Source organism: Periplaneta americana, chromosome 11 (assembly GCF_040183065.1).
Source record: "Periplaneta americana isolate PAMFEO1 chromosome 11, P.americana_PAMFEO1_priV1, whole genome shotgun sequence".
Lineage (NCBI taxonomy): Eukaryota > Metazoa > Arthropoda > Insecta > Blattodea > Blattidae > Periplaneta > Periplaneta americana.
Window position 1 is genome coordinate 25973442 of NC_091127.1, and position 144179 is coordinate 26117620.

The window sequence follows — 144179 nt, forward strand, 5'->3', positions numbered from 1 at the left end:
AAATGTGCTGGTGTGCCATTATGCATGAACCACATCTGTAGTATTTGCTGACATGGCACATACTCCAGCAAGGCAGCCAATACGTTAATAAGAAAGTCCTGATAACGAGCCCCAGTTAATCTGTGTGGTAGCACGTATGGCCCTTAATCTATCGCCAAGAACGCCTGCCCATACGTTGATTGAGAATCGGTTCTGATGCTTATTTCTCCAACTGCATGGGGATTTTCTTCAGCCCACAATGCTGATTACGAAAATTCACAACACCATCTCTGCTGAACCCCGCTCATATCCGCAACCAAACTTTTGTTTTCAGTATTCCTTGCGACTTATTATTATTCCATGCCAGGGGTGTCAACTACGCTATGATTATCTGGTAGCCTGCTGTATTGTAGGGCATAAAAATGCATTGCTATAAATGGACGTCACATTGAGCAGGTGTTCAGATCTCAGAAAGTATGTGTTGTAGGACCCATGTTTATTAGACATTTTTTCTTGTTTTGATGCATATTATCACCTCCTAAAATATTGCATACTTTTTTAACATCCTGTATATGGAAGAAAAACTAAAGTTTATTGACCAGCCACGCTAATACTTGGAGGACTATTGTACCGTTGAAGTAAGTTCAGTCTCTGGATAAAATATACGGACGAAAGATTAAAGTTTATTAACCAGTGGCCTTAATACTTGGAGCACTATTGTACCGTTGAAGTGAGTCGTCTGTGAATCAAATACAGGGTGTTTCAGAAGTGATCGTCAAAAATTTAAGGTTGAGAATCAAAAACGAAGAGAAGCAAAAAAGTTCCAGTAAACATTGGTTCACAAATTAACCATTTACGAGATATCTCCTTTTGTTGGTAGGAGCCGCCAGTAAATCCAGCGCCTGAATACGGTAAAACGGCAACATTCATGATTCGTACATATGCTGCACTCTCCCCATTCCATTTCCTTCTAAGTGTGAGGCGATATATATCTAAACAAATGATATGGTGATCGGTGGATAGGTAGAGGAGGATCTGTACTTAGATCACCGGATTTAAATCTCTGGATTTTTGTGTAAGGGACTATACAAAAAGTCTAGTGTACGCAACAGACATCACCACACCTAAATAATTGCAGCATCCGACTGTAGATGCCTTCCAACAAATGAAGTATTACCCAGGATTGCTCGAGCGCATTCTTGGGTCTTTGCGGAGAAGACTAGACAGATGCATTCAAGTGCAAGGTCAGCATTTTGAACACCTGCTGTAAAATTCTTCAGTTAACTTGTTCATACTGTACTGTATCTTGTTTATCCACAAACTTTACTGTTCAAAGAAAAAAGTTTATTTTGTGTATGTTCAATCAATTTCTGTGGTGTTGACGCCAAACTTAAGAATTTTATTGTCTCGCGAATGATAAATTAAATAAAATTGTCACTACTTTTGTTGGAATTAGTAGGCCTACTTATTATTCAGCGGACACCAACTATCACAATTACCTCGTAAACGGTTAATTTCCGGACCCATATTTATTGAAACTTTTTTTGTTTATCTACGTTTTTACTTCTCTTTCCTAAATTTTTACCATTACTTTTGAAACACCCTGTATATGGACGAAAAACTTAAGTTTTATTCGCAGTTCAGTTTGAAATGTAATTGTTGAAAATGAAATGACTGGGACCTTTTTCATAAAAATACGGACATTTAACAAATATTCCAATTAAATACGGACGGCAGGACACACCTTCAAAATACGGACATGTCCTACTAAATACGGACGTTTGGAAACCTATGCAAGTTGTCGTCCGAGGCACGGCACAGTCCGGTGGACAGATAAGGGAACTGATGACGTCATTTGCGAGATAACGGCGCCACACTAATGAGAGTGACGCAACAGAGCTCGGGTGATAGCAAATCGATAGCAGATGTGGCGGCGTCATCAGATTCTTTTGCTAATTGGACTGTGCATTAATTTGGAATGGTCCGCATCGCTGATCCACCGCGTGACTTGACTTGACTTTGCGTAGCCGCCACCTTCCGACAAAATTTTTCGTTTCTTGAAAAAGTATACAGGCAGTCCTTTTCATATTAAAGACGTTGCTCACAAACAATTCAGATTATCATATTGCAACAATGTACTAAATGAGGAATGGCGCAACAGTTTTCCAATCAGAATGTTCTATGCAACAGTTGTCAAATGAGAAATTATAAGTAACAGAGAATAAAAACAAAAATCCGTTTCACGACATCCCAAGGATTTACCAGTCGACTGCTAGGCGCGTCCATATGCGTCACCAGTAGGGTTGTAATGTGTGGTTAGCACGATGAACCCCCAGTCTTTATAGCTGGCTGCCAAACCGGATTTCGCTACTCGCTGTAGCTCCCAAAATTCATCACGATGCTGGGTGGGCACCGCTCCCATACAATGTCCGGAAAATCATGAGAGTTCTTTTTTCCTCCATGAAGACTCGAACCAGCACTCATTTCGTAACTTAGGGCTTAGACCAGCGGTGACCAAAACTCGAGCTGCAGTGATTACATGCGACAGACAGCCTAAAAAGTAAGGAGACGGAGGAAAGATACAACCAGTGGTTATTCCTGTACTAACATCTTGATCAATCCCGCAGATAAAAATCTCAAGCTTTGCTGTATCAGTAATGTCACTGCTGTCATCAAGAGCCAGTGAATAATATACGACTTTTATTGCTTCTTTTTTTAATCTTCTTCTTGAATATAATCAGGAATTTTCTAAATTCTTCTCTCGATTCTTGGTCGAGAAATTCGTAGTTTTTCAAAATAAACACTTCTTATGGACAAGTTATTTAAGCTATTTTAATCATTACTCTTTTGAGAAATTCTGTTCTATGAAAAGGCTTTAGAGCACGAGATATTTCAAATCCCATTAGGTACCCGACTTCCTTACATTTATTTATCTCATCTTTCTCTTCCTGGCTATGATTTAAGACATGTCAGTTCCTGGCGTTTAACAGTTCATTGGCACATAATATTGAATCAGTTTTTCTACATTATTATCAAATGAATAACTAATAAATAGTTACCCTCATCTAAAGATTAAGAAGATTAAAACTGAGATAAAGTCTAATAATTTTATCCTTCTAGGGAGAAAATCTAAAAATATCAATATTCATGCACGTACAGAAGAATTATAGCAACACATACTTAGTGGTCAGTAATAATAATAATAATAATAATAATAATAATAATAATAATAATAATAATAATACGTTATTCAGCGTGGCAATTAATGTTTCTATATAGGCCTACTCCTAATTGAACCGTTGAGCAAAGTAAACCTACTCGTATTACATTTTGTCCGATAGAATAACAAAGACGTTCTCCTTCTCATTCTTTACGAAACCACCTCTTACTGCTTGTAGAGCGACATGATACCGCTTGCCTTCAGTACGTGAATGAAACACACAGCAATGTACAGGAAACTCCTCGTACCGGTTTGAATGTATGTGCTTACACGATGTAATCACGACACTCGCTTTAGTCATCGCTGGTTTAGTTCATTCACCTACGGCGCGGGACGTCAGATAATACAGAGTGCATAGAAATGATTTTGATATCGTATAGCTTAAAATTTATAATGTCCACCCATTTGTACTCATATCCCATAGAAAGAGCATATTCTTAAATTTGTTATCTCTCATTTCAGATTTCATTCTGACTCCTAAGTGACTCACTAGTGACGGTTGGTAAAATGGTGACTGATCAACAGACTTATTTTGTGTTTTCGAATATCAGAGTACTCAATCCATCATCACTAGACTTCGTGGAATTGCCACGAGAATCATAAGGTTTACTACGCTCGCGGTATAGACTGTATGAGAAGGGGGCGTGCAACGGATGGAGAATGCCTCTGATGTAAACACTGAGCAGTATACTGCGGTTACAATAAAACCTGTATCCTGCATTCAAGAAATATATTGAATGATCATTGAAGTAGGAAATGTCTAAACATGTAAATACACAATTATTTTGTAGTGAGATATATTAACTCTTAAAATTTAATGTAATATACTCACATCATCCTTGAATATGTGCATTGCGGTGAAGAGTTACGTACATTTTGAGCGACTGCAAAGTAACCTCCTCCGATGGTCACTTAAACAGTTTTTATTTTGGGAAAATGTACGTTCAACATCACACGATGTAATACGTGCATATTTGAAGAACGGGAAGTTACTACTTTTTAGCACACCAACTTCACACGTCTTGTCGTGACGTGATAGTACATAATTTATAGTACGATGTTGTGAATAGGCAGAATTTTTAGCAGTAATGTTTCTCAACTTACATTTCACTTTTTCTGAAATTAGTGATATTTTGGATAACGATTTGTGATACTTTATCCACTATATTAAGGGCTTTTGAGAGTTGTAGTTTAGACGATTCTAACAGGGTGATGCTTTTGGACACGATTTTAAAATTAGAATCAATGAACAGAATATCTTCCAATAGCCGTTCAGAAGGCAATGATTTTATAGCTGCAACAGCGGAACTGTCTGTGCTATCCAATGCATCAATTACCTCCATTATTTTGCCGTAATATTCTGAATAATAATTAACAGCATCCAATCACGTTTTTCAACGGGTCAAGACTGGCTGAGGGGGTAAGGGTAATCCAGAGGCAATTGTTTGGAACAGCAACAATCTCATTGTTGTATGTTTGAGTGAATTCTTGTCTGCACTGAACAAATGTTAAGCTTTGACTATTCCGACCACAGTAATGCAAAAACAAGTGCTTACATAGGTATATATTAGCTGTAGCTCCTCTATCTATTTGGACCGGTCACAACTCTTAACATGAACTGCTTATACGACGAGACCGGGCGGTCGCTCACCTCCTCTATACTACCGTACATCAACAACCTGATTGCACGCTGCGTGTGGCAATTCAACGAAGTCTAATCATCACTGTGCAGCGTGCGTTCTGGAGACAGTACAGAGGAGACCCACCAACCCTCCAAAGCATTCTGCGGTGGTATCGACAGTTGAAAGACAAAGGGTGCTTGTGTAACGGAAAAAGCTCAGGACGACCAGGTGTTTCAGCTGAAAAGGTGGAGAGAAGCCGAGAGGCATTCGCTCGTAGCCCACAAAAATCAACACGTAGAGCAAGTCGCGAACTGTACATTCCTCACGCAACTGTGTGGAAGATTCTGCTCAGGATGATTTGGCACTCCTCAGGTAGCCCCCACGGTCTCCTGACCTCACAATGTGATTTTTTTTTCTTGTGGGAGTACGTAAAAGAGAATGTTTAGATGCCACCTATGCCGACAACATTGGCTGAACTCCGAGATCGCATCACTGCTTCGCTGAGGAACATCGACAATGACATGCTCCAACGTGTATGGGTCGAACTGGACTACCGCATAGATGTGTCGGGTAACACGAGGAGGGCACATAGAACATTTGTAATGATATGTACAGAACTTGAAATGTGTTCTTTCGATTGGCTATTAGTACAAATGGATGGACATTATACATTTGAAGATACACGATGTCAAACCCGATAAATGATTTGTATACACTCTGTATATTATGTAGCAGCATTTACTGACATAGATCCATACAATTTCGGATTATTAGCAAAATGTTTTTGTATGATTGTTTCTTTGCTTGTTCCTTTCTCTATCTATTAATTTATTTATTTATTTATTTGTTCATTTATTCATTTGTTAACTTATTCATTTATCTATTTATTCATTCATTCATTCACTTATTCATTTATTTATTTATTCATTCATTCATTCACTTATTCATTTATGTATTTATTTATTTATTTATTTATTCACTTATTCATTCATTCTCTTATTCATTTATGTATTTATTTATTCACTTATTCATTTATTTATTTGCTCACTTATTCATTTATTTATTCATTCATTCACTTATTCATTTATTTATTTATTCACCTATTCATTCAATCTCTTATTTACTTATTTATTTATTTATTCACTTATTCATTCATTCACTTATTTATTTACTTATTCACTTATTTATTTATTTATTTATTCATTCATTCACTTATTCATTTATTTATTTATTCATTCATTCACTTATTCATTTATTTATTTATTCACCTATTCATTCATTCTCTTATTCATGTATTTATTTATTCACTTATTCATTCATTTACTTATTTATTTATTTATTTATTTATTTATTCACTTATTCATTTATTTATTTATTTATTCACCTATTCATTCATTCTCTTATTTATTTATTTATTTATTTATTTATTTATTTATTTATTCACTTATTCATTTATTTATTTATTTATTCACCTATTCATTCATTCTCTTATTTATTTATTTATTTATTTATTTATTTATTTATTTATTTATTTATTTATTCACTTATTCATTCATTCACTTATTCATTTATTTATTTATTTATTCACTTATTCATTTATTTATTTATTTATTCATTCATTCACTTATTCATTTATTTATTTATTCACCTATTCATTCATTCTTATTCATTTATTTATTTATTTTTTCACTTATTCATTCATTCTTATTCATTTATTTATTTATTTTTTCACTTATTCATTCATTCACTTATTTATTTATTTTTTTATTTATTTATTTATTTATTCACTTATTCATTTATTTATTTATTCATTCACTTATTCATTTATTTATTTATTCACCTATTTATTCATTCTCTTATTTACTTATTTATTTATTTATTTATTTATTTATTTATTTATTTATTCACTTATTCATTCATTCACTTATTTATTTATTTATTTATTTATTTATTCACTTATTCACTTATTTATTTATTTATTCACTTATTCATTTATTTATTTATTCATTCATTCACTTATTCATTTATTTATTTATTCACCTATTCATTCATTCTCTTATTCATGTATTTATTTATTCACTTATTCATTCATTTACTTATTTATTTATTTATTTATTTATTTATTTATTCACTTATTCATTTATTTATTTATTTATTCACCTATTCATTCATTCTCTTATTTATTTATTTATTTATTTATTCATTTATTCATTTATTTATTTATTTATTCACCTATTCATTCATTCTCTTATTTATTTATTTATTTATTTATTCACTTATTCATTCATTCATTCATTCATTCACTTATTCATTTATTTATTTATTTATTTATTCACTTATTCATTTATTTATTTATTCATTCATTCACTTATTCATTTATTTATTTATTCACCTATTCATTCATTCTTATTCATTTATTTTTTTTTCACTTATTCATTCATTCACTTATTTATTTATTTATTTATTTATTTATTTATTTATTTATTTATTTATTTATTTATTTATTTATTTATTTATTTGTTTATTTATTCACTTATTCATTTATTTATTTATTTATTCATTCACTTATTGATTTATTTATTTATTCACCTATTCATTCATCCTCTTATTTATTTATTTATTTATTTATTTATTTATTTATTTATTTATTTATTTATTTATTTATTCATTCATTTATTTCTCTTTATATTTGTTTTAGTTCTTAAAGCCCAGACACTTGGTTGATATAGATATGCGCGTACTAGCTCCATTTCTATCACGATAATGATATTGTAAGTAGACTAGTAGGCTACAGTGTTTGCAGACTGTTTGCAGAAACAAAAAAGTCTTTAATCATACGGTGTTGCTTTAAATTTTCCGGATGAATGAACAAGAGTAAAACTCTCTTTCACAATGCAAACTTTTGTAGTATGGACAGAGGGCATACATACGCTACACAGAGAGAATAAGCATAGAGTACATGATATGGCATATGCTGCAATATACAGCCTTGGGAAAAATTAAAGCGACTGAAGCTATATATACATCAAGGAGACTCAGTGAGACTACATTCACACTGGAAATAATTATACTGTACTTAAATATAACACAATCGTAAAATTGTAAGGTATGTCAACATTGACATATACGTAAATGCTAATCAATCACAGAACAAAGCAAAATACAAATAAATTCAAGTCCATTGCTTTCTTTTCCACTTGAAAATGGATACTCGCATGAATTCCATAACATAAATAGACAATGTTGCGAAATTTATTTTTCTATAAATTATTTTTAATTGGTTACTTTACAACACTTTATCAACTGTTATGGTTATATAGCGTCTGAAGGTGATAATGCCAGCGAAATGAGTTCAGGTCCAGCGCCGAAAGTTACCCAGCATTTGCGCTTAGTAGGTTGAGGAAAAACCCTGGAGGAAACCTCAGCCAGGATTTGAACCCGGACCCGTTCGTTTCACGGTTAGATATGAAGAGTCCACTGCAAGAATGATGGATGTCACTTTCTTGTCGAAAATGAACCAAGACTGTCAATGCATAGCTTAAGACATATAGAATGTACATAGAGAGTTATAGGCCTATGGCATTAACACTGATAGTCGTTGTCCAGTTATGATCGGAAAATCACAGTTAAGCTTTGAGCGCTAAGCATTTCAAACTTTCAATTGCTTCTCCTGCAAAATGTATTCCAAATGACATCCATCATTCTTGCAGTGGACTCTTCATATGTTAATCGTTATTCCACAGCGATGGATTATAAAAAATTTCAGCTTGTATGCAAAGTGTCCTATTAATCTTCCATCAGAGGAAGTCATGTAGTGCATTTCATTTGGTTATGTACAGTAGTTTTGATTAGTTGTGCCTATGTACACACGCTGACACGGAAATTGGTCGCTGTTCAGAGACTAAGTTCCACTTCGGAATGGATCGGGAATCATCGTGTGTGCTGTGTTCACACGCGCGCGTTTTACAGAGATTCGAAGCCCGGTCTTTGTAACGAGAAGAAAGAGCCGATATTAAAAATGAAAAAATGCCGAAAAAAAAAATAAAAAGTGTTACTTAAAATGTAAAAAAATTCTGTTACAGACTAACAATGATCTGACATGTTCGTCCCATATTGGTCTTAGAAAGAACGGGTAGAAGATTTCACCTAATTTCCTGGAACCGAAGTTAATTTGAAAAGTCCATTCTAGCATAAAAGTAATTAGGCTAGAGCTTAGAAATTAGTTTTCGCATCAATGCCCGCCCGTTAGCGACCTGAAACTGGCCAATCAACAATCAGTCTCTTTCACTGATAGAATTTGAGTCTTCAGTTTATACTTGTTTTTTTTTAAAGATGGGACATGACAGGAGCGTTGCGATCGGAAAAACAACTGAATGTCACATAGCGTGGTAGGCCTGTTGCTATGGTAACAACGGTTGAGTTGCCAAACTTAACAGTTCCCACGTGGTGAGAGCTTAATAGCTCTCTTGGCGACATTTATTGTGCACACAATGTTAGCATTGGTATGCTTCGTCTTTGATTCTCTGTCGATTTTTGTACTGTTTTCTTACCTTCGCGTCAATTGTCAATGAATGTTTTAACGTCAGCCATCTTAACGACAATTGCTAGCTTCCATCAGCTGGCAGCGTGGTAGTCCATATTGGCAACATGACACTGTAATTCCAAGCTCGGCCGCTTAACTGTCATGTCCCATCTTTAAAAAAAACAAGTATAGTTTCATTCATTGTCAGCACCAGTTCTTTGTACAGACGCAGAAACAAAATTTGGGCCACCAGAATTTTCTAAGTTCCAGGTACAACAAACTGCGCATGTTCAGTAAGCATTATGTTATAACTGGAACTTGAAAAATTCATTTCTTATTCTGTTTGTTCACTTCACACATTTCATTCTCCTCCATATCCACATTTCAAATGCTTCTAGTCATTTCTCTTCACCTCGTCGTAATGTCTATATTTCTGACCCAATACAATGCCACACTCCACACAAAGCACTTCACTAGTCTCTTCCTTAGTTCTTCTTCCAGAGGCCCGCACAAGATGCTCCTTTTTCTACAGTATTAAAAGCTTCTTTGGCCATTGCTATTCTCCTTTTGACTTCTTGGCAGCAGCTCATGTTACTGCTTATAGTACACCCCAAGTATTTGAAGCTGTCCAGTTGCTCTACTGCCTCATTTAGAATTCGCAAGTTTACCTCCTTTATTTTTCTTTCTATGACCATGGTCTTCATCTTTACTGCTCACAGCTGTCATTTAGCTCCAGTAGCATATCCTTTAGGATCATCTCCTCTACTGCTAACGCCATATCATCAGCAAATCTTACGCACTTTATTATTCTTCCTCCTACTTTTACCCCTCCCATGTTCTGAAAACAGTTCTTCACTGAATCCTCCAAGTAGATGTTGAACAGGGTAGGTGATAATGGGCATCCTTGACGTACTCCTCTCTCTATTTCACTTCGGGAAATTGTAGCAAAATTGGGAGTGTCTTGATTTTGCAAAAGAAAGCCATTAGAATTCTATGTCAATCAAACTATCTTGAACATTGTCGACAACTTTTTAAACAATCACAGATAACTGTCATAAACTTATTTATATACGACCTAGTCCTTTACACTCGACAAAATATAGACAATTACTCATTAGTAGCCAATAGGCCTATACATGATCATGAAATTAGAAATAGTGAACAAATTAATATTCCATATTGTAGACTACATAAATATACTTGGACTTCTCCAGATGGATTGACACACAACCAAATAGATCACATCTTGATAGATAAACGGAGACATACTAGTATAGTAGATATTCGAACTTTCAGGGGTGCAGACTGTAATTCTGACCATTATTTGGTGATTGGAGAATTAAGATAAAGATTATCAGTAGCCAAGCGAGTAGAGCAACAAGTTAATATTACTAAATTCAATATTTTGAAATTAAAGGACGAGGAAGCTAAGCAAGATTATCCGGTCGAAATTTCGAATAGGTTTGCCACTTTAGAAAGTTCCGACGAAGTTCAGAAAGAATTAGATGTTAATAGCGTGTGGGAAAATATCAGAGATAGTATCAAAATTGCAGCTGAGCAGAGCATAGGTTATTATGAAACTAAGAAAAAGAAACCGTGGTTTGATGAAGATTGTTGCATGGTAGTAGAAAGAAGGAAACAGGCAAAATTGAAATTCTTACAGGATCCAGTTGAGGAAAAGAGAGATAATTATTTCAATGAACGACGGGAAGCAAGTCGTACACTTAGGAATAAAAAGAGAGGTTACTTGAAGGAAAAACTGAATGAGATAGAAACAAACAGTAAGAATAAAAACATTCGAGATTTATATAAGGGTATAAAGGAATTTAAGAACGGATATCAGCCAAGGGTAAACGTGATCAAGGATGAGAATGGTGACTTGCTTGCAGACTCTCCATCAATCCTAAACAGATGGAAAAACTATTTTGCGCAACTACTAAATGTACATAGGCCAAATAGAAATGATCGGGACGAAATTGAAATACAAACTGCTGAGCCATTTATACCCGAACCCACGCTTTCAGAAATCGAAATTGCGGTAGAAAATCTGAAAAAGTACAAGTCTCCAGGTATCGATCAAATTCCAGCAGAATTAATACAAGAGGGTGGAAGTGCATTATATAGCGAAATTTATAAACTTGTAGTTGCTATTTGGGAAAAAGAAATTGTACCAGAACAATGGAAGGAGTCCATAATTGTACCTATTTTTAAAAAGGGGACAAAACCAACTGTGGTAACTTTCGAGGAATATCACTTTTGTTGACGTCGTACAAAATTTTGTCCAATATTCTTTTGAGAAGATTAGAAAAAGATGAAATTATTGGGGATCATCAGTGCGGTTTTCGGCGTAATAGATCGACAATTGATCAGATTTTTTGTATTCGACAGATAATGGAGAAAAAATGGGAGTATAAGGGTACAATACATCAGTTATTCATAGATTTCAAAAAGGCATATGACTCGGTTAAGAGGGAAGTATTATATGATATTCTTATTGAATTTGGTATTCCCAAGAAACTAGTTCGATTAATTAAAATGTGTCTCAGTGAAACATACAGCAGAGTCCGTATAGGTCAGTTTCTATCTGATGCTTTTCCAATTCACTGCGGGCTAAAGCAGGGAGATGCACTATCACCTTTACTTTTTAACTTCGCTCTAGAATATGCCATTAGGAAAGTTCAGGATAACAGGCAGGGTTTGGAATTGAACGGGTTACATCAGCTTCTTGTCTATGCAGATGACGTGAATATGTTAGGAGAAAATACACAAACGATTAGGGAAAACACGGAAATTTTACTTGAAGCAAGTAAAGCGATCGGTTTGGAAGTAAATCCCGAAAAGACGAAGTATATGATTATATCTCGTGACCAGAATATTGTACGAAATGGAAATATAAAAATTGGAGATTTATCCTTCGAAGAGGTGGAAAAATTCAAATACCTTGGAGCAACAGTAACAAATATAAATGACACTCGGGAGGAAATTAAACGCAGAATAAATATGGGAAATGCGTGTTATTATTCGGTTGAGAAGCTCTTATCATCCAGTATGCTGTCGAAAAATCTGAAAGTTAGAATTTATAAAACAGTTATATTACCGGTTCTTCTGTATGGTTCCGAAACTTGGACTCTCACTCTGAGAGAGGAACATAGGTTAAGGGTGTTTGAGAATAAGGTGCTTAGGAAAATATTTGGGGCTAAGCGGGATGAAGCTACAGGAGAATGGAGAAAGTTACACAACACAGAACTGCACGCATTGTATTCTTCACCTAACATAATTAGGAACTTAAAATCCAGACGTTTGAGATGGGCAGGGCATGTAGCACGTATGAGCGAATCCAGAAATGCATATAGAGTGTTAGTTGGGAGACCGGAGGAAAAAGACCTTTAGGAAGGCCGAGACGTAGATGGGAGGATAATATTAAAATGGATTTGAGGGGGTGGGGTGTGATGATAGAGACTGGATTAATCTTGCACAGGATAGGGACCGATGGCGGGCTTATGTGAGGGCGGCAATGAACCTTCGGGTTCCTTAAAAGCCATTTGTAAGTAAGTAAGTAAGTAAGACTACATAAAACTAGTACAAATTTTTCTGTCATGGGGATGAAATTATATAATAAGCTTCCCAGTCAATATTATAAGTTACCAACCAATAGTTTCAAAACTAGATTTTATAATTGGCTTTTAATTAATCCTTTCTACTCTGCAGATGAGTTTAACATAAATTCATACGAAATTGTTCTTTAATAAATAAAGTTATTTACATTCAGTTACAAATAATACATTAAGATTGCAGTGTTTTCATTAATTTTTCGAGTTTCAAAATGTTTTGTGTTTTCATTCTAATTAAACTTTACTGTTTTCAATTATATGTGTATTTTCAAATGTATGTTTTTTTTTTCCTTCTGTATTTGTGACGAAGCCTATCACTGTATGTTTAATGGGTTAATAAATTGAATTGAATTGACTTCTGACATTTAAATTAAAATTATTGTTATTTCTTCATAAACTCCTGAAAGTCCTCAACTTTTTTTATCACCTAGAAATCCGTTACCTAATTATGAAATATAGATACAGTATGAAAAAATGTAGTGTTTACAGTAGGTCTAGTAATGAAACTGGACTTATGCTGAAATAAAACAATATATGTCGTGTTTAAATTCACATGTACTCGTACATTAGTCGTTTGGTTTCGGATAATCCGACCAAGTTCGAACCACAATTAGTTTGGACTAACGACGTTCTACTGTAGATTTTTGCGTAAGCTTGTGGAACTGGTTAGCGTTTCGGAACTTCTTAATTAATTCCATTCCTAATATGTTAAAGAGGTAACCATAACGGACCATGTTAAAGCCGAAGTGATGTCCAGATTCATTCTAAGTCTGCTCTTGCAGGATTCATAGTTTCATTAATGAATACTCATTAAGAGCGGAACAGTAATTCCTTTATTTCGAAGCTCGTCACACTATTTTCACGAATATTTTCTAATGTCCACTTCATTACTCTTTGAGACGCAGTGTGTGCAATTAGACACGACAAATCGATCCGAGATCCCACGAATATTGGAAACAGCTACCCCCGTAGTAGCTGCATAACTTTTCATTCGATATACTGGCTGACGTGAAAAGTAGTTAACTCATTTTCCTGTCCGAATATCTGTTTTCATTGCCCGCGCAGTTGGTACAGAAGTCTAGAGGGATCAAATATTGAATACTAGATTGCCTGGGCAAAACTTTCGGAAGCTGCTGATATAGTGTCGCACCTTCTACAGGGACATCATTTTATTTTAACTTCAATTTTTATTGTACCTGAGTTTTTTAATGTACTTCACTCCCATCCCTTCTACTAATGAACTTCCATCCAAGGCCGCACAGGTACTGTGTCCGTTTGATTACGTCGCTTTCCGGTTTCCCCCCACCCGTTTCTGCTGGTCCCTCTGTAAAGGCTAGTGGCTGGGCTGTCAGCTCTTTTCTGAAAACATTTGCTGTCAGAAATTGGACGTCTACATATTATACAACTGTTTAAAATAATTTAAGTACAATTCTAATAGTTCTCGTATTACATTTAAAAAGTTATGTATGGATTTTATAAAAATTGAAAAATTGTAAATTTATATATTCTTATTGCGTAGTAGACATAAGACAAATTGTATTATATACTTCTTAATTTCAATTCAGGAATCCACCCTTGAGCACGAGTTCTGATGTTTCAGGGGCGAGCTGAAGTTTTTCTGTTTATATTATATTTTAAGTTACAATTATTAGCTAAATAAATAAATAAACAAATAAAATAAATATGCAGATACAAAGTGTCAACAGATCTACTTACACAAATGCTTATCTCCATCCCAAACCTAATCTAACGCTAATATCTTTGCAAATATAGGGAATATGGTGAAAATCACAATGCAACTTCCATCAGAGTATAATGCAATATATTTAATGTATACACAGACTTTTAAACTAGGATAATTATCATACAATTAATTACAGCAATAAATGATGTTTCCTCTTGAAAACCATTGATAGCATTATGTTTCAAGACTACAAAAATAGTAGTAGAGCTTAAGGCTACAGTGAGATAGTGTGGAAAAATTAATAATAATTGACATATTTGTTCATGGTTTCAAAATACAATCGTTCAACACAAACGTAGTTTAATAATAATACAGGTGAATACATTACCAAGGTCTTCATAACATGTGCTAAAGTTCGTATCTGACCTAGTCTGTGATGCATGGAGTAACAGGACTTTAATTATTCCACGTTAAAAGTTCAGTGTTAGGGCAACAATAGTTAATAAGGCTCAAGAAATGAAGTACAGCTGGCGCCAGCGTTTTTGGCGTGTGTCCTAGATATATAGTGCCCAGTTTGTGAGCATGTTGCTAGTGTAGCTGAGAATGGTACCATTTCCTATACACGTCACATAAGCCATTTGCCAAACACAGTTGTCAGACTGACTGCGGCAAATGTAAAACATTCGCACTTAAAGTTCCCAGTACTTATTTCACACGCCAAAAACGGTGACGCGGACTGTACCTACTGTTTGAGTAGAATGTTCCAGACGAACTCAACTGTAGTCTTAGAAAAAAGTTTTGTCGCACAGATACTTTATAGGTCCCAGAAATGAGACATTGTGCATGATCATACAACGAAACAAAACTACTTTTATTACCTCAATTAGTCCTCCTCTTGTGAACCAGGTAGCTCGTCCTCTGATCATGCGCACTCCCTCCTTTCTGGGACTTATAAAGTATCTGTGCGATAAAAGTTTTGTTCTAAGACTGTACATTCCCAAAAGAACAAAAATTAATTTGATAACAAAGAAAGAAATTGATCCAACAAAATAACAGATCAATGATCTTCACCATGTCCGGAAAAAAATATAAACAGCAGATCAGGAAATTCGTATCAAATGTAACTTCCTACTGGTTTCCTTTGCTTGTGAAGTTCATGATATAAAACAACATTTTTAATATGGAGAGATTACTGGCCTCTTGCATAACTCCCAGAAGGCAGCGGTCGGCAAATGTAGTACATTTAGTACAAGTAGAACGCGACTTCTCAACCCTGCCAGCAGGGTTGGTTGACATTTAGCATACAATGTGAATGACCTAGGTAGGTTTGTTGCGATCTCTGTAGAACGGCTGAAAGTATAAAATGCCGACCACTGGGATGTAAGAGCTTCTTCAGTGGAGCAGCGTAACCCGGAGTGAGACAAGTGGTCAACAGGCATGGAGCTCACATATTCAGTTTCTCTCAGCCCCGAACTCCTCTTTGCAAGGACGCCTTTCCGCGTACCTTTTAAATTTCTCCTCCCATTTCCCCTCTCTTTCAATTCAATTCGAGTTTATTTGTCCACTGCAAATTCCAGTCCAACCTGGGTTTTTAACTCAAATCTTTGACGTAAAAAAGGACCAATTTTTCTGATAATTGGTATAGTATGACTACTCTAACCTTGAAGAGGAAATGTAACAGACATCATAAGATTTGAAAAGGGTTTGACAAAAGAGCTGATGAACATTTACATTACATCATCACCAATGTAACTGGTTGGAAGCAACATTAATTCCTCTAAAGCAGAAACCAGCTGACACAACTGAATGTTGATTAAACACAAACATTCTGGCGTCCATCCACTGAGACATCATCTTCAAAGCTGAATAGCTTCAATTTACTGCTACAGATGAAGTAAATTGCAGTTTAGACCCAGACAATCAACACTTTTTAAGTCCATCTTACATCTTCATGGGCAAAGGCATTGAACAATATTCTTTCCTTCAACAAACATAGCATAAAAATTGTACTGTTTCATTAATAGAGTCGGTGAGTTAACACACAAAGTAAATACGAATTTCCATAATTATCATGTAAAGTACAGTCAGGGTGTGAGTTGATGGGGGAGATGCCGGGAATCATCCACTTCTGGAGAATTTGATGTTTCCTGCTGAAAAGGCATTTATCTGTCCCTGCCAGGGACAACATTTATCCTCTTCCGGTGTCTAATTTATAGTTCCATATGTTATATCCTAGTAATACAATGGTACATAACAACGATTCTTGTTTCTTTTTTAATATAAGTTGAAGACAACAACTACAAGAATCTGCTAACACTGCCAATTATTATAGACAGTATTTTTATCGATAATTAAAATTTTAATGTTGCCCATTAAAGAAAATATTCAATTCACAGCTTGAGTACAGTTGTCTCCGATGCTCTAGTGCAGCCGTGGCGAAAATGTGACTCGCGAGCACATTGTGGCTCACAATGATAGCTGTGCTTCTCTTGCTTCCTACCTCCCCCAAACCCCCACTCTCTCACTCACTGGAGTCAAACTCCGTTCCATTTGTATTTGTCTCTGACCTGCGAGAGGCGTATCATCGCAATGTCTCTCTCGAAACCATGTACCTCTACAAAATCGAAAGTTTCAAGTAGGATGGGAGGACGCATTTTTTTGCTGCCAATATAATGAGAATATTAAATGTATGATTTGTTCACAAGTATTACGAGGAAAACGGTTGTATAACATAAAATGGCATTATACTACATGTTACTCATGAAACATTAAAAGGTTAAGTGTTGTTATTATTATTATTATCATCATCATCATCATCATCATCACCTCTGTACGTCGATACTTTTTCAGCAGATGTACGAATAATGCAGTTAGATCTTCAATTTAAACTCTCAGATTTACAATGTGATGTTAAATGAAAGCTAGATGTAAAGACTTCACAAATGTTGAACTTTTCAAAACTTTGCCAAAAAATAAATATCCGAAGCTTTGTTCTTTCGCTTGCTCTGTTGAAGCCATGTTTGCTACAACTTACGTTTGTGAAAAATTATTTTCAACAATGAAAATAGTAAAAACCAAACTTAGATCACGACTGACAGACAAATACCTTCGTTATCAACTACGACTGGCAGTAAGTGATATAATTCCTGATTTTGAAACTCTGTCTTAGAGACATTCTGAAGACAGTTAATAGGTTGTGATAATGTGTCCTATGTTTTCTTATTAATTTCTTTCTTTGTTACACATACTAAACATTAGTTTGTAACCAAGGCTAAGAATTTTATGATTTTGCAACTTTCTTCTTCTAGCAAGATGAAAATGATGTACCTTCAATAACAGTCTTTCCAACATTCGGGTCAAATAGTGTGTTTTATATAATTTTGTTGTCATTCTAGGTCTATTTTAGTTCATAAAAATATTTTATGCTCTCTTTGAGCATTGTCGGCCATTTGCATAGGTTTCTGGACACTAATGTGTATTATTCTGTATTTTTTAACACAATTCTCTATATCGTTTATTATTTTATTGTTCTTTTATATATGTATTTAGTATGACTATATTTTAAAATTACTTTTAAATAACAAATGAAAAAATGAAAATATGAAGTAGGGAGATTCAATCACAGAATATTTTACAAATGTCTGTAGTGTTAACACATGGCCAGCCAGCAGCAATACAGGGTGCAACTGATACATAGTCCATAACCTAATGGTAGTGTCTTTTTAAATTAATTTTTTGGACTGATTGCCTAAGCTTATAGTCCAGGTATGTTGGAATCTAACTTTCAGATCCTGAAATTTAATATAGGTTTCAAGTAAAGTTGGTAGCAGTATTCTCTTGTCTCTAATTCGAATTATCAGACGACATCTGTAAAGAATTATTGGTGTAATTTACTGGACTTGGTCAGTTCAGGAAACGTCTACTCTGATGGACCTCTACAAAGATTACTCCATTTGCCGAATTTGTAAATAGAACAAAACTGCAAGACATTCTCATGCAAAAGTGTTGGCACCAAATTTCTGTAACTTTTTTCACGAAGAAAACTTTAATAGCAATGTTAAGAATAATTTAGCGAAAAGCCAAACATTTTATGCACATAAGGTCATGTACAACCATAAACTTAATCTGTATTTTATATCTCATAAGGGAATCTTTTTAAGTCATCAGGTCGAAAACCCTTCTTGAAGAAGTCACACAAGATAGATAGTGTAAGCAAAGGTTAAATAAAAAAAAAAAAAGCTGCCAATATGAACTGCAAGATATAAAAATAGCTTAAAAATAGCGTAAAATCTGCTTTGAGCAACCTCACTGCCAGATTCACACACATACATAACATGATTTTGTATGATCTTTCATTTCCCCTTAGCTAAATCGGCATATAAAACATAAATATTGTCTTTTAACTTCATTATCAAGATAGATTACTAGCCTTATGGGCTTTGAATGCAACAACTTTTATCAATTTCACTATGCTGCCATCTAGCGACTGAAAAAGAGGTAATGTTATAGCTTTCATTTGAATTGTATGGAGAAGCTGTATTTCCATCTAGCGGTCGTTACCAATCAACAGTGGCGATGCTGATGGTTCTCTTTTATATGTTGCCATTTCATAACATGGGAAATGACCAATCTGATATATAATATCTGTAGTGCTCGGGAAAAGTGGCACAAGTCAAAAATGTTAATTTTACAAAAGAAGGAAAAAAACTGTCTTCACACTGGTTTATGTCGATTTGATTTTCTTCTGTATGAATTATTGTAATGGGAAAAATACTTGTATCTCCTTTCCCAAGCGAGCAGATGTTCTGTAAGTTGTCAATAAATTAATAAAAATTTTTGTGGAAACTGACTTATGCCACTTTTCCCAAGCATTACAGATATGTGATCAGGGGCTATATCCATGTATAGACCCAGACACAAAATTCAGGTGCCAAATTTTGTTTTTGGGTCTGCACAAACCTTCGAAGAAGGTTTCGCCCTGATATTGCAGAAGGTTTCTTTGTAAGATGCACAAAGGTACAGGTATACGTTGCACATCCTCTCATTTCAGAGAACACAAGACAACCTGACTGAAATCAAACACGTTTAGTTCAAGCCACATCTTTTGTCTGGAAATGACCTCTGTAGCTGCTAACAATGCCCTTGTGATCAGCCACACATTAACAGAAGGGTCACCTTATTCTATTTCGTCAGTTTAAGGTCTTTTTTTCGGCAAACAATTCAGGTACCCAAGCCACATAATAATAGAGTTTTCAAAGCTGCATGCCTGTCTGTGTAGATTCAAATTTTTTAATCTCACGTGCTCTCCTAAAAGATAACACACAAAACACAAGTTTTTTATATTATTATGACGAACCGAAGTACATATGATATTTCCGTGCAGATATTCTGCGTCGTCATATGATGAAAGATGGGTGGAACGGAGAAAAATTCTCTCCAGCACCGGGATTTGAACCCTGGTTTTCAGCTCTACATGCTGACGCTCCATCCACTAAAGGCTCATTCACAATGAAAATTAAACATAACGTAAGCGTTAACTTAAGAATATAAACGTTACGGTAAAATCAAGAAGTCATACCATCATTCACGATGGGAACATAAACATAACAGCAAACATACTTGGTAACCATAGAAACATAACAACGACGCCATTTCCTCATATTCTGTCGTATACTTCTGCGCTCCAAGATTGTGTTCTGTTTGCAAATCACGTAAGCATAAGCATGAAAGTTTGGAGTTTGCAAACTTTCATGTTAACGTCTTACGGTAATGTTTATGTCAATGCTTATGTGAATCATTGTGAATGATCCCATTTGGTAGCCTGGGCGCAAACTTCTGTGTTTATGTTACGGTTGTTTAATTTTCATTGTGAATGGGCCTTAAGTCACACCGGATTCCCATCCCGATGTCGGACTGAATCCTCTCAGTTTAAGTTCCACCTCTTGGGTTCCCTCTAGTGGTCTACACTCCCCGTTCCACTCAACTTTCATCATATGATTAAGCAGAATATCTGCACGGAAATATCATAATATGATTACATTATGTACTTCAGTACATCATAATAATATATGATATGCGAAAAATAATCACTTTGTGATTTAAGACAGCGCTTATTCCATCGGATCCCAGCCACTTATTCACTCATAACGAGTGCACCTCTACACATGTATGGACACTGTGCCACTGTCATACATCTAGACGCAGTGCATGAGGGTAGGCCACTAGAGGGAACCCAAGAGGTGGAACTTAAACTGAGAGGATTCAGTCCAACATCGGGATGGGAATCCGGTGTGGCTTAGTGGATAGAGAGTCAGCACATAGAGCTGAAAACCTGGGTTCAAATCCTGGTGCCAGAGAGAATTTTTCTCCATTCCACTCACCTTTCATCACAAGTTTCTTATTATAAACACTAATTAATATTCGATATCCATAGTAAGTGGTTTCGTTACTCTGTAAAAACGTATTGTATGTGCAATTTCAAACTCATCTTTAGGAAAAGACAAGTGATCTTCTGAAATCAAAATATTTTACAGATGTCTACAGGTTTCACCAAGATATTAATTAGGAAATACATAATTCCAATATCACTGTCATCACAACATCACAGACCAGGTCGTGTCTAGGACTCTACCTCAAGTCTAAGACTGCTTTACATATAAAAAGTGGAAGAACTCGTGAATACACCATGAAATTACAAAGCATTTATTCTTCTCAACTCTAGTAACAAACAGGGGAGTTCACTCTAACTTATCCATTATTTCATTACACCATTAGATCTATAAGATCTGCATTTCCCTACCTGAAGGATTGGAATGGGATGGCAGTATTTTGAACACCTCAACACCACTGACACTAGAATTGAAAATGTGTATAATGCTCTCAATTTATTTTCGATACTAAGTTCGCTATTTTTTTAAACTCTTTGCTATACTTCAGAATACCGCGTAAGTACTTATATAAAGAGACTATGCCACTTAAAAATAAGTTTAAAAGTTTGTTTTTATTTGATAGCACAAGGGTAAATAAATAAATACATACACAAAAAAAGATGTTTCTTGCGCCAAAAGTAAATAATTTAATAATTAAACAACGACATAAGTACTTACGCCATTTTCTGAAGTCATTCCAAATTTTTTGTCCCTTGAAATCTCAATGAATTGATTATGGAATATGCTTTCATCTATGTAACAGTCTTTCCGAAGTGCCAGGTTTCTCATTTGCGACTAAAAACAAAACTGACTGTACTTACGAGACTTGAGAGAGCTAGTATTAGATTTAGATTAACGTAAAAGTTCCCACGTGCACCCAACTATTGACTTTTTACATACCGCTATTAACCTAGTGTTGACCCTTCCATAAATTCTAACAATTTTGAAAAAGTCTTTAAAATCTTCCCAATAATTCTACAATCTTGTTTATTTTTCCTTGTTTTGGTGAAAGTTCTGTTGCAGTGCCATAGGCCTGCATAAACTACATGGAAAGCAGAGGAACTTGGGCAAAATGAACAACATAGTTATTTTTGTCAGGCTATAAAACCAAGATATAAAATCCCTGAATTCACTTCCATTCCGAAGGAAATCAAGTTAAGATTTTTTATCGCTTGCATCTGTTGCCCGCCACGGACAGTACTCACCAATATATTTTGATTTAGCACTAATGGGAATATAGTCCAGGGATGCTCCAAACAGAAAGTCGCAAAATACATAACGGAAAAACAGATTTGGCAATTTTCAATATGCAAGCCATGACCACTAACCACACTTTTCTTAAAACAATATTCAATTTAGTTACCGTACAATTTGTTGTGAGTAATACTGTAATACTGATACATTGCATTTTTCTGTTATTATTATCTCATGTAAGATATATCTTATAAAATTTCTATCAAAAATAGAAGGCGATTTAACTGGCAGATGATAGGGTGACTACTTTTCTTCAGTCCATGGATATTTTTTTTTACCAAACGACAGTTCTACCGATACAAAATAAAGTTTGTATTTCTTCTAATTTAGGATGATTTGCCATGGTTTGAAGCGATTAGGTCTATTAATATGGCAAAGGAAGCTTTTAACAGAAAAAGAAGCATCTTCTGCGAACCTCTGGAAAAAGAACAAAGGAAGAGACTAGTGAAGTGCTTTGTGTGAAGTGTGGCATTGTATGGGGCAGAAACATAGACATTATGATATAGTTAATGAGAAATGAAGTTATACTAGAAAGAATGAAAAAAGAATAATATTAAAAACTGATCAAGAAGAGAAAACGAAATTGGCTGGATCACTGGCTTAGAAAAAAACTGTCTACTGAAGCATGCACTGGAAGGAATGGTAAACGGGAGAAAAGTTCGGGGCAGAAGAAGATATTAGATGATAAGGACATTAAGATATATGGGCCGTATGTGGAGACTAAGAGGAAGGCAGAAAATAGGGACGATTGGAGAATGCTGGGTTTGCAGTGAAAGACCTGTCCTTGGGCAGAAAATTATGAATGAATATGGCCCTATGTTGCTATCTGTCTTAAGGAAATTAAATATGATAAGTTAGAACTATAAACTTGAGTAAGTTTCCTGGTGAAATTTTATATAATGTAGATGAATTTGTGATGTAACTAAACAGGAACACAAAATTGTGAACTCGCAATATTTTATCACGAGTTGCCACTGTATAAATAAAACAGCTTAAAAAGTTTTTATCGCAATACAAAGAAAAAATTATCGTGTTTTTTCCTACTTTACCATTACCGACATTAAAAATAAGTTTATCTGTTCATTTGTTTTTATATCAATACACTATAGCAATAAACATAATACCGGTAATCAATCATTTTTAAATTATCCTAGCTATACAGAAAAAAATTGCAATTTAGAATACGTGATTACTTCAGAAAAAAGATTGCATGCACTTTATTGAGAGAGCAGCCAAAACTTAAAATCGCCTCTGGAAAGAGGTGTCAAGAGACTAATATTGAGTGTCAGATCAACTTGGCATCGAGGTATTCAGTTGTCCCATCTATATTAGATATGTAAATCGTTCAAAATTGTTTAACTTGAATTGCAATTAATGTAGGAGATCTGGTAAATGAGTTGTTTTTTTCTTTCTGACTGTATGTGATTGAATGAAGCCAATAGGCCATCAATCCTATCTACTTAAATCAAAAGTATAAATACTACCGAGCACTGTGGAGTAAACTACAGACCTAATTGCTACTCTTCTCCCCTGTTTTCATCTACAATATTTTCAACATTGCACATATTTCATTCATATAAGACAATTTGTTTCAATGACACCTTGGCATAGGACAGTTACAAAAAAGGTGCTTTGAATTCTGTTACAATAATAGTTCTCAATTCATAAACAAGTAAGAATGTAACTGAGCAAAATATTAAATCTGTAACAACTGTCAACAACCATAGGTGTCATCATACAAGGATTTCACATCATATCAACAAAAGTGTAAATAGTAGAGTAATTTAATTATTCCAGTTAAAATTATATAATACTTACAGACTAGAATCTAGTTAGAGAGGCCTGTAACAATGTTTCTCAAACTGGAGATACGGAGCTTTAATCACCACACTGGATTAACAGTGTGTATATACAGGGTGTCTCATTTATCTTGTACACCTATTGTAACTTTTTTTGTTTGGATAGGTATTGGAATTTTTGTTTTTGAGAGTTATGTTAGAACGAGAGGCTAACGTGAGTGTAGAGATTTGGTGCATGTAACTACATTATGGTACAAGATACACATGACGTCATCAATTTTTTAAATAGCACTACGTACTTTAATCATGTTACATTGATTACACACATTAAGACGAGTTCAAAAATGTATCACAATGTCACCTTCCTAATCAATAACAACAACAAAATGCAAAATGAATGCCATCAGAATGTGTCGTTTGTTGTGGTGCCCCATTCATCTTGTGCATTAACTTACACAAAACGAAAGACGACTGACGTCCGTACACGTAATGTGTTGTGTGTTTGCTCTCTTAACATGTAAGCAAGCCACAACTGTCGACGCCACAATCCACGTACAGTGGCCTGCACGTTCTCCGGACCTGTCGCAACTCGACTTCTTCCTGTGGGGAACTGTAAAGGACAGCGTGTACCAGAACATTCTGACAACACCAGACGACATGCAGCAGCGCATTCAACAGGCTTGTGTGTCCATTCAGCCAGCAACATGCCGGGCAGTCACACAGTCTTTTGGGGGAACGCCTTCGAATGTGCATTAATGAAAATGGTCACCATTTGGAACATCTTTTGTGACTCTCAAATCCCAACATTATCATATTGGAAGTACGTTTTTGTTTCGTTTTATTGCTGTTATTGATTAGGAAGATGACATTGTGATACATTTTTGAACTCGTCTTAATGTGTGTAATCAATGTAACATGATTAAAATATGTAGTGCTATTTCAAAAACTGATGACGTCACGTGTATCTTGCACCATAATGTAGTTACATGCACCACATCTCCACACTCATATTAGCCCCTCATTCTAACATAACGCTCAAAAACAAAAATTCCAATACCTATCCAAACAAAAAAGTTATAATAGGTGCACAAGATAAATGGGACACCCTGTATGTATATGTATATGTGTGTATGTATATATATATATATATATATATATATATATATATATATATACATAATTCCAGTAAATTTAATTAAAAGAGTTTGAGAAACACTGAGAAAAATTGAACAGTCTCCACCAAATTGCAATTCCTGAAAGCAAAGAAGCAATTATATCCAAAGGCACACATGTACTACTCACAAATAAGTAAAAACTCGAATTCTATTTCATATCCAGAGGCAGAATTTCGGAAAGTAGAACGAGATTAACAACCGCAGGAATATGGGTATGAATATTTGTCTTAACAACCGTCTGAGTGTCCTATTTGGATCACTTTCATACTTGTTAGAGTCTGTAGGAAACCAATTATCAACATCTACTTTATTGAGTTTCTGGACACATTACTGTCAAGGTAACGAAGCCTGATGATTATTAAAAAAAAAAAAAAAAGTAACTCTAGTCACCTTTTCATCAGCCTTTAAGTGCTGAACTTCGGGGAACTGAAAGCTCTTAAAGAATGTCTGAGAACTTCTTGTGAAGCATGGCTATATGACAATCTAAACTGGAGGGCTATCCCATTCTTCCATCAAAATTAGTTCTTTTGCAAAATATGATGGTAGGCACCATCTAGTCATGCGTTCACGAGTTTATTGTTGTCGGATATGCCTAACCGTGTTATTTTTTTATTATCGAAGAGGAGGAGTTAAACTTGCAGTTTCACTTCTTGGTGGAAGGATAATCGTTTATCTAAGAAATTTAAAACGTGGAATAGGCCTTTCTACAACCAAATCCTTCAATTCCTCTTTCGGGTCCATGGCCTGACTTCAAGTAATCTCAACTTTTATACAGGCTGAATCGTAAGTAATGTCATTAATTTCAGGGGGTTATTTTTTTTAGATATTTCAAGCAAAAAATGTTAATATACTTTTGCTCATTTTTACTTCCTTTTCGAGATAAAAATTGTTTTATATGAAAAATTTCATAGCGTGTTTTGGGAAAGCCATTAACTTAATTCCCAATATGCTAAGTCAATTTAAAAGAGTAGTGTATTATGATTCTCCTCTAACTTCATCCTTCATATGGGCAGAGCATGTAGCACGTATGGGCGAATCCAGAAATGGATATAGTGTGTTAGCTGGGAGACCGGAGGGAAAATGACCTTTGGGGAGGCTGAGACGTAGATGGGAGGATAATATTAAGATGGATTTGAGGGAGGTGGGATATGATAATAGAGAGTGGATTAATCTTGCACAGGATAGAGACCAATGGTGGGCTTATATGAGGGCAGCAATAAACCTGCGGGTTCCTTAAGGGGAGTGGGAAGTGATGCCTGTGCGATTAAAAAATTTCAGTACAAAAGTTTAGTTCAATATTTCTAGAATTTTAGTGCTCAGAGTTGAATAAAAATTTCCACGCTTATACAAACAATCATTCTGAATTCAATGGTATATAAGACAACTAATTAGTTTCAAATCCGTGTAAAAGAAAGGCCCTAACTGATAACCTGTTTTCCCACTTTGCTAGGTGTACCTCATTTTTCAGGTGCACATTACTTGCTACAATCTCCATTCATATACCTTGTATTTTTTTAAGTTATCAAGTAATGTATATTGTAAATTCTAAAGCAAAATGTAGTTAAATATTTCACTTATAGTGAAACAGAAAAAAATATTGAACTTTAACTTTTTTTGCAATTTTTAGTTCATATATTTCTTTTCGTGTTATGTGTGTGATATTCTTAAACCCATAGGTCTACTATATATAACACAGGCTGCATAAAATACTGTAAAAATTTCATATAAAGTGATTAAATAGTTTCAGAGAAAAATGCACTTAAGTTTGAAAAATGTCAACTTACGGAAAACTAGATTTAAAGAAAGAAAGATGTATGAATTACATACACCGCCAAATTTAAGGAGGCCATTTAAATGACATTTACAGAAATACCTCCCACAATATTTATATTGTTTTAAACAGCAAGTTTTTTACTTTTTTTTAAAACACAAAATAAAAAATCGGATTCTTGACCCCCAATCACTACCTGGTTCCCTTAAAAGCCATTTGTAAGTAAGTATATTATAATAAATTATTGAAAGAAATTTGATCCGAACAAATGTAACTTTTCATTCTGAAAAGAAATTTTACAATGTTATATTTGTTCAGATCAAATTTCTGCACATTTAAAGGACAAAAGTATGCTATGCTGAGTCAGTTTGTACTAACATGGATTTAATTTGTATTTCTTCTAAAAAATGAAAATAAATAAGGGTTAATTATGTTTTTAACATGATTTCTTTCTAAACTCCATTTAGACCTTCAATTCCCAGTTCACTGGACAGTAATCATCTCCCCACTTGCTCCAATAAATTTTACATACAGTTCCACCACATTTTTCTCTAGAAAAAAAAAACACTGAATAGATACAATTCTTTTGTGAAGGAAATTGTGTTTTTATTCTTACCAATAAAGTTTCGGTGATTTTAAAAAAATATCCTGACTTTTCAGTGATCTCATATATACTGATAAAATATTTTTTATGTGACAAACTTTTTTACGAAAAAGTTTCAGTGATTTCAAGTGTTCCCTTTTACGAACAATCTCATATAATGATAAATTGATAATACTTCCATTGTAACACTACCTGCAACACCTACAAAACTTCGTATCTGTCAAAACATGTTGTAACAAGGAATTAGAAACAACTTTTATCATACAGAAGTACGGTATGCAAGTTGGTAGAGACGCTTAAGAATGGCCTCGACTCAACCTCATAATGACATCTACACTGTATCATTCAGAAGTATATTAACTATTAACACTCAAGAAATATTAACTACTTTACTTCAGTAACACATCAACCAAAATTAAAGAACCAGTAATTCATGTAATTTGTAATAATTATTATTTTTAGGTTAGATACTAATATTATAAGCCATATAGAAGGAAAAAAAAGGAGAAATAACCATTTATGAATGATAAATTTACACAAAAAGACGTCCATAATATTGTGCTGAGTCGTATTTTTTTATGTATGTGCATCTGAGACTAAGGAACTTAAACATGGAATATCTTCTTGTAACAACATGTAATACAAAAACTGCAATTTCTAGGAATTGAGTTTCAGACATTTTAAATATGAATTAGATTAAACATGAGAATGAAGAAATTCGAAACAAAATTCAGTTGAAATAACAGCAGAAATATCTTTATAATATATTTTCAAATGTAAAGCAAAACTAAACTGCTCAAAATTTCTGGACAATACCCAACTGCTGAAGATTGTTTCAAAACCTTCATAAAAATTGTTTTCAACTAACTCTGTAGATATTTTCAAAATATTCTAGACAGTAAAGATATTTTAAACATTTCACTTATAATTATGTTAACATGATCAATACAGTAGTAATAAATTTGTCCACTGAAAAACTTAAAGAATAATAAGAAGTTTCAAGTACTAGGAGACGTCATTATGAGGTTAAGACATAATTGACAAAAGCATGCATAGGAAAAAAGTTGCAGTGTTTACAAATTAAAGATTTCAAATAGTTAATACAATATATAATAGACATAATTCACACACATAAATACAAATAAAAAATATAATATATAAATTCAAAGAAGAATTCAATATAAAATAACATATGTATATCTAAAATGCTAGCACCAATAATATTACATTTAAAAAAATTATGAATGTACACATTAAAACACAAGACAATGAACTAGAAAGATTTGATAGTACAACATAAACATGTTTAAAAAAATCAGAATACAAATTATTCACTCAATCTGGCCAGCCAGATTTTATATTAACCTCAGTGCATTCAAGTCTTGCTTCCTAGTAAATATCACAATCATTCAACTGTTGTCTTTACTAAGTCAGGTCAATTTTACACCTTAGTGAGAAACTAACCAATAAATATATATATTGGCCATTCACTGGTTTTAATCACATAAAGACAAAATTAAGATATAAGGAAAAAATTTCTTAATCACATTAAATGTTAAGACATGTTAAAACTGGAAGGATAATTTCATTTGTAGTACTCTTTCAAACTCATTCAAGTCTTTGATTTGTAAACACAGCTTCATGAAGTGGCACAAAAAGTCACTCGAATAATTACAGACAAAATTAGTATAAAATACAATAATTAGTAGCTAGCCTTCACAATTCATCTGGAGTCCATAATGCCTCTTGTTTAAACGGAAGTATGACAATTTTTGGAATTGCGTACAATGTATATCATATGATGAAAGTAAGCTAAAATTATGAATGCAATACCGGTATATTATGTATTCATTGCAATGAAAGAAAAAGACATTCAACTTTACAAATTACATTGCTTAAATGCGCACATGACAATTTTCGTATAAAAAGAATGAACAAATTTTTAATTATGGACTGGTACAATTAACGCGTTTCTTGTTATAAATAGTATGCTACTTTTCCTAGGTTAAGTTTAGTGAGTTTAGGGCAGAGCTTACCAATTTACTAATACCAAAGTTGTTCCCATTATTTGAATATTAATATACAATTGTTACTAAAAGAATCACGTTTCGTGTTTGTCCTTTGTCATATCAACCCTAATATTCTCATTTCTGCATTTAAGCAATGTTCGTAAATATCAATTTCTATTTCATTCTTTGCATTGAAGATTATCACATTATTTACACTGAACAGTTTTATTTTAACGCTTATGTACAGACAAATACGAAAATTCCTATTTAATCTTGCATATGACCACGAAAATTTTCATACCTCGATAAATCATTAGCATTAGTACGACTTCACGACAAATTGTGATGTTCATAATTACTTCTACTGGTAGGTATATGCTGGTAGTTAAGTAATAGACTTCGTAATTCGTTGTAGAGAAATGCAATCTAAAATACTGATGTAATCTTTAAACACGTGGGTTGCTCAACTACTAGGAATAAAAATAATTAATTACTTGATTATGTACTTGATATAAATATTTTTAAGTGTAACAACTGCAAAAGTTTAAAGCAATGTGATAATACAAAGTATCAACCAGGCTACTGTACAAATATTAATATTAATATGTATATAAATAAACAAATATTACATTTATATTATTGCTGCCCCTAACAAGCATACAGAAAATATTATTTTTTCTTTTTTTCAAGTTTGTGTGTGCTTTGTTGGTCCTTCACATTACTGAGACACAAAACAACCATAAATAATATTTACAATACGACGTTACAACGTTCTCAAAAGTTTCTTATTGTAACTCTGTGCAGATAGAGGGAAGGGAAGTGTTTTTTTTTTTAACATTTTCTAACAGTTATTATATTCATTAGTCATGTACTAAATTTGTTTAGAACATTTGCTTTGATAATATCTGCGAGTTCCCACAGACAATAGAATCTAATTGAGCTGAGTATGCACACGTAATTACTAAACTATTAAATTGTTTTCTCAATGCTGCACGTTACCATAGTGCCTTAATACGCTACATTCAACTGTTACAAGCATGAGTGTCGCCAATTTTTCAATCTAAAAAAATTAAACTCAAATTTATCTCAAAAAATAGTTCGTAATTTGTCCGTTTTTTCATTTTATGTCTTACCAGATCCTTTCATGGACTTTCCTTGAATATTCTATAACAGAAGGCAAGAAAATCATTTTAAAAATCTAACTGAAATACCGATCGTCCAGTTCAAAAGTGCGACAACTCAAAAATTGCCATTTTTTTAGTTATTTATACTACTGAAAGCCCCTTTCGGAGTTCTTTCCAATTCAGTATTGAGATAAGTCATATTTACAACCAAAAAGAAAAAAAAACTAAATAAACTGCTTTAGAAATAATTATAACTATGGGCTTTATTGGCGGTCAGGTAGCTCAGTTGGTAGAGCAGCTGGCTACAGACTGGAAGGTCCGGGTGGTAACAGGATTTTTTCTCGTTGCCAAACTTTCAGAACGGCTCCGAGGTTCACTCAGCCTCCTATAAAATTGAGTATCGGGTCTTTCCCGGGGGTAAAAGGCAGTCAGAGCGTGGTGCCGACCACACCACCTCCTTCTAGTGCCGAGGTCATGGAAAGCATGGGGCTCTACCTCCATGCCCCCCAAATGCCTTCATGGCATGTTACGGGGATACCTTTTTATGGGCTTTATTAATTCATTATTAGTACATTTCGAAATGTATTAATAATGAGCTGGAAGATTGTGATAAACTCGTCCTGAATACTGACTCATTTCTGATTGTCGCGGTTATGAACCAGAACTCTATTCCTTTCTAAGTGATTTATTTGAAACTTTCAACTGAAGATATCTCAAAACTTGTTTTTTTGAATTGTCGCACTTTTGAACTAGACGATCGATACACTGTAAAGTCAAACATCGATATTATACACAGAACATAAAAGCTATAACGTAAAAAATTTGGTTACAAAAAATATATTTCATCTATTTACATTTTCTGCACTATACTGGAGAATTACCACGGTAGCTTTGAACCGTGCCATTATGTTTACCACCAAATTTAACTACATACACAATGTTGCCAACATAAGAACATGATTTTGGTCTGTGGTGTCGTTAGAAGGAGAAATTTGTTTCTTTTTCTCTCTACCGCCTTCGTTCTGAACATTACTGAGAGATAGGAATACATGTGAAATTTCCAAATGGAGAACACTCATGCACGTAACAGACTACAACCCTCTGGTGTCATCTGTGTAAATTTATACTAACTTGTTTAAGTATCTTGTGAATTGACTATGAGGTACTGTCAAATTGGGACTTACATTTTCAGGTAAATACATACATACCCAAGCCTATATTGAGTATCATACAATTCAAACATCTGATGCCACTCAATTGCAGTAAACTTCCTGCCACATAAGGAGCAAACATATAGAGTAGTAACATGTAACAAACACATTCATAGAATGTAAATAATACATAAACGTAACCTTTCTTCATATAGCAGATTACAATCTGGTAACTTAAGTAGTTAAATTGGTGTTTAAAAGGTCAGTTAATGATCTTATGGCGAAGTGCATCAACATCGGTTAAAAACGCAGTAATCATAGATTACAAAACGACGGTTAAACAGTAACGGTGGTTAAAATGTAATTTCTGTGCACCATTCATAATCACCGATTACTTAAACATGGTTAACTGACACCTCATTTAACCAGAGTAAAGTCTATGATGGTACACTGTTTCTACAAAATGACAAAAGGAAAGCATCCATACCGCTGCAAAGATAATAGTCAACGTCTAAAAACGACTGCGCTCACTCCGTTCTACATCGAAATGAACGTAGCCTACATTTTTGCATTGCATTTGTTTGCCTTTGGGCACTGTTATATTTGCGAGTTGCATTTCTTTGTTTTTCAGTGCTGTTAGGTTAAAAACGTACAAAATAGAAAATTGAATGCAAAAATGATTATATTCCAATAAGAGGTTAAAGTATCATAGACTTACTTACTATATTTAAATATATTATATAAAAAAGAAGGAATATCCACAAAGGAAAAGGATGTAGAAGATTAGTAGGAATGTGTGTACGATCCAGGACCTCATTTACACCAGGTTACTGTTCATTATCCTAAGATCCATCCATAACCTCTCTTTGTTCAGCCAGTGACATAGAGAAAGAGATATTCAAGTATTCCCTCTTAAAATATAGAAAATAAGTTATATAGAATCGTAATATAAGCAGCCGATCAATAGAAGAAATATGACTGTTTTTGTGTTATTTCAAGTGAGCCATTTGTAGATTTTGATAAACAACATCCCTCCTGGAATTTTCTGTCACCTAATTCCTCGTAAGAATTCTCTCTTGCCACTAAAGAAACTTCACGCTCACGCTCTATCCAAGTAATTCAAGTACTGTACAATAATAATCGTCTTCGAAATAAACATTTGTGGCTCTGGCCGCCATTTTGCTTTACTTGCTCTACTAATCACTGGTTATCTCCTTAAACCACTCGAATATGGCCGGTTAGAGATTACTGTGGTTAACCTTCTATTTAAGTCGTAACCGAGGTCGATCCACCGTAAAAATGCTTAACCAGGGGTTAGGTGACAATTTTAACTAGTGGTTACACTAACCGACGTTGATGCACGTGGGCGTTAGTCTATATCTATCAATAAAAAGTGTCAGGTTACGATAGTTTTATTCTGAGTTGCTGAAGGAACTGGACAAATCTTTTGCTACAATTAAATTACTGCTATGCTATGTAACATCTTGCAAGCAGATCTGCTACTGACAATGACTCTTGTATCAAGCACGAAAATGCTGTACCATTACCATTCGGATTAGAGCACATCTGGGTCATAATGGAAAATCGACATATTGATAAGTTGCTCAGTCACTGAATATGATACCCAAAGCATGACCTGTGTTATAAAAATAATATTATCTATGTATACTGCTTTTTTAACTGTGCTGTAGGGGACAAGAAGAAAACTTTACAGAAAATTCCCTGATGAAATTCGCATTAGAACCACAGTACGCAGGATTGCAATTACATAGGCTGGATAAAAAGTTATGGCAACATTGCTGTCACGTGACAATGGTGCGTTCGAGAGCTGCCAGCTATGTGGATATGAACAAGGACCGTTAGATGAGTTAGTGCAATCAGCGGTGACAGTACTCTGTCAATCTATTGCGCTGTGTAGAACGTTGACTTTCATAGGGATAGTGTGAGTGCCCTAAGACCACGTTTACAAAACTAGAGCAACGTTCCTGGATCAAAATTGAAGTGACACGAGGTCGTAGTGCACAAGAATGTTTTCAAGGATTGCGTGAAGCATGTGCCGATGTAGCGTTGCCATATCGCACAGTGGCACGATGGGTTAAAGCATTCCGGGATGCTGTTCAGGACAACCTCCATACAGGACGACCCCTTGTGGAGGACAACACAGTTCAACTCCTTGCTTCCTTGTTGGATGCTGATCGCCGATGGACTGCGCGTGAGTTAGCAGCGGAAGTCGGAGTATGTCACAAAACTGTGCTCCACATTCTGCAAGACATTCTGGGTTACAGCAAAATTACAGGGCATTGGATACTGCATGAAATTTCCAAGGTTTAACAATGGCACCGCTATGCAGTCGCACAGGCCTTGTTGGACCAGTACCAAAGGAAAGATGACGACTTTCTTGGACGAATCGTCGCTATGGACGAAACCTAGGCTCGCTCATACGAACCAACCAAACTTGAAACGTCAATCAAATGAATGGAAGCATCCAGGTTCTTCTCATCCGAAGAAAGTGCGCCCTACACGAAGTGCTGTGAAGGTAATGTTCATTGTGGCATATGACACTGATGGGGTAATACTGCACCACGCTGTACCTCCAAGGCAGACGGCAAATGCGGACTACTACTGCAAGTTCCTGCAACACCACCTTCGTCCAACCCTCAGGAGAAAACGACGACACTTGGTGGTACAGAATCCCATCATTCTTCATGATAATGCAAGGAGTCACACTGCTGCTGCTGTCAAGGACCTCTTGCACCGCTGGCAATGGGATATTCTGGAACATCCACCGTACTCACCCGATATGAGTCCATGCGATTACGATCTTTTCACCAAAGTGAAAGGGACCCGGTGCAATACCAGAGATGAACTTATCCGTGCTATAGGGCGGTCAATACGAAACATCAACAAAGATGGACGCGCTGATGGTGCACGACGCCTTCCAAACATTTGGCAAAAGGTAATAAATAAGGGGGGCGACTATATAGAAGGTATGTAAATGTTGTACCCCTGTAAATAAAGCCATGTCAGAAATACCGAACTGTTGCCATTACTTTTTATCCAGCCCTAGTAAAATTACTAGACCTATTTTGGACAAGAAAGAAAAAATGCAGACGCTTTTGTGCTAACAAAATAAATATTTGAAATTACATATACATCTTCAGTTTCCTTGCTGTGCGAGTGTACGTACCTAAGAAAAAACACAAAGAATTAACAAGGGAACATTCAACACTGGAAGGTTTATAGGACCTTCAAATTTTGTATAGTGAGAAGTCGTATTTATAACAAATTTTCTAGGGGAAAAAAATTTCGAAAACGATTTATAAGAGAGTTAAATAATACTTAGAATATTAGTAGAAGTTTGGTAGTTTGGAACCATGTTTCGTGGGTGAAACAATGGCCATTAACAGAATGCAACCTGCTTGCATACCTTTAAATGACACTGTACCTGAAGTATTATAACACAGAGCCTCTCAAGAAACGTCGTAATGACGAGGTTCTGTCTAAAGTTACTTTCTAATACTAATTCATCAAATTAACTTACTTTTAATTTAATGGCCCCATTAAACTACAGAGACTTTCTGAATGCATGGAATAAAGGAATACTACTATTAGAACAATGGTGGAATGAGAGCTGGAAGATCGTTCTCTTAATAAGCTGTGGTTCAGCTCCATAAGAATTGCATCCATAAATGTTTTCAGCTTGACAGAAGTTCAAAATTATGACACCCACGGTTTGATCTGTATTGAGTTCTCGTGTACTTGGCAATTCTCCAAAGATGACCAACCAATTGCTAATAAGCTAACTTGACTTGTTACACACTACATAAACAGCGGCCAGAATGTGCATATAATGTAATAAACAATGAAATTGTGTTTTCTGTTTACTGTAAAGTCCATAATTCATGTGTAGATAAACAATGGCTGCATCCCAATAGAAGATATAGCATTAAAATTCAATGTTACAGAAATTTTACACCTTTCCTTCAAGATTCGTAATAAAATTCAGGAGCAAAATGTGTACAGCATTCGGAAATTCTAATGCTGGTGAAGTATAATGTGACAAATAAGAGTGTAAAATTCTTAGAAGTCAATACATTTAAGCTAACTTACAATGCATGTAGAAATTTCTTACTGAAATTGTGTAATACAAAAAAACATTTAGTTAGTAAATAATAAAAATGATTGGAAACAAATACAGAAAGAGGCAGCGAAAAATTACCGCATTATGCAGAGGACATCGGGGAACAGTTTGTTTGCAATCCATTGCTAGACTCACTGGTAAACTGTAGCAGTGCAGGCGGGCATTCAGTTTCATTACGATAGCCCTAAAAAATTCCTGAGTGGTGGGGATGGAGTGCATGAACAGCAGGAAGCGTACGGAGTTATTAAGTAGCGTTGCATTACTACACTTGTTATTGAACATTACTTGTGTTATTTGTGTTTGCTATCAGTATGGTGACATACAGTATTGCACAACAGATGTTTTTAGTTGAGATGTTTCTCCTAAAGAAGAAATCGTATGACAGTACCGTTTGCAAGTTTCCATGTTAGTTCTGTGACACTGCAATGCCTTCAAGACAATATACAACCAAGTTATTCAGAAAATGGTGAGAAACAGGGTCTGTTTTAAACAAAAAGAGAGAACCACAGCAGAGGGTATTAACAGAGGAGAAGCTTGCAGATATTCAAGCAAGAATTGAAACCAGCTCGAGGAAATTTTCACGTTGAATGGCGACGAGTGTGGTATTTCACAAAAATTGGCATTGCGGGGACTGAAAATGCCACACTTTCGTTTATACAAAGTGTCGGTGGTTCATCAATTAACACAACGGGATCCAGTAGCCCACGTAAATTTCTCTCTGTGGATGCTGCAGTCTATCCATGATGGTATTGTCCATCCCTTTTTAATTAAGACGGAAGAAGCTTTCCTCATGTACTGTATGAAACTTCTTTTCACAATCAGAAAGTCGGTGTTTGGTGTGGCATTACTGCACACAGAGTAATTGGCCCTTACTTCTTTTATGATACATTAACTCGGAACAATATGTGCCCTGGAGAATGAATTCAGACGAGTCATATCTGAAATTTCAGAGGCGGAGATACGAGTAAATTTTTTAACATGATGCAACATTTGTATCGATAATGCTGGACATCATTTTCAACAGCTGCTTTGATGAAAGGTAAGAACTACTACATGGTCTGTGGATAAGCTTCGGGGCTTCTACCATGTTGTCTTGGTATTGGTGGCTGACGTTTCGACCGCTATGTTGTGGTCATCTTCAGAGCAGTTGGATAAGGAAACAATCTGCAAGCTCGTAAAATGATGAATGTCACATTTCTGTTAAGGATTAGACAATGATCTAATTGAGTCTATAACTGCAAGATGTAGTACTGTTTCTATAGAAAATAAAGGAAAGGATTACTGTATTCGTGGTGAAAATTCTCCTTATTACCATTTTTCATACGAACAACATTAAATTTGTAGTGATCCATGAATTAGATAATGACATCAACCTTAACAAAACTGTGGCATTCATCGTTTTTCCCGCGAACTCTTCATATAGTATATATAAATATACGAGCTCGCAGACTATTTCCTTATCCAACTACTCTGAAGATGACCACAACACAGTGGTCGAAATGTCAGCCACCAACACCAAGACAACGCAGTAGAAGCCCCGAAGCTTATTCACAGACCATGTACACCAGCCGCGGAAGCCTACGCGAACACTTACGAAGTACTACAGTTTTTAACTTCATTCATTCATTCATTAGGTAACTTTTAACTAATAATTTAAGCTTACTGTAATGAAACTGAACACCTGCCCACACTGCTACAGCTTACCGGTGAGTTGAGCAATGGGTTGCAGGCAATTTGTTTCTCGACATCTCCTGCAAAGTACAGTAACTTTCACTGCCTCTCTCTGTACTTTCAAGTAAAAGAATGCAAATGCATATTTAGAATAAACTTTATATGCTACATCTCGTTCAATCCAGTTATACTTTACAACTGGTCAATAATACAAAACCTCACTATTCTAACCTCTGACAAGTAATGTCAGGAGCTGAAATGATCAAAAGTATATACTTTATAAACAGAAGTTATGAAGACTAACTTTGTACATAATTACGTACAGGTGAATAACTGTGGTATCTTACACACAGGCTCCAAGATTTCTTCTGTCTGCCCCAGTGTTAATGGCTATCGTGACCTTATCTCTGCAGAAGAAAATCATATTTCTTAATTAAACCAATTTACAACAAATATTTAGTAATTATTAAGTTCCTTGCTGCTCGGTAAATGTGAAGCTAACAGCAAGCAACATGTGAACAAAACATATTAAAGGAACTATTACAACCAATAAAAATTATTTCTATCAAATAAAAACTGACCAAAGTAAAAAATGCATATAAAGAAAAACTATGATTGCGAACAATGGTAAAAAGTCTAGCATTGGCAATATGAAATAAACTAAAGAGAAATAAAAATTAAGTAAAAGCATTAAACCTTTTGTACTTCACAAAAATATCTTCCTTCATCCCTTCTCCAATCACAGTCTATTGAATATACTGGAGATTCAAGTCTGTAATTAACAGGTACTGTACATGATATCTCTGAAATTACCTATAATCCCTATTTGACAGTAAACATTTTATCTGCACTTATGTGTAAAATTTCTGCAAGTATAGCAGTACTAGTGGTAATAGTAATAATAATAATAATAATAATAATAATAATAATAATAATAATAATAATAATAATAACTCATACAAAATCTTAATCAACGGGTGATAATGTCACATTTCAACAGCTTACGACATGAAATTCTATAATTTTTTAAAGAAATTAAAACTCTGTAGCTACAGAAATCAGTTTAAAAACACTGCTACAAATTATATATGAAATTAAAAATACAATGTCTTTAAAAAAATGAGATATTTTCAAAGAAATGAAGTACTAAAAATTATATCGACATTCTATTCACACAAGTCTTCAGCTATTAATGCTCTATCATCAACAGTGACATAATTCGATATCACGTTAACATAATCTGTGATGTATATGTCATAGCATTATCATACAATACAGGTACGGTTGTCATAATGAAGCAAACATCTGGATTGTTACAAAACTGAAGGCGGGTAGAAGCATATCTTTGTAGGCACTGCCATCATTCATTCAAGAATATTCTACCTCAGTAAAATTTTTGGACGTTTCTAAGTCTGATTTCACAAAACTGAAACGTCTTCATATGACATGTCTACCACTTAAGCTGAACCCTGTAAACAGTTCTGGTCTCTCATTTCCTAATAGAGCACGATTTCACTCTCTTTTATTTTGCTTTACAAAAACTGCGAGAATGAGCAATATTATTAGTAGGTCTAGGATTTTTAGGTAAATAAATTTTTTTTTTTTTGCATTGTAATAGAAACTCGTAGTTGTGTTTTAAGTTTCGGACAAGGTCATATGAGCATATACTCAATTTTATTTTACACACAAACACATATTTTTAATTTTTTTAATGTAAATACATATTTTGAAATATTCACTTAAGAACACACAAAAATTAAGTTTTCATCAAATAATTTTCGACAAAAGCACATTTCAGATTAATCATCACCCAAATGTTCAGTGCAGTTGCTTAGACATGACAGCTGGCAACTGTTTCTCAGAATTGCCTATCTGTGGACCTGCTCTCTCACCACAAGCGATAAGAGCTGTCACCACTAAAATATTGTAACTAACACACATAAACACTGATGTGTCATTTAGGAGTGCCTTGTAGTTATCATAACGCTGATTCAGAAACCAGTTATAATTTCATAAACATCAGTTGCCTCTGTCTTCGTTTCCAATCATAAACATATCCCTAGGGAGCGCATGTTGTTTTTCAATGATCAGGGTGCTCTTTTTCTTGGTACAAGGCACTGTTCCACGATAATTGTCAGCCATTAGTGATGGACAACTTGAGGACGAATCTCATTGTGTACTGTAATTCTTCAGCAGTTGGCAAGACAGCGTAATTTATACTGGTCAGTACTGCATATTGTTTATATAAATAATCTGTGGCGCTACAGCCCGTGAAGGGCCTAGACCAACCTCTGGCTGCTGGCCTCACGCCCACATGCCGAAGCAGAGGTGGACGATCATCCAACCAGAATGGAGGTATCGTGTGGTTAGGACGATGATCCCCCCCAGCCGTTATACCTGGTATTCGCAACCGGATTTCACTACCTATCGTAGCTCCCCAAGTGCATCACGATGCTGGGTGGGCACCGGTCCCATACACTGGCCGAAATTTCATGAGAAAATTTCTTCCCCCATGAGGACTCGAACCAGCGCGCATTCCGTAACGCAGGTCCTAGGCAGGATGCCTTAGACCGCGACGCCACAGCGCGGGACATATTGTTTATATACTCTCATAAAATAATTGAAACATAATTAAATATTTTTCCTTTTTTGTCACATATTTTTCCGATTTTCAGCATATAAAAAATAAATATTTTCCCGATTTTTAGCACCTAAAAATCAGAGTCCTAATTATTAGTCTAAAGGTTACAATGTCGGCTTTCCATGGTGAAAAATCATCTTTAAGTCCTGAAAAGTTCGAGTAGACCCTACAAGGGAGAAAGATGGTTTTTGCTGCAGCTTATCATACTAAATTCACGTTTCCAATATCATTATTTCACTATTTCTCCATCATCATCATCATCATCATCATCATCATCTTCCTTAATGCAACATAAATCCAGCTCATATGTTGCACTAGGTCAAAGTGATCTAGAGTTTTGGCAAGCTATTCTTAGAGAGACAGAATTGGGTCAATATGAAGAAATATAATAATTTATGAAGAAGACAGCCTAACAAAAGTCCATGCCATGCCACCCGCCTTTGTTCTTATGCTTTGCTCTAGCAATCAGATATTTGTTATTTAATAATGACAGTTCTACTTTCAGCTACCAGTTGCCCAGCTGATAATCATAAGCCATAGACATGTGACATCACTGCATACATTCTAACTTAATATACATATATGTAGATACTTAGCTGTATTATACATAACAAGGTTACTGCACTACAATTCAACAATGCCTACCATTATAGAATGGTCGTGTAATAGGAACATTAAGACCCAAAATGTAATCTTCAGTGGAAGTACAGATATAAAAGAAGTAATATGCAATCCAACATGCATATTAGAGTAAAACATTTAAAAAAAAAAAGAAAAAAAAAAGAGTGAAAGGAGATTCACAAAATCCCAATGATTGCGTGAATATGGCTTTGTTTTATTATTTTGTATTTTATTGTTTTTGTACCATCAGGGATTTCTTTTATTGTTTAGTATTTTTATTGTATTCGATTTTTGGTTATTAAAAATATGACTAAATTGCTTATTCACTTGCAAATATATTATGAAACACTCGGCAGATTGCAGCACACATATGCTTTGGCATGTGCAGCATCTAGCGGAGACTTCTTGAACTTCGTGTTATGCTAAAAATGTCAGATTTCTCATCAACTGTACTTCGAACAAAGACATATTCACATCAAAACATAGCAGATCTTCCTATACTGTGACTCGTTCAACAAAGTTAGAATATAATTATCATTCAACATTACGACCTTAAGATTGTTTGATACATGAATAATTCAAATAACTGACAATAAGTACTATTCTGTTTCAATCTTGCTTAAGATTTAACTTTAAGTTCAAATTGTAGGGATATTTTTACTAATGTGTAATGTGTATGTGAGTAAGGAACAATTTTTAAATGTTGGCCTACCATGACACTCAATTCCACTTGAACTATGAGCTGTTATTCGAAAAAGAACTTTGATAATAAATAAATGATTATGAGTAATAAAATTTTAGAGATCAAGAACATCTTGAGATTCTGTAAGATCATAGGTCCTAACACAGCAAATGTTCATGACGACATTGAAAAATACGAGAAACAAAAGATAGTGTATAAGATCTTATATTAAGGTAAACATATATATTGTGAATAAAAATAAAAAATATATATATATTTCTTAATGTTTCCAGTTGTTGCACGCTATTGCCAATTAAAAGCATGTACGAGTTTTATGTTCGAATTCATTTATAAACCAAAATGGAATAATTTTATGAATTAAATCTAAACTCATATTCAATGTGTGCAAATGAAGAGAAAATTTCATCTTATAAAAGAAAAACAAACACACACGATTAAGTATCTTAACTAAAAGTAATACAGATCATCATCATCATCATCATCATCATCATCATTTGTATGGGCCTATTGGCCCAATCCACTCTCCATTGAAACATGTGGCAGATCATCCTTCCAACATATGGGGACTGCAGCAAATAGGGATTATAAAGAATGGACACTGAACGAATTTGCGTGTATTTTGTTTCTCTGTGTGCCAGCGGTTAATTCTACTTTCAAGCGCTAGAGGTTAGTGTAATCGAGCATAGGCTAAGATAATAATTGAGAATAGAGTTGAGACACAGGATCCAAACATCGCCTACCTTATTGCATAATCCAGTAATGCTTTGCTTCAAATAAATTCAAGTTAACAGCTTTCCCTTATTTCTCAGTGACGAACTAGTTGTAATAATAATTTTTTTATATTTCGGATATAATAAATTATATTATAAAATAATATAATACATTATAAAATTAAGTATCAAATTAGTTTAATATTTGTATATAATATAATATAGGTATATGGCTTTACTTCTCGTAAGAGTTTTGTTTTTCCATTTTCAGTGCTATCAAATCATTACATATTTTAATTGTTGTTGGGGTCAACGTCTCAACTCTCATTATAAAGTTAATGACGGAATTATTATTTTATGGATCCAATTTATTTTATTTGAGTACATAATGTACCTAAATGTATTAATTATATGTGCTATATTTCCGCTGTGTCGACTGCTAGCTGGTGTGATGTCAGCGCCAACTCTAGGGAGAAAGCAGAATCTCATGCTTTAGCTGGCTTGAAGGTCATTGAAATAAGTCCGGCTGCATCAAAGGTACCGATGCAGAGTGTCCATTCTTTATAATCCCTATTCGCTGGGGACTGTATGAGAATTCAAGGACTGACATATTATAGATAACAATGGAATCGTGTCAATATCACCATTGTTAGCGTTTGTCTTTTATTAGATTATGCAAAGTCAAGAGTATCGACAGTGCCTTATAAAACCAATGCTAAGAATATATTTTAATAAATACATTATTATAGATACAATGTTATAAGAAAATCGTAGAATTTCAACTAATAATGAACTAAGAAAAGAGTGCAGCCTTTTCCTCACTCTTTCCAATACCGATATTCATATGGAAAATATCTGCAAGAACGAATGTTATAGCAAAACCCAGGAACTCCATTTCTAAAAATGTTATTATTTAAATTTTCCCTTATGATCAGATCCTGTTACAAAACATAGAGAACAAATTACAGATGTCGATACACCAGTTGAATAGGATGTGCACAACACATGATATTAAAATATCAATGAGCAAAATTGAAACTCTGGATTTCAATGGGAAAAATTCAGTCCAATGAAAAATAATTGTACATGTCATCTTTTTTAACAAGTTATGCAATACTTCGCCTGCAGTATTTCCTGTAAGTGTGACAATGACAATGATGAACTTATATATTCCAAGTTTTCTGTGGAACAATATAGATTCCACTTCGAAAGACAGTCACTCTAACCTCAATGTACTACAGCAAAGGGGGAAGTGATTTTGGAATGCCTTTGTCAACAAGGAACAGTCTGTTACTGATTGCAAATCCACTTGGTACTGGGGAACCTATTATCCAATAAATAGGAATATAACTTCAACTCTTTATAGAGTTTAAGAAGCATTGCCAGTGCCCAACTGTACGAAAATGTTGGTTAAACTAAAAGGACGTAAAATAATTTTAGAAAATGCCGACATAATGTGGGGTCCATCAGATGCAGTAGCAAAAAAAAAAAAAACAGAGAAAAAATGATGTAGAAAGTGAAGAATATGAGTGGCTTAATGACGCGTATTACGAAACACAAAATGTGTTCACTGAAACAAACCACGGCAAAAGATGAGTGTTTACATATCATGTAAAAAAAAACACTAAACGCTATACTGGAGAATTACCACGGTATCTTTGAACCGTGCCGTTACGTTTAGCACCAAATTTAACTAAATACACAATCTCGCCAACATAAGAACACGATGTTGGTGTGTGGCGTCTTTGGAGGGAGAAATTTGTTTCTTTTCTTTCTCTGCCTCCTTCGTTCTAAACATTACTGAGAGATAGCACCACTGTTAGCTACAAGGTATATTTGCGCAAATATATTGCAAGTAGATTACGTGACTTAGGCACAGGAACGCCATTTCGTAATTTCATTTAAGAAACAAGCCAAACGAATTATCTTTGCATCAAAAACGGATGCTCCCTGGACCAAATTATCGTATTTTACAATTGTTTTAATGCAACAGAAGCCAGAAGTCTTGCTAAACATGTTATTTCTAAAGAACTACGAAATGGCATTCCTGTACTTATCAATTACCCTTTTTTTTTTCTCTCTGTCTACTTCCTTCGTTCTGAACATTATTGAGAGATAGCACCACTGTTAGGTACAAGGTGTATTTGCGCAAATATTGCGGGTAAATTATGACGAGTGGCTTAGATGAGAGGCTCGCGACAGAAACAGTTTTGCTGTAGCGCATGCGCGGACCTCTCATGCAGTGGAAGCGTAATCCTTACTTGAATTTATTTTCGCGTGTACATTGCAGATTAAATGATTGAGATCCCTTCTTGTTCCAGTTACAGACCTTGGATATACGAAGGTTAGGTTTGGTTAGTTTAGGTTTTTATTAGCCAAGTCCGCGCATGCGCAGACAGGCAATATCCTGTCGCGAGCCGCACGTGATAAATGATATGAGGTCGAGGAATGGGAGAAGGTTAGGTTAGGTTACGTTAGGTTGGGTTAGGTTAGCTTAGGTTAAGTTAGGTTAGATTGGGTTGGGTTAGGTTAGGTTAGGTTAGGGATGGGGAAGTGACATGAGATTTTAACATGAAGTTCATTTACATTTTGTTTCGTAATATTGATAAACAATAATAGACCTATAATCAAAGCGGTGAATAATTTCATGGACCCTAAATTTTTTTTTCGTAAAAGGCTGGGTATTTTTCTCTACGCCAGAAATAAAACGGCTACGTTGTCATAATTACGTACCAGTACTTAATGCTTTGGCGAACATTAACCGCAAATTTACTTTCCGTCATTTAAATGATATTCCATCAAACACGCCTTTTTTCATGTTCATTTCTTTGTGATAACCTACTTTAAGATCTTACTATATCTGCATTTCTTTTAATGCATTCAAAACACCACCGTTGTACTACATAAAATCTTGCAGTGAATTATTTAAGAATATAGTCGCGAATTCTACTACCACCATTTCGAGTGTGTTTTGTATGGCATAGCTCGGTACGGCCTGGTGACTAGTGGCCAGCGAGTAACGTCGACTATCGATATTGCTCTGCCGTGGGTATTATCCAGTTGTTCCACACTAAATATTTGTGAGGATTCCTTTTTCAGCAACAGCCATTTGCCACTGAAGCAAATAATTACAACTGTGTACTGCTGTGCGTATGATACGTCTCAAATGTACACAAAGCATGAAACCAATGTTGGTCTAGACCACACCATCCTAGAATGGCTCATCTTTTGCAGGGAGGAGAGTGAAACTTCCTCGGAATGTAACCCTAGAGAGAAACGGCAACCAAATTGTCTTGGAAATCAATGACAGTAAATACTTTCACAGAAAGTACCTTAGGGGGACAGTACAAGAAAGGCCATTAGGTCTTTGGCAGAATCAGAAAAGAGAGTGGAAACTGCTCAGTAATTTAGGTGCAAGATCAAGTTGCTTCCATATTGGCGGAGATAACAGAAGTATATGTATTAGTTAGGAGCTGTATAGTTTCGGATAGTTGGAAAGCCCATGGATATTTAAATATAACTGCTAATGGGATTTATATACATTCCATTGTGATTCATAAAAATAATTGTCTTGACAGATGATCCATGAATATACACTCAAAATGTCGAGAACATGTGGATGCATACCAAATTGAACAAAAGAAGCAATTTGGTACATAAGCAGATTTATTTTCGTCGTAGCTGCACGAATTTCTTTATAGAAATTCTGTGTAAGAGCAGATCTAGACTGAAGAATTTATCAGTACACCAGGTGAAAATTATCTTGTATAGAATTCAATATCATTACTGTATAATTAATTCTATGGAATGAAGGATTTGTAGTTAACAACCTATCAATGTGTGTTGGATATTAGGCTATATCAATATTACATAGATAATTTTTACTGCTTAAATATAGTTACCAGAAGTGAAATGCAAAATGTTCAACAGAGGAAAAAAAACGAAATTCGTGACAGCACAAACAATGGGAAGTTCTGTTTGCTTGCAAGATTGCACACTTATGTTTGTCATAAATTTGTACTCTGTATTAATATATGATTAATGGAAGAATATTTAAATGCTAAACATTACGAACAAAGTAACAATGAAAGAAAATTCTGCTTCATACAGTAGGTATGTACAAAAATCTAACAACCTTTCGCAGTTCTGTATTGCTAACACACAGTTGTATTAGCATAGTACTAGGAATTTATTCTTTTCTGAGCACAAAGAACACAATCGAGTCTGCAACATTCAAATACATTGTAAAATCCTCTTGCATCTATACAAGTTCAAATACACACCACAAAATTAACACTACTTAACAGAGGACTGTACTGAATATAGCTGATAAATATTCGTGGGTATGTAATATTTATATAAATTACACAATTCTGTATTATATAGCAATATTCGGATTCGTAACAGGATTTTGTTGCCTCTGGAGCAAGGATTGGAGCCAATATAATGATATTACAGCTCTAAAAGGCGCATGTACTTCCTTTATTTCCATCTTATGGATTACTTTAACTTCAAAATACCTCTTACATCGAAATCTTACATGATCTAACCTTGAGACTGAAAATCATAAATTTTCTTAAAGATTCTTTACTGTATTGTTTAGAAGGCGGGGCATAACCAATGCCATCAATAATTCGTAATTTAATTTAATTTATAATGCTTTCAGTCTTTTTTTCATCTTCGTTCTTACAATCTAACATCATGCAATCCTTCCCTGATATGAAAGAAACCATTTCTGCAGTTTATACAGGACTTGCTGATTTTTCATGCAGTGCCCACCTCTTACTTTCAGCCAGTTTCGTGCAATTGTGTTTCTTTTCTGGTTGTTATTTCTGATCCTATTTTCGGTGACATTTACATTGTTTGTATTTGGAATCAAATACAGCTATTTTCGGAAGTAAAGTAAAACTGGGAGCAATATACCATTTTAATACCAGATTTTAGACCTTCACAATGATTGCAACGTAGAGAAGAATTTGCATTCTCCAATAGCTTGTTCATACAGTAGAACCCCGATTATCCGACATCCTATTAACCGATTGCCGGATTATCCGACTGTATTTCTCGCTCTTTTTTCCTGCAGAAATAAATAACTTAAATGAAATACTGTTCTGTAAATCATATTCGTAGGTTCTACATAAGTTTTGCTAGAGAGTGTTATTACAAGCCTTTATCGTTACACAACATTGTGTACTGTTCGCATTGCCGTTCTATAATATAATCGAAAAAAATGGAAATAATGGAATGGTTTGAGAAAGAGAAACTGTTGCTCTTCTGGCATCAGAATGCGAGAGTTACAACTGCGCGATTTAATAAAAAAAAAGACAAGGATAAAGTGTAAAAAAGTATGTAAATCTACAAGATGAGACCTCCTTTATTCCTATATTTCCGAGACAGTCATTACAAAGGGCTTCCGTCCCCCTTAAAAACCCATTGTTAATAACCTGACTTAAATTAGTGAAATTCTGATTCACTCCTAGCAAGTTAAATACAAGACCATGGAGGAAATTACGAAATCTTTCATGATACGGATTATCCTATTTTTTTGATCAACCGTTCAGTCAATCCCCTTCATTACCACGGATAATAGAGGTTCTACTGTATTTAACATATCTGACGTTTCTCAACTACTACCGTTGTAAATTGAATGGTGTTGATTCCACGAACTAGCAGTGTGCGTCATCCCCCTCCACAAATGCTTTGATTCCCTCAATGCTCCACGCTCCATAATCATCTACAATGTCTTGTATATAACGACAGTGGCGACATCAGCTCTCAGCTGTCGTGTAATATTGAATGCGTAGTACTTGAAATCACCCAAAACCTGAAGAGTCTCCTACTTTGTTGAGTCCGTTACTCCTAGAACTGTCCAGTTGTTTGGAAATATCCAGACTTAATGAACTCAACAAAACAGGTCATAATACCCAAGACCGAAGGTCGCCTGCTTTATTGTTTCATTGTCTAGAATGTTTCAGTTGTTTCAATAGCCACACTATGAAGGGACCCAGAAGTAGTTCGGAATGTCTGAGATGTTTAAGTTTCAGCACACAATGGGAAATCCAAATTCTTCTTTACAATGTCACATTAAGTTTATGGTATAAAGAAGAACCTTGCGATATCTAATCAATATCATAAGTAAAATAATTATTGTCAAAATTGCCTTTGTATCGTCCATTTACTGTTTCTATTTTCAGCATGCAGATGGCTCTATCAGCTGGCTTCTGATGGTGTCCTCTGGTATCTAAAAAGTAGAAACGATGAGAAAATTTCTAGCAATATCTCCATATTTTTAGTTAGTTTTATATTTGCGCATATTTCTTAGAAAAAAGTAATCCAAAATGTATTTAAATATACATTATGCCACACCTAAAACACGTAAATGGCCAGAATTATTACACAACGAATACTAAGAACATGAGGTATAATGACTGTCAAGATACAGTCCTTGTAAAGTGGAAGATCAACGAAAAGTCACAGTATAGAAAGAATGAAGATAGATGAAGTCAGAAGAGATGAATACACCAGTGACAGGCAAGACATGCAGAATTAAGTCACACAAAGAAGTAGACACACTGAAAATCCAACACTTGGAATACCAAACCATGCTGATCTTTAAGAAATATCACAATAAAGATGATGAAAAATTTGGGATAGAAAGGATCTAATGCAATTCTGATTCGAGGAGGTATGTCCCAAGCTTGAGTACAATATAAACATCGAAGAGGTGATCGATTACTTGGAGAATTTGCTGCACAAGTTAAGAATTCGCCACTGACTTTCAGCATTTCAGAGATTCTTTTATAGCTAGTAGTTATAACCATTTTTCTATCAAATATCCATCTGTCCAGCGAATCCACATTGCTTCCAACTTAAAAAAATAATTCAGCAGAATAAAGTACAATGTTCATTACTTGGAAGAAATTGTCTTGAGGTGACATCCTTAAATCACAAATCCAGTTGCAATGAACCTATCGTGACTCTCAGCTGACACTGGTTGGAAATGAAATGGGTTAGATCAAAACATATGCGTCATGTTCTAATAAATTATATATTCTAACATTTTTAAGAGAGATTCTGTTATCTTTGGTAGTCCAATGGTTACCATAGTTGGACCAAACTATCGTGAATTATGAATTCAAGGCCAAGAAAGGGCAATATATTTTGCATACGAAGAAATTAAAATTAGGTCCTATGCCACACTACATTTGTAACAAATTAAAAAATCTTAAAACATATAACTGATTAATTCTCAACATTTGTATTGTCCATCTGTAGATAACTTTCAGGTGCAAATTACTCCAAAAGCTAACCTTTGGTGGTATTAAGTATGAATCAGTGAAAACTTCCTAAGTGACACCCTGCTATCATACATAATGTGAGTAACTACTGCTCCACAGATTTCTCTATGAATTTAATGTAACTGGTTAACGACCATACATAAATATCACGAAACAATAGAAATGTACATTTCAAAGGCAGAATACGTTCACTATTCATTAAATGAAAAATAATATCAATGAAATTTTCAGTTTTGGAAAATATGAAATGAAAGTATCTTCCTGCCATTTGTTATCCCACCTATCAAACAATGAGTATAATAAATTAAAAGGGGCCAAACAAAAATAAATTTAATCAATATCCCTTTACTTCTGCATTTGTTAAAATTCCACGTTAATGCAGAATTGAGTGAACAATTGTAAAGTAATTCTTAGATTGTGAAAACGACCTTATCGGCATGTACAACTGCTTTTAATTGGCAATATACTACAAGATGAAATTTTAAGTCAACAAAAGTAACCGGTAAATAGGCGTATTATGAACTTCATAATAGATGTTCATTTCATATAAGGTATATCTAAACAAAAAGAAAAACTGAATGGTTTAACAGTAATGATATTGTGAGTTGGATAAATTAAGAAATGGCATACAAAATAAAATGATTAATGCAATAATTAAAGAAAGAAAAACTTCTAAACAATTGTAATACTTTTGTTTGTGATAAAAGTAAATATTTGAGTGAAATTTCAATATATGGATTAAAATTAATTTGGAACCAACACAAAATAAAAAAATATATATATATCAGAAAATCTTAAGCTTACTTCTGTTCTAAACAGACATTTAAAAGTGAATTTAAAGTTTAAATGTTTACAATTTGAAAATAAAACGTAACAGGTACAACAAATTCATACAGTCTTTATACATACACGTATCTTTTTTTTTCAAAGAAATTTTCTTATACTCTATCTCTCCATAAAAATTAATCAAAAGAATGAGCATCAGAACACGAAGCTTGTTCGCAATAGATTAAATTAGCAGACATCAGTGTGACATTTCTTCTTCTTCTTCTACAAATGTTTGCTTGTTGACTTCACACCAATTACCTTCTGGGTCTTACAATTTACTACGCTGCGCCATTACTACATTTAAATGTAAATATTTTAAGAGTTTGGCATTAATGTTGTCATACCAACATTTTGGCATAGATTACAATAAATATTAAACATCTGCAGCATTCAATGCAACAATTCCCAAAATCTAATACTTTGAGAACACTCATAGTTCTATAAAAGTATCTACTTTACTTTTATCGATAACTGAGCAAGCATCAAGACACTATTCACCTATGGATACTTTCAACCTCTGAGAAGCGAATAACTGGTGTCCTATATCTGGACCACATAATGATTACACTATGATTCAAGCATTATAATTGACTAATGTGACACAACTTCGCAATACGTAAATCCAGAACTACTGTCGCTTCAGTGAAGTCCGCCACCTATGTCCCTCACAAGTCACTTACTTTAACACTTGCAACGTAAGTGCCAACAACAATGAACCTCAATCACTTCAATACATGAACTCCTAACAAACGAGTGGAAGTCATCTCAAATCCGACAAATTAGCCTCTTCACAACTACCACAAATTTTCACTAACATCTGCTTCCTGTTTTATAAAATTAAGGTCATCCTCATACAACCTCAAAATAGGTATTGTTACTCCATTACTTTAATTTAATAGCAAAGCTGCTCCACAATACTTTTACTAAATTTGAAGACATTTTTGTTTCTTAACATGTACATGTACAACCTTCAAAAAATCTAGCTCTTTGGAATGAATATGCTCAGGCTTTTTAATTTTAACATTGTTATGAAATTCTCCTCATGGCTGGTATCTTTAGAGTGCGATGAGCCTTGTCCTGCAGTTCTTCCACTTCTCCTGCAGCTTCCTGTGTTCTTCCATCTGGTGCTCTGTCACCACATGTCCCACTTGTCGTCCTATGTTGGTCATGCCTCCGGTCTTCAATTTTCGTGGGTCGAGATTCGCACCCAGGTTCTGCATCCCTTTCGCAAACTTGGAGAATGGCGATAGTACCAGATCCTTGGTGGCAGCTGCAGGACTGGTGATAACATTGGTGATGCCGCTTCGAAATGTCTTGATGGCGCTCTCACTCTGTGATGAGGTTATATTCAGACTAAGATCTCGCACAGAGGCTGATCTCTGGCTCTCGCACTCGACGACATGGTCTCCCTTAATCTTGTCATCCTTCGTCTCCTTCGCTTTGTCCCCTTGCCGCTTGTCCACCTCGTCTGAGGAGTGTGACAGCTTTCGGGCCAGCTGAAGTGTGTTAGGTGGCGTCAGCTTCACTGACGACAGTACTGACTTCAATTCATTTGGTCGCTTCTCTGCCTGACCTTGCCTGGAGGTCGATTCTAACGGTTTCTGATTCGTCTTCGATGCTCCTAAGGAAACTGATCTCTCTTCTTGAGTGGACGTTGCGCTCTCGACAGTGATCTCGGGGGTTGTGGAACCACCCTTGTGAGGGCTGGGGGTCAGGGAGGAGTTCCTGGACAGGTAGGGGGCTAGACTAGAAACATCGAGACTGAGGTCTGTGCGGGAGTGGGTCAGCACATGCCCGCGAATAGAGACATTCTGGACCACACGTGAGAGAGAAACGTTGTCTATGAGAGGGGCGGCTGATGGCTGGAACCGCAGGATGGGGTCGAGTGTTCTGTGCGTGTCAGTCTCACTAACCTTTGTGCTCATGACAATCCCCACACCAGGCAGGAACAAGTCATGGGACTTTACCTCTGTTCGGAGGGGCATCCCTAAGGGGTAGACAGGCATGTCTTGCTGGTCCAGCAGCGATGTGCGGTGATCCTGAACATAATCGTATGAAACCACATCCTCGTCATCGTCACTTGAATGCTTCGAAGTGGCCAATGAAGATGAAGTGTCCTGTGGCACGTTATCTGGCACTCCTAGGGTGAACATCGGACCTTGCTTCTGAAAGAGATAAGTACCAAGTTCACAATATCTCGTCCCAATAATATGCACACAAATTATAATACTTCAGAAAACGTATTGTGTGTCTTTCAACTTGTTAACATGTTTCGGCCTGCTATTGGCCATCTTCAGAACTGGCTGTTGCTGGTCTTGGCGCCTTTTGTTTTGTTTCCTGTGGGGGTGTGTTTGTGTAGTGTAATTTGGAGTCAAAGAGTGTGTGTGTTCTGAAATTGAGTTGTGTGTTGAGAATTTCATTTGGATGTGTTTTTGTGCGTCTGTATTTTTTTTTAATCCAATGTAATAAACCCTATTTCACCCTGAGGTATATTAGAGTTATAGTTGGCATCAAAATACATATTTTATAAGCAATAAACAATAATAAAATTATAATACAAAATTATGGTCAAGGTTACAATTCACATGAATTATGTACAAGAATGCACCTTAATGAAAGAATGGATCGTTTCATAAAGCCTCAAGGCATGTCTCTATATTTATATCTAATGGTTGTAGGAAGAAATATATATATATAGCTATTAAACATGTTATTTTAGAATGTCTGAAATTTAATACGTGAAAGACACACAATACGTTTTCCGAAGTGATATAGTATTAAAAGTTGTGTAATCAAGATGTATAATAGTTCATATTACAGTGAAATGCCGCTATTATGAATGCTGCAATTACGAACTTTTCAGAATAACGAAATAATTTTTTAGTCCCAACCATTTTACTTTTAATTTACATGTTCAAAATGTTTCGTTTAAAAAACGCATAAGTAATGAACTTCAGTTTAACATAATAATAATAATTCATCCTGCTACAAAAAGAAATGTTATTTTAACGAAATTAGGCCTATTAAGCAGTTAAAAATTACTTAAAATAAATTCGAAAGAAAATAAAATAAATTAAATAAATTTTGGCTTGAGAGGAATATACCCAATGAATGGAGAATTTCAATGATTAAACCAATATTCAAAAAAGGAGACAGAACAAAATGTAGAAATTATCGTGTTATATGTTTGCTAAATACAGCCTATAAAATATATTAAAAAATACTCACAGAAAGATTAAACCAATATTAGAGGTAATATTATTAGAGGAACAAACAGGATTTAGAATGGGTAGATCATGCACAATGTCTTCATATTACAACAAATAATTGAGAAGCACCGAGAATTTGATAGAGAAACACACATATTATTTATTGATTACACAAAAGCCTTTGATAAAATTATGAGACATGTACTTTGGACAATTATGCTTAAACGAGATATTCCACTTCATCTAATTGAAGTAATTAAAACTATATAGCAAGAAACAAAAATTCAGACATCAGGAGCCAAAGATTTAAAAACGGAGAAAACTAATACAGGTGTAAGACAAGGATGCAGTATGTCTCCGCTACTTTTTAACATATACATTGACGAAATTACTAGACAATGGATAAATATTATACCCTTTTACTCCCATAATTTTAACAAAAGAGAATATGCATTAACATTAATGTTTGCAGATGATCAGATTATTATATCTAATTCGGAAGATAATCTTCAAAAATCAATACATGCATTAAATAGAATAGCAAAAGAATATAACATGACAGTATACCTAATTAAAACTAAAGCGATGGCTTTCAAGGGAAAAGAGAGCATCCGATCAAAAATTGTAATTGATAATATTGTGGAACAAGTTACAGAATTTAAGTACTTAGGATGAAATATATCATACCAAAAAGTGTCCGATCAAATTAAAAAATGGAAGTATTTAATCATCTAAACGGCACTATGAAAAGGTGTTTGAAAAATAAAGCAAGAAAAGACACAATATTAAAGTTTTATAAAGTAATGTCAGTGCCAAAACTGTTGTATGGGAGCGAAACTTGGATCATGGCAGAGAAAAATAAAAGCAAACTTGAAGCAAATGAAATGAGATTTCTAAGAGCAGTAGCTGGCTATAAGAAAATAGACCATAAAAGAAGTGAAGATAAAAGAAAGGAATTAGATATATATAATCTGAACGATAAAACTAAAGAGTATAAAAACAAGTGGATAAACCATGTACAAAGAATAAACAGAGACAGACTACCATTTCATTTTAAGAATTATAAACCGGTAGGGAAAAGAAATATAGGAAGACCCAAAAAACGGTGGCATGAACAAGATTTGTAGATTGCTACAGATAATAATGTCTAATGCATGAAGGAAGAAGAAGAAGAAGAAGAAGAAGAAGAAGAAGAAGAAGAAGAAGAAAATAAAATAAATGAATTATCGCTAGGCATCAGTACCCTTGGTTTCAGAGAGTTTTCTGAATGCACTTCTGTAGACACGATTGTTGTGGTTTGAATTTATATTTAAATAAAACAGTTTAATAAAATCGAACTTTCGAAGATAGTGATCGATTCAGAACCCAATCTCGTAGATCGTAATATTTCGAGAAATAGATTTGACAGGATAACTGTAAATGTAACAACATCTAACCTATATAACCCTGTTTAATGCACTTTTTGCTCTGTAAAACTTAATTTTTGGTCCTAACAAGGTCATGATGAATAATAAAATGCACTTCTGTAGACACGATTGTTGTGGTTTGAATTTATATTTAAATAAAACAGTTTAATAAAATCGAACTTTCGAAGATAGTGATCGATTCAGAACCCAATCTCGTAGATCGTAATATTTCGAGAAATAGATTTGACAGGATAACTGTAAATGTAACAACATCTAACCTATATAACCCTGTTTAATGCACTTTTTGCTCTGTAAAACTTAATTTTTGGTCCTAACAAGGTCATGATGAATAATAAAATGCACTTCTGTAGACACGATTGTTGTGGTTTGAATTTATATTTAAATAAAACAGTTTAATAAAATCGAACTTTCGAAGATAGTGATCGATTCAGAACCCAATCTCGTAGATCGTAATATTTCGAGAAATAGATTTGACAGGATAACTGTAAATGTAACAACATCTAACCTATATAACCCTGTTTAATGCACTTTTTGCTCTGTAAAACTTAATTTTTGGTCCTAACAAGGTCATGATGAATAATAAAATGCACTTCTGTAGACACGATTGTTGTGGTTTGAATTTATATTTAAATAAAACAGTTTAATAAAATCGAACTTTCGAAGATAGTGATCGATTCAGAACCCAATCTCGTAGATCGTAATATTTCGAGAAATAGATTTGACAGGATAACTGTAAATGTAACAACATCTAACCTATATAACCCTGTTTAATGCACTTTTTGCTCTGTAAAACTTAATTTTTGGTCCTAACAAGGTCATGATGAATAATAAAATGCACTTCTGTAGACACGATTGTTGTGGTTTGAATTTATATTTAAATAAAACAGTTTAATAAAATCGAACTTTCGAAGATAGTGATCGATTCAGAACCCAATCTCGTAGATCGTAATATTTCGAGAAATAGATTTGACAGGATAACTGTAAATGTAACAACATCTAACCTATATAACCCTGTTTAATGCACTTTTTGCTCTGTAAAACTTAATTTTTGGTCCTAACAAGGTCATGATGAATAATAAAATGCACTTCTGTAGACACGATTGTTGTGGTTTGAATTTATATTTAAATAAAACAGTTTAATAAAATCGAACTTTCGAAGATAGTGATCGATTCAGAACCCAATCTCGTAGATCGTAATATTTCGAGAAATAGATTTGACAGGATAACTGTAAATGTAACAACATCTAACCTATATAACCCTGTTTAATGCACTTTTTGCTCTGTAAAACTTAATTTTTGGTCCTAACAAGGTCATGATGAATAATAAAATGCACTTCTGTAGACACGATTGTTGTGGTTTGAATTTATATTTAAATAAAACAGTTTAATAAAATCGAACTTTCGAAGATAGTGATCGATTCAGAACCCAATCTCGTAGATCGTAATATTTCGAGAAATAGATTTGACAGGATAACTGTAAATGTAACAACATCTAACCTATATAACCCTGTTTAATGCACTTTTTGCTCTGTAAAACTTAATTTTTGGTCCTAACAAGGTCATGATGAATAATAAAATGCACTTCTGTAGACACGATTGTTGTGGTTTGAATTTATATTTAAATAAAACATTCAATAAAATCGAACTTTCGAAGGTAGTGATCGATTCAGAACCCAATCTCGTAGATTATAATATTTCGAGAAATAGATTTGACAAGATAACTGCAAATGTAACAACACCTAATCTATACAACCCTGTTCAACGTACTTTTTGCTCTGTAAAACTTAATTTTTGGTCCTAACAAGGTCATGATGAATAATAAAATACTGTAAAATACGCAGGTCATTCACCTCACTACCTTCTTCTCATTACCGGATCTCTCCACATGCAACTGTACTCATTCAACTCGTGTTGCTCACTGTTACAGCTGAATGATAATAGGTTTAAGTTACTCTGTGAAGCACTTAGAACCATATCAGGAAAACATCAAAAGACATGATTGATGTACCTTGTCAGTGCTGTCTGCTACATGCTTGGGACGTCTGGTATTGAAGCTGTGGCCCAACTTGTTGAGTTTGTTGAACTGTTGCGTCACGTTGTTTAGAGCCTTGGTGCCTACATTCTTGAGTGACAGCAGCTGCGATTCTGATACGTTACGTGTCATGTGAGGGAGAGTCATCACGTCCAGGTAGCTGCCTGACCCCAACAGACTACTGCTGTTGGCTGATGACAGCACCTTGCTCTTCCGCTTGTCCAGTTTCCCCTGTCTGAATGGGATCTCTGGTAGATGGGCTATTTCTAGAGCAACTGTGAATGCCTCACAAATCGCTTTCAATGACTCTGCAACACAATGCCAAAAACTATTAAAATTGTGATATAGTAGTAGTATTATAATATATATATTTATTTAACCTGGTAGAGATAAGGCTATGAGGCCTTCTCTTCCTCTCTACTAGGGGATTAAAACTACAATATGAAAAATCTATATATATAATTTGAACTGGTAATGGAAATTACGGGACAACGGCTGAATGGATTTTAATAAATGACCCCTCATTTTGAAGCTTGGAACCCAAAGTTTTTCAGAAAAATAGCAGTTTTCAGTGAAATGTCAGTTTTCGTACATAATTTTCCTATTTTCCAAAATCCATCTTTCGTCAGTTTCGAGAACTAATTGCATTTCAAAATAAAACAAAACACACTACAATAAACAATAGGCTATTACACGAAGGCCATGACCTGCACGATTGCTGACATATTTAGAGTTCAAATTCAATTGGTTATGAAAAGCTTCAAGACTTACTAAAAATTATTTACAGGTCTGATTCTGCGGTGTGTAATCTTCTGAGTACAGCTGGTATTGGATATTAAAATCTACAAAACTAGACACTATTACCATTAAAAATGAATTATTATTATAGTTAATGCCATGATGTTAATTTATAAACTACAAAACTTGCGTAAGATAATAATAATATTATTATTATTAAAAATCATATATTTTATAGTTATTAATCAAGTGGGTTGGGTCTTTTTCATATATTTAATGGTGATATGGTGTAGATTCAGTATTGGCTTGAGAGAGCGCAAAAATTACAGTTCCTAAGGAAAGACAGTATTACTTACTGATAAGTAATACTGTCTTTCCTTAGGAACTGTAAGAGGCCTAGAAAATGTTGTAGTATCCCGATCATTTCAGCAAGATCTCTTAGCAGGATAAAATGATTTTACCCTCTACATTTCAAGCTCTACATGCAGCAGCTATACCAAGATGCTATGTCTGTTGTTCGAAAGCATAGCAAACCTGACTTTCTACAATCCACAATGATCTGAAATAGCTATTGCTTTACTCCCACATGAAAAACCCACTGATCGTCCTGACATTTTTACTTACGTTTTCGCGTTAAAACTCAAAAACTGAAGGTGGATAGGTTCAAGAAAAAGTATTTGGCATAAAAATAACATTCAGAGGTAGTATGTTTCATTATTATGGAAGCAAATAATTTTCAAAATGTCTGGTATTTTTAGTTGAAAATAAATCTGAAAAATATTTATTTATACGTCTAATGAACTTAGTTTGCAGCATTTGCTGCACAAGCCACTAGTACAATTATAATTACAATTAATATTAAATTTACAATTACAACAAAAATCGAAGTACTGAGAGATTACCTGATTAATAAAGACTAGACAATTATTGTAGAAGTTAAGAAAAAGAAGATTTTTTTTTACTAAAGGACAAATTAAACCAAGAATAATAAACTTATATAGTGATGAAATTACCGGATATTGAAATATTTTGTGATAGAATAAGAGTCTCAATTGCTGACCAAGTGCCTAGTAAGTTTGCGTTTGAATTCAATTTTATTTCGACAGTCCCTGATGCTAGCAGGTAGCGAATTCCAGAGTCTTGGCAGGGCTATTGTGAAAGAGGATGAGTATGAGGAGATGTGATGGGATGGTAGTGTTAGTATTGTTTCATGGCAAGAGCGTGTGTTCAGATTATGGTGGGAAGAAAGGTGAGTGAAGTGAGATGGCAAGTACAAAGGAAAAGAGGAGTTTAAGATTTCGAAGAGAAGGAAAAGTGAATGTAAATTTCTTTTCTTATCTAGTTTAAGCCATCCTACTGCTTCCAGGAATGGGGTAATATAATCATATTTGCGAACACTGCTTAAAAAAGGTACACACAAATTATGAGCACGTTGAAGTTTCGTTTTGTTGTCACTGGAAAGGTCAGTCAGTAAAATGTCAGCATAGTCAAAATAAGGTAATACAAGAGCCTGCACAAGGGGCTTTTTTTAAATAGAGGGAAGGAGATATGGCAACAATGAAGCAATAATTGAATGAGAATGGCCTCATATCTCTTTCATCTGTCATCAATTCATGTTAACAGATTTGCAATTCTTACTGATCGAAAAAGTTGTTGTTGTTGTTTTCTAATGCCAGGCGTTTAACAAAGTCATTTGACCTCTTGCACTCCAATATTTTTCAAAGATATTATCATGACCAGCCACTGAAGTACAGATTTTGAAGTGTTCCGAATCCATTTCTTGGTTTGAGTTGCACAATGGGCAGTTAGGGGACTGATATATTCCAATTCTATGCAGTGTTAAATGGCAAGTTGTAGCCGATTTAAGTGAACACCATATTTTAACGTTTTGGTGGCTACTTCATTCACACACAACCCCCAGAATGTCTGGAGGCCCACACCTGCTGTTGGTCGACGGGTCCACTGGACCTAGCTGGGAGATCTTGTTGATCACCAGCTTTCCCTCCTTAAGCCACTGGAGGACGATTTTAGTGCCATAGCAGGTCAACACTAGGAACAGAAAAGTAGAAAGAGGAGGAAGGAAAGGGAAATGAACCCCTAGGCCTCGAATGCTCTAATGCCATCGGGGTCGAAGAAAGTAAGAGTTCAGTCAGAGGACTGGATAGGAAAGGGTAAGGAGGGAATTAGGTATTGGATAGAGGAAAATTATACCAAATTCAGTCAATAACTCATCAAGCTGACCAGTGCTGATCGAAAAAGTATGTTATTAATTATTACAGTAGTTTATAAAAATACACTAAAAACAGGTTGTCTATAACATTAACCAGTCACTGCATTCTTATCATATTGCCACCTTGAATCCTGTTTACTTCCATCATTCACCCAGGCTTACAAAGATTGTAAGTAGCCTACCAATCATCTCCTCGTCTGTCTTGATGCCCACAGCCATGTTATTGAAGAAGCGCAGATTGGTGGAGCGGAACATGTGGTAGTAGCCGTGCATGGACGCCACCTTATAGTGGAGTCGAATACAGTGATGTCCCACCTTGGAGGACTGCTTGAACAGTGATCCAGGTCCAGACTGCTCTGGTACGCCAAACTCTATCAGAGTGAGGTCGTCCAGCAGAACATGCTGGTACTTCGTCACTCTATCCACCTGGTCATCATATCTACAACAACAAAATATAACTTCCAGAACACATCCTCCTTCGCAAACTTTCAATAACATCACTGTCATGTTACTTGAAATTATGAAACTAAAAAGTGTATTTTTCTCTGTTTGCAGCTGCAACCATGCAGAAACTCTACCAGCTCAAGGCAGTCACAAATTTCTAGCATCTTTTAATGAATACAAATCTGATTTTCAGGTGTAGCTCCTGTAAAGCTGACTTGAAATTTCAAGATAAAAATTGTTCCAGGACCGGGTATCGAACCCAGGACTTTCGGCTGAGCGTGCCAATGCTCTACTGACTGAGCTACCCAGGAACTGTACCAGACCATGACTCAATTATTCCTCTTATACCTACATACCTTAAGTGGGTTGACAGAATATCAGAGCCGAGCATTGAGTGCACACTTACTGTGTGACTTAAATTTGTGGTTTTCTGTTAACGAACAGTAAATACGTAACTTTCAGGTATAGTAAACGTGTATTATACAAATGTCCTTCAGAAGTCAGATTTGTATAATGCACGTTTACTGTTCGTTAACAGAAAACCACAAATTTAAGTCACACAGTAAGTGTGCACTCAATGCTTGGCTCTGATGTTCTGTCAATCCCCTCAAGGTATGTAGGTATAAGAGGAATAATTGAGTCAGGGTCTAGTACAGTTCCTGGGTAGCTCAGTCAGCAGAGCACTGGCGCGCTCAGTCAAAGGTCCCAGGTTCGATACCCGGCTCTGGAACAATTTTTCCCTTGAAATTATTCATTTTTTAATGAAATTTGTAATCACGTGCAAAAATCTTCTATCTGTAATACTTCTAATTTTTATCCTGATATTTTCTTTAATGCTGAATTTCATTTCAATGTCAGGAAAATTTTTACAGCATTAATTCATTTATCTGAAGCAAAACATTTATGGATGTAATAAGGAAAATAAATAATGCAAGACTTACTCTGCAACGTAGTACGAGTCTCTTGTCAGAATAAGAATCGTGTCCATTTCCGTCTCTGTTGGATCTCCAGACCTGGTAACACAGAAGAAATGTAATGCAATGGTGGTTCATTGTCATCATCTAAGAGTATCAGCCCATGAATTTCGTCCTCCAAGTGCCTCCACCTCAAAATAATTGTAATCCTTGACATTACCAGACTAGCAGAGTCCCCAAGCAAGTCTTATGCGACTAGATTGTAAAGCTAACACTTCAAAATAAGTATCTTCTGTCCTTAAATTGATCTTCACACTTCTTTCCTCCCCATACAGTCTCTTCTCCCCCTCCCCTTTAAACACAGATTACAGAAAGCATCTAAAGCTTTATTAACACTCCATCTGTCACCAATTCTAGCAACTCCTATCCAACACGGAACAAGGAAAGGTGAGTATCTGGTGTCTTAAAAGTGAACTGTTGCACGTAAGGTGTTAAGACCATAACCAAATAATCCATTGCATTGTTGATCAGAGTTGTGCAAGAGAAACAGCGTTTTCAAGGAAATCTATCTCATCTTTGGCAAAGTAAAGAAAGTACGATCAGTGGCGGCTCGTGATAAAATATTATGTGTGTTCACAATTTTGTGTTCCAAAATCGAAGAGAATTTGAAATCATGTTTTTAGCCTAATATGAAATGTCATAATTCCAATGTTTCACTGTCGAAAAAACCGTATATAAACCAAAACAACATCAAATAATAATAATAATAATAATAATAATAATAATAATGATGATGATGATGATGATGATGATGATGATGATGATGATGATGATGATGATGATGATGATGATGATGATGATGATGATGATGATAATGATGATGATGATAATAATAATAATAATAATAATGATGATGATGATGATGAAACCTAGTCTTTTTACTTCCAATTTTTCCTGGAAAGCCAGTTTACCCAGTTCTTTACTCTTCAAAATTACTTGAACAGAGTTCATTGTTTACACTTGTTAAAAATTAATACATAAAACAATTTACAAAAGCGTGTGTTCAGTAATATACTGTATTTTGATTCACAACACACTGATACACTATAGTCTATACCAGTACTGTAATCCCATTCGCATAGATTGATTACTATAAATACATGCCAGTAAATATTATTCTTAAATAATATACACCACCATACAGATATTTAAATTCATACCACCATCACATTCAGCCAGCACGTCTTTGAAAGCCAAACTATGCTAAATGCCGACACTGAAGTATAGTAATTCACAAACTACTCTCTCGTAGCAGCACTGTACACACATCCACATAAAGTAAACGTTCCGACAGTGAGATGCTGACACCTGCAGGCTAAAATACAGACTTATTAAATTTTCTCCTCGAGATATAGCACATGAACAATAGCCATCGATGCATCTGACATCTGTAGGATAGATGCACTGTTCACTTAATGCTTTGTGCTCTTGAAGAGTCATAAGTGGCCGCAAAAGACAATTTTCTCCCTCGCATGCGTGAAATTTCTGTAACCTTCTTGAAAAGAGCACGGCTTGTACGTGAACGGATGTTGCCAAGTTTACATAAGAAGTTTATGCAAGATGCGGGAAGTTTAAAATACTCGATCCTGATATTATACATCCCCACTAAGCCAATACAGTATTAAATAATAAAACTAGTCGTGCATTAATGGAAATAAGGTGTTCACGTGCTCTTGTGCTCTTATTGACGCACTGCCACTGAGTACGATATATATTCTAAATAATTTGTAATAAAATTAATGATAACTTCGGAAATGATTTTCAAATAATATTAAAAATACATGTATAATTTTGAAATAACTTTAAGTGTTCTAAGATAATTTTAGTTTAAAAAGAATAATTTATTATAAGAAGTGAGACAAGGATCAACAAGAAACTTGTTGTTATCCCACGAAAAAGTACTTTGTTAGTTAGTAGACCTACTTAGTAGGACTAGGAAGCCGTCATTGGAAATTGAAGTTTCAGACTTGAAAGTGTTAAATATTTGTGCGTGAATTTAAGAGACAAAGTATTTATTCAGGAAAACCGTAGAGCTACACCCAATTTAAATATTGAGCACAAACAAGCAGAATGCAGAGGAAGGTCTGCTTATTCAAGAAAGTTCGACAAAAGTAACTATGACAAAGTTTCTTGGCTGTATGGTTGTGAAGAAACCAATCACTTGTAAATAATTGATTAATTGGCGATCTTACTCGTGTTAATTGTGTAAGCATGTGTGGCTTACAGCTGTTTCGGTGCTTCTTCACACCATCCTCAAAGCCTACTAGATCTCGGCGTCATCTCAAACTTCGCTGCCTGTTGTGTGCAAGTTCGAGATGACCCGAGATCTAGTAGGCTCTGAGGATGGTGTGAAGAAGCACCGAAACAGCTGTAAGCCGCATATGCTTACACAATTAATACGAGTAAGATCGCCATTTAATCAATTTATATTCAAGTGTTAAAAGTAGTGTACGAAAGATTCAACATGGACAATCATTTGTATTGTTTTGTCTGTCTTCTCTTCAACTCTGACGATGGACAAAAAATGGTGTGTGTGATTTGAGCATGTTTTTAAACTAATAGGTATTTATAAATAAGACAAATTGTGAGATGAAACTAGGTTATTGCTTACAGCCTCCCTAAATCCACAATCCACTAGCCGCCACTGATCACAAGCATAACTGCTTGCCTGCCATGGTAATTCAAATATGTTCGACTTATAATAACATGTGGAAACGTTCAAGAAATATAAAAATAAGCAATTATCTATGTAACATAATCACAGTTTTACCAGCACTTGACTAGAACTTTGCTATTATTATAAACTTACACAGGATCAGCGTCTATGAGGCCCCACGCCCCCAGTATCACTTCTGTGTCACTGATGAGCATCTTCTTGCAGTCCTCTATAAGCAGCTTCACGTGCTCAGCAGTTGCTGCACTATCCACCTCGTCCTCCGTCTTCTCCTGGCTGAACATATCTTCTGACACAGGATTGCCTGTAACAAGATTTGTATGTGAACTTTCACAGTTTATTCATCACTATGATCATCTAAATTATAAGGCAAGTTTGACATCATAAACGTGTTTTGTATTCATTCTTCCATTCATTTACTTACTTTTATTTACATATTTATTTACTTACTTATTTTCATTTGTTCATTTTGTATTTATTTGTATAATCCATGTTATTGTTGTAAAATATGGTAAGTTTCAATAAAGTTTCTTTTATCTCAACACCAAATTTTTTTTTTCGGACTCTACACATCATCGTTGTTCCTGCAATAACTCCCGTGTGACATATTTATCGATTTTCAGATTTTTGCTCTATTAAATAACTTACATAGTGATACAGCAAATAATAAAATCTCCTATATGTAATTATATTTCTTTCTTTCGAAAACGTAAGAATTCACAATCTCCTATGTACCACTGCCATAGAACGAATAAATGTGTTTTTTCTTCCTACTGAAAAATTTTATATTTTGCACATAGGAGTTATTGCAGGAACAACGACATGCTTTCCTCATACATAGACAAATGGTGCAATGACAAATACACAAAGATGTATGAGATCCTTTATGAAACGACATTAAGTTAAGTAACATCATCTCTGAGGGATGACATTGTGATAATTGTGTTAAAAAAATCCTGCCAAATCCTAATTAATCACATAGTGCCACATTAATAGCAACTGTAATTTTTCACGCCCTTTTCTTTGTTTCCCTTCTTTAAAATTTAATATCTATGTTTACATATGTACATATAATAATTTTTTTGAGGATATACTGAGTCCGCAAGGGTTACCCTCAATGGGGGGGCAGTTTACTATTACTATTATAGTACTTTCCTTTTCAACATTCAGACGCGCCAGTTTAAAACAGAATCAAATCAAACTACACAGTTCTGAGAAAACTGCATTTTGAAGTTTCACGTTGCTGTGAAAAATCCATGTAACATTAAAATTACTTCAAATTCTATTAATGATGTTTTACATATACTATAACTTTCAAATTAGAGTGATGTTAATTGGATATTTTTACAGCAACACGAACAAAATTCAGTTTTCTCAAACTTTCAATTTTGAATTCTTTCCCTTTTCAACTGGCCAGTTGATTCATTTTTTTTTAACTTGCAATTTTAATAATCACAGCCAATTGATCAGTTCCTTAAATTTAAGATGCCTTTTTCTGGAATTCGAATTATTCCACATTTTCACTACTATATTAAAGTGAGATATGCGAAACTTAATACTATATTGTTTGACTTTATGAATACAAAGACAACTTTTAAACTTCAAATGTACGGTACTCTAATAGAGGATGATGACGATCATGATGACGACGAAAATAAATAATAATAATAATAATAATAATAATAATAATAATAATAATAATAATAATAATAATAATAATAATAATAATAGTCGAATTCCACGCCAAATTATCATTATTTACACAAAGGAGAGAGCTCAATAGGAATACCACATAACATAGAGATCACATGATAGGAAGATAATAATAATAATAATAATAATAATAATAATAATAATAATAATAATAATAATAATAACAATAATTATTATTATTATTATTATTATTATTATTATTATTATTATTATTATTATTATTTATTCAAAGGTAAGAGATCAATAGGAACGTCTAACACGTGACAGAAAAATGATTATGATAATAATAATAATAATAATAATAATAATAATAATAATAATAATAATAATAGTCGAATTCCACGCCAAATTATCATTATTTACACAAAGGAGAGAGCTCAATAGGAATACCACATAACATAGAGATCACATGATAGGAAGATAATAATAATAATAATAATAATAATAATAATAATAATAATAATAACAATAATAATTATTATTATTATTATTATTATTATTATTATTATTATTATTATTTATTCAAAGGCAAGAGATCAATAGGAACGTCTAACACGTGACAGAAAAATGATTATGATAATAATAATAATAATAATAATAATAATAATAATAATAATAATAATAAAATAATAATAATAGTAGTAGTATGACGTGAATATGTTAGGAGAAAATCCACAAATGATTAGAAAAAACACGGCGTCGGCCGGGTTGGTGCAGTTGATATAGCGCTGGTCTTCTATGCCCAAGGTTGCGGGTTCGATCCTGGCTCAGGTCGATGACATTTAAGTGTGTTTAAATGCGACAGACTCATGTCAATAGATTTACTGGCATGTAAAATAACTCTTGCGGGACAAAATTCAGGCACACTGGTGATGCTGATATAACCTTGGCAGTTGCGAACATCGTTAAATAAAACATAACATTAACATTAACAAATGGATCTTTCACATTTCCTACATCTATTCCATGAGATCAATGCATTTACTTCATCCAGTCAGAAACCACACCTACTTTTTTCTGCTTAAAATTCTACCAACATAGAATACAAAGACAACTATAACAACTCTCACCAATAGCAACTTTCCCACGTATGAAAGTTAGCATTCTAAGAAAAATTCAGTGTTTTTCAACTTAGTTGTGGCTTAGCTAATTTACTGAAAAACTCAATTTTACAACAAAAATATTTCCGAACTCAACTGGAAGTACAGAGACACAGAGATTCTTGATGAGTAATGTCTCAAGGAGATGGCATTTCTAACAAACAAAATCTATCTTCTGTTCACACTCACCTAACATCATGTCAATGGTGGCCTGTCTGTATGCGTCCTTGAATCGACTCAGGTAGTACCTGTATAGCAGCAACATAAACAAATAAGATCGTTAGTATGACATGCTGTTAGAATCCACTACTGCAGTTTTAATGCTAAAGGGTGAAATAATTCCATTTCCCATATAATTTGTAAAGCACAATACAATCAAAAACCACAGAAATTTCATTAATGAGCAAATATACGCCTAAAGACACAATACAAATACAGTTTGGTTATTTCTTTACTATCCCACAGCCAACAGTTACCGCACAGATAGAATGTTAAGCTGCACTCACGATAAAGGTACAGTTAGTATACTCTGGACAATGTGTGTCTAGTTTCTGTTTGTAACCCACATTAAGGGGTCGCTAAACTAAGCCTTCGTTCAAGTTTGTGTGTTTGTATGTATGGGCTATTCCATCTCAAATCGACCGAAATATAGAGTAAATTAACCTTGCAATTTTTAAATACAATGAAACTTTTTCTGTCCGTTGACAACTGTGATACAATGCTTTGTGCAAAGTTTGAAGCATTAGAACTTCATAGTATTTAAATTAAAAATATTTAAATTCATCGTATTTTCATAAAATTAGCAACCTTAAACTGTTGTAGCTCCGAAACCCTTTCACCCAATGATCAAAATCATGGTTTATTTTGATGCTGAGAAATTAAAGTTTATATTGACATGTATAAACAGTTTTTCTTACTTTTTATGGAAATGGAGAAATTTAGATTTTTCTTCATTAAGACACCTTTGCCCACGAAAAAATATTTTTAAAATATATGGTTAGATTCCGCATTGAAAGTACAAATAGACACATATTTTTTACTGGTGCATCGTTGATAAAGTATTGAAAATATCAAATAAAGAAAATAAATAGTACGCGCGTGAACTAACCAGCTGACTGTGAGGCAGGAGCTAGCCGAGACAACCAAGGCCAGGAGACAAACACGTGATGTTTCGTCTAGTAGCACATAGCTAGGCTAGCTTTATCACAAGTTTTCATAAACACAGGAGTAAAATGACGCCCAATGCTCGCTTATCTTCATCTCTCGGCCAGTGCATACGGTATTGCGTCGTTCAAGTCTAGGCATGTGAAAATAATTTATTTAATATCCTCGAAACTTATTGTCGAGCCACTAAGAAAACAATGCCGAATCCCTCTTAATAATGCAAGGTTTTTTCTCAACATTTTTTTACATTTTTACAAATTGTCAAAAAGCCTAAAAGTAAGTAAAAATCAGATTATCTGTCTCTCTGTGTACAATAAAAATAAGGATTACTTCTTAACATAACCTACCAAATGTCAGCTTCAAAATGAGCTCCCGTTCAATGTTCTGCAGTAAACGGTTCCAGAGTTCTGAGTGCTGAAAGAGGCTTGTTTTTATAAAATACGATAAATTTGTCGCTCAACAATACGAAAACCGTTTTACTTTCGATAGTTTATTTTTGCAAATGCACTCTCCTCAGCACCTTGTATAAATAGGAAAAAAATTAAGAGTATTAAAAAAATGCGAGGTTTTTTACTGATCGATTTCATATGGAATAGCCCTTACAATGATAGGCCGCTAAACTACATTTTTGTTAATGTGTATGTAATAGGAAATTTAAAAGACAGGATTTACGGCAGAACTACTACATGGTGGAAGAACTAGAAGACAGTATTTGGATAGAGATAAATTTCTAACAATAAGCTTCGCAATGTAAAGCTGTTAAGAAAGTGTATGTGAAAGCAGGTGCGTAAACCAATTTACCAAACCGAGTTGTTGCTCAGAGTGCGCCATAGGATGCTGGTATATGCTATACCTACAATGAGACTGAGATTTGTTGGGAGCTCTCGGAGAAAACCTCTGTGTTACCTAGACCACGGGCTTCCCCAACTCAAGTTATAAATCGGGGGTGTGACGAAGATTGAACCTGGACTCACAGAACTATAAGTCTAGTGCTCTAACCATTAGACCACCAAGGCATCTCTCACAAGAAACTCGTTTGAAATTTACAATGTCCTGTAACTTACAATTTAAGATCATGAAAAATTTGCAGTAAAGTAAAAAGATAAAGATAAAAATTAAATTGAAAATAAAATGAGAAAATTCAATTTCAGTCTGAAGTACTAGTGTTGCTGTAATATCTGTAGAAAACTCTTCAAAGCTAGCATATAAATTTCCTTTATTGTTGCAACCACCATTAAACCCATGACTTCTATGTCCCTGAGTTTGTATGAGGTTTTGGAACAAGGGATAGTCTTACATTATATAAATACATTCTTACATCAGTCCTTCACATTTAATCTCTACTATCACACTTGAAAGGCACCCATACACTAAAACGGTTCTGAACACACACACAGACTTGCAAATTCACGTGAAACAGCTATTCATGGAAGAACAGAAATAAAGAGAGAAAGGTTTAATGTTTAAGGGGTTAGATACAGCTTATAGCAGCAATTTTTTTGGAAATATTCAACATTTTTTCCTCCCTTACTGTATCTTGTACAATAATGAAAACTGGTATGTGTAAAACACTGTCCTTCTGCTATGTGGGGGGAAAAAAAGAAAAAAAAAAAAAAAAAAATATATATATATATATATATATTTTTTTTTTTTTTTCAAAATTCAAAATGTGCAGTTCACTGTACAGTGATGAAGCGTTTCCCTCATAACTCATAAACTTGTTAACTTTTTCATGTTCTCTCTCTTTTATTTTATTGATGAAACTCATGTTTACAATATCATGCTCTTTCAACTACATTCCTTAATAAATAATTTTTTTTTTATTTTGCGTTAGAAGAAAATACTGATATTTGACCATTTTGTAAAATAAATTTATTTTTTATCAGACAATCTATCAAAGATAGAGAAGTGATCTTGCATCATATTGTAGATATGACATACATTAATACACACAAGGAATTTCATCAGAGAATGTTGGATAGTTTTTGAGTTATGTGCACAGTGAACTGAATTTTGAAACAAAAAAATGTAAATATTTTTTTTAAATCGTAAAAATATTTTTTTTCATATAGCAGGACAGTGTTTTACACATACTAATTTTCATTATTGTACAAGATACAGTAATGGAGGGGAAAAAAGTTGAATATTTCCAAAATTTTACTGCTGAAAGCTGTGCCTAACCCCTTAAAGTAAGTACAGAAAAAGAGACACATTTTACTTCACTTATAATAAACTGTATTTATGTACGAGTAGATAAATGTAATTTCTCACATATTTACATAAAATATTGTTATATTTTCTAATATCATTTTTATATACAACAATCGGTATTTAAAAGTCACATGAATTTTAAACTACATATACAGAGTGGGTTAAAAGTCGCTTTCCCCAAACACTTCCTTACATTTATTTACATTCAATTTACATTTCACTACATATTCCTTTACAGATTTTATTCAAAATGGAGGCCCTGTTTCTCGATACACAATTCACTATGTTTAGACACTAATTTGCAGATAGCAAACTTAACTCACAATTTTCGTGAATGACCATTTCTAAACAAAAACATCATTTTTCAAGATACCTCACAGTGAAAAATCTCACGTCGTCATGCCGCATAATCTGGGAGCCATTCTATTGTGCCACAACGGTCAATCCGTTCATGGAATTGCTGGTTCAAGAAGTCCCTCACTCACACCAAAATGAGGTGATGTTCCAGCCTGTTGTCATATCAACTGCATATCAGCAAAGCGAGGGCTGTTTTCAAGACATGACATCGGAAAAATAGTTGATGCACGAACATGGCTGTCAACCCACCACTTATTATACCGGCTATAAGTTTTGAGATAATCGAAAAAAAACTGTTATGTGGATAATCTATCGAAGATTAAACCAACATATATTGTTCACATATTTTTTATGTGTATAATATTATGTTGGTTTAATCTTCGATAGATTATCCAAAAAACAGTATTTTTCGATTATCTCAAAACTTTAAAAAGTGGACTTAGTTCCTTTCAACAATAACCGATTCAATTCGATTTTTCGGTATCTCGAAGTAATTTTAATTTCCCGGCGGAATCATATATGATTTACATGTAATAATTTTCTATATCTCGAACTTCTATTATTCGATTTTTTCGACATCTCTTCCCAGTAGGAAATACATATTCATTAGCTAGATTTTCAGGTACATGTGTAAGTAAAACTGAATTATTCCTATCACTACAGGCAGGTATATGTACCGTAACGGTACACCACAATAAGCACCACTGTGACGACATAATGGCATGCCTTTAACATTATTATTCTCAAATTTTGTTAGGAATTACTAAAATCGTCCTCCTGAAAACAAAGAAAGAGTCTATGAACAATTTCAGTTTTTTTTTTTTTTTTTTTTTAAGTTAAGTGGTAATACTTATCATCAATAACAATTTATGGTAGGCCTATTGACAATTTTTTCACATTTCCTATATCACGACTTTTTGTCAAATCGAAGCATTACCAGTTTCTGAATGCTCTTCTGGAGGGAAGGCATTATATGGTTAAATTTACGAGTACTGCAGATGAATTGTATGCACACATTATGAACACGTAGTCTCTTAGCTAAGAGTGAACTTACATTGGTTAGCAAAGAATCGCAATAATTAAAATGAGGCATCCATATGCATCCATTGCTCGGTATCATTGGGAAGAAATTTTTTCGCTTATAAAATGGTTCTAAAAAAAGACAAAGTTTCACAATAGAAAATTAGAGAAATACGTTGTTATGTATTGCAATGCCTATTATGAATAATATGTTAATTGTAAATTCATTGGTAAATAAATTAATTTAATTGTATTATGTATTAGCAGTCTTAGAGCAATGAGGCCAATGAATTTATTAAAAATTATTATTGGTATTCATAATCTAAGACTTAACAAAAATAAAGTTTCTAACTGCAATATTTTTTACTGTTTTTGTCACTGTATACCGTAATGCCTGGTTAAGGCCTTATGGCCCTAACTCTGCCAGGCAAAAATAAAACTACTACTATAGTCGCGACGCTGTTATTTCCAGCATGACTCCGCCTCTTTGTTTACGTCTTAGGAAGTGAAGGCTCTATAAAGTCTAGGTAGGTAATATCGTTCACCATTTTTGTCCTTTCATTCCCGAGCTACCATACGAGGAATCTATTTTCCACACTGTTAAACATTATCATGTCGTAGCTCCTATGATAATGAATCAAACGCACTGTAATTCAGCAAATAACGTCTTCGTGTGCTTTCTGCGAACGCCAACGAAAGAGCCAAAATGGCGGGCGATTATATTAAGTATTTATCGAGCCTTAACAAATGAATAACGTCTTCATAAGCGAATCACAAGACGCACACGTTTAAATGTAGCCGACCTGCAACGTGATTGGCTGCCAGAAATTAGAGCGACGGGACTATAATGCTTAATATCCACTAATTAATTAGATTTTTATAGTTATTGTAGTTTGTGTGGATAGAAATTACATTTTAGTTGCATAAAATAGTATTTTTAGTTGTTTGAAATTGTATTTTTAGGTGCCTAAATCTATGTTTATATTGTCTATTTTTATCAATTCTGAGCCTATATTTTAGGTGCCTAGAAGTTAGTTTTCAAGTGCCTAAAAATCCGAGGTCTAGTTATAACTGGAACTTGGAAAATTCAGGTGGCCCAAATTTTGTTTCTGGATCTGTACACACAGTTCTCATCATCTGGGACGCCTCACACGTAAAAACATGCATTTATAATAATTTTAAATTAAGGAATGAACAAAATAAAGTTACAATCAAACTCGGAGCATAAAACTAATATCGCATATAAAAAAGAAAAGCAAAAGTGCATGCTAAATAATATAAAAATATATTTCAGAATATGTATGGTAAGTCTTTCTTGTGTTAAATTTTAATGTACCTTTTAACATGTTTCGACCTATTTTTGGTCATCTTCAAAACTGGTCGTTGTTGGTGTTGGCGCCTCTTGTTTCCTAAGAGGGTGAGTTCGTAGTGTAGAGTCAAAGAGTGTATGTGTTTTGAAATTGAGTTGTGTGTTGAGAATATCGTTGGGGTGTGTTTTTGTGTGTCTGTATATTTCATATTGTTCTAGTGTGCTGAGTTTCTGGCTTTTTGGTTGGATGTGCAGTATTTCCATGTCTGTGTTGATGTCTCTGTAGGTGTGGTTGACATTTGTGATGTGTTCTGCATATGTGGAGGTGTTTTGTAATTTTGTTATGGCTGTGATGTGTTCTTTGTAACGTGTTTGAAATGATCTGCCTGTCTGTCCTATGTAGAAACTGTTGCAGGTGTTACATTTGAGTTTGTATACGCCTGTGTGGTTGTATTTGTTTGTTTGTGTTGTTTGTGTGTTGAGATGTTTTTGTAGAGTGTTATTTGTTCTGTAAGCGATGTAGCTTAATTTCTTGAATGAGGTTGCAATTTTATGAGTGTTTTAGTTTTCGTATGTTAGTGTGATGTATTTTTTGTGGTCTTGTGTTTGTGTTGTATTCTTCTGTTTTTTGTGGTTTTGTTTTGTCTTACGTATTATGTTGTCTATTATGTTGGGGTTGTATCCGTTTTCTTGTGCTATGTATTTGATTGTGTTTGGTTCTTTGTTGTAATCCTGTTGGTTCATTGGTATGTTGAGTAGTCTGTGTACCATTGTTCGGAATGCAGCTTGTTTGTATTGTGTGGGGTGGTTGCACATCCAACCAAAAAGCCAGAAACTCAACACACTAGAACAATATGAAATATACAGACACACGAAAACACACCCCAACGATATTCTCAACACACAACTCAATTTCAAAACACATACACTCTTTGACTCTACATGAACGCACCCACACAGGAAACAAGAGGCACCAACACCAACAACGACCAGTTCTGAAGATGACCAAAAATAGGTCGAAACATGATAACAAGGTAAATTAAAATTTAACACAAGAAAGACTTATCATACATATTCCGAAGTGATACAGTGTTAAAAGTTGTGTAATCAAGATGTATAAAAATATAAGTTAAATTTGTAGTAATACAATAGCAAGAAAATGAAAATATGCGCAAACATAAAGTGAAAGAGAACAAACGTTATCAAAATAAAAACGATATTGCTATAGCATGCATTTTAAAACTAACATCATGAAATATTACATGCTATTCGTACACTCAAAATATTATTTCCAAAACAATCTATTAGTTAATGAGCATTAATAAGAATTTTTCTAAGATAGATACATCAAATTTTAATTTTATTACACTATTTCATGAGGTGTATCACTAGCTAAGTGACTGATTTCCTACATTGAAGATCCAGGTTCAAAACCTGGCACCATGTGGAGTTTGCAATGGAAAATGTTATTGGAGCACTTTCTTTCAAGGTACTTCCGTTTATCCTGTCACTGATACATATACATTTTTCGTAACCCTTTATCAAACACGAACATAATACACCAATGCACTACACAGTTAAAAGAATGCCAACAGCAAGGAATTCCTTAGCTAAATACTCCAATGCACATGCAATAATGTTAGTACCTGGAAGCGACACTAATGTCAGGAACTAATTAAGATATTTGGGGGAGGGAAATGCCTCCAGCATGAAAAGTAGACTGTTTTATTAAGAAACAATGAAGTCCTCGACTGAACAATGCACAACTTTTATTAAAATTCTAATTTATCTTCCTGTTTCCAACCATAACATTTTATGATCACTTTTGTTTGTTAATAAGCTAAGCCATTGCATCAGTTATTCATAGATTTCAAAAAGGCATATGACTCGGTTAAAAGAGAAGTTTTATATGATATTCTTATTGAATTTGGGAAATGCCTGTTATTATTCAGTTGAGAAGCTTTTATCATCCAGTCTCATGTCAAAAAATCTGAAAGTTAGAATTTATAAAACAATTATATTATCGATTGTTCTTTATGGTTGTGAAACTTGGACTCTCACTTTGAGAGAGGAACATAGGTTAAGGGTCTTTGAGGATAAGGTGCTTAGGAAAATATTTGAGGCTGAGAGGGATGAAGTTACAGGAGAATGGAGAAAGTTACACAACGCAGAACTGCACGCATTGTATTCTTCACCTGACATAATTAGGAACATTAAATCCAGATGTCTGAGATGGGCAGAGCATGTAGCACATATGGGCGAGTCCAGAAATGCATATAGTGTTAATTGGGAGGCCGGAGGGAAAAAAAGACCTTTAGGGAGGCCGAGACGTAGATGGGAAGATAATATTAAAATGGATTTGAGGAAGGTGGGATATGATGATTGAGAATGGATTAATCTTGCTCAGGATAGGGACCAAATGGCGGGCTTATGTGAGGGCGGCAATGAACCTCCGGGTTTTCTTAAAAGCCAGTAAGTAAGTAAGTATATTAGCTAAGCGCTTTAAGAGGTAGAATTAGTAATGCACCTAGATTGTAAGAGAAAATGTTGTTTAAGTGGTTGATTGCTAATATGGTCGAACAAGGCCTTCTTGGACTTTACTAGTTCAACAGTGTAAAAAATTATACTGTATTTCTAACGTGGAAGCACCTTTAACACAAAATTCATGCCACTCAAATTCCGAATGTAACAGAACTACAGCAGCGAACTCAAAATAGCTGTGAAACTGTTTGGAATGAGTTGCAGTCTGTAACATTCCAAGATTAGTACATCCTACATACAGTAAACAAAGCCCTATCAGGTCGGAATCAACTGTAATGGGGTGTATGAATAACAAACATCTACCACAGTCACTATGTAAGCAAATACAACAAATCTGAAGGCTTTACTGGCCCATGTTTTTTATGCCTACCAAGATAGGACATTATGGATCATAACTCTGAAAATAAGAATTTGCGGGAAAAGTTGTATAGAATGTTTTAGTCTTATTTTTACCTCTATATTACACCCATAACATTTGTACAGGTACTTTCGAATTACTCTGTATAACACGGGTCCTACAGAATAAAATCATGGAAAGAATTTTTATATCGCAACATGTATGGTAAGACTTTCCTGTGTTAAATTTCAACGTACCTCGTTTATATGTTTCGACCTATTTATGGGTCATCTTCAGAACTGGTCGTTGTTGGTCTTGGCGCCACTTGTTCTGTTTCCTGTGAGGGTGTGTTCCTGTGGTATAGTGTAGAGTCAAAGAGTGTGTGTGTTTTGAAGTTGAGTTGTGTGTTGAGAATATAGTTGGGGTGTGTTTTTGTGTGTCTGTATATTTCATATTGTTCTAATGTATTTAGTTTCTGGCTTTTTGGTTGGATGTGTAGTATTTCCATGTCTGTGTTGATGTCTCTGTGGGTGTAGTTAGCATTTGTGATGTGTTCTGCATATGTGGAGGTGTTTTGTAATTTTGTTATGGCTGTGATGTGTTCTTTGTAACGTGTTTGAAACGATCTGCCTGTCTGTCCTATGTAGAAGTTGTTGCAGGCGTTACATTTGAGTTTGTATACGCCTGTGTGGTTGTATTTGTTTGTTTGTGTTGTGTTGTTTGTGTGTTGAGATGTTTTTGTAGAGTGTTATTTGTTCTGTATGCGATGTTGTATTTTAATTTCTTGAATGAGGTTGCAATTTTATATGTGTTTTTATTTTCGTATGTTAGTATGATGTATTTTTTGTGTTCTTATGTTTGTGTTGTATTCTTATGTTTTTTGTGATTATGTTTTGTCTTACATATTATGTTGTCTATTATGTTGGGGTTGTATCCGTTTTCTTGTGCTATGTATTTGATTGTGTTTAGCTCTTCGTTGTAATCCTGTTGATTCATTGGTAAGTTGAGTAGTCTGTGTACCATTGTTCGGAATGCAGCTTGTTTGTGTTGTATGGGGTGGTTGGATGTGTTGTGTATGTGTGTTGTCGTTGTTGTGGGTTTTCTGTATACTTTGAATGTGTGTTTGTTGTCTACTTTTGTTATTGTGATTTCTAGAAAATTTATGGATTTGTTGTTTTCAATTTCTAATGTGTAGTGTAGCTTTGGGTGTATTTTTTTTATGTGTTGATGTAGGTTTTGGATCTGTCTTTTGTTTCCTTTATATAGTATTAGTATGTCATCTACGTATCTGTGCCAATATATGATGTTGTCTGCGTGTTTGTTGTTGTCTTTGTTTAGTATGTATGTCTGTTCTATGTGGTGTAAGAATATTTCTGCTATTATGCTGGAAATGGGTGATCCCATGGGTAGGCCTTCGGTTTGTGTGTAATATTTGTTATTGTATGTGAAGTAGTTATAGTCTCCCACCAAGGAAAACAAAAATACCTTGGCCAAATTTTGAAGCCTAGATTCTTAAATTTATTGGAAAGAATCGTAACTATTTCATCAGTGAAAAAGAAAGACATAAATTAATACTTTTTGGGATATGAAATAGTTTTATTATTGCTGTCAGGTAGTCTCATTTTATTATTTGACTTAGATGAAATTATAAATGGATGGTAACAGCAAATACCTTACTTATAATAATACCGGACAGTTGTATACTAGCAGCATTGGCGTGAATACGAAAAATCGCGGACCTGACATCTAGCGCAGAGGGATGGAATTACGTCCACATATACAAATATTAACATAGCGAGATTCGGACTATTGTTTAAAACGTGAGTTACTAATGTGGAATTATATATGAAACACTTAAGAAATGTTGAATAATATTTAATGTAAAATTATTATCTTATATCAAAGCTGCATATTATGAGAAATATTGCATACTTCATATTACTTTCCGTAATTAATTGTTACATATTTTTTCTTTGGTTTACCGAGACAAAATCAATCTGATATTAGGAATGAATTTACAGTAATGTTTTATACACGCATTGTTGACGACTGCAAAGATAAAATTGATAGTAATCTGAAGCTTGTAATAATTAGTAAAGGCATGTGGAGAACAATAAAACTTAATTTAATAAAACCTTAAAATCCAATACATTTTAACTTCTATTTATTTATTAGGTCTAAATAAAAAAAAACTAATTTGTATTTTTCTATCAACAGAAAGACGAAGGAATTAGGCCTACTAAAGAATGTTGTTGACTTACGTTTTATGAACTGTCGGAAATCGAAAGTACGATTTGGAGCAATTTGTAAGGCTGCAATTGTCACAATTATAAACAGCACATATACACCTGACATTTTAACACTAGTACTAATCCATAAAACTATTAACAAATTAACTAGCCCAGCAATAATATACATTGCAGTTGATTACAGCTTGTTTTGCGAGTATCTCCATCCCGGCAGGTAGGTAGCAGCACCATCGTCGTTCGCACGTAAAACTGCTAGCTGTCCGGTATTATTATAGTAAGGTATTTGGTAACAGTACTGTATGTAAGAGAAGCAAAATAATTAGATAAATATACATAATCAGACAAAAGTAAGAAGTCTGATGTCTATTAAATAATTTTAAAATACCGAATGAAGGTTCATGGCAAGCAAGTTCTCCATCCTCGGAGAGTTCTGTAATCATTTTCTCAAAAAAGAAGTAGAGTTTTGTTGCATGAAACGAACGAATGAGTGTTCGAGAACAGCAAGTTACACACCTTGACATGTGGTACATGGCGTCGAGAAACTTCAGCTCTGGTCCCAGTGCTAAGTCCGACATGTACATGGGTGGAGACAATGGGACGAGAGCCTGCGCTATACTAGCGGCAGTTTGTAGCTCATTGGCGCAGTTCTCGAGATCCTCGTCATCGATGCTCTGACCCTGCATTATGTCAATACCGGCCTGACGGTATGAGTCGACAAAGTGGCCCAAGTAATATCTGCCACACAAACAACACTTTCAGCTAGTGAGAACCGTTTAACTATTTACTGTTTCTGTATCTTGAGCCTAGGCAAGTATACAAGAAGAAGTGAACATAACCTCACTCAATATCAAACGACTTTTTCTAAAATGTCAATTAAGAGATCGAAATTAAATACCATACTTTCTCTTACTGCATATTTTTATACATATATGTCTTCCTTCTATCTTTTCAATGCAATATAAGATGTCTGGTAACATTACTAATGTTCAAAAACCAGCAACGAATAAACACATGAAGGACACATGAAAAAGCGGAAATATATATCCTGTGTCCATTTCAAAACGTCAACCTTGAATAATTTTAAATGTACAGGAGACACGATTTTAAGGAAAAACACGTCGATTTAATTTTCGAGGGAGAAGTTCAAAACCACTACTGAATGAAATTTCTGTTCCACCTTTTCACCCCTGTCCACTCCAATTTTTTAATTTCAAATTGTATCCTCTATTTTCAGATAGATCATTTTAAAATAAAAGATAAATCCTATCCATCTACCAAAAAACAAGTTATTCGGTCTATACGTTTCAGAGATAAAGCCAGAAACTTATCATTTAATGAATAAAATTAATATGATTACAAGGATTAAAAACGAGTAATTTTTTAAACAAAAAAAAGCCGCCCTAAATAAGGGTTCGAATAGATCGGCCTACTAATCAATTCATAAAGAATAATCATTAAAACCAATTGTGTGACAATTTGAATGGAAAAAGAAAACATTAAGATAAATGATATGAAAACATAGGAAATCATTTACAATAAAAGTTTGTTGGGTACAAATGATTACTAATTATAGCTAATGATGATTTTAACACATGAGATCCTATGGCATCAATCGTTGCATCAGAAATTTTAAATTGTTTAAATTGATTTAAAGTTTCTCGTGGGATCGTGCCATGGGCACCGAACATGAGACCAAAAACTGTACAATGTGTGATGTGGTATTGTGCTCCAAGATGCTGACAACAAGGCTCATATATGACTTGTTTTTCAAGACACACCTCTTGTGGCTGTTGCTCGTGCATCTCAAAACGGATTGTGGGATCAAGAATGACATCCTTATCCTTCTGTCGATCAATTATGATGATATCAGCCCGTCTAGTAGAGCCATCAGAAGAGACGCAACCAACCTCCTCATAAACCTCATAGGAAGCATTCTGATGGATTGGAGATGCGATGAGAGAACGAACCGTATTATGTCTGTTGATTCAGAGCAATTCTCCAAGATGGCAAAAACCCAAGATGTGAGGAAGCGTTTCTTGCTCATCACAAAATGACAATAGAAACAGAATCACAACAATAGTTCACAGCTTACAGCTACTCAAAAATTCTACACACGTGATAGGACCTAGAATGTTAAAGAGTATATAATTCCATGACAACAGGAACTCCAATCATATCAGGCAAACAACAGATTTGTTTTCTAGTACATACAGTAATAGCACAGTATCTTCCTAATATGGTCTAATATCAACTAAACTTTAATTCATTAAATCATAGCCTACTTTTCTGGCTCTATCTCAGAATGGACTCAATTAATTTCTTTTTGGAGATGAAAAGGGTTTACAATCCCCTTTAAAATTATATGCCTGAATATAAGGGTGTAATTTGAAATTCAAAAATGGGGATAAAGGGGTGGAAAAGAAAATAGAAGAGTAGTTTTGAACTTCTCCCTCGAAAGCTAAATCGATGTGTTTCTTCCTCAAAATCGTGTTTCCTGCACATCTAAAATTATTCAAAGTCGGAAGTTTTGAAATGAATACGCGATATATAAAGTTAAAATAAATTCTTGTTTCTTGTTGAAGGCGAGGCAACCATGACTGGAGCAAAAGTACAATCGAAACTAAGTAACAGATTTCCTTTGTGGACTTTCACAAAGAACGTATAGTTCTTTTTCGGGTTTTGTCCTACACACGAACAAAATACCTCACATAAATTGAAACTAACTGACACACTGGGACCACTCATTTAAGCCCATTATGTTACTTTGAGAGTTGCATTTTGAAATGGACAACATGACCAGTAAATTTTGTCTGCAGTTTCCTCGCTCAAGACGGTCTATTTTTAAGTGTTGTTAATCTACTACTAAACGGACCTTCCAGCTTTGCTCCTCTTCTGAAGTAAACCATCCTAAGGATTGTTATGGGTCCCATAAACCCAGATCCAATGGTAGTCCACAGACAATGACACTAGTTGATGGTATGAGACAAAACCTTTAAACATGGACGGATATTACAAAAATTAAAAGCTTCTATAAATAATATTTAAACAACTAAATGCAGCAATGAAACAACTCAACTTATTGCGGACCTTAGAAATAACAGAACTATGATGAAAATTACTGAGGAATCTGCATCAGAAATGTGGAATATTAGTTAAAGGAACAAATAAAAACTTGGGCTTAAGGAGATTTATTTATAAATGAAAATCGGGCCATATTTGTAAGAACTTTCTCATTCAAAATAATTGCCAAGAATCAACTCCATAATTGTCAATATAACTTCTTGAATCATCATGTATAATAAATAAACCTATTTCTCAAAATTTCCTTTCTCTTCAGGTACCGGTAACAAAACAAAACTCAGCATAAAACCAAAGAATATTACATGATTCAATTGCAAGTACGAGACAAATAAGTACGTGTTATATAAATACAAAAATGTATTTTATTATTCCAAAAGTTGTAAACATCAATTAATTATCTTCAACAATTACCTCCTAACTCGCTATATTTTAGCTTCAGATATAGGATGTGCATAATTTGAGCACTTTGTACTTAACAATTATTTTCTAAATCTTTACTGCCTGAATGAACATAAAATACTGTTCATGCTTCATGCGTTGCTAACTTCAATGTGCTCATCTATTTAAGCTTCAACTTAATTAAATTAAAAATGCATACCAAGAAGAAGTATAGGGAGTACAGAATGCTCTTATTTCTTAATTTTGATAAAAAAATTAATGCAAGACTATGTAATTACAAGGGGGCGAATATTGATGAAAAGTCATCATCTTATTTTTCACATTAGGACGATGCCTGTTAATATAGAAATCCTGTCTAAGTTAATATCAGCGTAAAAAGTAATTTCTTATATTGCATTTTTTTATGTTTTTGAACTAATAGGTCATTTTTATATTTTTTCGGCATTTTTGGATCATTTTTAATACTTTGAAGAACTTTTAGATCATTTGGAATGCATTTTACTTTCTTCTTTACCGATAGGTCTGTTAAATCATTTTCTAAGCAAATAGGTCAGTAGTAATTACCTACTGAATAGGTGAATAACAGTGAAGTTTGAGTTTTATTGTTTGGAACAGACTCTAAAATCCATCCCTCATTCCGCTGAAGACTTCACTTCACACAACGGAAGTAATATAAAATGCTTGACAGCAACTTAGTTTAAGTGAGGACTTTGACTGCTAATTTTTTTTCTTGGTACGAGAAGGGGGAAAACTTTCACCATGTCCTGGACAGGATGTTGTGTCCTCAACATGGTTCAGAAGGGATGTCTATTATAGTAGACAATATTTTTAACACAAAGATTGCAAGAATGCATGCTGCGCCCACAATTTGTTTTGTCATTCACACTCCCTTATCTGGAAGATCTGGTAACTAAAGTGAAGTGCGGAAGGAGGAGGAGACAGAGAATGAAGGCACAGACATGGACCACCCCATTGTAAACCCTCATTAAAATCTATAGTTTTCCCTTAAAACCTTCATTTTGTTGCATGTTCTTTTCCTTTATCTTAGCCAAATTCCAGGAAGTTGCCTCCTCTCTCCAAGATTTGCAAGGCAGTCATTGAAACAAGGTGACTAATTTTTAAGAAGTTGTGGTGCGAGTACGGTGAATAATATTTAAATGTCATTTTCTTTCAATTTTATATCATTTTTCCATTAGTTTAAGGGCATTTTAATGATCATTTTAAGTAGATTTCAAGGTCATCAATATTCGCCCCCTAGTAATTACATACGAAATGAAAGATTAGTATCTCAAACTTCTTTAAGAAGCCTGCTTATCTATACAGGGTGTACCAAAAATACGTGTACAAACTTCAGGCATGGGTTCCTTACACCAAAAGAAGGAAAAAAGTTCATATGAACATATGTCCCATAATCCTTTGTTTCCCCGTTAGGAACTGTTCAACACATTGGTACACTCATAATATGCCAACACACAAAACTCATAACCAATGCTCGAAATGTCTTCCTCTTGCTTCTAGACATGCATGCACTCATCGAATCATGGACTGTCGCACCCTTTCAAATACTCCGGGATGATGTTGAATGGTTTCGCAGGCTGGCCATTGAACTGGTCCTCCTCTGCCTATCCATCTGTCATGGTAGACACCAGTCAGTGTATCTCGAACAAGGCGACTAAAATGTGCTGGAGCCCCATCATGCATGAACCACATGTTTTGTCTTATGTTCAGAGGCACATCTTCGTACAGTAATTCTGGAAGAGTGTTTTGGATAAAGTCCCTGTAGATAACACCTGTAAGACGTGCTGGTAGAACGTATGGACCTACCAGACAGTCACCTACAATTCCAGCCCACACATAAATCCTAAATTGTTGCTGATGTCTAGCCTGAAATACAGCACGAGGATTCCGATCTGCCCATACGTGTTCATTGTGGAAATTGGTAATTCCATCTCTCCCAAACGTTGCCTCGTCTGTAAACAAAACTGATGAGACAAACAATGGATTGGCTATTTGTGCTAGAAACCATCGGCAAAAGTTCTCCCATGGTGGATAATCGGCAGGCGAAAGGCCCTGCACACGTTGCGGATACAGGAGCTGCTCGTGAAGTACCCTCCATGCTGTACTGTGTGATGTACCAGTTGCCACAGCCAATTGTCTTGTACTGATACCTGGATCGTCTTCGGCACAGTGTAAAATGTCTTCTTCGAGGTTCGGCGTACGAACAACTCTTGGTCTTCCTCGATCACCAGTCTGTGGTGCAACGGTTCCTGTCTCAGCAACGCGACGATACACAGCAACAAAGGTTTGATGATTCGGTTGTCTTCGGTCTGTAAACGCCATCTGATACAGCCGTACAGCCTCGCGTCCATTACCATTCGCGCGACCATACATAAAAATGATGTCAGCCTGGTCACGAAATGAATATCGTCCTGCCATGGTTGAACGAAACACGTTAACTCACTCCACGTTCACAATTGCAACGTTGAAGACAGACTAATGACAAATGACACATGTAAACAAGTCTCCATGGCAACACTTCGCCATCTGCAGTCCATTTCTGATACAACGAGTCACAGCCTTCTATGAATGAGTGCATAAAGAAATGAAGTTTTGAGGTTGGACCTCGAAGGCCGTTGAACGCAAACTTTTAGTAATAAATGAATAACGGGGAAACAAAGGAATATGGGACATATGTTCATATGAACTTTTTTCCTTCTTTTGGTGTAAGGAACCCATGCCTGAAGTTTGTACACGTATTTTTGATACACCCTGTATACAATAAGATAAATTCCTTTAAAGAATTAAATTCTTATAAACACAAATTTCTGAAGAGTGAACAAATATTCCCTAACACATTCTTACTAATTACATACAGTAGTAGTATTTTAAAAATGCTTTCAATTGCATAGATTATTCAGCATCAAAATTCAACAGGGATGAGATAGTACCAACAAATTTTGTTTGAAATCTTCTATCAGGGTCAATGTTCTTTTCTGTACTGTAAATCTACGACATAGGCCTTCCAGCTTTATTTTCTTCCTGGAGGAGTCATACTAGGGATTTAACAACCCTTTAAAATTTATCGCACTCAGCTGTGTTTGAACCTGTGAATCTCATGGCATAAGACCACCGAGAATGAAATTAATGACCTACAAGTTGCAATTCTTCAAATATACACTAGACTAGATTTTGAATTTCGTAACTCTGCAATGTTATTTATTTTAATTTACTTCTTTAATACCGATAATGAAAAATTTACTTCCTTCTTATCATCATGTTCTTCCGTCATCCCCACATAATGCTCCTTGATAGTTTCCCATATTAGCCAACAGATGCCACTAATAACGATCTTCAAAAGACTGGAAACAAGTGACTAAACATTTTAGTCTGCCCCTTTAAGGGGTTAGGTACAACTTACAGCAGTAAAATTTTGTAAATATTCAACATCTTCTTCCTCCATTACTGTATCCTGTACAATAATGAAAATTAATATGCGTAAAAAACTGTCCTTCTGCTATATGAAAAAAATATATATATATATTTTTACAATTTAAAAAAAATATTTACATTTTTTTTTTTTTTTCCAAAATTCAGTTCACTGTGCAGTGATGAAGTGTTTCCCACGTAACTAAAAAACTATCCAATATTGTGATGAAATTTTTTGTGTGTATTTATGCCTGTCATATCTACAATATGATGCAAGATCACTTCTCTATCTTTGACAGATTGTCTGATAAAAAATAAATTCTTTACAAAAATGGTCAAATATCAGTTTTTTCTTCTAACACAAAATAAATAAAAATATTATTTATTAAGGACTGTAGCTAAAAGAGCATGATATTGTAAACATGAGTTTCAGCAATAAAATAAAAAAAGAGGGAATATGAAAAACTTACCAAGTTTATTAGTTATGAGGGAAACACTTCATCACTGCACAGTAAACTGCTACCATTTTGAATTTTGAAAAAAAAAATATATATATATAAATAATTTTTTAAATCGTAAAAAAATTTATTTCATATAGCAGAAGGACAGTGTCTTACACATACCAGTTTTCATTATTGTACGAGATGCAGTAATGGAGGAAAAAATGTTGGATATTTCCAAAAATTTTACTGCTGTAAGCTGTACCTAACCTCTTAAGTAAATGAAAACAATCAAAACAATAAATGCTTATTTTTAAAGCATGGTTGAGTTTTGAAGATAAATAATGTTTATGTAGGTGCTACTTGACAGACTGCAAGCAGTCAGACATGAACTTAACAAGTGATGATATGTTGTTGACTCATTCTATTAACATGGGTTTTTTTTTTTTCAACATAAAGTAGAATCTATTTAGACGATTTCATACACTGCAACTACCCACTTATACCTTCAAGAAAAAAAGTTTATCGCCGATCGATTTCCTACTTCAAAAACATGAGTACCTTAATATCAAAGGCGGACATCTGACCCTCAGATCGAAATTTAGATAGATGTGGATTCTTATACAATTTTTCATGCTCTTTTCAGTTATGGTGAACTATATGCAAACTCTAGCACTACATTTACAAAATAAATTGTTTTAAAATATTACAAAGAACACTGTGAAACAAATAAGTGCCTGTAGACCAAAACTATAGAGACAACAGATGTCCGTCTTTGATATTAAGCTACTCACATATTTTCTCACACTACAGTAATATAAAAAAACCTCAATTAAGAAGGCTTACATTTGTTACGTTACAGTGACTCAAACATCTTAAAAATGTGCAAACAATATTCTTCAATATGCTTCTTTCCTTATTAGAATCTGACTACTACACTTTGAGTTATTATGTATAAAAAATGCGAAAATATTCTGCTTCATTGAAAGTCTACGAAAGTAACGCCATCTTCCACTCTTGGCTGACAATTAGGAAGGAGAAGGTGAATAGTATGTTGTGTCACTCTTTAAGACTGACGCCTGCGCAGATCAACGGAGTTTACTAAGTTGTTTCCCTATACATATGGTTGCTCGATACGGTACTTTACAAATAAAACAGTAAAACTTACCGGTTAGCTGAGTTCATGCCATCCTTCATCATTCCTGTAAATTTTCTCTCCCCTGTGCGTGTGTAGTCACCCTGTCAGAAAGTGAAATATCCATATGGAAACAAAAGAACCAAAGCAGTTACTACCAATCATTTCATATAATATATATTATTTTAATGTACCGAAGTACATAAGATATTTCCATGCAGATATTCTGCGTAATCATACGATGTAAGAGTAATGGAACGTAGAAAAATTCTCTCCGGTGCCGGGATTTGAACCCGGGTTTTCAGCTCTACGTGCTGATGCTTTATCCACTAAGCCACACCGGATACCACCCCGGCGTCGAACAGAATCATCTCATAGATGTCTATGAACGTAGGACCGAAGTCCACACATGTGCTGAGGTGCACTCGTTATGAGTGACTAGTTGGCCGGGATCCGACGGAATAAGCGCCGTCTTAAATCACAAAGTGATTTACGCATATCATGTATATATTTTTTTTTATTATTATTTTAATGTACCGAAGTACTGTACATATGATATTTCCATGCAGATATGACGTAGTACAGAGGGCGGCCACTAGAGGGAACCCAAGAGTTGGAGCTTAATCTGAGACAATTCTGTCCGACGCCGGGGTGGTATCCGGTGTGGCTTAGTGGATAAAGCATCAGCACATAGAGCTGACAACCCGGGTTCAAATCCCGGCGCCGGAGAGAATTTTTCTACGTTCCATTACTCTTACATCGTATGAAGACGCAGAATATCTGCATGGAAATATCGTATGTACTTCGGTACATTAAAATAATATATGTGATATGCGTAAATCACTTCGTGATTTAAGACGGCGCTTATTCCATTGGATCCGGCCAACTAATCACTCATAACGAGTGCACCTCAGCACATGTGTGGACTTCGGTCCTACGTTCATAGACATCTATGACGTAGTGCAGAGGGCGGCCACTAGAAGAAACCCAAGAGTTGGAGCTTAATCTAAGACGATTCTGTCCGACGCCGGGGTGGTATCCGGTATGGCTTAGTGGATAAAGCATCAGCACATAGAGCTGAAAACCCAGGTTCAAATCCCGGCGCCAGAGAGAATTTTTCTACGTTCCATTACTCTTATGTATTTCATATAATGATTGTGTGTAACAAACAAAACAACACTAATGTTATTTATTACTAGGGAACTGACTTTTAAGTACTAAAAGCTTATATTCCAACTAGTTATAGTTCTAAACGAGCAAGCAATACCCCTGCCTCCCACTAGTATAAATAATGCTGCTGGGTTTGAAAGTGGTAGGCAATTGTAGCAAATGAGCAACTCCGTGTTCCCTGTTTAACTGACGAAGTTTGCACCATTCCTACTGTTAGTTCTACAGCTTCTCTTTGATGCTGAGCTCTATATGGATTTGAAGACCTCCCTCAAAGAAGGTAGTATATCACATTTTTGATACTGAAATAATGTAACAATTGTCTTTAGAAACAATTAATATTAGGTACCCTCCACAAAATTGGCTTCATTTATACACCGATGGATCCTTGATCTCCAGGGAACAAGGTGCAGGTGCTGGTGTTACGTGCTGTCTCTTCTCACTTTATAGATCTCTTGGATATGGAACAACAAGTTTTGATGGAGAAATCGTTGCAATAAGTGAAAGTCTCAGGAATCTTCTATTTCACATCAATAAATTTAAGAATGCAGTTATATTGTCAGACTCCAAAGCAGCTATTCTATCAATAGTTTCTAAACACACACCTTCATCTCAAACAGCAGAAATAAATAAAATGCTCGCTCAACTAATAACACTCATTAAAAGAATTGTATTCCAATGGATACCATCCCATTGTGGAATCCTGGGAAACGAGAATGCAGATGCTTTAGCAAAGAAGGGCAGCACTGCTACTTACAGACCTGTTACTAAATCTAAGTATTACTCTGTGAAAAGATTTATTAAATCTACATACTTAGACTTCAACAAACAAAATTTGATAACACAATCTCAAGGGAAAAAATGGAACTCTCTGCATCATAATCCACAGTTGATTCCCGATTTACCACGAAAATCGTCTGTAGCTGCATTTAGATTGGCAACAGGCCATGACTGTTTGGCCAACATCTGCATAGAATTGGAATATATCAGTCTCCTAACTGTCCATTGTGCAACTCAAACCAAGAAATGGATTCAGAACATCTCAAAAACTGTGCATCAGTGGCTAACCATGACAATATCTTTGAAAAATATTGGAGTGCAAGAGGTCAAATGACTTTATTGTCAAATGCCTGGCATTAGAAAACAACAACAACAACATTTTTGACAATGTTGAGTTTCTGGTGGTATAAAAACACTTCGACTTTGACACTCCTTTTTAATTGTTATGTTCGTGTTAAATTGGAATATGCCTCTGTAATTTGGTCACCCACTTGCAAATCACGTAGTAATCAAATTGAAAAAATTCAAAAACGATTCTCTAGATATCTGTATTTTAGAAGATATCATTGTTCAGCCCTCCATAACAAAATTTCGTACAACAATCTACTTGCTGAATTTAATTTAATGTCTCTTGGAAGTCGTAGATTACTTGCTGAGCAACTTTTATTATATAAAATATTCAACAGTCTACTGGATAATAGCGAAATATTATCACAAATCCAGATTAACGCTAGAACATCATATTTAAGAAATCGTCAATTGTTATCTATATATATAATTTGAACTGGTAATGGAAATTATGGGAAAACGGCTGAACGGATTTTAATAAATGGCCCCTCATTTTGAAGCTTGGAACCCAAAGTTTTTCGGAAAAGTAGTAGTTTTCACTGAAATGTCAATTTTCCTACATAATTTTCCTATTTTCCAAAATCCATCTGTTGTCAGTTTTGAGAACTAATGTTATTGAATCACGGCCGACTTGATTGAATTTCAGAACAAAAAACACACTACAATAAACAATAGGCTATTACACAAAGGTCATGACCTGCAGGATTGCCGACATATTTAGAGCTCAATTCAATTTGTTATTAAAAACTGATTCTGTAGTGTATAATTTTCTGAGTACAGCTGTGTATTGGATATTCAAATCTACGAAACTTGAGTTGGTTTGATGACATTGTTACCATTAGAAATTAAATATTATTATAGTTAATATCATGATGCGTCTATTTTTCATTAATTGTACATAATATTGATGCTATACTGGTGACATGAAAGAGAAACTTTTTGAGGTTATGCAAGTAAATGTAGAGAATATCTTAATTTAGATCTTCAATTCTATAATTTACTGAGTGGCTGCTATATATAACTACAAAACTTAAGATAATAATATTGTTATTAAAACTCAAATATTTTTATACTCATTAACCCAGTGGGGTTGGGTCTTTTTCCAAATACTTAATGGCGGTGTAGTGTAGATATTGATATGTGTCATTGTCTTCAGTATTGGCTCGAGAGAGCGCAAAAATTACAGTTCCTAAGGAAAGATCAAAAGGTATTACTTACTGATAAAATAAGAGATCTAGAAAATTTTGTAGTCTCCAGATCATTTCAGCAAGATCTCTTAGTAGGATAAAATGATTTTATGCTCTAAATTTCAAGTTCTACATGCAGCAGCTATACGAAAATGCTATTGTTCGAAAGCTTAGCAAACCTGACTTTTTTTAACTTTTGCCTACAATCCACAATGACCTGAAATAGCTACTGCTATCGTCCTGACATTGATACTTGCGTTTTAGCGTTGAAACTCAAAAACTGAAGTTGGATAGGTTCAAGAAAAAGTATATGACCTAAAAAAATCCATTCAGAGGGAGTATGTTTTATTATTATGGAAGCAAATAACTATCAAAAAGACAAGTATTCTTCATTGAAAATAAATCTGAAAAATTTTTATTTGAACGTCTAACGAACTTAGTTTGCAGCAGCATTTGCTGCACAAGCCACTAGTATTATAAAAACCAAACACTTCATCACATAAAAATTCACCAGTGTTAAAAATTTGTTCAAATTTCAATGAAATGGGTTCTAGATTTCTGAATTTCTTACATGGAATACAAACATTTTCTTATTAATATACTGAAGGTAGTTGATTTTATATAATATTGGTATTTGTTACTCTGTAATTTGCCAATTATAGCTACATTTTACATTTTTGGCTATGATATCTATAGTTAACTATTTTTCATTTATTTCATTTTGTATTTTCATTTATATCTATATCTGTATCTTTTATTTAGGTAGTATCTATTTGTCTGTTCTTTTTTTTTTTTTTTTTTTTCCTTTTCTCATTTTCCATTTTAATTTGTATTTACACTTGTATCCTGCATTTGTATCTGTTTCATCTCTTTTTTCATGTTATATGCAATTCTATGTTTTTTTTAAACGAATATCTGTACTGTCTATTGTAATTGGGGCTTTGCCCTGTTCTAGGCATAAATAAATAAATAAATAAATAAATAAATAAATAAATAAATAAGGTTGTACATCAAAGAACTGGCCATTCTTTCTATTTTCTGTAAAAATCACACAAATGTGATATACAACTTTCTTTGAGGGAGGTCTTCATTTGCAAAAGAGGTGTGTAATTGAAATATTACATTTTCTTAAAACTCTATCTTAAAACACACAAGTGGTCAATATTAAATGTTAGTGAGATCATATTTTGAGACAGCATTTGGTATAAAAATTCCGTCTAAAATAGACCAAGTGGTATTTCAATTTTTCAGTACGAGGTTGTCAACATGCAGAAATTCATAAATAAGACCATAAGATCTTGACACACATAAGATGTATTCGTCATTCAAATCTAATAATATACACTACACACCTTAAGGGCATTGGTCCCTGCATACTGTTTGCTGATGATATCACCATTGTTAGCCCAGAGCAGTTGAAAAGTGTTACGAATGTTAGAGGGAATGGTTCCTTCCGGAGGAATCAAACCCAGCTTTGAGAACTGTATCTCCATCACAGCTTTCGCCAATGCAGTCTGAAACATAAATATCAAGTTGACAGATTGAGGCATATTTTATTTGCTTGAACTAGTATAATTATTTTATTTCAGCTTTTTATTATACAAACGAAAATGATTCAGACATCCACAGTATTTAGAGACAATTAATATTAGGTACCCTCCACAAAACTGGCTTCATTTATACACCGACAGATCTTTGATCTCCAGAGAACAAGGTGCCGGTGCAGGTGTTACGTGCTGTCTCTTCTCACTTTATAGATCTCTTGGATATGGAACAACAAGTTTTGATGGAGAAATCGTTGCAATAAGTGAAAATCTCAGGAATCTTCTATTTCACATCAATAAATTTAAGAATGCAGTTATATTGTCAGACTCCAAAGCAGCTATTCTGTCAATAGTCTCTAAACACACACCTTCATCTCAAACAGCAGAAATAATTAAAATGCTCTCTCAATTAATATCACTCAATAAAAGAATTGTATTCCAATGGATACCATCCCATTGTGGAATCCTGGGAAAAGAGAATGTGGATGCATTAGCAAAGAAGGACAGCACTGCTATTTACAGACCTGTTACTAAATCTATGTATTACTCTGTGAAAAGATTTATTAAATCTACATACTTAGACTTCAACAAACAAAATTTGATAACACAATCTCAAGGGAAAAAATGGAACTCTCTGCATCATAATCCACAGTTGTTGTTTTCTAATGTCAAATGCCTGGCATTAGAAAACAACAACAACAGTTAATTCCCGATTTACCACGAAAATCGTCTGTAGCTGCATTTAGATTGGCAACAGGCCATGATTGTTTGGCCAAACACCTGCATAGAATTGGAATATATCAGTCCCCTAACTGCCCATTGTGCAACTCAAACCAAGAAATGGATTCGGAACACCTCAAAATCTGTGCTTCAGTGGCTGACCATGATAATATCTTTGAAAAATATTGGAGTGCAAGAGGTCAAATGACTTCATTGTCACTGGCATTAGAAAACAACAACATCCACAGTGAGGATAAGCACAGACAGGCTAAACTCCAGGCTTACTTAATTTCATTTAGTATTAATATTTCAACCGTTTTATTTTCAAGCTTAGTGAAACCCACAAGTGCAGTACAGTCCCAATATCTATAACTCTAATACTGGATAAACGTGGGTTTAGGATGGTCAGCCTATCATACAACAAAGTTAAAGGTGTCTGTACACTCCAATAAGGTTCATAACGAGGTAGGAAGAGAGAACTCCGACACTTTCAAATTGGTGTGAGAAGAAATGTAGAAAGCACCACACTCCAGCTGTCTTTACTCCTGAGAAAGTCCTGGTATTCAACTGTAAAGGAGACTGAGTGAACTGTGGAAGTTATGACGTGATGACCTTTCCAGTCTGTTGTCCTACTTTCAGAACCAAGTCTTTAAAATGTACAGTAAATAATGTATACAAGTGACCTTTCTCTCCTTCCAACAAAACATTTTCTCGAAGTTTCGTTCTATGCATGTAGGAAATACAGTATTTACTTTGTAAATTGGGACAACTATAATTCAGTATTAAAAATAACAACAAAAATTAATTATAAGTAAACTAATTGGAATATCAAAGTGAAAATTTGTATATTGCATGTCAACATTGTAAGAAATGTGTGGTAAAAGTTTCAGATTAATTGGTGTAAAATTGTAGAAGTTAGAAATTTCACAGATCCATAACCTTAAGGCAGCAATGTTTCTCACAGTAATAGCACAGTCTACTATATACAGTCACGAAGCTTGAGTTTTGAGGGTGCTAGAAACAACAGACTGTGCCGGCAATATTTTGCATTCACTGTAATGAGGCGATATTAGCGATCCTAGTGGTGAGCAACTATCTAATGTATGCATATTTACTATGTATTGAGCTTCGTGACTGTATATACTAGACTGTGATAATAGTATGTAATGCCTCATTTTGTCAGTCATCCTCATTCCTCTTAGTCTATCTGTTGCTAAACCAGACAGTAATAGAACATCAAAAGGGAAAAATTCCCAAGAATGGACACGCAACCACCAGTCCTACCAACACCTAATTCTATTTATAAGCTCAAAGTATATTACTGAATAACTCTCTTAAAATGTAGAGTTCACGAGATAATGATGCGGTGATAGTCTTTTCTTGTTGTTGAGATTACTGATTTGCATCATAAATAATCTGTAATTAATAATAACAATAACAATAACAATAATAATAATAATAATAATAATAATAGTAATAATAATAATAATAATAATAGTAATAATAATAATAATAATAATAATAATAGTAATAATAATAGTAATAATAATAGTAATAGTAGTAATAATAATAATAGTAATAATAATAATAATAATAGTAATAATAATAATAGTAATAATAATAATAATAATAATAATAGTAATAATAATAATAATAGTAGTAATAATAATAATAATAGTAATAATAATAATAATAATAATAATAATAATAATAATAATAATAATAATAATAATAATAATGTTATTTTCTCTGGCAGAGTTAAGGCCATCAGGCCTTCTCTTTCACTCAACCAGGATCAAATCACATACAGAAAAATACATATTACTAAAATAATAACACTGCAATAATATGATGAGAATACCAAATAAAACAAAGTATTCAGACATATTGTTCTACAACAAAATCTCAAAACATCTTACGGAAATTGTATCCCAGTCCTATTTTGTGAGAAGCTGAAAATAACCTAGAGGCAGATCCACCAGAAGAAAATAAAGTTTGTGTTTCAGAAGCAAAGATAATTGTAGATCAGTGTTTCTGAAATCAGAGGATGTTGAAGTTTACCTGCACAACATTTGTTCGATCTAGACAGTCTATGCAGTTGACCCTGAAGACGCCCTTCTGACTGCATATCCGGCCTTCCCTGTCTGTCCAGCAGTAGTTCATGTCCCGGATAATGTCCACCAGACTGGCGATCAGCACTGACACATTCTCGAAGTGCATGCCTCGACTGCCAATAGAAAATAAAACATGCAGACATGCACATAACCTCAACACATTTAGCTTATGAATCTATTTATGTACATAAAATGGTAAGAGTCCATGTATATGATACTGAGGCATTGTTTTCTTGATCTCGACACTAGAAGGTGATGTAGTTAGTATCCAATTCTATTCTCTTTTAACCCTGCACAAAAATAATATTCTGTTAAAATTGGCTTTTTTTAATACATATACGTTGTCTGAAATTGTAAACTCAGTAGGTAATATTACGCTTGCTGCAAACGATAGAACTAAGGCATCACACCAACATGGCTGCCATGTAAGTATTTAATTTAAAAATTAATAAATCTAATCTAAAGAAACCTAATTTACTACAAACCACTTTAAATTATTTCCAGACCAATTAAGAATATCATACAATAACAGCAGCGCAATTTTAACAAAATATTATTTTCATACAGAATGACTCTATGTAACATACATTATATAATGTTTTTTTTTTTTCTAAAAATGTGTTCCCTTTTTATTCAGTATGCTCCGGCAGTAATGCAATACTACAAACATTTGTTGCTACACTGTTTTTACATTCTCTCTGAACTTAAAACAAAAACTAATAGTAAACTATTTGTAACAATAGTAGCGCTTTGACTATTTACAATATTTACAAGGATGTAAAGTCAGTTGACTGAATAGAGTTTATGAATTACTTATAATTATTAATACTAATACTAATTTTAACTGGAGTAGTATTTTCACTATTTACAATATAATACACTGCCATGAAGTCTACTGACTTAATAAAGGTCGTGAATTTGTAATATTGTAATATGTCCTTTCACCCAACACTTCAAAGTCTGCAACCAGATTAAATTGTCAAACCTTATTCGATAATGATAATAATAATAATAATAATAAAAATAATAATGATGATAATAATAAATTATGATGATAATAATAATAATAATAATAATAATAAATAATGATAATAATAATAATATTAATAATAATAATGATAATAATAATAAATAATGATGATGATAATAATAATAATAATGATGATAATAATAATAAATAATGATGATAATAATAATAATAATAATAATAATAATAATAATAAAAATAATGATGATAATAATAATAATAATAAATAATGATTATGATGATAATAATAATAATGATGATAATAATAATAATAATAATAATAATGATAATAATAAATAATGATGATGATAATAAATAATGATGATGATAATAATAATAATAAAAATAATAATGATGATGAAGATAATAATAAATAATGATGATGATGATGATGATGATGATAATAATAATAATAATAATAATAATAATAATAATAATAATAATAATAATAATAATAATAATAATAAGACCTGATGATGCTTTATTTAAAAAACGAAAACATTAGTCCAGTTATAGATATTTATAATAAGGTGTAAAAAAACTATTGTATTCACCTAATATGATAAGTAGTACAGACTGAAATATTGTTAAGAAATTTGTAGTACAAAACCTTATCAGAATAGAAAAATGACATTGAAAACTTGCTAAAAATGTTCTATTGTCTTTTAGAAGTACAACACAGTCCGCCACTTTGAACCCAGAAACTTCTGATCCAGTAGTAAACATGGTAACCATCACACTACCAAGCATGACTTAATCAGTTTCTACACATAATTTAATAAAAGGATAAATCTTGCTCTAATATCTTTTCTTACCAGTATTCGTGGAAGTCAAAAGTGGCGTATGTGACATCTAGACTGTTATATGCAAGAATGTGGTTTGTGTATGCATCCCAGATGATCTTCTCCTTGCCAGCCTGATCCACCAGGTTAACAATGCAGATAGGTCCGTAGACAGCCAGCTCTTCTTTGAAGTGTTTCTCAAAGGCCACCTGTGTCTCGGCCTCCCCTGTACATTTACAAAATAACGACTCAAATTAAAGAAAAAAGTTCCTGGAGGCAGATATAGGTGCCAAAACAGTGACAATCACAGAACACTCAAAACTTGTACTTTTATAAGTTGAATATACTGAAAAAGAAAAAAAAAAAAAAAGTAATGTGTAAATATAAATTATAGAAACACAGTAACAAGGTAACAAAATTGTCATTTCATATAAATACTAAAGAACTTACACAAAGATGTTATCGACAATTCACGAAAGATACCCAGAATCAATATGGTACAAAATCTATACAGATGAATCCAAAAAAAAAAAAAAAAAAAGACATCAACAAACTACTAATGCAAAAGTTTTCATGATTACATACGAGGAAGTTTATTAATGAAAAAATGTACTAACAAGCCATGGGCATTATTTTCAGTTTTTTTTTTTTTAATGGTGCTATACGATTCCCTAGATTTGGCACCCACCATTGTTCTAATTACTCTTTTTTGTAGTAGGCAGAACTCAAGACAATAACAACTGTAGGCGAAGCCACAGTGAGGTTGAAACTTTGGCTCATGTCTTGGGTTCATGCCCATTTGGCAAAACTCTTCGCACAGCAGGCATCACAAGTTCAGGTCTGTAATCGCAACATTTGCAACCGGTACATTCAGTCTTCATCCTTATGTTTGAGTGGTCATATTATATAATTCTATGCAAAATGTCTTTCACAGGTGTCAAAATAAAACGTGTTCTAAATAAAAAAAAAAAAATTGCAAAAAATTTAGAGGTTTTGGGAAGAAGAAACTATGGCTCGCATAGCAATCAGAATATGAGACTGACATTACAACTGTGTGCAATTTAAAAAAAAACAAGGATAAAGTGTATGAATTATGTAAATCCACAATACCAGATCTCTACTACTGGTATCTTTCCACAGACAGCCATTACATGATCCCTTGGCCCTTAAAACCCTGTCATTGACAATCAAACTTAAATTAGTGAACTTTTGATCCAATTACTAGCGTGCTAAACATAAGAACATAAAAAAAAATCACGAAATTGTATGCTTAAGTATTATGTGCTTAATTAATGAAAATCCTTTATGGTACGGATTATCCAATTTTTTCAATCAACCGTTCAGTTAACCATGGATAATAAAGGTACTATTTAAATTTTTATCAATATAAGGCTGTTTCACTGTTGTTATACTCATCATCTTCTTTATCATCCTCCTCCTGTTTATCTTCAACATTATCCTCGTCTTCATCCTCATCTTCTTTATCATCATCATCTTTATATTTTTTTATTATTGTAACTTTTATACAAAACAAGAATGTAACTTTATTGTTACGACAATAATAATTCCTTTCTACAATTCACTTTAACGATCTCGTCAACAATGGAATTTACACTCCACACAGTAACACAGTATTCGTTAGTGCACTCCACAGACGACAATGACAATTTACTTGGATTATTGCGAACAACAATGAACTGTTAATCTTAACTAATATTCACAAAGCACTATTTACAACACAGAACTATCAGTTCTCAGTTCACAGCTCGTTTGTCTTGTCTAGTTCTTCTAGCTCAGTCACTCGAGTTCCAGAATCTCGAACCCCAGACCTTCAGAGACAATCCACTGAACTTCGAACTCAGGTCCCCCCAACTGTGGTCCACTGCACTCGAACTCAGGGCTTCAGGCTCCACAGTTACGGACACAACTCAAGTCGAACTCCGGTCTCGAAGCTGCCTTCACTGCTACACAAGACTGGCTGGCTTGCTGTCCATTGACTATAACAACTGACTCAGAGGCTGGCTTCCTTTTATTTACTAGGCAACGCTTCGCGGGCCTTCCGGAAGTTTCCGCTACCAGATAATTCGTTCACGAGAACAATCACGCTGCTTCTTCTTCACCTCATGCCGCAGTTAGCTTTCTTCCCCTCTCTGCATGCACCAGCGTGCCACCCTTCCCCTTACGTTGCGCCCCTCTAGTTTGCGTGGCTGCAGCTTCCGTCGCCCGATCCTTCCACGCGCACCTTGCCCTCTGAGGGATGCGTGATCGAGTCTCGACGGGCTGTCACATTATTATCAACATTACCTTCGTCTTCATTATCGTGATCATAATAATATCCCTCAATCATTTTTTTTATCCAATGCCACCAAGTTGTCTTTTCTACATTTCTGGTCTTCTCTCCTGGCCGTGGCTTATTTGTAACCCACTTCTGAGGTTGGGGTGCCTGGAAGGCGGAGTTACATTACCCCGATGATGTGATAGGATGATTATGATAATGTGGTGCCAGGAGAGGTCTTAAATCTAAACTTAACCTAAATTCCAGACCATGGACGAACACAGGAATAATCCCCTTTAAGGAAAAAGTCCTGTGTTATAACCGGGAATCGAACCCGGGACCTCTTGACCTATAGCCAGAAGCTCTGACCACTAGACCATGAGGCTGGTCCTCTTAATCATTATCACCTTCTTTATCATCACCTTTTTCTTAAATCATCTATATTTTTTTCATTATCCTTCCTCTATCCTCATCTTCATACCCTCATCACCATCTCCAGAATAATCATCATAATCACAATCCTCCTCCTCCTCCTCTTCACTGCCATCTTTGTCACTGTCATACTCACCATCATTAAGCTGTAGCTAGGTTAGAGTAAAAAAAAAAAAAAAAAAAAAAAAAAAAAGAGAGAGAGAGAGACTTCAATGGCCTCTTGAAACACCTTTATTCTGAACTTTCTCAAAGCATCTTCTCTTGGTATGGCAACAAAACTAATTTCTAATTGTGAGAGTTCACTTGATGTTACAATATAGCACAAAACTTAGTCCACTTAGAAACAGCATACTAATATAAGCAAACAAGACTTCATATTTTGGTGATTTTATTCTTGCATTTACCTGTCTCATACGAACAAATTCGCGCACTACAGGCATGATCTGCAAGAGAAATGCTTATAACCTGCTCACCTTTATCAATACGGGGAGGTGGTCTGTACTTATAGCCAGGCTGTGACCAGAATACAGGGACAGAACCCCGGACCTGCACAAAGGACACCTGGTGGTGGTGGTGTGATACAATCTGTTCAGTCTCGACGTAGTTAGCACACTTGCCGTCCTCATCTACGCCACGTCGCTTGTATCGAGTACCAGCTCGGAAACGACTGCGGCGTGAGATAAGACTTAGAGTGAAAGTCTGCAACACAAATTCAAAATGTGTAGAGAATATAACATTTTAATCTTAAATATCAATCTTAAACATTATATATATCTGTAAGTTAGTAGGCTACTGAAATTAATATTAGGCCTGCTAACAAATTAACTCTTAAAATTTATTTATACTTACCAAGGTCAAAACAAGCCGAAATAATATTTCATTATAGTCTGTGGATAAGCTTCGGGGCTTCTACCGTGTTGTCTTGGTGTTGGTGGCTGACGTTTCGACCGCTGTGTTGTGGTCATCTTCAGAGCAGCATCCAACTACTCTGAAGATGACCACAACACAGCAGTTCAAACGTCAGCCACCAACACCAAGACAACGTGGTAGAAGCCCCGAAGCTTATCCACAGACTATGTACACCAGCCGCGGAAGCCTACGCAAACACTTAATATTTTTTTTATTATTATTATTATTATTATTATTATTATTATTATTATTATTATTATTATCACCACTTAATTTATTAATTACATTTCTCCCGATGTTGTACATTACGGAGAATTATAAAATGTAAATACGAAACTGTGTATTATATAATGCTGAGAAGTTTCAACTACAACACAAATAATTTTTGTATTTTATTATTTTTACAATCACTGAATGTTTTGAATGACTAGATCTTTGAGTTCTATCATAATTAACAACAATTAGTTACCTCATATCTCGGTTCTAAGGCTTCATTTACAGCTGGATCAAATCCTATTTCTACTTTACAATGTTCTATTTGTACAAAACCTTGGATTATTGGCACTATCCAAGGATCTGCAAGAGGACTCTGTAAAGAAATGTAACATTTAATTAAATGAAATTCCTATACAGAAATTATAAATGCATTTGGAAAACTGTACAAACTCTTAAGATCACACAACAAACACAGAAACTCATAAGGGGAGAGGATGGTATTTTTTTAAACTTTTTTCCTATTTGGTGTAAAATATTAATTTTTTGTATGTAGAGAGCTCATAGCTGTGGCAACTCAACCAAATAAAAATATTTTGAAAAAAAAATTATTTTAGGTTCCCAAATTAAAAAAAAAAATATACCCAATGCTGGATTGTACTAAAACCGATATATCTAAACTGTTTTTAAAGATAGATTCAAACAGTTTCTGCAATGTATTTGCAAAAGTATGTTCTACAAACTGTCTGTAACAGAATTTTGATATTAATCCCAACATTTGTAAAATAAACAATTAAAATTTAATAACAATTTTCTGATTTTCTTTCTTGCAAACAAACGGACGTATTTTTAAAATGAAATCAATTAACAAAATTCTGTTACAGAAAAAAGTTTCCTAATAGTCTAAAGAACGTGTGTTCTAAATTTCATGCATGTATCTTTAATAGTTCAGAAATTATATCCATTTTTGTCTGGCAATGTAGCAAAAAAAAAAAAATGAAGTTACTGGAAACCGATAAAAGCGGGCGTGTGATTTAAAAATCCATAGCGCAGGAAGTTTAAAAATGACGTCTCAACATCCGATAAGGGTACAAATACCCACAAACTGTTATGCAATGCATTCCACACATATCAAAGGGTATTTTAAAGAAAAAAAATTTTTTTTTTTAATTTAATTTACCGGAAACAACAATAAAAGTGGGTGAGTGATTTAAAAATCCATAACGCAGGAAGTTTAAAAATGGCGACGCAACATCCGATAAGGGCACAAATACCCACAAAATGTTATGCTATGCATTCCACACATATCACAGAGTATTTAAAAAAAAAAATTTTTTTTTTTGAAAATTTACACATTTTTCACCAAAAAATACCATCCTCTCCCCTTAATAGTACCTGTCACGGTATTAAGATTATATTCACATACAACAAGAACCAATAAAGTCACATTCGGACACAGAAAAAGAGTGAAACACTGTAAAAAGCATTGCAACTATATTTGTCTTTTCCCTTAACCGATAATGATTAATCTCCTAGATTCTTAAGGCTCATTCACAATGAAAATTAAACATAACGTAAGCGTTAACTTAAGAATGTAAATGTTACAGTAAAATCAAGAAGTCATACCATCATATCAGATATCAGGACTTGTAACAGGTACCTGCGGTCAAGTGAAAAAAAAAACACACACACGCACCTACACAAACCACACCCCACGCACGTACATACATACACACACATATTCAGCCTACTGTAGCAGTATTTGTTACCAAAATTTATTAGAACTACAAATGAAAAATGTAATAGTGTATAATAATATCTTACATTCAGTGATATGATATCTTGCAACATATGTTTGTTCCAGAAGAATCTATCGTCAACAAATCTCCATAGGCCTTTGTTGTTCAATTCTTTGTTCTTCTCTTTTAGATCACACAAGCGCTGCAGCGAATTCGTGATATCTCCATCCAAACAATAATAGAAGGAATCTGTTTCCGTGAAAACTCGTTGCAGCTCGTCCAGTATACGACGTTCAAACTTTTCCCGATCTTTGCTATCTCGCCGTTTCCCTAATTTAACCTGAAATGATTCCAGTCACCATTTACAAATTAATATTAACACAACACAACCAAGAGCAACATGCCAGCTTCAGTACACTGACGAGATCAGCTTTTGTTAGTTATTACAGTAGCAGTATTCTTTCAACATTAGTTTTACTTTTTTTTACATGAACACTACAAAAAGAAATATATTTCGAAAAATTTACGAAAAAAAAACAAATTTGCTTAGTGAACACTGAAAAATAAATTTGCTTAAAATTACCATTTGTATACAAGTTACACATGGTACACTTCGAGATTCAGCTCCATATACTGTATGTGTACTTAAAATCATGGTACTGTGTTAAGTCATTTATAATTGGGTGAAACGAGAGTTGAGCGACTTCCGCCGATTTTGGAATAGACACCGACGCACTTGAACTGCCAACATAGCTAGGAAAGTGCGATTAAGTCTAGCCATATTTGGTGTTAACAAAGTACCTGAATAAGAGTATGTTAGCCTATTTAATTAAAATTAAGATGTTCACAAATAGGCTTATTGGTATTTCTTTACTATTGCGTTACCACGTTAGGGTACAAATTTAATGTATTTATGTCCAGATTATAATTTTTGTATAAAGACTGTGGGGTCACTGCTACAAGATATCCTAGAGAAATTACTCAAGCAGTTGACCAATTGACCATATAGGCTACTTAATTATTATAGGCCTACATATATGATGATGAAATTGATGAAGGTTCAGGAGGAATTACTCGAGCAACGGACTGTAATTTAATCGTTGTTGGTTATACATATGATGAAATTAATAGACCTACCGACATTAGTAAATCAAGTCATTATAAATAATTACTGTATTGTCAGGAGTTTTCATTAAAAATATATTTACATCTTAAGTCTATCTTATGAAAACTTTCGGCTTTTAGGTTTATGCCTAACACTTCTTTTCTTTAAATACGCCAATGATTGATGAAATTGGGCAGTGTTAATACAGTACAGGTACTATCGTTCAGATTTATCATGGTTCTGAGCATTGAATAATAAGTCCATAAACTTCCGGGAGACTTAGGCATATTATTCCGGTTAAACGAGCATTGAGTGACTTCCGCCGATTTTGGAATAGACACCGACGCGGTTAGGTTAGGTTAGTTTAGGCTTTTATTATCCCGTCAAGATGTATGATTTTTTGTTTTCTATGATGGCAGTTCAAGTGTGTCGGTGTCTATTCCAAAATCGGCGGAAGTCGCTCAATGCTCGTTACACCTATAATTGTAACGAAACATGATAGGCTAGATAAGTGAAACAGCTACTACATAAAAGAAAAACTCTTATGTTTTACTATATATTCAGTGAAGTTCGGTAAGGAGTCCTCTGGTAGCCTGGCAGGCATCTAAACAGTACCCCAATTCCTGCCACACATGACCAAGAACATCATGAGTAGAGTCCTGCGTTTGGTTACCCAAAGCCCCCAAGCAACCCCCAACAGTGTAGGCAGCGAATAGGGATTATAAAGAATGGACACTTCGCGTCGGTACCTTTGGTGTAGCCGGACCGATTTCAATGACCTTCAAGTCAGCTAGAGCGTCAGATTCTGCTTTCTCCCTAGAGTTGGCGCTGACATCACACCAGCTAGCAGTCGACACAGCGGAAATATAACACATACAATTAATACATCTAGGTACATTATGTACTCAAATAAAATAAATTGGATCCATAAAATAATAAATCCGTCATTAACTGTAATGTCTAGACTCTAGAGTTCCTTTATAATGAGAGTTGAGACGTTGACCCCAACAACAATTAAAATAAGTGCTGAAAATGGAAAAACAAAACTCTTATGAGAAGTAAAACCATATACCTATATTATATTATATACAAATATTAAACGAATTCGATACTTAATTTTATAATGTATTATATTATTTTATAATATAACTTATTATATCTGAAATACAAAATATTATTATTACATCTAGTTTGTCACTGAGAAATAAGGAAAAGCTGTTAACTTGAATTTATTTGAAGCAAAGCGTTACTGGATTATGCAATAAGGTAGGCGATGTTTGGATCCTGTGTCTTAATTCTATTCTCAATTATTATCTTAGCATATGCTCGATTACACTACCTCTAGCGCTTGAAAGTGGAACTAGCCGCTGGCGCACAGAGAAACAAAACACAGGAAAATTCGCTCAGTGTCCATTCTTTATAATCCCTATTCGCTGGTGTAGGTATGTATGGAGTATAGCTCGGGGGCATCCAACGCTACTTAGTTCAGGTCTGTTGTTCAGTGAACATACAAAAACAAAATAAAGCTAGACGGTTGGTGAGGAGTGCTACAAAGAAGAATTTGGTAGTAAGCACGTCATTAGGAAAGAAGAAAATGAAGGTATTTTTATAAGAAAGAAGGAAAAATATTTCATTTGAAACACTTAAAATGTTTATAGTCATTGATTGTAATGTGCAGAGACTCTTACAGCACGCACTCATAATTTGTTTTATTTTAAGTTTGTGCTGACATTTATATTTTTTTCATTTGTTAATTCCAAACTTTAATTAGATCTAAAGTATCTATATGCATTTTACTTATTGTAAAAATCAGGGGTAGACAAATTCCAGGTGCCAGGTAGCCATAGTGACTAAAAAGTTTTATGTGGTGCCTGAATTGTTTATAGCAGAGGTCTGCATCGGACATTTTCGCTCGAGCGCCAAGTAGTTCATAGCATAATCAGATAGGTAGTGCACATGCATGATGGGTAAAATTGTCACGAGTGATAAATCGTCGAACGGTATAAGCCGAGTGTTAGACATTCGTTCTTGTTACAGTGATGAACTGTGTAGTAACATCATAGATGTTTATCATTTCAAAACTTTGCAGTTTTCAACTAACCTCTCCATAGTACAACTACAAAACTTGCTTAAAATGTAATATAAATGTTGTAGGTAAATGTTTTTTTTTTTTCCCACACAGGAATGATTTTGTTTTTGCCACATCTGATTGACGTTATTGGATGTAAATGTAATTATTATAAACGGAGAACACAATCACGATAATGCAAGAACCGTATCAAGTTTTCTAGTAATAATAATAATAATAATAATAATAATAATAATAATAATAATAATAATAATCTCTAATAATTAGTGTATCAATCTTTGCGTCTGTAACAGTTGTGCAGCATGATTTTACGTTTTATTATATTTTCTGTGACGTTATCTCTGTAACGCTCTTGCCAAATTCTGAGTCATCATATTCACTCTGTTTAATTTTTTTTTATCCACTTTATATTTATATATGTTTATTTTAATTTTCTTTCTACAAAATTTATGTAAACATTTAATATTGTAAAATTCATGTAGGAGAGTATACTGAGTTCTTCTGGGCTACCTCCAATGGGAGGCAGTTATTATCTTATCTGTTATTAATCTACTGCTATATCAATAATATTTTGTAAAACGTTTCTACATTGTCGCAATATATAGGCAGAACACTGTGTATTATATTATATATGTGGTAAATCAAATATTGAATAATTATTAATTAGCAATAATAACTGTATATCGAAGTTTTTCATACTATTTTATTTATAACTTCATGTCCCTGTTTTGGTACATTCCATTAACTGTTCCATTAAATGTTTGTCATAAACTCAGAAAATAAAGCCTTATTTTTACCGTGTGAGCAAAACATATGTGTATCTTATCTGTCGCCTTCCATACAAGATAAGACATGTCGGTGAGATGACCTTGTACTGTGCTTCTATTTATTACGAGTGTATCATAATCGATCGTATCTTACTCGAGGGTGCGACACTCGACCGAGTTCAAGCGAGCGATTTAACTCCAATGCAGCACTCTGGTTTATAGAGTTCAAAATTTGTTAAGTCTTCAATTTCTTTTAAGTCACTACGACTAATACATAATGATAACGAAAGTAGTTGTAGGAAAAAATTCGAATGTGTTTTTTAAATTAGTATCATTACATTTCTGGCGCATCTCAAGATATTGTCTGACATACCTTCAGAGCCTCTATGAGAGCATATGTTTGCATTGCATATATATTTAATATTGTTTAATATATTTCAGTAAATGTATCTATATCTTAGCTCGAATGGTTTTCTCAACGCATGTGTGGACAAAATGTGGTGGCTCCTGAAAATAAAGGGGCTGATTTCTTAATTTTTTGTGTCAATTCCTAGTAAAAATTATCTTTTATTGCATATAAGCTGCCTTTAAATAAATACTTTGCTATTAAATAATTGATTAAATGGCGATCTTACTCGTGTTAAATGCTGGGTAACTTTCAGTGCTGGACCCCCGGACTCATTTCACCGGCATTATCACCTTCATTTCATTCAGACGCTAAATAACCTAGATGTTGATACAGCGTCGTAAAATAACCCAATAAAATAAAAATAAATAAAAAATAAAAAAATAAAAACTCGTGTTAATAGTGTAAGCATGTGCGGCTTACAGCTGTTTCGGTGCTTCTTCACACCATCCTCGGAGCCTTCTAGATATCGGCATCATCTCGAACTTCGCTGCCTGTTGTGTGGGTGCGTTCGATTGTTGAAAAGTGTTGAAATGTGGTATCAAATAGTGTGTGTGTTCTGAAATTGATCTGTGTGTTGAGAATTTGATTACGGTGTGTTTTAGTGTGTCTGTATATTTCATATTGTTCTAGTGTGTTGAGTTTTTGGTTTTTGGGTTGTATGTGTAGGATTTCCATGTCTGTATTTATGTTATTGTATGTGTGGTTAGCATTAGTTATGTGTTCGGCATATGTAGATGTATTGTGTCCTCTGGTTATTGCCTTAATGTGTTCTTGTATCGAGTTTGGAATGATCTGCCTGTCTGTCCAATGTAGAAACTGTCGCAACTATTGCATGTGAGTTTGTATACGCCTGTGTGGTTGTATTTATTTGTTTGTGTTGTTTGTGTGTTGAGATGTCTTTGTAGTGTGTTTTCTGTTCTGTATGCTATGTTGTATTTCTGTTTTAACACGAGTAAGATCGCCATTTAATCAATTATTTATATTCAAGTGTTAAAAGTAGTGTACGAAAGATTCAACATGGACTTTGCTATTGTTATTAAATTCAAGCAGTATTTTGTACATGAGTATTATTCCTGTTGTTCACCAACTTATACACACAGATAGATGTTAACACACAGTACCGGTGTGCGGAAAGACTGCTGAACTATTCCCCATTTCAATTCGGTTAATAGTCCTTTCCCCTCTACTCACACTCTCTACCTTCAGAGAAAGGGAAGATGTTGCTGTCCATCTCACAAACGTTCGATTAACTGACTTTCAACACAATGACAAATTTTAATATTCAAAATTTTTACCGGTAATCTACATTTGAGTCCCGCACTGTGGCATCATGGTCTAAAGCAGCGTTTCTCAAACTTTTTTGAAGTGGGGACCATTTTTTAAAGTCAGAACAGTTCCGCAGACCACCTTACTTTTGTTCCCTTCGAAAACAAATTTATCATTCTCGCAGCATATTTTAATACCAATAGGCCTATATTTATATTTTAAAATTGAATTAAGGTTCGGTACTTTGGTCCTCGGTTATGAATTCAGGTGGTCCCTGGCTGGTTACAGGCACGGCGCCAGACGTGCAGGGAAAAGATGTCGCGAAACACCACGTATATAGTGCTTTAAATCCCTCTTTTGTTGCTGAGAGTAGAGTGGGAAGTCGATAGACGGGTAGGGTAATAAATTTCATAAAATGCAGTACTGGGAGAAAAAGTGAAATTCGATTGCCATGTTCATTTCCAAACTCTGAGATTTTAAGCTATAGTGTGATATGCAATTCGTTTGAATTTTATTTTTTCTTCCATCTTTTCTGAAGGACCACAAGGACAGACCTCGAGGACCACAGGTGGTCCAAGGACCATAGTTTGAGAAACGTTGGTCTAAAGTAGGTATTCTGCCTAGGACTCGCATTACGGAATGTGCGCTGGTTCAAGTCATTAAGGCAGAAGAAATTTCGACCAGTGTATGGGACCGCTGCCCACCCAGCATCATGATGCACTTGGGGAGCTACGATAGGTAGTGAAATCTGGTTGCAAAAGCCAGCTATAACAGCTGGGGAGATCATCGTGTAGATGAGTCTAGAGTCTAGACATTACAGTTAATGACGGATTTATTATTTCATCGGTCCAATTTATTTTATTTGAGTAGATAATGTACCTAGATGTATTAATTGTATGTGTTATATTTCCGCTTTGTGTCGACTGCTAGCTGGTGTGATGTCTGTGCCAACTCCTGGAAGAAAGCAGAATCTCACGCTCAAACTGGTTTGAAGGTCATTGAAATACATCCTGCTACATCAAAGGTACCGACGCGAAGTGTCCATACCATATAATTATCTATACGCTGCCTAACCTGTCACTGATTCTCGCCCTTACGAGAACTCTCAATTTACCAAACAACGTAAAATTCTGTATCGTATTCTATAGTAGACCAACTTTCAGCCCTTTTTCCAAATCAAAGAAAATGAACATCTAAAATGAAACAAAGCAGCAACATTATCAGTTTATCCTCAGAAGACAATATACACTACGAAATAATTGCCAAGGAAAATATGTGAACTAAAAATGTGAACACAATTTAAGCTCTAAAGTACAGAGAGTTCCTATGAATACCAATGCCAAGTAGTAGTGTTCAGTCAGCTTAATGACTGTAGTAAGGGCTGAGGAAGCTAAGCTGTAAAGGGTGGATTGAGACTGGTCTGCATAGGACAGCGTGCTCAGAATTGTTCGTACACTGTTGTACGATCACTCGCCACCCACCAACAGATTCTGTTAGGTAAAGGTTGAAAAGGGACCAGTGTTTATAGGAACTCTCTGTACAACTAAACTAACTTGAAAATTCAGTTTCTTTGGTAGGTCTAACACAATTGTAAAGAAATACCAAAAGTTCTCTGAAACAAATTCTAGCTACACTTTTAATGTGTTAAATGAAGAAAGGTGGAGAAGGAACTGAGAAGAGTAGACCTGGGTAAACTTTGGGTGGGCTAAGTCTACAGAAGTCATGTCGACAGCGTCTACCTTGTTGTGGATAGGCTATATCACAATCAGAATCTTAAGGAACATATCCGTGTAGCCTATTTCTTAAATAAATTCGCAAGAAACTGTGTATCATTCATTAACAATTTATTCCCTCGCATTCTTTTACTCTTTATAGGTCCAGGCTAATCGATCATCTGTTATTTAGAACTAATATAAGCAATGCGTGACACAAAACCAAATTTCATGTTGAAGCTAATTTTGACTATATTATCCGGTGTGGCTTAGTGGATAAAGCATCAGCACGTAGAGCTGAAAACCCGGGTTCAAATCCCGGCGCCGGAGAGAATTTTTCTCCGTTCCATTACTCTTCCATCGTATAATTTTGACTAGCTATGGGGGCGGGTAAGGGGTGTTGAATGTTTATGTTGCAGTAGAATAATTGGATTATTTTGTCATGCTTTGTTTTCAATTTTAAACATGACTTTTCAAAGTCAAGGAGCTTCAAATTTATAACTGAACCTCACCTGTGATGTTGCCAATGCTGCAGCTTGCTGAGTTGTGTTTTTAATTGTGTTAGTAGCCGACTTTATCGTACCCCATGTTTTGGCAAATGATGCTTTTTGATGGATATCAAAAATACCAGAACCAGAAGATCCTGTTCTCTTATTGTTTTGATGTTTTCTGCATGGTTTCAGACCTAGATCCACAGAATCCCCTGCAGGCCCAAGTTGTAAAAATACAATAGATTTTATCTTGTAGACAGTTTTACCACCAGGTAAATCTCCGACCGAGGCACTTTCCTTTATGAGCATTAAACGGCTGTCAAGAACAGACTGCAGTTCGATTTTACCAACAATACCATACAAGACACCAAGACATTCTGGATCATCAGCTGATGCCAAATCCCAAGCTAAAAAAAAATAAAATAAAATTATGATATCGTGCAAACTATTACCAATTACACTTATCAACATACATTTCTTCTGTCATGTTGACAATATCAACAGACCTACATTAAACATAAAGAGTGGGAGTGGTTCGTCCCTGATGTTACCTGATTTTGCTTTGAATTCGCCCGTTGTTCGATCCCACCATAAGCCATATTCACCGTTTATGAATATATAATACTGATCAGTTCGGAATAGCTCCATTTTGGGAGTAGTCTTTCCATGCAATGACATAATTCTTTAGTAAAAATCACCACAAAAATACGAAAATGTCACTCAATCTACTGCCATTTTGTTTGTCTCTAGAACTTCGTTCACACTTGACATGCACTCTCGACGAAATCGTATCATATCACTAAATTTCTCTGACGCACAGGCACAACACAATAGAGCTCACTGACGACGACCTAATCTGAATTAATCGACTGTTTAAATATGGCTACTGCAAAACAGCTGTTTACAACCATAGGGATGATAGGGACATAGATAAAAGCGCTGGACACATTTTTTAATTCACTGGTTGCACTGCAACCCCGCAACTCGTTAATTTCATCAAGAAATCCATTGGAGTTTAACGGAACTGTTCTTAAAGTCATCGATCGCTGGAATTCTAGCACTGCCCTCGTAATGCAGTTAATCGAGCGTTTGCACGTAAAGTCGAAAAACGTTGCGCATGGACCTGTGTATGATCCCTGATTACAAAGGGGTATGACTCTGGGTATGATCTATACTATGGACAGAGAAAAGAGCGCACGCAAGCAGTAAAAATTCTGGTTTTTGGAGATCTAGCGGTTTTTTGAGCTGCAGCGGTTTAAGAGATTGAGTTGGTGACACTGATCTTGACAGGTCAGTGTCACCAATTCAGCGATTTTTCCGCTAGATCTAGCGTTTTTCAGAATGTTTAGCGGGTAAAATTTATTACATTTGTATTGCTCATATAAGGATTTAGCGGTTTTTTTAACACACACAGCTATAAAATAACCATATTTTTACATTATTAATAATAATGCAATTTAACGATTTCTGCACTTTATCTTAGCGGGTTTTTATGAATCGCGTCGGTAACACTGACAGGCGTCTTTGATGTTTTCGCTTCAATCAGCTATGAGCCATTGACCTCTTGTTAGCAATGAACCCCTCTCTTATAGTTCCCTTGGCTGTAACTTAAATTAGATGGTAGTGTATTGCCTGCAGGGATTTCCTCTTGAACTGATTTTTTTTTTTTGGTCTTCCCTAACTGTAAGGCAAATGTCAGGTAATCCCACGACTAATCCTTTGGCTGCATCTCGCTAACACCAATTCATTCGATGATAAGTAATTTAGGAGTTGAGTGCCATTTGATAACCTACTATAAATTCACCCCACTTTTTGCAGCTTTTCTCAATTAGCGCAGAACAAACAACTTTCATATCTTCTAGAAACAGCCTGCGCCTGCCAAATAGGTAATACGAGTATCTGGGTTGTTACATCTCTCTTCAAATTCCACAGAAACATATTTCATGTTTCCCTAGTAGTACCGTAGGCTACCACAGATGTGTAGTTTACAGAATATATTTTTCTTTAAAAACTGTGGAGCATTCAGCAAGTATTTTTTTTTAGTTGGTTATTTAACGACGCTCTATAAACTACTAGGTTACTTAGGGTCAGTGGCGATAAATAATCCTGGTGGTGCACAAATATTTATTATTATTATTATTATTATTATTATTATTATAGGTACTAACTACTACATAACTATTAACATATGTTACGTAGGTATAGATTTACATAATTTTGTTAGTCAAGAAATTGCAGTTAATCAGTTTCTTATGTAGGCTAGCTCCAGTAATAGCAAAGTAAAGTGTTCAATTTCCATTGCAGTACACCGTAAATAATATTGTTTTCGCTATATTGCGTTTTATAACACAGTTCACACGTTCACAAGCATTCGATACGTGTGTCGTCTCATCAGCCTTAACTGCTAAAAAGTCAGCAGCTTTCTTTATTTCTTTGAAATCTCATCATGGCATACATCAAAATGGCTTGAAGGACTTCGTTCTGCATAGTGTTTGATGTGCTCTTAAACACTGTTCCTCTTTCCAAATGTTCCTTAAGAGTGCGTCTAATTTAGAACTGAAATTGAAGAGGCCAAGAAAAATACTAGCGTTTAAAGATGAGTTTCCATGTTCGTGACCTCTTAAAGCCAACTCAAAAGCTCCACAAAACCGCACGCACTTATCTGTTCTTGGTAGCTTTATCATTGTGAAGTGCAACAATCCAATTGTGTCTGTATGTTTGTTTGACCCAACACTGCTAATTTAACATTATTGTTGATGTGTGCAGCTGAAGAATCGTGTTTTTTAATTCTTTCATTCATGTGCTTCAAATCAACCATACCTGCAGAACGATAATCAAAATTATTTAGTTACTACAGACAGTCCTAAATTCAAACAGAAAAATAAATAAAATTCATAAAACGTACTTATTTTTGTCAATAAATGTTCACCATCGAACAATAGGCAAGGAAAACAAAATACAGCGTCTTTTACATTGCAGCTGCATATTGCATTTTTCATAAGTCCGAATGTTGAATTTTCTTGTCACTTCTCTATTACTGTTCTTCGTCACTTATAATTTTAATTCATGTGTAGGTCTACCCATCTTCTTTATTTTGATCTTTTCGTGTAAAGGTCTTATAGAAAATTACACATTTAAAAGAATTTGCACACTATTCATTGTAACATTTATGATGGAACGAGCTTGAGAACACATCTGAAAGTGCTCCTAACCCCTCCTACGCACACTGTACTGCCTCCCTACCATGGTCCAAAGCCTGCCAGTGAAACAGTATTACTGCGCATGCTCGAATGGAACAGTGTGCCGAAAGTGTTGAGCGGGAAACGTAAGTCCCAGGCGTCAACAAGAACAGTACACATGCAATGTTACTTTTACATAGTATTATAATAAAGAATTATGTCGCTCACATAGTCTACTGCAGCTCATTGTTATACATTTAAAAACATGCGTTATTTGAAGAGGTGGTGCACTGCTCCAGTGCTCCTTAAGAGAAATCGCCACTGCTTAGGGTTGATGAATTGGTAATAGTGAATGGTATTTGGCGAGATGAGGCCAAGGATTCGTCATAGATTACCTAAAATTGTCCAAAATCCATAATTACCGGGGAATATAATAAGCTCTACAACTTACCAATTAGATGTGAAGTGGGATATTTACGGTCTCCCAATCTGCTTTCAAAATATCCCCACAATTGCTACACACACAACTATCAGATAACACATCATGATTAATTAAGAACTCTTGTAACTTTTCTTCACTCAATCAAATAAATTCTACTCATTCGTTCTACACCTGTTCACAACACACCATCTACTCCCATTGAAATCATAAAGACAAAAGACGGTCTACAACCCCGAGCACAACACATCATCCACATGTGTGCCTTATGACAGGATCATCTTGGCTGTGAGATAACTGCACATATACGGACTTGGTTAATAAAAATCTAAACTAATCAAACCTAACCTTCGTATATGCTTATGTAACTAGAGCATGAAGGGAACTTCTTGATTTGATCTGGAATGTGCACGCGAAAATAAATCCAGGTAACGATCATGCTGGCACTACACAAGAGGTCCGTGCAAGTGCCACAGCCAAAATGATCCTGTCGTGAATCTCTCCATTCACTTCCATCGAAGTCATAAAGACAAAAGACAGATCTTGAATACTGCAATCGATCAACCAATCGAACCTCCCTCCCCACTGAAACCGAGCCACCAATCGTAACAACACCCAGCGAATTCAACCATATAAATCATAATACATTACTAATTAAAAAAAAACATGTTCCCATCATTTCCGAAAAATAAAAACCAAAACACTGTTTTTAGGGCCTACCTTATAAAACTACCCTATAATCAAGAGTCCTTATTTAAAAAAACCATGCAGCAGTCAAACTCCAAAATTACGAGAATTTGTTATTGTCCTTAAAAATCCATTACGCTAGAAATTCCACTTCACACATCGTCTCTGTATTCCTCATCTTTCACTGTTGCTATCTCTCGTCACTGGAAATCTCTGCCACCTGAAGTCAAGGGCTGCCGAACATTGAAATCTTTCAAATCCAAGTTAGAAAATTATCTTATGACGAGTTGCCAAACTAACTTACTATTATGACAAATGTTGTATTGCATGTTTCCACGTATTCACATTTTTTTTTTTTAATGTTCTAGTGATATTCAATTTATTTTATATTTCTGCTTTCATATTTTCTGATAATGGTATATCTCTAATGTGATAAGTTGAGCTAATTGATTATAATTTTCCTTATTGTGTGTACTTAAAAATATTGTATTCACTGTATGCTTTGTACTGCACTATTTTATTACTACTACTATTATTATTATTATTATTATCATTATTACTATTCTTATTTATTATTATTATTATTATTATTATTATGAATAATTGTTCTATTTTTTATACTTTGTATGCCTCATTTATTTTGACCTGCTGTTCACATTTTATTATGCTTTTTTCTTTTTTCTGTATGTTATATATTATGTCTGATTTCTTCTTACTTGTTGTTTACATTTTATTATTATCTTATTCAGTTTTCTGTGTAAAATTGTAGTGTACTTTGTAAATTTGTAGTGTTTTTGTAACGCAGTCTTTACTCCGGGTTGAGTGTTAGAGAAGGCCGTATGGCCTTAACTCTGCCAGGTTAAATAAATTATTATTATTACCCTCAGCCAGCTTTGAATCTGCAAACCTTAAATTTAATGACAAGAATGATAACTAATAGTTCACAGAGGAAAACAGGTAGAAATGAACATGTTAATGGCAAATTCGGAACACAAAAACAACTACCGATCCTGATGTCCTAAATTTTCAGAGATAAAACTAGACTCCAGTCGTCATTCCACAAGACAAAGTATTTGAAGTAGGCCTATTCACTCTATAACTTATATGATTATGTTTAAGCAGGGAAATCTACTAGACCCTTCTGATCGGAATAAAAGAACACAAATATAATGTCAAACAAATGTTTCATTGAACTTAAAATAACTATATACAAATAACTTACATCGATTCTGGCAGCACAGTACATAACGTGAAAATATAGAAACTTATTGTGAATCCTCCAAGCATTCCAAGTGTACCGTAACAAATGATGGAAGAAAAATGGCTTGCAAAAATTTGGTTCCTTCTCACATAAATTCTTGATTTTCTATGGAACAAGATGAAACATTGTTAGTTTCTGATGTTTTATAGACAGATAAAATGAGTTCTTGTTATGTTGTTCAGAATCAAAGGATAAATTAGCATCCACTTTTCTTTTCTTTATCAACAAAATTTATTCTATAATATACTCTGCAAGACATTTCCAAGACAAGGTAAAGTTAAGTTTCGGACTAGACATAGTATCAGTCAATCACACATTTCTGCTAACTACATACCTTTAATATCAATAACAATGTGTTTAACTTATTATACTAATGGTATTTCTAGCATTATATCACAAACACTGAATGGCTCCTTTGGCTTAAAAAGGACGTTAAATAGAGAATTCCCTTCTACTTCCATAACAGCAATTAATGATGTTACAAAACAGTCAACGTATCTCCTATTGCATCACTTCCCATGTATCAGGATCTAAGTTTGCTATCAACTGACACACAATGTTGCTACCTAATAGATGAAAGAAACAGCTGAGTGTCTGATAATGTAATCAACAGCAATAAGATTCTCATATACTGAAAATAAGCTTCAATGAGTAACACTTGGCAAGACTGCCACGAAAACTATACATATCACTGAAACATTTGCAATAGAATACATAGCAAGATACTGCAGAAATCTTTTTGTTGCATTTTGCCTGTATAAGTGAAAGGCTTTTGTATGTGAAAAAATTGTTACAAAGTAATGCATCTCTAAATTAACATTCTTATATTCTATGAATCTCTTTGCCTTCTTGCACACTTCTCTAGAACCAACTAAATTCCACAAACATAGATGTGCATCATGGGCACTCTTCTAAATTTGATCTTGGAAACCTACAATCAGTGGCGTAGCGTCAATGTAAGCTAAAAAGCTCAGCTTCCCCAGTTAATAATAATTTCATAATAAACCTGCAGTCTATGGACAAAATTATTTATTAATTTTAATAGAATTTATATTTACGCGTTAAATATTGTAATGCGGCAGCTCAGGATGATTTGTGATGCAGCAGTAAACAAGAAGCCTGCACACACCAGCTTCCAAGCAGACTGGTTTCTTACACTCATTCTTCTGTGTAACCCACCCTGCAGATTTTCCATCCCTTTCTAACTAAACTATCCTGGTCGCAAGGCTATCAAGAAGCTAGCTTTGACATTGAAAATAAGTAGCTTCCGAGTTATCCCTTTTCATCAGTTGTGTTCAGTTAAAATGTTAGTGTGCATTGTGGCTGATATAATAAATAATGAGTGAAATAACAGTTCCTGACACCAATTTACTTGAATTTTTTAAGACAAATCTATTATCAAGACTGACTTACGAACAAAAGTGTGATCTAAAAAACAAATGACCGACTCCCTTGCTGTCAATGAAGGACACAACCAAAAGACAGATGCATATTTATGTACTGTATCTATTGACCGTTAATATTGTGATTCCTCTATGACAGGGAGCGAGCTAATGTTGGGTACGTGTCCATTTGTTAGAGATATGTGTAAACCGTGAAATCATATTTTACTACGTACCATTTGAGGTCATGCCTTATTGGTGTTACTTACGAGGTTCCAGCCAATCTTCGACTGCTGACTTGACATTGACTACTATTTATTTTAAGACTATATTTTTGTAATACGTTTTCTCATATTTCATGAAAGACAACTTGAATTAGCTTCCCTTGCTCAAAATTTCATGCTACGCCACTGCCTACAATTTGACTTGATTCTTATCTTGCTTAAAATGGTTGCTTTTGAACAACTGTCAAGTGAAGCCCAGATTTATATGCAAAGTACATGTTGAACGTAACATTTTGGATCCAATACAAAGTGGATATTTCTGAAAAATTACACTCTGGTCAACAACAAATTACAATGTATTTTACTATGCATATAGAAAAAAAATACCTTCTTCATTTCCTTTGTAAGCTACCTTATCAAGACAAACTATCCATATTATTTTACTAACTAATGTGTACGCGATTTTGTAATCTAGTGCTATTTGTTAAACAGTCTTAAAAAGAAATTACAAAGTGATATTTTGGTGGATTATTTTAACAAAATTGTTACCTTTTATATATAACAGCATTTTATTTACACAAGAAACGAATTTGCAATTCTGTGCTACTTGGTAAATATTAGGTCTAAGCAATTTCTTTCTAAAGAAAACCTGAAAGAACTTCAAAAACAATTCCACAAAATATTACATAAATACTTATGGCAATCAGGGTGCGAATTAATGGGGGAGGGAGGATTTCCCCCCTCTCACAAATTTATATTAACACCTCTGCCAGGGATAATTTCTATCCCCCTCTCTCACAAAATATAATTGTTTTAATACAAGTATACTCTATAAAATATAAAGTAAGCAAAGAAACTAATATTGATATCATCATCACCAGCAATTTGACAACAATCAATTATTTAGGAATTAAACATCTTATCTTAAGCCTGCTCATGGATATAATTATATAATCAAGATGCAAGACAAGTAACTCAGTGAGACCAAGTGTTCAGCCGTATCGAATGAGGATAATAATAATTTTATATATAGTATTCTCTATCTAGAATTCTATCCCCCCCTCATCAGTAATCTTAATTCATACCCTGATGGCAATATTACCATTAACTACCTTTCTTAAAAAAAATTGCGCCAATAACTTTTTGTGTATATCTGGCAATTTTTGGGAGAAGAGAGAGGAAAACATTCTTTTGCATACATATTTTCCAATTTTTTTTTTTACAAGGAAATAAGTAGGATCTACTTTTATTGATATTTCTTCCTTTTAAAGCTGAAGTCAATAACCCAAGAAATTACTTAGTTTATGGTACTGGTAATGGCTACTCGGGAAAAAATGTTACTTTATTATTTGAGGGTTAGGAGAAAGAAACGTTGATGTCCATAATAAGTTGCTCCAAGAAAATTACGTTTTAACACATTGACATCAACTGTTCTTTACCTGCAATACATATTTTCAAATATGTTTTACAAGGACTATGTTGCTTATTAACGCATAGTGACTTGACAGGTTCGTAGAATCTATGAAGAACAACGGAGTGTACAACTTAACTAAAAAATGTCAAAAGGTGGACATTGACGTTTTTTTCTCCTGACCCTTCATTTCATCTTCACATAAATTTTCCATTTTTTACTTTTGATATTTCTTTCTTTTAAAGCTGTCAAAAGAGAAAAAATGTTAGTTACTTTAGTATTTGCTGTTCATATAAATTTCCTATTTCTTCCTAAAAAGCTGTCAATAACCCTAAGAAATTACTTAGTTTTTGGTAATGGCTACTGGGAAAAAATTGTAGTTATTTTAGTACTCGATGTTTACATAAATTCCGAAATATAACTATCTGTTACTGTAAGATCTTGCAATTTAGAAGATTTTCCTTCTACATAGCCTAAACTTATAAAATATTTTTACGTGACAAATGTAAACATTTTACAAAGAGAGACCAGCGAATAGGGATTATAAAGAATGGACACTTCGCGTCGGTACCTTTGATGTAGCCGGACTGATTTCAATGACCTTCAAGCCAGCTAAAGCGTGAGATTCTGCTTTCTCCCTAGAGTTGGCGCTGACATCACACCAGCTAGCAGTCAACACAGCGGAAATATAACACACATAATTAATACATCTAGGTACATTATGTACTCAAATAAAATAAATTGGATCCATAAAATAATAAATCCGTCATTAACTGTAATGTCTAGACTCTAGAGTTCCTTTATAATGAGAGTTGAGACGTTGACCCCAACAACAATTAAAATAAGTGCTGAAAATGGAAAAACAAAACTCTTACGAGAAGTAAAACCATATATCTATATTATATTATATACAAATATTAAACGAATTCGATACTTAATTTTATAATGTATTATATTATTTTATAATATAACTTATTATATCTGAAATACAAAATATTATTATTACAACTAGTTTGTCACTGAGAAATAAGGAAAAGCTGTTAACTTAAATTTATTTGAAGCAAAGCGTTATTGGATTATGCAATAAGGTAGGCGATGTTTGGATCCTGTGTCTCAACTCTATACTCAATTATTATCTTAGTGTATGCTCGATTACACTAACCTTTAGCGCTTGAAAGTGGAACTAAACGCTGGCGCAAAGAGAAACAAAACACAGGAAAATTCGCTCAGTGTCCATTCTTTATAATCCCTATTCACTGGAGAGACCTTACAATGTCTTTCATTACATACTACGATACAGAATAAGATAAATTCACTGGCATATCTATTTTATTATAATTATATTAGATGTAACTTTATATATGTAGGCCTACATTACATATTTGCATTCATAATTTGGTATTGTTTTTGCAAATAACTTATATCCGGGCTCTAGTAATGAACAGAAATCATAAAATGTAGTCTTACAATATGTTCGAATCTACATCATGATCCAGAACAGTAATGATTGTTTTAATGCTCATATGGCCTAAAACAATGAAGAAAGCAGATATTTTACCAGTAGATAATTAATTAGGAAACATTATTAACAAATAATAATAGATGGTAATCAGGTAATATATGACTGCAGTCTCTCTGTATTTTAACTTACATACAAAACTCTCTATTACTGGAAGTTACATAGAAATGTTCAAACTGAATAGCAATGTGCAACATATGGGAATTTTACCATCATCTCTGACGCTGGCTATAGAAATGATGCACCACCATTTATGACAGGCATCTCTGCTTCATCAATGTCTATGTATTCTGCAACTCCTCGTCTCTTCACCCGCAGTTTTATGATAGCGCTGCCAGTTTCTGATGAGGGCCATAATGACACCAACTGAACAGTGGTGCCATGTCCAATAACACCCCGTTCCTGGGCTGCGGCCAGCTGGTTCACAACCCGTCGCTCTACCTCATACTTGATAGAACGGGCACCATAGTGAACATCGTAGCCATCAGCCAGCACTGCCACCACTGAGTGATCCCAGATGAGCTCGATCTTGTGCTTGTCCATGGCCCTTTTAGCCCAGAAGTCCAGTTCTCTTGATACCAGTTGGTAAAGCTCAGAGCGAGAGAAAGGTAGGAAGTATACGATCTCATTGATCCTACCCAGGAACTCATCTCGTCTGAAGTGTTTCTTCAGGATTGGCTGTACCACTTTCTCCTTGAAGTTACGAGATATCGTGATCCTTTCTGAGATGTCTGTCTCGTAAATATTGTCTTCCAAGCGTTTACTTGCTAACTCCTTTGCCTCCTTCCTCAACTGTAAGGCATGTTGTGCTATCTCTTCACTGGCAAGGTTTGATGTCATCACGAATATGGCGTTCTTACACTCTATAGTGTTGCCCTTGCCATCGGTGAGTCGTCCCTCGTCGAACAGCTGCAACAAGACGGTTAACACGTCAGGATGGGCTTTATCCACTTCATCGAAAAGCACGACAGCCTTAGGAAACTTCTTCAGTCTCTTGGTAAGCTGGCCACCATCGTCGTGGCCAATGTATCCAGGCGGTGCTCCAATAAGTTTGGCGACTTCATGTTTCTCTTGGAATTCTGACATATCCAAGCGAATAAACGCGTCGTCTTTCTTCTTGTGTAAGTATTTAGCAAGCTGCTTGGCCAATTCGGTCTTCCCAATGCCTGAGGATCCCAAGAACAGGAATACCAACGGGTGTTCTTCATCCATCCATCCATTCTCTTTGCGGCGAATTGTTGATGCTACTGTTGCAATGGCTCCCTCTTGCCCCACGATATACTGTTTGAGTCTCTGTTCGAATGGAAACCTTCGCCTCTCTTCTGCCTCCTTCTTCTGTTGCATCTCTTCAAATTTGACGATAGACTTGTTAAGTAAATCTCTCATCACATCGTTTTCAGCATACTCGGTAGCACGACTTCCTGTGTCGCTTTCTACTGTGGGGTCAGCGCCTCTTTCGAGAAGTATTCTAACTATGTTGATATCGTCCATTAATACTGCATAATGCAAAGGCGTGAAGCCTCTAAATGTTGCATGCCTACTTAGTCTACTACTAAATTCATCTTCTCGTGTTAAAAGAACGCTAACAGATGGTAATCCTTTTTCAATTGCAGTTCTTTTCACGTTTATGAAGTCGTCGCCTAAGTTGGGATCGGCTCCTGCGTCTAATAAAGCTTCTACAGCTTCTGCTTCGCCGTTAACAGCAGCAACATGCAGAGGTGTCCATCCAAGGGGATGCCTTGAGTTCGGATCTAAACCTTCAGAAGTCAACCTTTTTATTTCTTGCACATTTCCAAATTTTGCTGCACGAAGTAAACGTTTATCTTTATAGTTACCTGACTGTTCTGCAAATACGAAAAGTAGAGCCAAGCTGCTTGATAATACTAATATTGTTCGTTTTCTTAAATCTTCTCCATGATCATTACAGGTTATGGTCCTAAGTACAATCGAATTTATTGGTGAATATATCGGACGTTGGTTGCACTTGTAACACTGAATTGGCACAAGGAAGTTAGAATTATAAAATCTACTTCTTAATTTTGCTCTGTTTCTCAGAAAAACACATAAATACTTTAATTGATTGTTCCTGGCCTGTCCAAACTTAAACATTGTTAATTTTTTTTTTTTCAGAAACTTCAGAATAAATCACTGCACTTGCAACTACGAATACATAACCTTCACTGGGCAACAATTTTGATGCTGTGGTAATGTAATTTAAGGTAAACCAGATTTAAATTACTCAATACAATGCAGTGATTACACTTATCACTTTCAAGCACCAGATAATCAGTTGCACAAATACGAGCGCAATGACGCAGCGCTCTTCTTTCAACTTGTTGATAAAACTGTTGACATTACATGTAAGTAACTGTTTGCAAATTAAGTAATGGATGTCTTCGAACTACAAAACCTCTCTTTTAAATCACGTAATAGCAACCCGGTAAGATGTTCTACTTCGCATTCTTTGTTTACATTTTTAAATGCATTTTCATATTTATCTCTATGTCCTTATACTTCAATTCTGACATGTAAATAATCATGGCAATACATTAATGTAGTGAATTTTAATCCAAAAAGAATGTAATATTCATTTTACTTTCGGTATCAGAAATACAGAAACCACAAAATTCAAACATAACTATGCCGCTTGTGAAGTTTCACTTTGTACCGTACCAACCTACATTTTTCGCATGTTCCGCATAATCTATCGTCTTTTGTCTATTTGTGAGCATTTCTTCTGTTCTATGGCCAGAGGTTTTAGGACAACTTGCGCCAAATCAGAATTCAATTGTTATTTTTTATAATTTTTTTTTTCCTCAGTTGGTTTATGATTTTGTTTCCTGGAGCTGTAGTATGGTTGTGTGTTTTTATGTTGTAATTCAGTAAGTTGACTTAAAATATAAACATTAGTCCGATTTTATATGTATTAGTTATTGACAGTATTGATTTACCTATATATTTATATCAGCTGGTTGACATTCTGAATTAATGAGGTTTTGTTTAACCTTATTATTCTCGAAATAATACGTACCGGTAACAAAAATATATTTAAAGTGTTATTTTATTGAAACGCTGTTATATTTTCAAGAAGACAATTATTTACTGCTTTGGCGAATTTTGCAGTTCGCTTTCAATCGTATGTTACATAAAATAAACCCATGTAGTGAATAGTAATAACTGCATAGGTCTTCTAAACGTGGTATGGACCAGTGAGATGTATAACGCTAACACACAATCATAAGAACTGTCACAGCAGTATGGAATATGTAAACCTATAAAATGAAAAAGTTTCGTCTGGTTAATTTCCAGGGAAAGATCGCATATCTTTTTTCGAAGGTTGTTTGCTCTCTTCCTTACCTAACCTAATGTTTAGGTTAGATTGAGTTGGGAAGGACGAGCGACCTTACCTTGGAAGTTCACTAATCTAACCTAGGGGAGTAATTACTATGTCTACAACAAGAATAATATAAATTGCACCAGATCAAATGATAACGGCTAACGTGGTAATCTAGCCTATTCCGATTTATGAATATTTTCATAGGCCTACTTGTTCCATTCTGTAACAATAGATAGATTTAATCTTCATCTTACGATGTTTGGTGACTTATACACGTCCGTTGATGTGACATATTAATGAATTTAAATACTATTATAGTCACAATCATTTTCATACCATGGCATGATTGTGACTATAATAGTATTTAAATTCATTAATAGATAGATTTATTCGTTTCGTAATATTCTTACAGTTGCTTTATAGCATGTAATAAAGAACATGTCCAATTGTTACGTTTAACATAGGCCTATAAAATGCAAATATGAAATATTTACATAGTACTGTGAAATTCATCTACAGTATAGAAAGTGTGAGATATTAAGTAATTTTTTAGTTTTATCTTAAATAGTGTAGGTTATGGTTATGAATCTTAATGTCTTCAGGAAGGCTATTGAAAATTTTTATTGCCATGTAACGTACTGTCCGTTACTCAGGAGAAGACGAGTGGAAAGAATGTGACCTTCTTGACTATCGCTGTTGATTATTATAAACATCGCTCAGATAAGCATCCCAGTAGCCAGGTTATTACTCGTGCAGGAAACATGAATAGCAATAAATATGGATATTAAAGCTAAGTTGAACAGAAGGAGACCTAATGTTTCCGCTTACTGCAGTACAAATATTGCTCGTGTTGTCGTGCGTTATCTGTTTACATCCCTTCCTCCTCAGTCCGCTCTCGTCTTCTCCTGAGTCACTGACAGTAGTCCCCTTTGATAGCATGATAAATTTGATGGCGTATGAAAATCATTCTTTCTGCGGATACCTAATTATTACATAAGAGGAAATTTATTAAAGAGTATATGTACTGATTTGTTAAGGGGAGAATCTCTAAATTTTAAAAAATGGTCTACACGATTCTCTAGCTTTTGCTCCGACTATTATTCTAATAGATGTTGTGTACTGTTCGTGACACATCAAGTATCTCATATTGTTGTTGAAACCTAGCTTGTTTGAATGAAAATGTTAAGTTCTGTCTAACCCAAAGTAGCCCTTCTCATATTGTACGATTTTGCTATACAGCCTATATGCAATGGTGTGCATTGTCGTGACAATTGAAGCTGGATAAGGGACTTGCTAACTCAAAGGAAAAGGAAAGATAAGCCATTTTGTTTATTTTATGTTCTTTTCATGTTTCAGCTAGTGCATATTTCATATTGGAAGCCTGAGAATTCAACAATGGCAACAATTCAGGGACAAGGCGATCAAAAGGAAGAGCGCAAGAGAAAAGAAAGTATCCTTGATTTATCCAAGTATCTGGAAAAGAATATCCGTGTTAAGTTTGCTGGTGGTAGAGAAGCAGCCGGTGTGCTCAAAGGATATGATCCACTGTTAAACCTCGTGCTAGACAACACCACCGAAGTTCTGAGGGATCCGGATGACCCATACAAACTGACAGAAGACACTCGAATGTTGGGATTGGTGGTATGTCGGGGCACATCTGTGGTACTCATATGTCCCGTGGATGGCATGGAGAGCATTCCTAATCCCTTTGTTCAGCAAGAAGGTTGAAGTGAATAGTGTGTGGCATGTGGAGTACGAACTCGCATTTATAGTCTCCACTAGGGATGGACAAACTTTCTGACTGACACAATGAGGTTGTGAAGTCGTGTTGTCATTTATATTTAGATTCCAAAATGCTCTACAGACTTAACTGTTACATTTTCATTTTTGAGGCATTAACTTAAAGTTTTCACCTCAGCATATTTGTGTGATGTCAGAATGTGTTGCAGGCTGTATTAATTATAAGACTCTAAAATTAATTACTGTACAGAATTTGTAAGTTGGACAGGCACAGTTCCCAATCTCACTGAACCACCCAATCCAATATGCTTAGTTAAGCTATGTTGCCATAATGGGAAAAGGGATAACTTTGTAATGTCTGTTACTAGTTGATCAAGCTACTAATAGACTAATGAAATAAATTTGGCATTGATTTTGTGATTGATTTTTTTAAATGTCATATTTCGTTCTTTTTGACCGTCGTATTTCATGATGTCTTGTAATATACCTGACAATAAGAAAGTTTTTTTTTCCCCCCCCTAAAATATTGAGATGTTTTAAACATTGAAATTAATAATGAATGCTATAGCCAGATGTAAGAGACGAAACAAAATATTTTCTACTCTTCATTTTTAATTTCCATACTCCCCACTATTGTACTAAGTTGTTTAATATGGAAATATGACATTAAATTATTGTGAATAAACCACAGTAAATGAAAAAAATCTCTTGCAGATTATTCTGCCTTTCTTTAATCTAAACATTTTTTGTATAATTTTCTATTAATATTATTTTCTCCGCACTTCTGCTTCCCCAGTATTAAATCGATGATGTTCAGGTAAAGGAGGTTAAGTCACTTTTTTTGCAAGTTGAGTTTTATTCCCCAAGTGAAAACACAAGTTAAATTCTACAACTTGGTGTGCACAAAACAAAAGAATAGTACTGTCAGTGCATTTCGAAGTTGCGGCTCAAGGTCAAGCAATAGACTGGATTTTACACGTGTGCTTACCTCATTCCTGGATAATTCTCCTCAACTAGTCAGCTGGGATTACCAGTGCTTCAGTTCATAGTTTTCAGTTGAGTGACTCGTGCATTTGTACGTGACCTTGATCCAACAGTTGGAAATGCAATTACAATAGCATTTGATATGTTTTGTGTATAAAATTATTTATTCCAAAGTTTAATTTTCATTTATCTCTAAACTCATTTTTATGACTTAACTCCCTTTATCCAAACACCATTGAAATGATCTTGATCTCTCCCCCACCCCAATTAAGTGATGGAAGTGCCAAAGAATGTTACATTACAGAAGCAACTTGGTTATTTACAAAATAATTACAAATCTGTAACACCAGAAGTGTCATCATTTCAGTTTGTTAATTTTTGTATTCCTCTATCCACAAAATGTTGTAAAGATAAAAGTCTCACAATATATTTAATTCAAAAGAATAAATACGCATTTTTTATTAGATTAAACATCCCTTTCAGTACCGTGGCTAATGAGAAAGACAGACTACGGCGTGAACCAGAGTCACATAATTATCTCGATCTAGTCATGGCCATTGTAGCAATCGCCTAATATAAATACAAGTTCAAAATTCTAAAAAACAAAGGAATTGCTATACAGTAGAACCTCTATTATCCGTGGTAATGAAGGGGATTAACTGAACGGTTGATCGAAAAAATCGGATAATCCGTACCATGAAAGATTTAGTAATTTCCTTCGTGGTCTTGTATTTAATTCGCTAGGTAGTGGATCAGAAGTTCACTTATTTAAGTCTGGTTGTAAACGACGGGTTTTTAAGGAGCAAGGAAGCCATTTTTAATGACTGTCTCAGGAAAGTTAGGAATAAAGGAGGTCTCATGTTGTAGATTTACATTCTTTTTAACACTATATGCTCGTTTTTATTAAATCGCGCAGTTGTAACTCCATTCTCATATTCTGATGCAAAATAAGTCACAGTTTTTCTTTCTCAAACCATTCAATTATTTCATTTTTTTTCGATACTTAGCACAATACATTTTCTGTTAAAACCCGCGGAAGACATTTTATAGGCTATACAAATTATATTATAGAATGGCAATTCGAACAGACAATGCTGTATAATGATAAAGGCTTGTAATAACACTCTCTAGCAAAAAAATATGTAGAACCTACTAATATGATGTACAAAACAGTACTTCATATAAGTTATTTATTTCTGAAGAAAAAAAAAGATCGATAAATAGACAGTCGGATAATCCGTCAATCGGTTAATAGGGTGACGGATAATCGGGGTTCTACTGTATTAAACTCCTATTAAACGTGCATTTATATATAAACTTGTTCAATGTTAGACATGTTATGACTAAGAATGTGACATCATACCATAGCCTGTCTTTTTTGTTAGCTACATCTCAGTTACTTATTGACATTGATTCGATTTTATGTTGGAATAGGAAATTAAAAAAAAAAAAAAAAACACTTTCGTCATGAGCTCCATCCAGTGTTAAAGCATGATTATTACTGAGGATTACCTAGATACAATTACACAGGAAGCTTTAGTAATATGCTGATGCGTCCTTTTTGAACCCCATTAACTAACTTTAGTAATATTAATGTTGAGCATGTTAAGCTGCAGTTTGTTTATGGCGATCATCGCCAGGTGCACATCGTTGGCGATTGTCACCTGGAATTGCTAGCAGTTAAAAATGAATGCGCACGGTTTCTTTACAGCAATGATCGCCAATGTAGATCACTGGAGGTTGCTTTTGAAGCAAATTCAGGATGCACACCCGCCGCATACATGTTCAATAATCGATATTTAGAGAAGGCCATTTAGAAATATTGAATTGAGTTATGGCAGCAAAACAAATGAGAACTGACAGTGATGTACGCTGATAAACCACTTCCTGACGATCATCGCCAGCGTTTATAATCGCCGGTGATGTGCATCCAGTGATGATCGCTGTAAACAAACTGTAGCTTTAATGTTTGATATTTGTAACCATTCAACATAAAGTAATTCCTGCCCCAGACAATTTGCTAATATCACAGACATGGCAGCATCAGATACGGAATGAACGAAAATAAATATTCCATTGATTCCTTTGAATAAAATACTTAAATGTAAGAACGGATAAATACAGTAATTACAAATTTTTAATGAAACTCAGGTGAGATAACAGAAAACTTACACGTCATGTTGTAACTTTTATGGAATTGTGTCAATTGTTGAATTGTTCCACTCCTGTTTGACATTTGGTGATCTCTTATTTAGTCTTCCGTGATTTCTTCTTCGTTTTTACACTCCTTCAGCTTCATAACCTATTAGGGAAAAGTACACTTTACTGACAAGTCTCACAAAACTTCTCCTTTAGTGAAACAGAACTAGACTAGGCCACCAATGCAGAAACAATAATATAACATTCCTACGAGACCTGGGTGGGACATATTAGAATATATGGTAAGATACCTTCATATGGCTGACTGCTGTGTTACTCTCTCAGTCTCCATTTTTTCTCAGTCTGGTACACCATCTGTCTCCAACTCTTGCTCACTCATCAATGGTTGTCTTCACATTCCCACTCCATGATTTACATCTGTTCCTTTTTCTTTTTCCTAGATTTCTTCATTTGGACCTATACAGTGCTTTCAATGATCGTGTTTCTTTAATTACCACTGATTCATAGAACAGAGTTGTGAGGGGAATATAAAATGGGCAAAGAAAGGGAAGGGATGGAGAAAGAGTCATGAAACTAAATTGGAAATAAATGGTGGTCATGAGTACTTGCGTCGAAGGATTGCTGTAACTTCGGTCCAGTACTAGGGTGTTATTCCAGAAAGTCTACCAACAAATTGTTGAGTAGAGTTTAGTCGCGTCTATATTTTTTAAACTATACAACATATTCCAATGAAGTAAATGGCAATCGAGAGATGAAGGATCAATGTATTCAACGTGCCACTGATTTGCAGCAGGTGAAATCATTTAGCAATATGTGGGAGAAGGGAAGTTTAAGCACGAAATGGTAGATCATATAGCAATAGAGGCAGTGTAACTCGAGAATGCGAAGCGATAGAACATTCCCAATAGTGTCAAATGATTCGTAATGAACCAGGCAACAATTAGCAGTCGACAAGTTAAATTGGAAAAATTCGTGAGTGAAGGTAAGTAAAGCGAGAAAATTCACAGTGTCGAGACATGCATTGCAAATGGGAGCAGATTATAAGCAGTGGATTGCAGATGATAAAGCATGATGGTTACTGTAGCAACTGACATGTTTACTCTCAATGCATACAAGCATAGTGAAGATATGCTGGGTTTTCAGGGTATCTGGAAAGAAGAGATGATGTTAGTCACAGCTGTCATTTACCTTACCTTAACTACAATTCTATCAGCATAAAACTTGTGGTGTCCCTTTTTTTTTTGGGAGGGGATAAAAATTGTATCTTACTTTACCTTATGATGAAGGATGGAGGGAACAGAGAAAAATTCTCTCTGGCACTGGGACTCGAACCCAGGTTTTCAGCTCTAAATGCTGATGCTTTATGTACTAAGCCACACTGGATTCCAGTTCCGATGCCGGGTCGAATTCTCTCAGTTTTCCATTTGGTGGCCTACCCTCGTACTGTGTCACAATGTCCAACACTATGTACAGAGGTGCACTCATTATGAGTGACTAAGTGGCCGGGATCCGACAGGATGAGCGCCGTCTTGAATCACTAAGTGATTACTTACGCTTATCATATTATTATGATGTACCGAAGTACCTTCATCATATAGTAATGCAGAATTCCTGCATGGAAATATATGAACTTCGGTACATCATAATAATTACTTTACCTTAACTTACAGTAGAATCTCTAAGTGACGATCCTCTTCTTAGATGCGTGCCCTGCATCTTGTAAAAAATTTCCTAGGAATGTAGTGAAATTCTCTGAGTGGAAGTTTCAACAGAAATATCTGTCTTTCAATTCATCTAGCAGGTGGGTATCGCTCACATACATTGTCTTTCAATTTGCTCCATAAAGAGAAACTCCAAGACTTTATATCTTAGGTGTTGAGGCTATCTCTATCATTGACTAAATAATATTCATTGTGAAGTTTTAAGCACGCATAGTAGCATTCTCTTGTATGAAATAGCTGCTCGTTTTGTCTTTACTGTCAATGCACTGAAGAGTGGAGTCAATTTTTTTTATCAAAATATCGTGCAGAATTAACTGTCAATTAGCTAAACACAAACATGATTATTCTACTTGTACTGGTCACGCTGAACTGTAGGGTGAACTGAAATTGTAACTCATAAATTTACTTATTGTCATGGGCTTGATATGTTTTCCATACAATTTTCGATGAAACGAGCATTGAGGGACTTCCGCCGATTTTAGCAAGACTTCTGACTTCTGTTGCATTCAAATAATTGTTGTTATTGTTGTTTTCTAATGCCAGGCATTTGACAAAGTCATTTAACCTCTTGCACTCCAATATTTTTCAAAGATATTGTCATGGTTAGCCACTGACGCACAGATTTTGAGGTGTTCTGAATCCATTTCTTGATTTGAGTTGCACAATGGACAGTTAGGAGACTGATACATTCCAATTCTATGCAGATGCTTGGCCAAACAGTCATGGCCTGTTGCCAATCTAAATGCAGCTACAGACGATTTGCGTGGTAAATCGGGAATCAACTGTGGATTATGATGCAAAGAGTTCCATTTTTTCCCTTGAGATTGTGTTATCAAATTTTGTTTGTTGAAGTCTAAGTATGTAGATTTAATAAATCTTTTCACAGAGTAAAACGTAGATTTAGTAACAGGTCTGTAAGTAGCAGTGCTGCCCTTCTTTGCTAAAGCATCCGCATTCTCGTTTTCCAGGATTCCACAATGGGATGGTATCCATTGGAATACAATTATTTTATTGAGTGTTATTAGTTGAGAGAGCATTTTATTTATTTCTGCTATTTGAGATGAAGGTGTGTGTCTAGAGACTATTGATAGAATAGCTGCTTTGGAGTTTGACAATATAACTGCATTTTTAAATTTATTGATGTGGCAGAGAAGATTCCTGAGACTTTCACTTATTGCAGTGATTTCTCCATCAAAACTTGTTGTTCCATATCCGAGAGATCTATAAAGTGAGAAGAGACAGCACGTAACACCTGCACCTGCACCTTGTTCCCTGGAGATCAAGGATCCATCGGTGTATAAATGAAGCCAATTTTGTGGAGGGTACCTAATATTAATTGTCTCTAAAGACAATTGTTTCATTATTTCAGTGTTTACTTCTGATTTCAGTATTTCTTCTGTTAAATTTAGATTATACTCTAGCCTATATTTAATAGTGTTAAAGGTTTTGATTTAATTTGTAAGTTTTCTTTTAAATTCGGGACGATGATTTTTTGTTTTAATTCTTGAACCATGGATATGAAACTTTGAGTTTTTAATCAAATAATTATAAAATACGATAATTTGGTCCAAGGAGCATCCGTTTTTGGTGCAAAGATAATTTCGTTTATAAACGGAGACATACTAGTATAGTAGATATTCGAACTTTCAGGGGTGCAGACTGTAATTCTGACCATTATTTGGTGATTGGAGAATTAAGAGAAAGATTATCAGTAGCCAAGCGAGTAGAGCAACAAGTTAATATTACTAAATTCAATATTTTGAAATTAAAGGACGAGGAAGCTAAGCAAAATTATCAGGTCGAAATTTCGAATAGGTTTGCCACTTTAGAAAGTTCCGACGAAGTTGAGAAAGAATTAGATGTTAATAGCGTGTGGGAAAATATCAGAGATAGTATCAAAATTGCAGCTGAGCAGAGCATAGGTTATTATGAAACTAAGAAAAAGAAACCGTGGTTTGATGAAGATTATTGCATGGTAGTAGAAAGAAGGAAACAGGCAAAATTGAAATTCTTACAGGATCCAGTCGAGGAGAAGAGAGATAATTATTTCAATGAAAGACGGGAAGCAAGTCGTACACTTAGGAATAAAAAGAGAGGTTACTTGAAGGAAAAACTGAATGAGGTAGAAACAAATAGTAAGAATAAAAACATTCGAGATTTATATAAGGGTATAAAGGAATTTAAGAACGGATATCAGCCAAGGGTAAACGTGATCAAGGATGAGAATGGTGACTTGCTTGCAGACTCTCCATCAATCCTAAACAGATGGAAAAACTATTTTGCACACGCAGAATAAATATGGGAAATGCGTGTTATTATTCGGTTGAGAAGCTCTTATCATCCAGTCTGCTGTCCAAAAATCTGAAAGTTAGAATTTATAAAACAGTTATATTACCGGTTCTTCTGTATGGTTGTGAAACTTGGACTCTCACTCTGAGAGAGGAACATAGGTTCAGGGTGTTTGAGAATAAGGTGCTTAGGAAAATATTTGGGGCTAAGCGGGATGAAGTTACAGGAGAATGGAGAAAGTTACACAACACAGAACTGCACGCATTGTATTCTTCACCTGACATAATTAGGAACATTAAATCCAGACGTTTGAGATGGGCAGGGCATGTAGCACATATGGGCGAATCCAGAAATGCATATAGAGTGTTAGTTGGGAGACCGGAGGGAAAAAGACCTTTAGGGAGGCCGAGACGTAGATGGGAGGATAATATTAAAATGGATTTGAGGGAGGTGGGGTATGATGATAGAGACTGGATTAATCTTGCTGAGGATAGGGACCGCTGGCGGGCTTATGTGAGGGCGGCAATGAACCTTCGGGTTCCTTAAAAGCCATTTGTAAGTAAGTAAGTGTTTCTTAATTGAAATTAACCTAAGCGGGTCGGTGTCTATTCCAAAATCGGCGGAAGTCCCTCAACGCTCGTTTAACCCAATTTTCTTTTATATTACTACAGTGCGTACTTCAAATACTATTATAAATAAAAATTTTTCGTTCTACAGTATGTGTGTTCACTTTTTGCTAACAACATAAAAATACAAATAGGTAGAAACCAGGACTAAATACGACATTAAATATGCCCACATAATAAGTACAATGTGTACTACACTCTATGTAAGGTCTACGAAGACAGGGAAGTATAACTTATGTTAAAAAAATATAACGGATAATAATAAAAATCCTTCATCTTTTGTTCAGAAACACAATGCTTGGACAACTTATCATTTAACTCTATTTTGGACAACATGTTTAAGGGAATTAATTCCATTATCAATAATAAAATATTTCCAATAATACACAAATGAAAGTTTACAGATTAAACAGGATCACAGTTAAATAAAATTACGTGGTACACAAAGTGCAGATTTTATTATTATGATACAAAAATCTTTGGTATGTGTACAATAAAATATCTTAGTTTTATAATACGTTACAATAAAAAAAGACAACGTTGGTAGGCGTACTGATGAGAAACTTTTATACATTCAACATTCTGTCCAGAGTAATCATACACACAAATTAATATCATTATCATAGGCTAGACTATATTTTATTAACAAGGTTCTTATAACGTGACTGTTTGATTCTATGCAGTAGCTGAAGCAGGGTTTGGAAGATGAACAGAATTAAATTTCGGTTCAAATTTTAATGATGCATTATTTAAAAATAATCGCTTCTACCTGTAGGACGTAATATTTCCTTCTCTTATTAGGGTAACAAACAGTTTGAAACATTTGTTTCTCTGAGAATTGTCGAAAGTACAGTTAAGGAGAATTATTACAATGTATAGGATATAAAAAAATTTGGTTACCGAAATCCTTCCATTGAATTGTAGCAAATGATTATCTTTCCAAGGCCATACTTACCTACGAACAATATTTCACCTGTTTGTTTATTGTAATATTTAATTGTCTTGGCATGAAAAAAATTACAATGGTTTTCTGAAATATTTAATGGAACAATGAATGATTCATAACAATATCTTAAAAATTAACCTTCCAGTGTCTTCCAGATTTAAAATAAGCTGTAATGACAAAGTAACATGTATAAATGGAGATTGTCAATGGCACTTCACTTCAAAAGTAATTATGAGAGATTTTGAAAATTCACAGCTGTTCTTATATATAATGTCTACATTGAATTCATAAGCAAAAGAGTGACGGATTATAATTCTACATTTGCAGGGAGTCAAAGCTGCCCACATCTTTCATTTGCCTTCTTTTCTTTGTATACAGTATATACTTTTTACAAAACTACACAAATTGAAAATTTTGTCTGTGCTCATTTGATAATACATGTGCTAAACCCATCACGGGTGACTTACAGTATTTAAACATCCATTACCTCTGAGTTTAGTTGATTATATCCAACAATCATCTTGTTTTGTGGACATTAAATTCATTACAATTTATGCACCATTATAACCTACAACTTTCAAGCTATTTTCGATATATACAATTACCTTTATACAAGCTCTAATCAATTGATTATGTTTCACATGAGGCATAATTTCAGAGGCCAGACTGCAAGTCAGCTGAATAATACATATCAAGAAGTTCGTTCATACATTCAGTAAAACCTGCTCAAAGAACACCTACATTATTGGAACATTCTGTTTCATCTGTGATTACATTCATGAAACTGACTGGAAAGAGAGTAATTCTTGTAACATTCAATATGCAGCATCTTTCTATATTTATTACATTGCTTCTATTAGATCAACGTACAAAAAACAAATACAAGTTAAAGGCATCTGAAAAGATAAATTTCTCATAAAACGAATATCTTGAGAATTCCTTTCTCATTTTCTAAAACAGCTTAGAAACAAACTCTTAACAATCCTTAATTTGACTGAAATTGCACATAAAGAATCAATTTAACTTTTAACTTATGGTGTAAAAACAATGGTCTATACATATCCCCGTGAATTGCTGTACAATTATGAATTATATCAAGGTAATGCAATGATACCGGTTTTCTGTCATATTCTCATTGCTTTTAAAGCAGGTTTTACTGCAGAGCCCGAACTTAATTTGTAAACCACGTGCATCATCTTGTAACTTACTTGAAAGAAAATAACCTCTTATTCTGCTAACCTGACAACTCTCATATTTGCAGTTAACACGAATTTCTATAACCGAATTTTCAGTTAAGCAGCAAGAGAATGACAAGATATCAGATTCCAAACCATATTTGACAAAATAATATGATGATTGTCTTTCAGCCATTGTTGTACACATGAGCTTTGAATATACTGAGTGTGAGGAAGATTTATGCAGTAATTTTTGGACGTAATTCTTCGGCCCAGAAGGAAGAGAAATTTTTTATTCATATATTACCCATGTTGAAAATAGCTATCCAATTTAGAATATACTAACAGTCTAGTATATACAGTCACGAAGCTCAATATGTAGGGAATATGCATCCATAGATAGTTACTAACCACTAGGATTGCTACTATCGCCTCATCACAGACACTGCAAAATAGTACCGGCACAGTCTATTGTTCCTAGTACCCTCAACAACTCAAGCTTCGTGACTGTGTATACTAGACTGTAATGTAATGGAGAAGATCAATAATAAGTAACAATATTCCTTCACTATTTTCTCATTAATTTGACTGTTTTAGCGTTAATTCAACTGTAATAGGTTATCATATAAATTTCTTTCTATAATAGTGGGAGGCATTTTTAGATGCCGATACTGTTCTAAAATATGTCACTGACTGGGGGAAAGAATTAATATTACCATTATTGTTCTTTTGATTGTATTACCTCAAATATTTAAGTCATGCTTCACTACTGGTCAGATTGAATGAAAAATTGTAACAAAAATTTAAATTATTAAATTATCATAAAGTTACAAAGGTTTTGCAGTGTAGGCTTTCACGGCTGGAGTCTATAGATCTAGATTCATTTTCCAGGCTGAGAGGCCGTGGTCTATTGGTTGGTTTTATACCAGACGTTTCGTCTGCAACTGCGGCAGACATCTTCAGTGGAGTGGTATCCGAGGTCGCAAGACTCTTCTCGGCGTACCTGAGGCAACTGATCCTGTGGCTGATTGTGCGGGCGTATTTATAGTGTGGCTCGCGGGCCGAGGCCTGTTGTCGCTGCGGTCCGCGCCACTTTGTTCGCTGCTCCCGTTCTGGGTTCCGTCCTTTTGTTGTAGTGGCTTCTTATCTGTTCTGTTTAGGACCGGGTACCAACAAGGACACGGACATCTTGAGCACGACGACGCACTTCTTCCCCCGTCTACATAGAGAAGCGATCGAAATATATAAACATAACAACAACTTTAATCGCAAGGAAGAAGGCGTAAAGCTAAACAAGTGTTGGTACCCTGTCCTAAACAGAACAGATAAGAAGCCACTACAACAAACGGACGGAACCCAGAACGGGAGCAGCGAACAAAGCGGCGCGGACCGCAGCGACAACAGGCCTCGGCCCGCGAGCCGCACTATAAATACGCCCGCACAACCAGCCACAGGATCAGTTGCCTCAGGTACGCCGAGAAGAGTCTTGCGACCTCGGATACCACTCCACTGAAGATGTCTGCCGCAGTTGCAGACGAAACGTCTGGTATAAAACCAACCAATAGACCACGGCTCTCAGCCCGGAAAATGAATCTAGATTTACAAAAGTTTATTGTACCATAACTTAAAAATAGGTATTGTAGTCATTTAATGCCACTTAAAATAAATGCACTGAATATCCTTCCACTCTTCATGTGGACAGTCAGGCTTTTTAGTGAACTTTCTAAAATCTGTTGTCAATACCTTCCCAGAATATTCCTTCCTTTTTTTATCCACGTAGGCTATATAACATGTACACATGGCATCAGTAATTCCTTTAATCTTCAACAGGACTATATATCTACCATGTAAAACAATTTTTGATGATGCATCAATGCAGTTCACAGTATTTCACAAACTAGTACGTTCACCATCTGCAAGTTGAAACATTTAAAATATTTTCTCGAAGGCCAACACAGATTAGGCTATCTAGGCCTCCACATCCATAAGCAGATTGAGGTACCCCTTAAAGAGAAGGGTGAAACTCTCTCTCAGTCCTTAAACATAACCACCAGCTCTTCATTATGTCCTCTGCTAACAAGTTTCAATGATGCATTAAGGAATATATTTATATATTATAAATAACATGAACATGCACAAGCTCTTCTTGCTATGTATTCAATACACTCTGCAAGCATTGCAAATGACCGGGAACTGTTTGATGTACATAAGCACACTTAGGGCAGGAATTTGTTTTGTTTGAATAACAGCGTGCATAGAGGCCTTTAACACATAAAATTGCTATGTACATTTGTGGAATTGATGATCTGCACCTGAAAGGGTATGATTAATGATGGCACATTGAAAAAATAAAAATCTGACTGTCTTGTTTTATATATATATATATATATATATATATATATAGAAGCAGAAATGCTCCAACAAGAACTCTTACCAATGATAAAAATACAGTAGAGCTTCGATTATCTTCGTCTTCAACTGTTGTTATTTATATTATCATTTATTAAATACCATACAATTCAATTACTGTCCAGATTCTACTAATCGTTTATTCCGGATCATGTACCAATACATTTCTGCTAGTTGACTGTCATTTGCACAATCTCGAGTACCAGTGTGTTTTTTTCTCGTAATGTTGTCACGTGATCAGGACTGGAATTTGAGGACTCACAGTCTTCACAATTCATTATTGAAGAATTGAATAACTGGTACTGTAAAATTGGTTGATGTTCGCAGTTATGCAAAATGGTTACCAGGAAAGTGCCACAACTGTGAAAAGTGAATTATATATTAGTAATGATTCTGAGATAGATAAACGATTGTGTTAAATACGAATAAATATTGTAAAATGTTATTATAAAATTCCTCATTGTATTAGAATAACCAACTATACACTTGGCATAATTAGTAGTTCCTAGTGGAACAATTTAAGTACCGGTAATGAAAGCTCGTGATAACATTATGTAAAAATTGAGTATTTGCTATCAAAACACAAAATTAGGTATTTATTAATTGTTGTAAGCATTTATTAAGTTCTTCTGACAAAGTCCTATAAGAAATGTAATGGAATTAATAATTTTATTAAATGAAATCGTATGATAGTCTTAAGAGATACCGGTACCAGTAATATTTCTTGTAAGACAGTTTCGTTCGAAATTATAACCTACAAAAAAAAATGTTTATGTTTGCCTTGGTTTCACTTTTGGAATGAATTATCGCCATAACATGGGGTTAAGTGATTCCACTATCGTTGTTTTAATAACAGTTGTAGTTTGGAACACATTAATAATGATAATCAAAGCTCCGCTATATTGTTTATTTTCTTCAACATTATAAAAACTAAGCCACCATTGTGGTTCAATGGCTAGAGCACTGGCCTCATAATCTTGTGGACCCAGATTCGATCCCAGCATACCCTCGATTTGTGACTTGTTGGACAACCCTGTGGTTTAGGTAACACAGGGGTTTTCTGCGCAAGCTCAGTTTCCACTGTGGCATCCCAGTAAATCATCATTATCATCATCATCATCATCTGAATGTGGGTGTAACATACACCAGCCTCCTAAAGTGCACCTTGAACAATGACTGTCGGCAAATTGGTTTACATAACTGGCTTCATATGGGTGAATGATGGAAGAGTCGAGTATCCACCCGCCATCAGTAAGAAAAAAAACATTATAAAAATTTGAGTTTTTCTACTCGCATGTAAATAAATCTTCCCTGAAACTTTAATCCATTTTGAATCTTGTGTACACTACTTTTAACACTTGAATATAAGTAATTGATTAACTAGTGGGCTTACTCGTGTTAATTATTTAAGTCTGTGCGACTTACAGCTGTTTCGGTGCTTCATCACACCATCCTCAGAGCCTACTAGATCTCGGCGTCATCTCGAACTTCTCTGCCTGTTATGTGGGTGCGTTTGATTGTTGAAAGGTGTTGAAAAGTGGAGTCAAATAGTGTGTGTACTGAAATTGATATGTGTGTTGAGAATTTGATCGGGATGTGTTTTAGTGTGTTTGTATATTTCGTATTGTTCTAGTGTTCAACACTCTAGAACAATACGAAATATATTATGTATTATTATACGAAATATACAAACACACTAAAACACACTCCGATCAAATTCTCAACACACAGATCAATTTCAGTACACACACACTATTTGACTCCACTTTTCAACAACTTTCAACAATCAAACGCACCCACATAACAGGCAGAGAAGTTCGAGATGAAGCCGAGATCTAGTAGGCTCTGAGGATGGTGTGATGAAGCACCGAAACAGCTGTAAGCCGCAAAGACTTACATAATTAACACGAGTAAGTCCGCTACTTAATCAATTCCTGAAACTTTAAACCTTCACTTTATGAAGGTACAAAAATAAAGCCCATCTGTAAACTATAATATGATAACCGTAAATTCGAAAATGTTTCCCAGAAAACATTTTCACTCGTCCTCACATTTCTTTGAAACCATGGACTTGCCTCATGAAATTATTGCCTCTAAGCTTATACTAAATAAACTATAAAAAAAAAATAACTTTCAAATTGACATTTTTTAATATGAAAAATGGAACGTGATAAGCCTCTGAAAGGCAAGATTCATAACATCCCTTCAAGTACCGTATGATATAATAATATTAGTTAATATTAGTTGTATTGGAGCAAGTTCCTTTTGATGAGGATAATCACTTGCCCTTAGATCCAAGGTTTCCAGATTCACAACCCTTCAAGGCATGATTTAAGGGAAAGCTGGGAGATCCTTTGCAGTATATAAACAAGTCCTGTCCTTGAATGAAAGGGCTCAAGGTAAAATTTACTGACCATTTCCTGTCCACGTCAAAATTCAACCCTCCTAATCATCACGTTCACCTATCAATCTACAACTGAGAGTAATGAATTTTGTTTTATAGGTGCACCCCATGCATGCCACTGGATCGGGAGTATGGCAGTGTTACTAGATTTTAAGAGACAATAAAAATTCTTAATTGAGCTCTGTAGGAAGATTTAAATAATGGAGATCCACGCTACATAAAAGAACCCAAACTCAGACAAAACCACAGGCCAATTACTCTTTGCTTGTATCAAATTCCCTTGCTTTGTGAACAGACGTCCCTCCAGGTCAACATTTCAATTGAGACTGCAGAGACCTCTGATGGACGAAGCAGAAAATGAAGTAGAAAAATTGTGATGTAAAGTGCCTTCATATACCACAACCTTTAAAGAATCTAAAAAATGAAACAAGCACTATAAATTATTTAGATTTTCTTTTACAGCTGCATCCTGCTTAAAAAAAATGAAATCATACTATTTTCCAGGCTAATGAAGTCCAGAATGTTCTTCACTGGCCAAGTAACATATTATAAACCTACCTCGACATTTGCCAATAGTAAAGAACAGGCTTATAAAAACTGAACTTTTGCAGCAATAATTAAACAGTTGATCAATATGCGCAATATTGTCTTTAAATTAAGAAAAACCATTCAATTGTAGTCACTGGAATGCCTTTCAAGAAGACTGCACGTATACTACATGGGTCTCTTTTCTCATCATTGCAGATGATCCATAGAGAATCAACCAAAGCTTGGAGAGTTGGGTAGTAACTTTTTACTAAAGGTATTGGGATGCAATCCATAGTAAAGGGTGGGTACGAAGTCCCGTTACCCCCTATAAATACCTCAAATGTATACATATTTATGTAATTTCGGTCATAATGCAGAAATACATCCACTTTACACTAAATGTGTGTCCTAAGTGTACAAAGGGTCAATATATCCCCCATCATTCTTCTCACACAAAATAATGCGTCTCGAGGTTCAGTGTGACATTCATCTTGGCATTGCTACTGTAATCTGTTAGAAAATATGTCGCATGGCATCCTACAATACGTCAATGGTGTTGTACCGTTCCTGTGCAACAATGCTCTTGATGAAATCCCACAGCGCATTGTCACAGGTTGTGAGGTCAGGGCTGTGAGGTGGCCAGTCGAGAGGAAATGGTAAGATGGGTGACCCACGACCAATCCAGCGTTGTGAAAACTTGTAACAAGGCACTGTGGGGTTTCATCAAGGGCATTGTTGCACAGGAATAGTACGACACCACTGATGAATTGAAGTACGCCATGCGACATGCTTTCCAACACATTATACCAGCAATGCCGAGGCAAATGTCACACCGAACACCTGGTGACGAGTTATTTTGTGTGAGAAGAATGATGGGGGACATACTGATCCTTAGACACTTAGGACACAGTTACTGTAAAGTGGATGTATTATGATCGGAATTACATAAATATTGTATATTTGAGGTACTTATAGGGGGTAATGGGACTTTGTGCCCACCCTGTATATCAAGTAATTTGTGCTGAAAAAGTGATATGGAGGAAGGCGTTTTCTCCGAGTACATTAGTTTTTCTTCTTATCTTGTTTCAGCATTACTCCACTGTCGCCATATTATCATTTCATGAATATCTGTACTTAAAGAGCCATTAAAAAATAAAAAAAAAACTGATACCGTAACCTTCTTGCGAAACTTGAAGCGCACTACACAATTACGTAGGAAGACTCACTACAACTCATATATAGTATATTCTATAAGTAAGTTGTCTTCACTAACTGATAAATATCACACACATCAGTGAACGAACAGGTTTCTAGTCTTCTGTTGCTTTGCATTTGGAGTGTTGTGAATACATATTGAAGAGCATAAAAAATCACTCTTTTAAGCTTTGAGTGTGAAAAATACATATCACAGAATTGAAATTGAGTTCATGAAAAACATGTTTCAACAACACTAACAGTTTCCATACCCACAAATCCCTGTCGACCTTCATGATTTAAAAGTAACAAGACCTGTGCAAGGGTTCCCTACATGCTGGCAAGTATTCAGAACAGATTAATCAACCTCTACAGAATAATCTGCTTTTATATTCAGCTTCAATTCACAAAACACATGAATGCAGCAAATGTTCGATGTAGGCCTCAATGTTGAAATAAGTCTTGTTTTCACACGCAGATGGTAATGGAATACTTTTACACAGAGAAGCTTAGTGTAAGTGGAAGATAATAACACTCTTCTCTAATTAGCAGCATCATTTTTTTCTTGAGAAAGTTATTACAGTATTTACAATTTGTTCATTAAAATTATACATTACGCATATTCCTCACTTAGCTGCTTTGTTAAAGGCATCATGCTTTGGATTAGCGATATGGAATGAGTGCATTCGAACCCTCATGAAATTTCGGTCAGTGTATGGAACCGGTGCTCTTCCAGCATCGTAATGAATTTGAAGAGTTATATCCGGTTTTGTAAGCCAGCTATCACGACTGGAGAAAACTGTACTGACCACACATCACTTCATTCTGATTGGGTGAAAAACATGTTAAGGCTTGTCGACGTAAAGCCAGCATTTGGCTGGTTGACCTTGGCCCTTCATAGGCTGTCGCATCACAGATAGAAAGATAACAACCTATATAGAAAATGTAGCATGAATAAAATTAAAGTGGCTATAGGTTAGCAGAAACCTTATATTTTTCTGCAGACAACTGTACATCCACAAATACGTTCATTTTTAATTTTCCATGTACGAATTAATTTATTATTAAAATTTACAACATTATGTGGCATGTGGCACTGTACTTGCATCACTAAAAATTAGTATAACAAAACTGTACCAAACATCTCTCTAAGGAACACGCTCCTGTCTTGTTTAACTTTGAACAGAAACAAATTTACCTCACTAAAGCTTTAAAAAGAAGCTATTGTCCCTCTGTGGCACTATTTTCTTTACTTGGTTATTTAGCGACACTGCATCAACTACGAGGTTATTTTGCGTCCTTGGGATTGGTGATAGCAAGATGGTATTTGGCGAGATGAGGCCGAGGATTCGCCATAGATTACCTGACATTCACCTTACAGTTGGGGAAAACCTAGGAAAAAACCCAACCAGATAATCAGCCCAAGCAGGAATTGAACCTGCGTTCGAGAACTCCAGATCGGCAGACAAGAACCTTAGCTGACTGAGCTATGCTGGTGGCTCTGTGGCACTATTATACATACTTATTTGACCTCCTAGAATGCTCCTGCAACAAAGCAGTGATTGTTCTGCTCAAGTGGCAGAAGTTACACTGCCATAACTTTCAATCTATGAATCCTGTCTAGCACTACAATGGTGTAGGGTTTTTGTTCTGTCTATTGTTCAGTTAACTTGACAAATTTTAGTTAGAGGGACAAGAATGGATGTGTTATAGAAGTTCGTATGAACGATGTAATAGGGTAAAAATTGTTTATTCACTTTGATTATGTAATGTGGACTTTACATCGCTAATAAAAATGTTGTAAACACATTCATTACGCAACTAATTACGTAATGATACTTCTATTGCGCAACTAGTTAGGTAATGATACTGCTGTTATACAACTAGTTAGGTAATGAACTTATTTTCACGATGTTTGTTTATTTCTCCTAGTACTGCTGTTCTGTTATAAACAAAAACTTGTTATTAAAAACTAATAAAACAAACATAAATGAATCGTCTCTTGCAGGAAGAAAATAATAATAATAATAATAATAATAATAATAATAATAATAATAATAATAATAATAATAATATAATCGCCTGTCTACAAAAGACATGTTCAAAACTAATAAAATTAATAGGATTACTTTTATTACAAAATTAATTTTTTATCAAAGTGGATAAAATGGTTCAAGATCATTTTTCCGAATGTACTTTTTCTCGAAATGCAAAAATCCGAAACCAAATTTCCGAATGTAATTATTCCGAAACCAAATTTTCGAATAGTTAGTTCGTTAGTTATTGGGATTTTTCTCACCTGAGGAGATTTTTTTTTTTTAATAAAATCGGTTTTCAAGAATAAAAATATAAACATATACATTCACTCAGATGAGAGATTTTTAATTTACGAGTCTTACGTTCATGAAGATGATAAAGGTCCTCAAGTAATCATTTTCTGCACTAGACACCAGTTGGAGCTGGTCGTGAGAAGTCATACATATTTGTGATTGTTACAAATGGAAATATTGCTATGAAATGCATGTGTAACAACATCCACACATGTCTGAAGTTTCTGGTTTAGGCGTGCCATCATGGAGATACGACCCTTGATAGTAGAGTCATCTAGAGAAGGAAAGAAATTATTAGATGGCTTTGTCTATTATAAGAACAAATCTACGCCACCAGGCAAAATTGATTGGAATTGTATAAAGGTCCGTACTAAGGAAGATA

At 34.6% G+C, this 144179-nt stretch overlaps 4 protein-coding genes across 9 annotated transcripts in view; 1 reads left to right on the plus strand and 3 right to left on the minus strand.

The window, feature by feature from the left end:
* Positions 1–37587: 37587 nt before the first annotated feature.
* On the minus strand, positions 37588–110977 carry sp3 (phosphatidylinositide phosphatase spermathreecae). 5 transcript variants are annotated; one of them, XM_069839162.1, is made up of 17 exons: positions 110404–110974; positions 109874–110259; positions 102099–102353; positions 100531–100650; positions 99626–99851; positions 96479–96671; positions 94584–94749; positions 91611–91772; positions 86810–86880; positions 78809–79030; positions 67297–67355; positions 64430–64598; positions 61588–61659; positions 60385–60641; positions 57211–57542; positions 52534–52731; positions 37588–38172 (listed from the first exon to the last, which is right to left on the minus strand). In XM_069839162.1, the coding sequence occupies exons 1-17, from the start codon at positions 110528–110530 to the stop codon at positions 38167–38169; spliced, it is 3021 nt and encodes a 1006-aa protein (XP_069695263.1). In that variant the 5' UTR covers positions 110531–110974; the 3' UTR covers positions 37588–38166. The 5 variants fall into 5 exon arrangements, with proteins under 5 accessions (XP_069695263.1, XP_069695261.1, XP_069695262.1 ...); XM_069839160.1 differs by lacking the exon at positions 37588–38172 and adding an exon at positions 46902–48681 and having other exon boundaries at positions 52480–52731; positions 110404–110975; XM_069839161.1 differs by lacking the exon at positions 37588–38172 and adding an exon at positions 46902–48681.
* A 4347-nt stretch (positions 110978–115324) lies between these two features.
* Positions 115325–122650, minus strand: LOC138708884 (mitochondrial disaggregase-like). Its single transcript, XM_069839163.1, has one exon. The coding sequence runs from the start codon at positions 122061–122063 to the stop codon at positions 120183–120185; it is 1881 nt and encodes a 626-aa protein (XP_069695264.1). The 5' UTR covers positions 122064–122650; the 3' UTR covers positions 115325–120182.
* LSm7 (U6 snRNA-associated Sm-like protein LSm7) lies at positions 122229–125451 on the plus strand. 2 transcript variants are annotated; one of them, XM_069839165.1, is made up of 2 exons: positions 122229–122314; positions 124648–125451. In XM_069839165.1, the coding sequence occupies exons 1-2, from the start codon at positions 122264–122266 to the stop codon at positions 125017–125019; spliced, it is 423 nt and encodes a 140-aa protein (XP_069695266.1). In that variant the 5' UTR covers positions 122229–122263; the 3' UTR covers positions 125020–125451. The 2 variants fall into 2 exon arrangements, with proteins under 2 accessions (XP_069695266.1, XP_069695265.1); XM_069839164.1 differs by having other exon boundaries at positions 122297–122394.
* A 7799-nt stretch (positions 125452–133250) lies between these two features.
* Meltrin (meltrin) overlaps positions 133251–144179 on the minus strand; it is a 573117-nt gene continuing 562188 nt past the window's right edge. Inside the window, exon 18 of the mRNA XM_069839168.1 lies at positions 133251–144179. This exon is cut by the window's right edge and continues 9091 nt beyond it. The gene's annotated coding sequence lies outside the window, so the exon portion shown is untranslated.

What these genes read in the sequence shown, in the direction of transcription:
- sp3 (XM_069839158.1), bottom strand. Translation starts at nt 110,530, where the DNA reads ATGTCATTGCATGGAAAGACTACTCCCAAAATGGAGCTATTCCGAACT. An exon ending in CGAATTCAAAGCAAAATCAG is followed by an intron (nt 110,260 to 110,403) that starts GTAACATCAGGG and finishes ATTTTTTTTTAG; the next exon opens with CTTGGGATTTGGCATCAGCT. An exon ending in GACAGACGAGGAGATGATTG is followed by an intron (nt 57,543 to 60,384) that starts GTAGGCTACTTA and finishes ATTGTGTTGCAG; the next exon opens with AGTCATTGAAAGCGATTTGT.
- LOC138708884 (XM_069839163.1), bottom strand. Translation starts at nt 122,063, where the DNA reads ATGTTTAAGTTTGGACAGGCCAGGAACAATCAATTAAAGTATTTATGT.
- LSm7 (XM_069839164.1), top strand. Translation starts at nt 122,341, where the DNA reads ATGGATGTCTTCGAACTACAAAACCTCTCTTTTAAATCACGTAATAGC. An exon ending in AATCACGTAATAGCAACCCG is followed by an intron (nt 122,395 to 124,647) that starts GTAAGATGTTCT and finishes TTCATGTTTCAG; the next exon opens with CTAGTGCATATTTCATATTG.